Consider the following 144,179-nt stretch of genomic DNA (forward strand, 5'->3'; position numbering starts at 1 on the left):
CCGAAGTCAACCTTCCAAAAGCTTGTCCGAAGAATTGGTATGCCTAACTATTCATATGCAATGCTTGTAGTTCTCATTTGGAAGTTATGTCAAACTCAGGGGGAGTATCCAGAAGTATACTCACTTGATCTTAATGTACTCTTTTTCCCTACGATTAGGAGCATTTTTCCCACTAGGTTTTTGCTACCTAACTAAGTTTTAACTAGGCACCTATCATGGGATGATCATACCCTTGTGAGCTCTCTTCTACTTGCATCCAAAAGACGTATAGTTTTGACTTAATGCAACTTCTCACTTTTCTCCTTAGTCTATGAGTTTTTCTCCCACCTTGGGTTTTACCATAGCGAGGTTTTGTGAGTTTTACTTTTTATGCATTCTTCCGTTGATTTGAGACTCGCATTTGCTCATTGTGTCGACAACTTCATCAACTGTACTTGCTTCATAACTGAAGACCTAACACACCATTTACTTGAGTATTTACACAATCAAAGGGGAGTGTTGCAGTCCTATTAGATTAGGAATGTGATTGTGTAAATCCTAATATATCTTGGAATATCTCTCATATTCCTATTATGAGTATATTACCTATTAAATGTTGTAATCCTAAAGGGTAAGGAATTAACCTTCCCTACTACTATAAATAAAGGCACAATGGGTGGAATAACACACACCTCACAATTACACATCTTTCTCTTCTTCTCTCTATGCTGCACCTTCCCTCTCTCTATGGCCTTCATAATTGTTCAGCAAATTATGCCAACAACAAGGAAACCTTTCTTAAATTTTAATAGAAAAAACTTGTTTGATCTAACTAAGGACCAGTTTGGAATTGGTGTGTTTTTCTAATAAATTGCTTCTGTTGTGCTTTATGAATAACTAGCTCCAAAATAAAGCAGTTGAGCGTTTGATAAACTGTATTTTTAAAAGTGTTGTGAGCATGAAAAGCAGTGTCTAGAAAGATAAATAATGTAATAGTTTAAAATTAATGAGCTTCTTACATGAATTCAAAACATTTTAAAGGCTCAACTCCGCTTTTTATTATAGCAGATTTTAAAAGCAACCTACAAGATGCTTTTAAAATCTGTTGTTTGGAGATCATTGCTTTTAAAATAAGCAGTATATTTTATTTTTACCAAACATTTTTTTACTACCTAACTTTAAAGTGAAGCAGTTTTTCATAACAGAACTGGAAAATAGAAAGGGAATGGGAAATATAAAGGAAGAAGTAGAGAGAAAATCAAAGGAAAAATGAATTGAGAAAGCTTGTATTTCTGAAGGAAAATGATACACTTGATTGATCGATTCTTACACCAGTACTTGGCTTATATAGCCTCTTTGTGCTAACTAACTCTAACAATCAGTCCTAACAACCTGAATTAGTTACAACAATATTAACAGACTAAATGCCAAGTCATCATCCAAGTCATCAGTCTTTAATGTCTAATATTGCCATGTCATTAGTTGATTGCCAAGTCATCATCACCGTCAATATCCCCCCTCAATCTCAACTAGGATTTCCTAGTTGCAGATTGTAACAATGCTTAACAAACGCAGGACTGTGCAATCCCTTTGTTAGAATGTCAACTGCTTGATCATCTGTAGGAATATACACCACCTTCAGATCACCTGGTTGTACTCTTTCTCGGACAAAATGATAATCTGTGTCCAAATGTTTGATTCTTGAATGAAATACAGGATTGGCACTCAATGATATCGCATACATGTTATCACAATGGATCACAGGTGGATGAGGAAGAAAAACATTTAAATCTTTTAAAATATGGCGCACCCATGTAATATCTGTAGCTGTATGAGCTAATGCTTTATACTCAGCTTCTGTGGAGCTTCGGGAAACTGAAGTTTGCTTCTTTGACTGCCAAGAAATAGGATTATGTCCAAGGAAAACTACATAACCTGTCACTGATCGTCTGGTGTTAAGATCTGCAGCCCAATCTGCATCTGAAAATGCATTCAAACTTACTGCTGCAGTTGCAGAATAGCAAATACCAGCTTGAATTGTACCGTGCAAGTATCTCAGAATTCGTTTCACTACTGTTAAATGAACATCAGTTGGTGAAGTCATGAATTGACATACCGAATTCACTGCAAAGGCTATATCTGGCCTTGTGAATGTCAAATATTGAAGAGACCCCACAATACTTCTGTAGATACTAGGATCAGCCAATGGTTTACCTTCTGTCACAAGCATCGAATTATGAGGCTTGCAGGGAGTTGTAGCAGGTTTACATGACTCCAAACCTACTTTGTGTATAAGGTCCTTGATATACTTTGTTTGATTCACAAAGATATCTCCATTATCCTTATAGTCAATCTGTAACCCGAGAAAGAATGTGAGTCTGCCAAGATCTTTCAAATCAAATACTTCAGACAATTCTTGGATTGCTATATTAATCTTGGAAGTGTTGGAACCTGTGAGGATAATGTCATCAACATAGAGTAATAAAATCACAAGATCATCACCATCCTTCTTTGTGAATAAACTGGTATCTGATAATGATGCAGTGAACCCCATTGCAACTAGATAACTAGTGAATTTTGAATTCCAGGCTCTTGGGCCTGTTTAAGCCCATATAGAGACTTGAGTAACCTGCAAACAAGATTGGGATGTGAAGGATCAATAAAGCCTTGTGGTTGTTTCATATAAACCTCATCCTGTAAATCACCATGAAGGAATGCATTTTTTATGTCCAATTGTTTTAATTCCCAATGATTCATTGTAGCAAGAGACAAAATAATTCGCACTGTTGTATGTCTGACAACAGGACTAAAAGTCTCTGAATAATCCACGCCATGCTCCTGTGAAAACCCTTGGGCAACCAATCTAGCCTTATATATGGATATACTCTCATCTGCATTCTTTTTCAGTTTGTACACCCACTTACTCCCTACTATGGATCTGTCATTAGGTGGAGAAACTAATTCCCAAGTTCCTTGTGCTCTCAAAGAATCATATTCTTCTTACATTGCTTGCTGCCAGTGTGGTATGCACGAAGCTTTCCTGAAACTTGATGGTTCTGCAATATCAGTGACTTGAGTAACAAAAGAGAACCTTCCATAAAATGGTTCATCTTCTATTAAGTGGAGTGTATGTAGCTCAGGAAATGTGGCCAAATATGCTGCATAATTTCTCCTTGGAATTGTTCCACTTTTCAACCTTGTTACCATAGGATGCTGAGAAGCTGAATTTAACACAGATGTAGAATTCGCAGAATTTGTATTATCATGTGCTGAGATAGGAAGAATTACCTCCAATTGTGAGCTGTGATGGACAGGCAACAAGGGTGATGTGGAAGAAATTGGAATAGAGTGATGATGATGAGAAGTGTCCAATGTTGCTGAATGTGATAAACTTGAAGAGCTTGGAGTCCCAATCTCAGATATAGACTGACCTGCATTAATATGCCCCAGACTCTGTTGACTGTCTTGAGTTGAGGTAGAATGTGACAAGAATGCTGAATTATGATCTTCCATAACTGGAAGTTGGACCAATATTGGAACCTGTCTAGGCTTCTGTAAATCTGAAACCTTTTCTTTATGCTTTGCCAATGACTTCTGATATGGAAAAACTGATTCATCATGTATAACATGTCTTGATATAACCAGTTTGCTAGTTTGTAAATTATAACAAACTACGCCTTTGTAACCATTTGAATAACCTAGAAAAGGACATTGAGAAGATCTGAGCTGTAACTTATTGTCATTAAATGGTCTAAGATACGGATAGACAGCAGTGCCAAACACTTTAAAATGAGACAATTTTGGTACTCTGCCAAACACACACTGATATGGAGATTGCATTTCAAGAACTCTGCATGGCATTCTATTAATCAACATAGTAGAATGTGCACAAGCATGATACCAAAACTTAGGTTCCAAATTTGCTTCAGCCATTAATGTTAATGCAGTTTCCACCACGTGTCTATGCTTCCTTTCAGCAAGACCATTCTGCTGAGGAGTATAAGGACATGAAACCATGTGTTTGATGCCTTTATACCCCAAGAAATCACTAAACAGTTTGCTCATATACTCCCCACCTCCGTCAGATTGTAAACATTTTATAGTTATCCCAAATTGATTTAACACAAAGGCATAAAACTTGGCAAAAATATGGAAAGCTTCTGATTTATTCACCATGGGAAAAATCCACATGAATCTTGAATATTCATCTACAAAATTCATATAGTATCTATACCCTTCTATAGACTTTGTTGGAGATGGACCCCATACATTAGTGTGGACCTTATCAAAAAGACTACTAGCTCTAGTTTGTCTTATTGGAAATGGTTGCCTACACATTTTGCCTTGTATACAAGAAGAACACATGGAAATACAATCATTAGACTTTGTACTAACTGATATTTTTGAATCTGTCAACATTGCATTTAAGATCTCTTGAGATGGATGTCCAAGTCTCTGGTGCCAAACTGACTGTTGAACTGTCTTCCCCAAAAAAGCAGCACAATTACTTAACTGCGCAGTAAATGATCCTGAAAAAGTGCTCACTGGAATCTTGAATAACTCCCCATCATCACTCTTTCCTTGGTATAGAATCACCCTTGTGGCCTTGTCCTGTATAAAGAAGGTAAGATCATCACATATAAACCAACAAGCATTGTCTCTACATAATTTCTTAACTGAGAGCAAATTGACAGTAATCATTGGAACATGCAACACATTATGCAATTTTAATGAATGATTCGATGATATAGGAATAATAGAGGACCCCATATGCTTTACAGCCAAACTTTCACCATTTCCCACAACAATCTTTTCATTTCCAGTGTAAGGTGTAGCTTGATTCATTGCATTCATATTGGCAGTCATGTGATGTGTGGCCCCTGTGTCCACAATCCAAGTATCAGCTGCTGAGAAATCATGAGTTGTTGATGATGCAGATGCATTTTGCTGACCAATATGTCCTTGTGCAGTCATTGCAGTTAATGAAGATGATGGGGGAGCACCCTGATAGGAGAAATTGTTTCTGTGATACCACTCCAATGCAATTTGACCTCGTTTTCCACATATCTGACAGACTATAAAACCACCAGGAGTTTGTGTATTAATGTTGTCAGCTCTGTAGTAGCAATTTGGAGCAGTATACCCCCTTCTTGAACAAATCTGACATTCTGGAGAAACCGAGGATTTGTAATTTGTATTCCCATTCCAATAGTTAGTTCTTGTATTCCAAAAATTGCCATTCTGAGATTGCTTCCCATTTCCAGAGTAAGTGCTACTTCCATTGCCATCATATGAATTCCCATTCCTGTTACCATAACTTCCAGAGTAAGACTTTGAATTATTATTCCCATTATTGAACCTTCTGGAGTAGTTGTTTTGCCAATTATTCCTCTGTTGAAAGATCTGTTTGCCGTACCAACATAGCCAGAGCCTCCTGTAACATTAGATTGACTCCCATGATAAAAATCCCTATTAGAGTTAGAACTTTCACCATGTTCATATCCTCCTTGGAATCTCTATGAATTAGACCCTTCACCTTGCACCACCATTGCAGCCATAGAAGAACTCAGCGAGTGCATTCGTGTCTCAATACTTGCTTCAGCTCCAAGTAATTGCGCCCGGAAATCTTTTAAAGACATAGATGTTTCCCTAGCAAGAATAACAGTCTTGATCATCTCAAACTCCACAGGCAATCCAGATAATACAACAATCATATAATCATTGTCTGTAATTTTCTCTCCAGCTGAAATCAGTTGATCTTTTATACCCTTCAGTTTCAGCATAAACTTCTCAATAGATTCCCCACCTTTCTGGGAAGAATAAAACTCAGTTTTCAATTGGTTAATCCGTACCACAGATATGGATGCAAACCTGTCGTGCAAACAGGTCCAAGCTTCATGTGACGTTTTGCATCCAATGACATATTCCATCGCATCATCCGATAGCCTAGCAATTAATAAACTGAGCAACACCAAATCTTTCTTGACCCAATTCTTGTATGCTACTGTAATTTCATTTGTGACACCTACCTCAGTATCAATCACAAACCTTGGTGGACATGGCGATTCACCAGTAAAATGATCAAACAAATCATAACCCCTTAATACTGACTGAAATTGGTAGCTCCATTTGACAAAGTTGTCATCTTGAAGTTTCACAGTCAACATCCCTAACAACCCTTCAATTTTCACAGAATCAGACATGATTGACTAATCAAGAAACACCCCAAAAAGATTCAAGAGCAACCAAGAATTCAACACTACAACAGAAAAGAAGAAATCAACAATGCTTATCAATACTGCACCTCGGCTTTGGCCTTATAAAATGCAGCAAAATCCAGAAACTTTACGAAGATCAACCCAAAACAATTTGTATACAAGAAAGATTGGCTTCGGCCTTTGTAATCTTTCAACTTCTAATACTTTTCATCCTCATTCAACAAACATGGCATCGGCCTTGAATATCATCAATTTTCAACTAAAATTCTTACTGAGACAATTTAACAAACAGTTCATCGACATAATTTCTGAAATAGAAACTGAAAACCTGAGGTCGCCCAGAAAATTGCACCATTGAAGAACACCAAGCACAAATCACCAATCACCAAACAAGCAGATAGACACAGCGGAAGACACACCATAGATCGTTCCTCGGCGATGATACCATCATAACAGAACTGGAAAATAGAAAGGGAATGGGAAATATAAAGGAAGAAGCAGAGAGAAAATCAAAGGAAAAATGAATTGAGAAAGCTTGTATTTCTAAAGGAAAATGATACACTTGATTGATCGATTCTTACACCAATACTTGGCTTATATAGCCTCTTTGTGCTAACTAACTCTAACAATCAGTCCTAACAACCTGAATTAGTTACAACAATATTAACAGACTAAATGCCAAGTCATCATCCAAGTCATCAGTCTTTAATGTCTAATATTGCCATGTCATTAGTTGATTGCCAAGTCATCATCACCGTCAATAGTTTTTGGTGGAAAAAAAAAAAAGACAATACCAAACTGATCCTAAAAACAACAATTTATTCCCCTACTCCTGAAGTCTAAAACAATGCATATTAAAAAATAACTACAACTGAGTGCATCATGAGCCCTAGATTCGGTAGCAACAAACTAAAAACTGTGAAAATCCGACATGAGTCCCAGCCGTCCTAAGTTTGGCTGGGTTGGTACGTAGGTTTTCACTCTTTAGTATAGTTTATGCCCACATGATACCACTTCTTTAGCCGCCATTGATACTGCATTCCAACTTCTTCGACCATGATTACAGATCAATACACTATACCATTTGAGTGCAGAAAATTAAGATATATTCCATTAACCAACATGCTAAATCCACAACACTCGGTACACTTGCACATATAACAATCCATAATCCTAATATGGTGCAACATGTGGTCTAATATCCATATTCCTAGGTAACTTCTCCGTTTCCTTAATTATAATAGTTTTGAACTCTTCCGGCCTCTCCCCTTAATAATAATAATTTTTTTTTTTTAAAAGGGCCCAACATGCGTATTGAAGTATAATACTAATATCTTAAGCTTCCATCATGCGTATAACCCTAATATCCTAATACAGTACACATAATCCTAAAATCTCTCTTCTTAATTAGTTTGTCTCACTGCCATTATTTCCTTGTTGCATGATATCTTGGATTAGCAGTGTAATGTTTAGGTGAGAAGATCCCCCTTCTTCTACTGCTCTCCTTGCCATCTCTCCCAACTCTCTGGCTCTCTCTCTTCTCGCTTCGCTTTCTTCTCCATCCATCAACTTCTCTACGGCCACCTTCACATTTTCCTTTTTCACCAACACCCCAATCTTCTCCTCCTCTCCCCACTTCATTGGATTTTCAATCCCAACTCTCACTGCAATTTTCAGAATCTGTTCAACAAGTTTCTCATTGAGAAACTGATCTCCGAAAAGTGGCCATGTGATCAAAGGCAGGCCGGCGCATATCCCTTCCAATGCTGAATTCCATCCACAGTGTGTTAAGAACCCTCCAATGGCAGGGTGTGACAATATCAGTGTTTGCGGAGCCCAACCCCAAATCAACAGGCTCCTGTCTTTGGTCCTCTCCTCAAATCCGCTTTCTGTAATCCATGTCTTCAATTCCTCTGTTTGGCTACAGCCCCTTACAACCCAAAAGAACGGCTTATTCGATGCCTCTAACCCCAATCCAAGCTCCATCAGTTGTTCAGACACTAGGTTACACAAACTTCCGAGACAAACATAAACTACAGAGCCTGATTCACGACAATCAAGCCAATCCGAGCAGTGATGTGCATCAATTGCAGCCTTGTTACCTCTTTGTGCCTTATCCAAGTCATCTTTGTTGCACAGCGAAACTGGGCCAATGCACCAGACTTTATCCTTTCTTGCCTTCTTGTATGCTTTAACATATGCTGGTTCTAATTCCTCGAAACTATTCACGATCATCCCGTATGACGCCATCTCAGCTGCTACCATCCTATCATTATAATCTTTCACGTTTTGTGTCACTGCCCCAGCTGGAAGCTGAGCTTTGGTGATCACAATTCGATCTGGCATCTCAGGCAGAACAATGTACTCCGAGTCAGAAGTTACATTTTCAAGTATATTGGATACCCTCAAATTATGAATAACCAAGAAAGCCAAGCAACATGTTCCGCCGAAAGATAGCCTTGGAATGTGAAACTTGCGAGCAATGTCGATTGTCCATGGAAGACACATGTCAGAGATTATGCAATTTGGCTTGGGGGTCATCTCTTCAAACACTTCCTCCACTTGCGGTTGAAGCAGGGCAGTGGCAGCAAAGAAAGTGACTGCCAAGCCGTGTGAAGGTAGCATGTCAAAGTTCTCGCAGCCTTCTGGCAATCCAGCTTCTTCAGATGGGAATTTCAGTTGAATTAACCGGATAAGAAGCCCGGAATCGATGGCGCGACTAATAACTGTTTGATAACGGGCTGCGTTGCGAGGGGTAGTGAGTATGGTGATAACGATGCCTTGCTGAGCCAAAAGTCTAGCAATGTCGATCATCGGGATCATGTGGCCTTGAGCCATGAAAGGAAACAAAACAAAGTGAATCTGCTGGTTTTCTTTATGAGAATCCATGGAAATTGAACAAATAACAATGCTAGGAATTAAGGCGAGGTCGATGAGTAGTAATATATACAACATTACTGAGGTTTATCCGATCAGATTTTAATGGCTGAGGCTGAGACTTGATTAAAGTTTAGTGGACAACGATAGATTCTTTAGCTTTCACTGTCCTCCCATCCCTTTCTCTGCAACTTATTTGGCATTTCTGGAGTTACGTGCAGTAGTGGCCTGACTTGCTACTGAATTATTATTCTAGTTGAAATTGATCCCTAAATTTTTTTTTCTTTTTACAAATTAATCCCTTGAACTATTTAAAACCAATTAATTAACCTCTTGTTGTTAGATTACAGAATCAATTCCGTCAAATTCAACAGCAAATTAGTCATTTCATTATTAATTGTTATTTGTCGGCTATAACAACCAATAAAATTTTGACATATGGACACAAAATAATTCAAAAATATATATCACAATGAGAAAACTTAAAAAACCAAACATTTACATAACGGGCCATCTCACATTGTCATTACATATTATTTGTTTTTCACATATCATAATTACGTTGTTAATTAGAGTTGACAAGTAAGAATTGATAAAGGAAAGACTAATTTTCCTTTAAATTTGACGAAATAGTGGGTGGAATCTACCGACAAAAGGGTCAATTGACTTATTTCAAATAGTTTAGAAAGTTAATTTACTAAAAAATAATTCAGGAGATCAATTTCAACTGGAATAATAGTTCAAGGGGTCAAATGATGGTTTAGCCACTAGAATGGGACACAGACACACTTACGTGAAATAGCTTCTTGGTGCAGTATCCCTTAGATATAATCAGACGATTTGTATTTTAAGATGCTTAGCGGGTACCAAATAGAAAGAGGCCTCTCGTGCGTGTGTGAGTAATACCATCGTGGCCATTTTTATAGGGTATCATTAGGGATGGGCAACGGTTATGGCGGGCGGGTAATCGCGGTTATTTACCCATAACCTTTTATGTTCATACCGGCATAACCGTTTACCCATTAGGTAATTGCATAAACGGTTATACTTATACCTATAACCGTTTATAAACTATTAACCATACCCATAACCATGTACCCATTTAACCATAACCATTTACTCGTTTTTGAACCCGTTGGACCTTTTTTTTACCCATTTACCCATTTTTTCACCCATCTACATGTTTTTTTTTTTTTTACAACTTGAAAATTACAAAAGAAAAATTTGTCATCATTTTCGTTTTCTGATAATTAAACACTGTTATAAGTACATTTTAGCATGCATTTCTCTATTTTAATCATTTAAGTCCTCATACAATTCTAATAATTGAAATAATAGTTTACGAACAATATTTCTCTACTACACCCAAGCAAGTCTTTAATTATAATCCATATGATTACAAAGTAAAGCTTCTAACAAACGCTGATACTCCTATAAGAACTTACAAGGCCCTGCTGATAAGCTCATATTTATATATATTTTACATAAAATTCACTTGTCTTTTCTTATTTAGTTTCTTATATTTTTGAGCTATTTACTATGTTTTTGTGTTTTGTGTGATTTATCAAGCAAAGAAAAGAAAAGTAGCACAAGTGAGATATTAAGTAACAAATTCGTCAAAACTGCCTGTGCAGATTAGCTGACTTTGGAAGTATGTTACGAACAGCTCAGGATGAATGAGAGAATGAACCTTATATTCTTGGAAAGCTACGGATGTCTATTTTCTGGAGCAATTTACGGATTGTTAATATCATTTTTCTAGAAGAAGTTATGGGCATTGTAACACTAAAAGGTTCAGAAAAGGGCTAAGAATATTTGGCTAATAAAATGAGAAAGTAAAGGCACTTGTTTTGTGTTTTGCTTTGTCATCAACACTCAGTAGAAAATGGGGTTATGATTTCACTCATTTCGCTTTGGAGCAAATGGAAATGCACAGCTAGAAAGAGAAGGCACAGCACATGCAAAGGGAGGAGACATCAAACAGCTCTCACACACATGCAAGGATGACATACACACACATGCACACTGCATGGACAGGTTGGAAGGCAGAAAATGTGTTTGTTTTGTGGTTGAAATGATGAAGAACATGTGTGTGCAAGTGTAACAGCTAGTACAATGTGGAAATGATGATTACATGGCAGCACACACACATGGGAAAGCAAAGAATGCACATCACATGGAAACACACGGCACATGGGCAGAAAATGGGTGATTTGTGGCTAAAATGATGAAGAATATGTGTGTAAATGTAAAGGAGAAACATGGCAGAAAATGTGTTTGTTTTGTGGCTGAAATGATGGAGGTCATGTGTGTGCAAATGTAAAGGGAAACATGGACATCACACACCCATACAAACTGCACATGCAAGGAATTGAAGTGGTCCTCTCCTTAGCCTATAAATACATCCATCATTCCCCTTCCTAAGGACAATCTTGATCCATCAAAAGAGCTTCATTCACAAACACAAGTCCCTTGCCGTGAGCTCCATTCCATTTCATCCATACATTCAAACACATCTCCATACATTTCCATTTTCCATGCCGTGAGATCCATTCCATCCATCCATCCAAGAAGCTACATTCACAAACAATTTCATCCCTTTCCTTGCCGTGACCTCCATCCATTCATCTAGCCATACTACATCTCACCAATCCATACACTTTCATCTCTTAGCCGTGAGATCCATTCCATCCATATATCCATACACATCCTAGACACTTGCGCTGCAACAAGGTGGTGAAAACAAAGGTCCTTGGCGTTTCAAGCTTGGAACTTTGGAGCGTTTTAGGTGTATTTCGTTCTTGCTTTCAATGTCTACTTTGTTATTTTCTAATTTTGTTGCAATTATGAGTGGCTAAACCCATATTTGGTTAGGGGGAAGTTTGAAGCCATGAACATGCTTGAGATATGAAATCATTTCTTCCAATTGTGATTTGATAAGTTGTGATTGCAATTCAATTATCTATTTTCTTCATAACTGATTCTTGTATGTTTATTAAGGATGCATACTTAGTTTTCATGCATGAATTAGATGCTAGAATATAAATGAGTTTCACCTAATCATTACAAGTTTATATTCATGAGTAGTGAAGGTTGCTTGTCACGATCGCGTTAATTGAATTCTTGGCAAACGTATCATGCATTCATAGTTACGATTGCCTCGTCAACACTTATGATTTTCACTAAACGTAATGATATCTAATTGTATCTTTATTATGCATTCATATAGGGGACTTTTAGAGAATGATTTGGGTTGTCGCATGCATTCATCCAATTCAATGAGTAAAGGAAAATCTGAGGGTTAATTTGTGCATCACGGTTAATCTGGGGTGTTGAGCATCATAGTTTATTGAAAATCAATTGGAAATCAATTCATGTACAAGTGTGTCCTGTGTGAAGAACGGACCTCTAGCTAATCCATCCATTTCTTAAATTCGCTTTACAATCTGTCTAATTTTATAAGTTATTTGTTTGTTTCGAATTCGTTAGAACCAAAATCCCCCTTTTACTTTGTTGCTTCAAAGTGTTAAATTTCTATTTCGTTAGTGTTTTTGAGTGCTTTGATTCAAACCAAAACACTAAATTCATCCAAAGTTGTGTTAGAGTCAAATCTGCCCAGTAAGTGTTTTTAGGCAATTTTGAGTGTATTTAAGTTGTTTTACGTCTTTAGAATTTGTTTTGAGTCCCTTGAGTCTATTCAAACGTTTTTAACTTTGTTTTTATGTTTTTGAGTAAGTTTAGAGGTTTTAGCAAGCCCTCCTAATCCCCGGTTTAGAATGATCCCTACTTGCATTTATACTACAATTTGACAACAAGAGGGTTTAATTTGAGTGTTTAACTTTCATCGCATCAAATTTTGGCGCCGTTGCCGGGGATTAGCAACTTTGCTAATCCCCCGTTGTTTATTTTTCATGTTTTTTGTTTTAGTTACTGACTTTGTTTCTATTTGTGTCTTTTAGTTTTACTTATGATATTTGATTTAGTTTTGTTTCCTTGATTTCAAGTACTAGAGAAGTAAGATATGGATTTTGCTACCATTCAAGCTCAATTGGCAAAACTTACTTCTCAATTGTCACAATATGCCGAAAGGACAACAATGCAAAGTGTCCCTACAGATGGTGTGTCCTATGGCAAGGATATCCAACTCATCAATGTTCTCAATTCGCTGCGAATGAAGTTGCTTGGGGTTATCAAGGCCATAGCCAATTAGGGGACAACATGTTTTCCAACGCTTACAATTCGGATTGGAGAGATTATTCAGATTACATGTGGGGAGAACCTCAACAATTCCAACAAGATGGGTATTGGCAGCAAAAAGAGGAATTCTATTCAAGACCTATGCAGCCACCACAACAATCTGCCCAATTCAATTCAGGTACGTCTTTGGATAATGATATGTTTAATAAGTTACTCACCTCTTTGAACCAGGAAGTAGAAAATGGAAACAAAGAGATGCAAAATCAAGCCAAGAAGACGGGAGAAATGGAGAAGCAAATTGGGCAGATTATGGAGTTCATGGCACAAATTCAAGAGCAAAGTGAACTCTCCAACTCAACTATTGAAAATTTGAAGAAAGATTTTGAAATCCATGATGCTGTCACTTTGGGAAGTGCTATGGAGGTTGGAGGTGAACCGAAGACATCCAAACCAAGCCAAAACATGGATGAACAGTTGCTGCTCGAAGAAGAGGAGAATAACAAGGCCACGGCAAGGGAAGAACCACCCTTGCCGCAGCCCCATATGCCATCTATGCCGTCCACTACAACCAAGGTAAGCCTAAATTCAATTTGTCCTGACCCCGTTTCACCAAATGTCCTTATTCCTTGTAGGATCATGCAATCCAAGGAAGAAAAAGGTGAGAAAGGCATCTTCAAAACCTTTCCAAAGAATCAAGAGCAATAAGCGAATGGGGAATGTCTAGAATTCATCAAAGAAGATACACTTGAGACGAAAATTCCCAAAAAAGTTGGATTTTATGACACAGGACAAGTCATAACTCTTAAAACACCAAATCTGGCCAAGTCCCATATCTCTGCAACCTTCAAAGATGTGGTGTTCGTAATTGAGTTTGTGTTGGAGCAAGCAAGTAAGCCATCTTCTCCAACTTCGATTTTAGTATATACTAACTTGCTGATTTTGATGATTCAGGCACCTACACTAGAATTTAAACCATTGCCGGATCACGTCAAGTATCACCATCCATTCAAAGATCAATTCCATGCTATGGGCCCTATCCAAGTTTAGAAGGAAGTTTCATCCGGCTGGAAGACGTTAAAGCAAGCGCTTCTTAGGAGGCAACCCATGTATTCAAATAAGGAAGATTTTTGAATCGCTCCACAATCAGTTTTGCGTTTCTAAAAACCTTCCCTTTTCTGCAGTTTTATTTTGCCATGATTGTCATTTTTATTTGTTGCTTGTTTAATTGTTTTTTGTGTGGGTTTATTTTTTTAAACACTGATAGATATGCAAGGTATTTTTACATTCATTTTCATGAAAAAAAAGGAACATTAAGCAAAAAAAAGCTACAAGAGGGAGCCTTCACAAAGGCTGTTTAGGAGAAGTCTCAATAGTCGGCGGAGCCCCAGAAGGAGGAAGCATCGGAGGTTGATCATTTGGAGCTTCATTACGCGGTACAGCCCCAGAAGATGAAGGCAAATGTTGTTGGAACAAACCCACAAACCTCCGATGATCAAGTAAAATCTAACCATCAGATTCCTGCATCTGGTCAATCTTCTTCTTCATGTTTGTAGCATAGTTATGTGCGAGCATGTGCAAATATTTATTCTCATGCTTAAGCCCTCTAATCTCCTGCTTGAGACTCATCACTTCAGCCGCCAATGATTCAACTTGACGAGTTCGGGCAAATAGGCGTTGGGCCATATTAGACACGGAACCTGCGCACTGCACACTGAGAGCCAGAGAATCCTTAACAGCCAACTCATCAGACCGTTTGGCAAGTAGTCTGTTATCTTTGGGAGTGACAAGGTTCCTGGCCACCACCGCAGCTGTCATATCATTCTTCATCACCGAATCCGCAACGGTAAGGGGACCAGTAGGGGATATGGAGGATGGGCGCCATATGTTGCCCGAAGAAGGCGGGACTGCCTCTTCACCAAAGTTCAAGTCAAAACGACAGTCGGAGGGGCCAGACATTTTCAGAGGTGTTAAAGAAAGAAGAGGTCGGACAAGTCAAGATCGTAGAAGTGCAAGAAGGGAGTTTTTACAGGCAGAAATTCAAGTGTGCTTTGAACGTCCTGTGTTTGTTTTGTGGCTGAAATGATGGAGGTCATGTGTGTCCAAATGTAAAGGGAAACATGGACATCACACACCCATACAAACTGCACATGCAAGGAATTGAAGTGGTCATCTCCTTAGCCTATAAATACATCCACCATTCCCCTTCCTAAGGACAATCTTGATCCATCAAAAGAGCTTCATTCACAAACACAAGTCCCTTGCCGTGAGCTCCATTCCATTTCATCCATACATTTAAACACATCTTCATACATTTCCATTTTCCAAGCCGTGAGATCCATTCCATCCATCCATCCAAGAAGCTACATTCACAAACACTTTAATCCCTTTCCTTGCCGTGACCTCCATCCATTCATCTAGCCATACTACATCTCACCAATCCATACACTTTCATCTCTTAGCCGTGAGATCCATTCCATCCATATATCCATACAAATCCTAGACACGTGCGCTGCAACAAGGTGGTGAAAACAAAGGTCCTTGGCGTTTCAAGCTTGGAACTTTAGAGCGTTTTAGGTGTATTTCGTTCTTGCTTTCAATGTCTACTTTGTTATTTTCTAATTTTGTTGCAATTATGAGTGGCTAAACCCCTATTTAGTTAGGGGGAAGTTTGAAGCCATGAACATGCTTGAGATATGAATTGATTTCTTCCAATTGTGATTTGATAAGTTGTGATTGCAATTCAATTATCTATTTTCTTCATAACCGATTCTTGTATGTTTATTAAGGATGCATACTTAGTTTTCATGCATGAATTAGATGCTAGAATATAAATGAGTTTCACCTAATCGTTACAAGTTTATATTCATGAGTAGTGAAGGTTGCTTGTCAGAATCGTGTTAATTGAATTCTTGGCAAACGTATCATGCATTCATAGTTACAATTGCCTCGTCAACACTTATGATTTTCACTAAATGTAATGATCTCTAATTGTATCTCTATTATGCATTCATATAGGGGACTTTTAGAGAATGATTTGGGTTGTCGCATGCATTCATCCAATTCAATGAGTAAAGGAAAATCTGAGGGTTAATTTGTGCATCACGGATAATCTGGGGTGTTGAGCATCATAGTTTATTGACAATCAATTGGAAATCAATTCATGTACAAGTGTGTCATGTGTGAAGAACGGACCTCTAGCTAATCCATCCATTTCTTAAATTTGCTTTACAATCTGTCTAATTTTATAAGTTGTTTGTTTGTTTTGAATTCATCAGAACCAAAATCCCCCTTTTACTTTGTTGCTTCAAAGTGTTAAATTTCTATTTCATTAGTGTTTTTTAGTGTTTTGATTCAAACCAAAACACTAAATTCATCCAAAGTTGTGTTAGAGTCAAATCTGCCCAGTAAGTGTTTTTAGGCAATTTTGAGTGTATTTAAGTTGTTTTGCGTCTTTAGAATCTATTTTGAGTCCCTTGAGTCTATTCAAACGTTTTTAACTTTGTTTTTATGTTTTTGAGTAAGTTTAGAGGTTTTAGCAAGCCCTCCTAATCCCTGGTTTAGAACGATCCCTACTTGCATTTATACTACAATTTGACAACAAGAGGGTTTAATTTGAATGCTTAACTTTCATCGCATCACCTTTATACTAATTTTGCATTGTAGAACATAGACGAGATTAGACATTAAGTATATGATCCTCAGATGAATAACACTAAACTAACAAATCAAACGAACAAAGATGTTACTCCAGTTTGAATCACTAAGCCCTAACTTATACAATCCAATTGTTCCGATCAAGTCAATGGACAAACAAATATAAAAAAGGGTAAAAGATTGTTTACTACCCTCATGTTTTGTGGTTTTCAACATTTAGTACATCAAGTTTTTTTCGTCTCAGATTCATACTTAAAGTGTAAATTTTGGGACAGTCTTATACATCCGTTAGTCAAACTGTTAAATCTGCCGTTAATTGTGACGTGGCGCCCATGTGGACAATGACTGGGCGTCACGTGTCATCCACGTTTTTTTTTTCTTCCTTCTTCTTCCTTCTTCTGCAACTTTTTTTTTCTTCTTCCTTCTCCTTCTTCCTTCCTGCTTCTTCCTTCCCCTTCTTCTCCTTCTTCCTTCTTCTTCCTCCGAATCTGGGGAAGTTTTTATTTTATTTTTCTTCTTTCTTCTTCCTTCTTCCTCCTTCTTCTTCATCCTCCGATTGCAACCTTTTTTTTCTTCCTCCTTCTTCCTTCCTCCTTCTTCCTTCCCCTTCTTCTCCTTCTTCCTTCTTCTTCCTCAAAATTTAGGGAAGATGAAGGTTTTTTTTTTTTTTTGAGGAAGATGAAGAAGAAGGAAGAAGGAAGAAGGAGACGAAGGGGAAGGAAGAAGGAGAAGAAGAAGAAGGAGAAGAAGGAGGAAGGAAGGAGGAAGAAAAAAAAAACCCTTCATCTTCCCCAGATTCGAAGGAAGAAGGGGAAGGAAGAATGAGGAAGAAGAAGGACAAAAAAAAAAAAAAAAAAAAAACCTTCATCTTCCTCAGATTCGGAGGAAGAAGAAGAAGGGGAATGAAGAAGGAGGAAGAAAGAAAAAAAAAATTCCCCAGATTCAGATGAAGAAGAAGGAAGAATGAGAAGAAGGGGAAGGAAGAATGAGAAGAAGGAAGAAGGAGAATGAGGAAGAAAAAAAAAGGTTGCAGAAGAAGGAAGAAGAAGGAAGAAGAAGAAAGAAGAAAAGAAAAAAGAAAAAAACGTGGATGACACGTAGCGCCCAGTTAGTGTCCACATGGGTGCCACATCACAGTTAACGGGAGACTTAACAGTTTGACTAACGGATGTATGAGACTGTTCCAAAATTTACACTTTAGGTATGAATATGAGACGAAAAAAACTTGATGTACTAAATGTTGAAAACCACAAAACATGAGGGTAGTAAACAGTCTTTTACCCTATAAAAAAACTAAACCTTCATTGCCTCACAACCTCCGTAGAAACCCACTAGAGTGAATTCTCTTAATTCTGAGTCTGAAGAGGAGAGATAGATAAGCGATGGAGATGAGAGAGAAAGGGCAGCGAGGAGGGAGAGATGAGCGGGGGACGAGATGTTTAAGACTCTGAGTCCGGAGAGATTGAAAATTTAGGGTTTAAATTTTTTTTTTTAATTTTACATATATTAAATTAAATGGATAAATAGATACCCGTTATAACCGCGGGCAATAACCATAACCGCCAATTTAAATTTCACGGATAAACGGTTATACCCATAACCGTTTGTTCGTCTAAACAGTTACCCATAACCGTAATCGTGAACTTTAAATAGACAGATAACAGCGGTTACCCAAACTCATTGGTATTTTGTCCATCCTAAATATCACAAATAGCGTAGACAAATTAATGAGTAGGTAAACTCATTTTGATTGACTTTGTGAACAAAGAATTTGTTCCAACAATTAGGCAAATGAGTAGACAAATGCCTCTCTCCATCTAAAGTAATAATCAATAGAAAGAAAGACTTGGTCAATTGCTATCATGTGTAAGATACGGATGGATCTTATGGATGTGTTGTTATTTGCTATCATTGACTTTGAAATATTCTAAAGCATAATATACATTACATATGCAATGACACTCAACCGTAGACTGGGTTTGGTTTATATCAACCCTTTACGAACCAACGGGGTTTCTACAACTGTCATTTCTACACACAGAGTTTTGATTTCCATTGAACTCTAGGAACCCGGATCCTCTCCAGATGCCAATAATTTGAGTTCAAGGATCCAACGATTCGGATCGTTAAAATTTGATTAAACGGCTACAATTATTATAACTTTTAAAAATATATGTAACCGTTGGATCAAATTTCAACAATCCAAATTGTTGGATCCTTAGGCTCAGATTTATAGGGATCCGAAGAAGATCCGGGTTCGAACTCTAGCTCATTGAACTGGACATTATGATTTTACGTTTTGTCAAGTAGTTCAGCGAAAAGAAAGTGGCTATACTATATTATAATAATTTTTGTTATTTATGGACGTGTGTGCGTGAATAATTTTAAATCCTCAAGAAGAAAAATCCAATGCACCTTGTATTAAACAAAAATTTTATGTATTTTACCAGTTCAGTAAAAAGAAAGAGGTTTAGTTTAATAGAAAACTAACCAAAACACCTTCAAAAGTTTCACTTTAATTATAAGGACAAAATCTTTTTATAATACCCAAATTGGGCATGGGAAAGAGGATAAGGAAGAAAAACAATTCTGAGAAATCACATGCAAACAATGCAAACATTTCTGAAATATCACATGGATGACCAAAATAAAGGCTCTATGAGACAAATCATGCAGCAAATTCACATGCAAAAGGAGACAAGCAAGATCACATGATCACATTTCAGAAACAGTGCTGACAATTTCAGCAACAATAGAGGCAAAGTGACAAATTACAAGTACCAAGGAGATGTCCATACCATTACCATTGTATTTTGATTTAGTCTATATAAGTAGAGTTTCATTCATTGTAAATCTCACTTCTCTCAACATCTGAAAAACACCATTCATACACTCAAGCATTCGTAGCCTTCATAGCATCCTTGTAAACACTTCTTTGTAATTATTTTTCTTGTAAACATTCCATATATCAATAAAAGTTCAAGTGTACATATTCAAGCAATCTCCAAGTCTTAAGTAAGTTTTTTTTTCCTTCTGTACTGTGTTTGTTTAATTAGACTTCTAGTCCAAAACAGGGAAACACTATTGTGGTTATATTATTAACCTGCTAAGCTGACGATCATACTTTGTTCGAGCACTCTATTATAGTTGAATGTTTACCATACAAATAACTGGATATTAACCAGAGTACCTCTGAATTCTTCGTACCTCTGAGTTCAGCCGTTAAGGCCTTATGCTTGTACTGTGAGTGGCCGTCATGCTAAAACATGTCGAGTTCCATGTGCAAGGTTTTATGTCTAGTTGTTATAATAGTCATCCGACTGTTTAACCAAGCATGTGTTGCGCATTTGGTATCAGAGCCTAGTTTAGCATTTTAATAGTATAATTATAATAGTAAAGTACCTTGAGGATAGAAGTCATTGATACAACTGATATCATATTTGTTTATTACGTATGAACAACATATATTATTGTCCCTGTAGACCTTGTCAACCATAATTACCAGGTATTTATTGTCCCAGACATCCAACTATAACTAGCATAAAGAGAAGATTAGCATATATATCCAAAAGAATTATCAGTACTTTGAAGAAGCAAAAGTTTTATCTTGGTTGTCTTGAACATCCTTTATTTATTCGTAAATATAATAACACAGAAATGCAGCATAAAGTTTTAGAAGCAAAATGAAAAACAAATCAAGTTTTAGAGACCTTGAGAGAAGAAAGAGAGTTTTTAAGAAACCAGTTAACCGTAACTCTAGAGAAATGTAGACTGTAGTTTATGATAGATTATCTGAATTTAGAAATTAGTGAACCTCAAAAAAGAAAAATAACTCTAGACCAAAATAGTTTAGTTTGTTATTTTCCATTGAGAAAGCACAATCATATTTTGCATAGTGAAGAAAACCCACAAGCCAATAGTATTGTAGATCTTATTATTAGTCAAGCAGAAAATATAAAATTAGAAAATAATAGGCATAATCTTTTGTTAAACCAGTTGTTAGAGCATTTTCAGAAAAATTCCATAAAAATAATTAGACAAAATTTAGATTATATTACATCTCAGTTAGAAGATAATAATAAAAATATTCAAAGGTTACCGAGCAAAAGAGAGGTAAAAGAGTTTGTTGATCTTATAGCAAGAAGAACTTAGATCATTAGAAATAGTTGAGCAGCTAAAATTAGAAGTTCAAAAAATTCAATTAGTATAAAAAGAGTTAAGTGAACAAGTAGATAAGTTGCATAATAAAATAGATAAATTATTAGTTTAATGACAGATTCTAGAACTAGCAGAAAATATATTCAAGCTTTGAAAGAAATTAGTAAGTTAGATAAAGAACTAGTAGGTTTAACAGATTTTTCAACACAAGTATCCAATAGTAATATTCCCATTAGGCAAAAATAATTTGATCATTCAATTAGTTTTAAGTTTGGCTGAAAAATTAGATCAAGGAACAAATAGCAAAAATAAACCAAGTTTTACATAACGCATCTTCATCACTTCCACCATCCTTGCTAGATAAATTAGAAAATTTAACTTTGAGTGCAAATAATAATAGAAGATCTAAGCTAAATCCTTTTGATAATCGAAAATGGAACTCTTTAGGAAAAAAGGAAAAGAAATAGTTAGAGCGGAAGATATTTATCCAAATGAAGAAGAAGCACAAGAATTTATTCGAATAGGTTTTGAGAGAACACAGAAAAATAAGTATAACTTGTATAAATTAGGTTTATTTGAAAACAGAAGTAGAATTGTAAGCATCATCAGTCAACATGAAGTTAATTGTATTGATAAAGAAGTCACACTTCATCTGATTAGTAAAGAAGCAGTTACTCATTTGAGAAAATCACATTTTAGTCAGATTCATATAGGAACAATATTAATTGGAATAGCAGGATTAACCAGAGCACAAGTAGGTACAAAAGCTTTAGTATACATATATGATGATAGATGGGATAATCACCAACAAGCAGCAATAGTAACAGCTGAAGTAGACTTAAGTTCAAACTTAGCAGTCATAGGTTGTATTCCAAATTATGTTATGACGATGAATGAATTTAGTAAATATATTAAAGTGAGCATAAGAAAAAAAAATTATAATATGAAAGGAGAGTATAAAAATTTGTGTATTAGCTTAATGTATATAGGTAAAGTGTCTGATAGATATAATCATAAGTTTAATTTAGAGTTTCAAAATTTAGTCCAAACATTTGGCAGTAAAAATGTAAATATGATAGAAGCAAAACCCGTAGATAATAGCTTTTTAGAAGGAACTCAGTGGACATTGCCTAATTTACAAGTAGCACAAAATAGACAACCAGATAAAGTACAAATATATAAAATTAGTACAGGTCAAGCAACAATTAGGTTTAGTAATTATAAGCAACTAGAAAAAATAGAAGAGGATAAGAGTGAAATCGAAAATGAGAGCATACGTATGACTTTTGATAATTTAGATATTAATTTAGTTGAACAAAATTTTGATCATATTGTATATAAACTAATAGAAGATATTGATAATTTAGATGAAGAACAATATTTGGAAAAATATAAGACATATGATTTAGGACTACATAAAATTTCAAATGAGGAAATGAAAATTTTAATCTTAGAAATAGGAGTAGAACACATTATAAGATCAAAAGAATATAATAATTTATTATAATTAAAAGCAGAATGTAATCCAGCAGAAGAAAGTACTACATCAGGAGTAGAAAATCCAGGACACACAAGTAGAACTAATCAACAATTTTTTAGACCAACAAATGAACAATATAATGAAAAAGCAAAAGTAGACTATATGGAAGAAAGTATGATAAAACCTAGAAAAAATAGGATTCCATATTTGAGAAAGTTAGAACAAATTAATATAGCTGGTAATATATTAAATTTAGATAATGTAGATCTACAAGAGTGGGAAAGAACGATTGAGAGATGGGAAAAAGGCTGCGTACATGCATCATTAATGTTAGATTTTAGTAATTCACAAAATATGTTAGATTACTTTGAGCATACTTTTGATGGTTTAGTTTTTTATTATTTCCAGTCATGGAAAGTTCAAAATCCAAAACAGCATCAAGCGGCTAAAACACATTTTAATATTGATGGTTTTGTTACTTTGATTAAACAAGAGTTTTTAGATCATAATAGGTTAGATGGCAAAAGCGAACAAGAACAAATAAGAGCAATCAGAAATTTAGAACAATTACAAATTTGCGATTTACAATATATAGCTGAGTATACCACATATTTCTTTAAATATTTAGGAAGAATAGGTAGAATTAGTGATATTAATTTATTAGATACTTATATGACAAAAATAAAATGACCAATAGATGAAAAGATTTGAAATGAATGGCAAAAGCATCCGAAGAAAAATGATATTGCTATAGGACCTAGAATTCAACATGTATATGATATACTCAGACAAGAGTGTTGTCACATCCCCGCCCGAGGCAGATCACTTCCCGGGCCCACTCTACCACCGTAGCACAATATTGTTCGCTTTGGGCTTACCATTCCCTCACGGTTTTGTTTTTGGGAACTCACGACCAACTTCCCAGTAGGTCACCCATCCTGGGAGTGCTTTGGCCTCCTTCTCGCTTAACTTCAGAGTTCCGATGGAACCCGAAGCCAGTGAGCTCCCAAAAAGCCTCGTGCTAGGTAGGGATGGGAATATACATTTAAGGATCACTCCCCTGGGGATGTGGGATGTCACAATCCACCCCCCTTAGGGGCCCGACGTCCTCGTCGGCACACCACGGCCAGGGATTGGCTCTGATACCATTTGTCACATCCCCGTCCGGGGCAGATCACTTCTCGGGCCCACTCTACCACCGTAGCACGATATTGTCCGTTTTGGGCTTACCATTCCCTCACGGTTTTGTTTTTGGGAACTCACGAGCAACTTCCTAGTAGGTCACCCATCATGGGAGTGCTCTGGCCTCCTTCTCGCTTAACTTCAGAGTTTTGATGGAACCCGAAGCCAGTGAGCTCCCAAAAAGCCTCGTGCTAGGTAGGGATGGGAATATACATTTAAGGATCACTCCCCTGCGCGATGTGGGATGTCACAATCCCGGGCCCGAGATGTGACAAGTGTAGTCAAATAAAAGTTAAGAGACAAATTAGGAAACAATTTTACATGTGTTGTAAAAATATAGATTTACCACAACAGTATGGTTGCCATAAGAAAAAACATAAGAAAATATACAAAAAGAAATATAAGTCGTATAAACCCTACAAACAGCATAAGAATTTCAACATAAGACCTTCAAGAACATATAGGAAAAGAAAATATATTCCAAAACAATTTAGAAAAAGAAGTGGTAGATCTTGGATTAGAAAATATAAAGCACCAAAAGATAAGAGTAATTGTAAATGTTATTCATGTGGAGAAGCTGGACATATTAGACCTAAACGTCCAAAATTAGGTAAACAGTCGAAAGAAAAAGTACATTTGATGGAGTTGTTTAAGTTAGAAGAAGATGAGGATATTCAGTCAATATACAGTTTAGATAATTTAAGTGATAATGAGAGTATTTATAGTATAGAGAGTATTAGCATGATAGATTCAGACTCAGAAGATTCGAGTAGCACAAATAGTGATCTAGAAGAGTATATGTGTGCATTCATAGAAGAACAGCATGAAAAAGAATATAATACATCAATTTAGATTGGCCAAAAAAATGTCATAAGTGTAGTAAATTAGTTGCAAATAAATACTATAATACATATTCAATATTATGTGAAAAATGTTATAATAATACGTTATTAGAAGTTAATTCAGCAAAATCATAAGAAAATAATGAAATATTAGGAAATATTGTTCATACTATAGAAAAACCAAAAAATAGTTCTTTAATTACCATAAATTGCGAAATAGAATTAGCAAAAGAACATAAGATACAAACGATAGCTATGATAGATACAAGGAGTACAAAAAGTGTCATAAGAGAAAAGTTAGTACCAGAAAAATATAGACAAAAATTAGCAAAACCAGTAAGAATAACACAATTTGATGAGAGACCAGTTTACTTAACACATTGTATAAATAATGAGTTTATTAAAATAGAAAATTAACAATTTAATTTACCATTAACATTTGTTTCATGTGACAGCCCGTCCCTGATTTTAAGAGTTTTTAAAGTTTTAATAAAGGATTTTACAAAAATGCCCTTTGAGGCACGCACATTATTCGAGGTTAATCATCATGTTGTGCCATTTAAGATTTTTTTTTTCTTGACATATCCTCGTAGTACTCGTCGCTATGGAAGCGTGGGCGCAGACGGTTCGTGATTTGGAGTTATAACGAAAAAGTTATTAACGTTTGAAATTTAGGCATTTTAGGAATTATAATTTTAGTAAAATCTGGAATTTCTTTTATGAAAGTGGACGGCCCAGATTTAATGAAGAAATAAATGGATGGTTGGAATGAGAAGAAATGAGGTTACGTGTGTGTGTGCGTGGCTGGTGCAAGAAAGAAAGGAAGAAGAAGAGATTGGGCAGAACTGCCCAACCAGAGGAAGAGAGCCGGAGCTCTGGGAGAGAAAGGAGAGAGAGCTGACGAATCAGGAGAAGAGAGAAGGAGAGGATGGCCAACTAGAAAAGAGGAAAGGAGGAAAGGAGGGAGAGAGTGGCGCGAGGGATCGGCCGGATCCCCTTGGCCCGTTCTTAACCCGGTCAGCACCCATGCCGATTTTCGATGATTTTCACCCGTTTTCCAGCAAATTGCTTCAAGAAACCTCATGGGAAACATTCTAGAAGCCTTCCTCTATCCATTCCATCTCAAAATTGGAGAAATTTGGCTTTGAAAATGGAGAAAACCGCAAGAAAGGGGTGCGGCGGCTTTGTCTTCGAATCACCCAATCCCGAAGCAATTTCTTCCAATTGCCACCACCCATAGCTTCCTCTTGAGGCCTAGAACAAAGCTCAATCATTGGTTGGGACGGCGGAGTTGATTTGAGGATGAATTGGAACTCACCCATTTCTAGGGTCCGCACGGATTTTGGTGAAATTGAAGTGTTTCCAAGCCAAATTGGCCTTGGCCTCAGGTATAAAGTTTACTCTACTCATTGAGATATTCATTTCTGTAAATTTTGGTAATTTTTGGAGATAGTTGGATTTTCCGGCGTGCCGAGGCGGCCAACCGCCACCCGCGGCGGCCCGTGCGGCGGCGCGTGGCCAGTGACCCGCCAATGTCATTCTTAGCATGTGTTTAATGTTCTAGGTTCAGTTTGATAATTGATTGACGTAAATTGAGTAATTGAACCTAAGTTCGTTACGATTCGTGGTTAGGTGAAAATGTGAATTGACGATCCGACCGTTGCAGATCTTCCGGATCGAACTACTTAGTGACGTGTTTTATATAAGTTATATATTCTAGCGATATGATTTCTGAGATTTGATTTGATGATTGTTCTAGGCACTGATCATCATGATGCCTCGATGTGTTGTGCTAGGGAGTTGTAAGGCGAACTCCAGGTGAGTGGGCAGTATTTTCTGTATTTACCTATATACTATTGATTTTCCCAGAAATTGAATTTAAATGAAAGTATGTTTTAAAATGCCATGCATACATATATGTGAAATATATGAATTGGTAATTGTTGCATATATATGTTAATGGTGTTGTGGACACACAGGTGAGTATCAGGTGAGGTTATATTGTTCATATGATTTGTTGATGATGTGAATTATGTTGAGAGCTCATAACCTGCACCCCTAGTGTTAGTGCTTATATTATTCACCCCGCACCACACGCTTACCTTGGATCCAAATAGGTGCATGTCGTACAGACCATGAGAGGGTTCTGACATGTCGTACAGACCATAGAGTGGTTTCGACTGTAGGTGATTTTAGATTATTATACAACTGTTGATAAGAGAAGCACTAGAGTGTATTCTTACATCATTCTTATCGTACAGACTACTTCAGGTAGTTCCGATTTATGTGCAGAGTTGTGCCGTACAGGTCACTGTGGTGACTACGGTTGGATTAGATATTGAGCTATAGAATTAACCGTACAGGACCAACTGCAGGGTCTCCGGTTGATTCCTTGTTTCAGCTGTTATAATGTTGCATCCTTATTATGTTTTGATGCATAGCATGGCATGTTTTCTTGAAAAGTATTAAAGACTTGTGATTTGAGTTTTGAGATTATATATGGTTATATATATATACTATTTTCTGGGAAAGTATACAGGTTTTACAGCGAGGGGTTAGAAATGTTGTTCAATGAAACGTTTTCGAAAAACTTTGTTTTACTGACCCACTCAACTTTGTTTTGCGCCCCTCCAGGTTCAAGATAGCAGAGCTTTGGTGGCCACAAGGAATCCAACAGTGTTCTGACAGAATTCACAAAAGTAGGACTCACCCTCGGGTGTTACATCTTAATAATTGTATCTTTAAAGCTTCTGAACTGTGTAAATGGTTACGTCACTCTCATGTGACGGCCAGCATGCCCTCTTTCGGGACGGGGTGTGTCCGTTGGTATCAAAGCCTAGGTTGCAGTCCTGGACATCTTGAGAATTTCCTAGTGTCTTCTGTTAGAACTTTACCGCCTCGTAGATAGCCACTTTGTTCAGATGAGCTTAGTTTCCCCCTATTTAACTTAGTTATGGGAAACTATTACTAATGTGATTCAGTATGTTATTCGTCCTTCCCAAAGAACTCTTTTTGAGAATGGTTATAAGTTGAATCTGAATCACTTTATGGAAATGAAAGACCGGAGGGAGCAGATCGATGGCTTAATCATTTGGAAAAAGGCGTTTCAGACTCTGCAAGTTAAGGGAATCTTTCTTTTGGAAAGGTAGGTCGAGATGACTACCTGGTTTCTGAGTATTGAAATTGCATCCTGGTGGAGATAGGAGTCTTATACGATGTCACCGGAGGAAACAGCTAAATGAGAATTGTTTAAAGAGTTGTTTAAGAAAAGGTTTATTCCTCCGGCATATATAGACGGTAAGAAATAAGAGTTTACAATTTGAGACAAGGAAAAAAATGAGAATCAAAGGAAAGATGACCAAGGTAAAGGTCATGTGTCTCAAGAACCTTGCAAGACTTAGAGCTTCAAAAGAAGTAGAGTTAATTTTAGTTTTGCCAGCAGAGATTTTAGTACCATTGGTCAGATGCGAGGTGGTAGATTTACTGGAGATCCTAGATTACAGAGGCGAGGTGACTCTGGTAGAGGGAATGTACCTGTGTGTCGTAAGTGCAATAGCATACACTTTGGAGAGTGTAGGCGAGAAAGCAGAGGATGTGTTACATGTGGACAAATAGGACATAGAGCTACAAGATACTCAGAATCTTTCGGGCTTGATCATGGGCACGTTAAACATTCTTGGTTACTTTGCTAGAGTTTTAATTGATTGTGATGTAGAAATTTCTTATTGTTGACGATGTTTCCAAAAAGAGTAATGTTGGAGCACGATCGAGGCGTATATATGTATTTCTAATGAAGAACAAGATGATAATATTGCACCCTTGAGAATTGTTGCTTACTTATCGAGACAACAGTGAGTTATCGTTATTGCGGGTTACAGACCATAATATCCATAACTTATTTGTTGGATTCGTTAAGCAAGTAAACAGGTAGGTCATTCTATGTCGGTTATGATTATTCAGGGTGTCCAGTGATTGTGGAAGAAGTAGTTATGCCAGTGAATCTTATCCCGTTAGACATTGTGGATTTTGATGTGATTTTAGGCACAGATTGGTTGCATTATAATCATGCCAATATGGACTGCTACGGGAAATCAGTTACTTTCCATTGTCTTGGATTATCAGAAGTTACTTTTGTGAGTGAGCAAAGTGGAGTGAGGCATGCCATTATTTCTATTATGAGAGCAAAGAGATTATTATCGAAAGGTTGTCAAGGATACCTAGCTCATGTGGTATTGCAGGATTGTACTCCTAGTATTGTGGATGACGTACGAGTGGTAGAAATTTTCCTAATGTGTTTCCGGAATGATTTACCTGGATTGCCACCAGACAGAGATGTGGTGTTCACTATTGAATTGTCTCCAAGTACAGATTTTATGTTATAGATTGGTTCCTACAGAGTTAAAAGAATTGAAAATTCAGTCATAGGAATTGATTGATAAAGGTTTCAGTCAACCTAGTACGTTACCTTGGAAAACCCCATCTTTGTTTATAAGGAAGAGAGACGGGACCTTAAGAATATGTATGGATATTAGGTAATTGAATCGGGTAACGAGTAAGAACTATTATCCATTGCCGCGCATTGATGATTGTTTGATCAGCTTAGAGGTGCCTATGTGTTTCAAGGAAAGAGTTGAGGTCTGGTATACTCTTAAGTTGAAAGTAAAGTATGCTAGTCATTTTGGGTTGGCGTTGCAATGTTTGAGGGAACATTGGTAGTATGCAAAGTTTGACAAATGTCAATTTTGGACGAATCAAGTGACATTTCTGGGACATGCTATATCTGTTTAAGGTATTCAAGTGGATCCTTAAAAGGTAGCAGCGGTTGAGAATTGGGAACAACCTCAAACCGTCACTAAGGTACGGAGTTTTCTTGGCCTAGTAGGGTACTATAGACGTTTGTAAAGGATTTTTTAGTCATTGCTTTGCCATTGACAGGATCGACTAGAAAAGAGGTTAGGTTTGAGTGGGATGAAAATTGTGAGCAAAGTTTCAGCAACTGAAGTATCATCTCACTCATACACTTGTTTTAGCACTTCCAGATGATAACGGTAATTATAAGGTCTACAGTGATGCATCCTTTAATGGTTTAGGATGTGTGTTGATGCAACATGGTAGGGTGATTGCTCCACTTCACGACAATTGAAACCTCATGAGATGAATTACCCTACTCATGATTTGGAATTAGCAACTATCATCTTTGCTTTGAAGATTTGGAGACATTGTCTTTATGGGGAGAAAAGTGCAAGATTTTTACGATCATAAGAGTCTCCAGTATCTGTTTACTCAGAGAGATCTTAATCTTCATCAACGAAGGTGGATTGAGTTACTAAAAGGTTAGGATCACATGATTGAGTATCATCCTGATCGTGCAACTATGGTAACTGATGCACTTAGTAGGAAGACTTCAGCTAGACTTTATGCCAGTTATGATTATTATGGTCTTCTTCTTGATGATTTACAGCTCACTGGAGTGAAGTTAGGAGTGGAAGATAAAGAAGAAGCCTTACTTGTTAATTTTCAAGTTAGGCCAAATTTTAGCGGGTCATGTGCTTGAAACTCAGATGGAAGATGAAGAGACCCAAGAATTTATTTAGGCAAGGAACGCAAGAAAAAGAAAGACCTCAGGGTTAGAGAATTAGATGGCATGCGTATGCAAAAGAACAGGATGTGTGTACTTATTGATATGGAATTAAAGAAAGTAAGTTTGGACGAAGCATACTGTTTAACTTATGCAATGCATCCTGGAGGTACTAAAATGTATCATACCATTCGACCATTTTCTTTTTATTGGCCAGATATGAAAAAGGGAAATTGTTGAATTTGATGAATAGGTGTATCAGTCGTCAGCAAGTCAAAGCAGAAAGAAAGAAGTCTTTTTGGATTGATGCAGCCACTTTCCGTTCCAGAGTGGAACTGGGAAAATATCACTATGGATTTTATGTACAAGTTTCCTCGTACATGAAATGGTTAAGATGGCATTTGGGTGTTAGTTGATTGGCTTACTAAGTCAGCTCACTTTATTCCAGTGAGGGAAAGGTATTCTTTAAAATGATTAACTGTAATTGTTTATATCGAAGGTTGTAAAGTACTATAGAGTGCCAATGAGTATTATTTCGGATCGTGACCCAAGGTTACTTCTAAGTTTTGGTTGACGTTTCAGGAGGCTTTGGATACAAGGCTACTTTGTAGTACGGTTTATCATCCTTAAACAGATAGGCAATCTGAGAGGACGATTCAGATGTTGGAGGATATGCTAAGATCTTCAATATTGCAGTTTGGTGACGCTTGGCATAAGCAGTTGGATTTGATGGAATGTGCCTACAACAGCAGCTTTCACTCGAGTATGGGTATGATACCATTTGAGGCATTATATGGGAAAACTTGTAGTACACCTTTGTGTTGGTCAAAAGTTGACGAAAGAGTTTTGGTGGGCCCTAAGATTGTGGATGAGACTACTCAGAATGTTCAAATGATTAAGTCTGACTTGAAAATGGCCCAAGATCGACAAAAGAGCTTAGTAGACAGACATGCCACTGACCGGGTGTATAATGTAGGCGATTGAGTATTTCTGAAGGTTTAACCTTGGAAAGGTGGGGTTCGGTTCGGGAAGAAAGGTAAGTTAAGTCCTAGGTACATCGGACCTTATGTGATCACCGAGAGAGTCGGTGAAGTTGCTTACAAGCTTGAGTTGCCTCCAGAATTGTCGAAAGTGCATAATGTGTTCCATGTTTCCATGATTCAATATTATGTTTCAAATCCTTCACATATGATTCCTCCTTAATCTTTGGAAGTTAATCCGGATTTGATTTATGATGAGGAACCAATGATTATCTTGGATTGGAAGGACAAGTTCTAAGGAATTAAGCAGTGAAGTTAGTGAAAGTTTTATGGAGGAATCATTCAGCAGAAAAAACTACTTGGGAGACAAAAGATCGAATGAAAGAGATGTGTTTCAGGTTGTTTTATGGATATTGATGGATTGTAAAGATTGTGTAAATTTCGAGGACGAAATTTTTTTAAGGTGGGTAGATTGTGACAGCCCGTCCCTGATTTTAAGCGTTTTTAAAGTTTTAATAAAGCATTTTACAAAAATGCCCTTTGAGGGACGCACATTATTCGAGGTTAATCATCATGTCGTTCCATCTAAGATTTGTTTTCTTGACATATCCTCGTAGTACTCGTCGCTATGGAAGTGTGGGCGCAGACGGTTCGTGATTTGGAGTTATAACGAAAAAGTTATTAACGTTTGAAATTTGGGCATTTTAGGAATTATAATTTTAGTAAAATCTGGAATTTCTTTTATGAAAGTGGACGGCCCAGATTTAATGAAGAAATAAATGGATGGCTGGGATGAGAAGAAATGAGGTTACGTGTGTGTGTGTATGCGTGGCTGGTGGAAGAAAGAAAGGAAAAAGAAGAGATTGGGCAGAACTGCCCAACCAGAGGAAGAGAGACGGAGCTCCAGGAAAGAAAGGAGAGAGAGCTGGCGAATCAGGAGAAGAGAGAAGGAGAGGATGGCCAACTAGAAAAGAGGAAAGGAGGAAACGAGGGAGAGAGTGGCGCAGGGGATCGGCCGGATCCCTTTGGCCCGTTCTTGACCCGATCGGCACCCATGCCGATTTTCGATGATTTTCACCCGTTTTTCCGCTGAATTGCTTCAAGAAACCTCATGGGAAACACTCTAGGAGCCTTCCTCTATCCATTCCATCTCAAAATTGGAGAGATTTGGCTTTGAAAATAGAGAAAACCGCAAGAAAGGGGTGCGGCGGCTTTGTCTTCGAATCACCCAATCCCGAAGCAATTTCTTCCAATTTCCACCACCCACAGCTTCCTCTTGAGGCCTAGAACAAAGCCCAAGCATTGGTTGGGACGGCAGAGTTGATTTGAGGACGAATTGGAACTCACCCATTTCTAGGGTCCGCACGGATTTTGGTGAAATTGAAGTGTTTCCAAGCCAAATTGGCCTTGTCCTCAGGTATAAAGTTTACTCTACTCATTGAGATCTTCTTTTCTGTAAATTTTGGTAATTTTTGGAGATAGTTGGATTTTCCGACGAGCCGGGGCGGCCAACCGCCACCCGCGGCGGCCTGTGCGGCGGCGCGTGGCCAGTGACCCGCCAATGTCATTCTTAGCATGTGTTTAATGTTCTAGGTTTAGTTTGATAATTGATTGACGTAAATTGAGTAATTGAACCTAAGTTCGTTACGATTCGTGGTTAGGTGAAAATGTGAATTGACAATCCGACCGTTGGATCATCACTAAACTTTGATACGTTGTAACACGTAATTATTGAGGATTATAGGAACTTACGGATTGGGAATCCGATTTATGGATCTTCTGGAATTGGAGTTGTAAGTTCATAAAATATAATGTTAACTGTCACTTGGTTTTGACAATTGATGAAGATCCGACCGTTGGATGGTAAAGAAATTTTAGGATGTTGTTCTACAAATATATTGTGGACCTCTGGAAGTTATGTATTGGAAATCTGAGTTGCAGATATTCCGGATCGAACTGCATAGTGACGTGTTTTATATAAGTTATATATTCTATCGATATGATTTCTGAGGTTTGATTTGATGATTGTTCTAGGCACCGATCGTCATGACGCCTCGATGTGTTGTGCTAGGGAGTTGTAAGGCGAACTCCAGGTGAGTGGGCAGTATTTTCTGTATTTACCTATATACTATTGATTTTCCCAGAAATTGAATTTAAATGAAAGTATGTTTTAAAATGCCATGCATACATATATGTGAAATATATGAATTGGTAATTGTTGCATATATATATGTTAATGGTGCTGTGGACGCACGGGTGAGTATCAGGTGAGTTTATATTGTTCATATGATTTGTTGATGATGTGAATTATGTTGAGAGCTCATAACCTGCACCCCTGGTGTTAGTGCTTATATTATTCACCCCGCACCACACGCTTACCTTGGATCCAAGTAGGTGCATGTCGTACAGACCATGAGAGGGTTCCGACATGTCGTACAAACCATAGAATGGTTCCGACTGTAGGTGATTTTAGATTATTATACAGATGTTAATGAGAAAAACACTAGAGCGTATTCTTACACCATTCTTATCGTATAGACTACTTCAGGTAATTCCGATTTATGTGCAGAGCAGTGCCGTACAGGTCACTATGGTGACTCCGGTTGGATTGGATATTGAGCTATAGAATTAACCGTACAGGACCAACTGCAAGGTCTCCGGTTGATTCCTTGTTTCACCTGTTATAATGTTGCATCCTTATTATGTTTTGATGCATAGCATGGCATGTTTTCTTGAAAAGTATTAAAGACTTGTGATTTGAGTTTTGAGATTATATATGGTTATATATATATACTATTTTCTGGGAAAGTATACAGGTTTTACAGCGAGGGGTTAGAAATGTTGTTCAATGAAACGTTTTCGAAAAACTTTGTTTTACTGACTCACTCAACTTTGTTTTGCGCCCCTCCAGGTTCAAGATAGCAGAGCTTTGGTGGCCACAAGGAATCCAACGGTGTTCTGACAGAATTCACAAAAGTATGACTCACCCTCGAGTGTTACATCTTAATAATTGTATCTTTAAAGCTTCTGAGCTGTGTAAATGGTTACGTCACTCTCACATGATAGCCAGCATGCCCTCCTTCGGGACGGGGTGTGTCATTTCACCAGTAGGATCATATCCATTTATTTTAGGTTTAAACTTTTTGAAAAGTTTGCAAGGTTTTTTATTTATGAACCTGACATAACTTTTTTCAAAAGAGGCATTATAATAACTGACCAAAGTAATATTGTAGAAGCATACAAAAACATAAGTATAGAAGAGCCTAGTAGCCAAGATAGTTATCATTTAGAAAACTCAAAAGAAAATGATAAGCATAATAACGTAGAAGAGTTTGATGAAGACATATTTGAACATGAATACCCGATTTTAGAAAAATGAACCTGCATAGAAATATGACAGTTAGATAGACCAAAGAGTTTAGAATAATTGTTACAATTAGCAGAACAAACTAGGATTATATGAGAAGACCCATAGTTACATTGGAGTAAAAATAAAATACTAGCAAAATTATATATAATTAACCTAGATTTAATCATTAAGACGGCTGATATGCCTTGTAGTCTAATAGATAAACAAGAGTTTGAGCAGCAAATAAAAGAGTTGTTAAATTTAAAAGTAATTAGACCCTCTAAGTCTAAACATAGATCAGCAGCATTTATTGTAAGAAAACATTCAGAACTAAAGAGAGGTAAGGCTATGATAGTTTATAATTACAAGAGATTAAATGATAATACATACGAAGATAGTTATAAATTACCAAATAAGGATGAGCTTATAAATAAAATTCAAGAGAGTATATATTTTAGCAAATTTGATTGTAAATCAGGCTTTTTGCAAATAAAATTAGCAGAAGAATCAATTGAGTGGACAACTTTTACTTGTCCAGAATGACATTTTGAGTGGCTTGTTATGCCATTTGGACTTAAAAATGCTCCATCGATCTTTCAAAGAAAGATGGACCAAATTTTCAAGAAATATGATAATTTTTGTAGTGTTTATGTAGATGATATTTTAGTACATAGTAAAAATAAAAATGAACATAGGAAGCATTTAGAGATAGTATTATAAGAATTTATCACTAATGGAATTGTGATTAGCAAAAATAAAATAGCATTAGAAAACCAAGATATAGAATTTTTAGGAATGTATATCAAGTCAGGTACAATACAATTACAAGATCATATAGCTAAAAATGTGTTGGAATTTCTAGACAAATTAGAAGATAAGAAACAGTTACAAGCATTTTTAGGATTGCTAAATTATGCAAGAAATTTTATCCCTGATTTAGGAAGAAAAATAGCAGTACTACATAGTAAAACTAGCAAAACATGACAAAAGTATTTTAATAGGAAGATATTAAATTAGTTCAAAAAAATAAAAGAAGAAATTACTAAACTTAAGCCATTAACATTACCATTAGATGATAGTTACAAGATAGTTGAAACAAATGCTTCATCATTATGATGGGCAGGTATACTATACCAAAAAAAATATAGGGAGTCTCCAAAGTTTGACGAACAAGTTTGTAGATATTTCTCAGGAAAGTTTAGTGATATACAGTCAAGATTACCATCAACAGATTTAGAAATTTTAGAGATAATTAATTCACTTGAAGCATTTTCTTTATTTTTACATAATGAAGTATTTATGATTAGAACAGATTGTCAAAATATAGTTTCTCACTATAACAAGATACATGCTAATAAACAGGCATCCCGAAAATGGGTTAATTTTGTTGATTCAATTACAAGAAATGATTTTAAACCAATTTTTGAACATATAAAAGGTAATGACAATACATTAGCTGATATTTTATCAAAATTAATTTGTTGAACATGTATGGAATATCATGGATCATCATCAGCAAATAGCACAAGGCTACAAGACAGAAGAGTTTCTTTCAATGGCATGATGATGCACCATCAACCTCCACCATTCAGTGGATTTCAAAATAGCATGAACAGATGCTGAACTTTAATGGCAATATTGTTTAAGGAATCAGAAATCCAACTCTTAGATATAGGTCAAGGGTACCAGGGCTTTCTGATAGGCAGTAGGTTCTCTTAGATAATTTTTGGAATATTCAAATTAAGTAGCCAAACATGAGGTTAGGTCATGAAAAATTAATTAGAGCCTTAGAACAAGAGTTTGATAGTTTTAATTTTAATTTCCACCAAAACCAGCAACATATTCATTCTCTTGAGCACAACCTTCAAGCCATCTCTAGGGACCATGAGTCATTACTTGTTAAGTTTATCAAAATGAACCAAGAACTCCAATCTCTTACAATGCAGCAAAAGGCAAGTGACACCTTGAAAAGAGAATTAAAAATAGGTTTAGAACTTGATCAGCATAAGAATAAAGGAAAAGAGGTTGCTGAACCCATAGAATAAGAGGCTAATAAGCCCATAGAAGAAATTAAGATTGAGTTCTTAGAAGAAGACGTTGAAATGGAGCAACATCAAAGTAAGGATCAGTATCAGGTTTTGAGTGACAAAGAAAAACAAGAAAAATATGAAAGTTTTCTTAGAAATATATCTTCAGACTTAATATTAGATGATGTTTTATTAGAAGAAATTTCAAAGGCAAAACTAAGAATAATGTCAACAGATATGCAAAATGAGATCTTGAGCAGAGCATCACAGTCCATGAAAGAGTTACAATTACAATTACAATACGCCTTGTATCAGTCCATCTTTGATCCAAAACCAGGGATGGATAATATTACAAAGATGTATCCTCCATGTTTTTGTGATAGTACAGAGAATTGTATTTGTAAATTAGATGTTAGCGTAGCTGTGGCCAGGATTAACATGAGAGATTTTAAATCATGGCATTTTAGTTATGAGCATCAGAAAAAGCATAATGTGGTAGAAGTTACCCCTGCCTTACTATTAGAGTTTAGTTATCTCGATAAAATATTTAATAACCGTATTTCTCAACTAGAATCATTTCCTGAAAAGCTTATATAAGTAGCAGAAGATTATCTAGAAATGTGAAAAGAAATTTGCATAAGTTTTATTAATAGTCTTTCAGATTGGTATGTACATATGCATGAGGAGAAAGCTAAGCATATAGCCATAATCAATGAAGAGTCATTTAGACTAACCCCTATCTCCTCACATAGGTGGACTCCTTCATACAAAGATATTTTAAAATTTAGAGAGATCCAAATGTTTGCCTTAGATGAGTTTGAAGATTTTAGGTATGACATGGTACTAGTAGCAGAAGAAGAAGAGATGTATATTTACAGCAAGACAAGGATCAGTCATCAACCTTATTGGAAGCCCTAAAATTTCAAAGAAGAAACAGCAGAAATATATTACAAGGTGAAAGAAGATAGAGAAAGAGAAGCGAAGAAGGCGGTGAACAGTACTGCAATAATTTGACAGAAGAAAAGCTGCATAACATCGACAACATGATGGAAGCCTGAAGAGATAGCTGTAAATTAGCATAAGTTTAATAGCATAATGTAAAATAATGTATTCCCAGACAGAAATGTCAACATCATTATGGACCCCGCTGTAATAGCATAAGAGTAAATAAAAAAAAGAACATGATCCATTATGAGTTTTTCATACACAAAATGTCATTTTGATTAAGAATGAATAATTCCAGACGCTTTTCGTTAGAACTCCCTTAGTTTAAAGACTCTTGCTCACGTCCCTACATTAATTAGCGAGTGATAGTTTTGTGGGTCAACAACTTGTATAAGATAACCTAAGTATGCACTTTGTATTAAACAAAGATTTGACGCAAACTTGTTCAACAAATACGCAAACTTGTTTAACAAATTGACAGGAAAACTAAGCATGTTATTGTTAGAACCAGGATTCATGCCCGCGTGATGCGACGGGTCGAAAACTGTCATGTAATTAACAAATACAAATATAAAGGGGGCAAGTAAAAGAGTCCATGAATTTCCATAGTATACCAAGTTAGTAAAAATGTACTCCAACATGACCATCTCAAAAGGAGATTCATTCACTCTCAATATGGTTTATCGTCTGCAAAAGTAGTGTCTTTATCGTCTGCAAAAGTAGCGTCTCATTTTCTTCAGGGCTGCATTGAGTTTAAACATGTAGGACAACACCAATCACAATTACAAATACTTACAACTGTGCAAAAGAATTATAAAAACACTTATGTACCATATAAGAACAAACCTCACAATTGGTCTTAAGAACTGTTTTTCCAAAGATTCCCATTACAATGCGATATGAAAGAAAACAAAACATGAATAATATCAAGGAAACTACATTTTCTCTACCAAGTAAAGTCTACGGCAGGTGATGAACAAAATACAAAGTTCTCAGCTTTAATTTAATTATTATAAAATATTGAAGGAAATTAACAACTACCCAGAAATGTTTGCTCAAAATTAATTGATAATATGAATAATTTAATTACACAACATTTAAAAAACCCAAAGTTCTTAGCTTAATTTGATCTTACCATTTAATTGGAAGAAGTAAAAAATTACACATAAATGTTTGCACACAATTAATTGATGAAACAATCAATTGGGCAATCAAAAATTTCAGATGAAGAAATCATACCAATGGGTTTCCATTAATTTCGATATCTAAGTTTAACTTTGTAAGTCACTCCAAATCGTCCTCCTGCCAAAAACAGAAACAACCCCCAAAATAAGGAGCTCTGTTGGTTCCCAAATATTAACAACTGTTTCACGTGTACCTTTCATCAAACAGGTGGTGATTGCTGCTACTAAGCAGGATTGAAGATTGAGTATCTCATTATTATAGGAATTAGAAGTCATCTTCCAGACGAAGGAAAAAGTATAAAAACGACTCAAATACTCAAGGATAGGCAATCAAACTAATGGTGCAGTGAAGACAATAAAACACGACCTACTACTCCCTCTCTCTCTCTCTGTGCAAAGGCGGCATGGCTCTCATTCACCAAACCCTCATCGAATGACAGCAACCTAGACCCATCCCAATCCATTCCAAACCCATAGGACAAAATTAACCTTCCCAACTTAGCATCCTGACCACTTTGGATCCAAAAACTTTTGGCACAAAGAGTGCACATGCAATTAAAATTCAAAGATCTCGTGCATGCAAGCGTACATCAGTAAAGGGAGCCAGAGATTATTACATTTTACCTTGGGTCTGAGATCCTTAAGTCATGTGCTCTCCATTTTCCAAACGGACTTGAGTGTTGCAGTAGCGTCCTGCAAAGAAATCACAGATACATTAGCTGGCACAGAGAATAGACACATTTTTTTGTTTCAGACCGCAGATCCAAGAACCACACTTATTTCACCAATTCTTGGTTCTGGACAGAAAAGCGAAGCAAGGGATTGGATGTTTACCTTTGGAATTTTTGTACTCTCCAATGAGAGAGGGGAACCCAGAATGAAAAACAAACCAAAGGGCAAACAAATATATAGACGCCCAGAAAATATATGCACTAATTAAAGATGAATTCAAAACCACAATGCACTAATTAAAGATGAATTCAAAACTCTAAATAAATGTAAGTTTCATATTTAAATTATGTCTCCAATAATGCAAAACGACAAAGAGATAGAGAATATGTCAAAAAACACACAAGGCTTGACAGAAAAATGATAGAAGAGCAATGCTCAATTCTTTGATAGAAGAGCAATGCTCAATTCTTTGTTACCATAAAATTATAATTCCAAATTGTCTCCTTTAGCATATCAAACTCCCTCCCTAATATACTAGTGTGCCAAAACATCTTCATCAATGCAAATACAACTCCCTAAGCCACTGAAACATATTAAATGACAATTGTTCCACCTAGCCACTTAATTTAAAACACAACTTACAATGCATCAAAATTACTACAAAACATTACATCACAACCTAAGATACATGAATCTCAAATTAATAATTAACGGAATTGATGAACACCAAAATACCAAAAGCCCCATTGAATAAACTCCTTATTCACTACATCAGACTCTCCGGGTGAGAAAGAACACGTCCACGAGTTCACTAATTTCAAGCAAAGCTCCTTCCAAATCGCCGAGTTTAGAAACCACGTTGCCTCACTTCTCTTTCTTTTCTTCTTCGAACTAACAAAAATATTACTTGCATAGCAGAAACAAAGATTCATTCTTTCCCAAAATTGTAGTAACCTACATAACTTTTCACGAAAGATATAAGGCTTCAAAATCATAATTAACTCTTTCCTTGCATTCAAATAGTTGTTGATGGATCCATAGATAAAGTCATACCAAATGGAATCATAAAACTGAAAGTTGGGAACCTTTTCCTCAACTGTAGGCAAATAAGTAGTATAATTTGTAATGTTTAAAGCATCTAGAGAAATAATATTACAAGGAATCAGGTCCGCACTCATTGTTTCATCTCTCCCATGAACCAAGAAGACGTCATTAGAGCCACTAGATGGATTGGCAAAACCTTTTGCTTCGGGATCCCCCTTTGAGCAAGACATGAAATTGTGCAGAGAAACTGATTCGCTAACATCAGATATATCAATTTATGAATAACCCAGCTTGTTGTGATGAAGAGATTCATCAATGACCTCTTTTTTTTAATATGTATCTCCATCTTCATGATATTTGTTGATGCACAAAACCGAAGGGTCTTGGAACAACGTAAATCAGACCGTGAATCTGTAAGAAAGTAAATAACAAATGGTGTATCGTGGTTCACCCCAACGTTTGGGCTACGTCCACACTGATATTGTATTTCTCTGTGAGTGAGAGAGAGCCTCTAAATAGGAGAGTGAGGCTTTTAAGGGTGGGAGTCAGGCCTAAGAATTGGCCTCCCCTAATGAGGAGTGAAGAGTCCTTTTATAGAATAAGGGCTCCTCACTTATTACATATTTGCCCATTCCTTTATTACATAATTACATTTAAATCCCCCGAGTATTTATACGAGATCTAAATATAGAGGCCCTAAGTATGGTACAAATAGTAGTTCCCCAAGTCTTCAGTCAAGAGAGTATTTTGGCCGGAGACTTGAAATTCAGTCCATGTGTGGGCCGAAGTAACTAGATGTCGTCTAGGACTGATACTCGATACAAGGCGATGCTCAATCTGAAATGATGCTCAACTAGAAATAGCACATGTTACGAGGCTGCTCTGCTTGTGTTGCCTTGGTTGGCTCAGCTTGTGGCGTTGAATGTTAAGGAGTCCCTTTTATAGAATAAGGGCTCGCTCCTCATTACAAAAATGATGGGTTAGAGTTGGTGCTCGCGGCGAGGCGGTTGCTTAGCTGACGGCGATGCTCTCTAATGATAGTGAGGGAGGCCCTTTTATAGAATAAGGGCTTACTCCTCAATACATAAGTAATGGGTTAGGAATGATGCTCGCGGCGAGACGGTTGCTCAACTGGCGACGATGCTCTCTAATGAAGGTGAGGGAGTCCCTTTTATAAAATAAGGGATCGCTCCTCAGTACATGAATAATGGGTGCTCTCTAATGAAAGTGAGGAAGTCCCTTTTATAGAATAAGGGCACGCTCCTCAATACATAAATAATGGGCTAAGTCCCCCAAGTATTTTTCATGAGGCCCAATATATGGTACATAATGTAGTCCCCCAAGTCTTCGGTTAATAGAGTCTGTTGGCTGGAGACTTCAAATCGAATCCATGTATGGGTTGAAATGGCAGTTGTTCGGAGGCGGTATTTGTATATCCTGCACTGAAGCTTTGTAGGTGAAGAAGCTTTGCAAGTGAAGCTTTGAAGCTAGAGCTCTGTAAATGAAGCTTTTGAAGCTAGATTGGCATAAGTGATGCTCATGAATGTTTATGTTGATTGACATGAGTGATGCTCATAGATGTTGACATAAGTGATGCTCATGAATGTTGACATGAGTGATGCTCATGAATGTTAACATGAATGATGGCCATGAATGTTTATGTAAGATTGTCATGAGTGATGCTCATGAATGTTTATGTATGAATGACATGAGTGATGCTCATGTATAATTTTGGAGTACTGGACGTACTTTTGATCACCTAGTGGGTGATAATAGCGGCAAGTTGCCGAATAATTTTGGAGTACTGGGCGTACTTTTGATCACTTGGTTGGTAATAATAACGGCAAGTTGCCGAATAATTTTGGAGTACTTGGCGTACTTTTGATCACCTGGTTGGTGATAATAGCGGCAGGTTGCCAAATAATTTTGGAGTACTGGGCGTACTTTTGATCACTTGGTTGATGATAATAACGGCAGGTTGCCGAATAATTTTTTGTAGTACTGGACGTACTTTTGATCACCTGGTGGTAATAGAGGCAGGTTGTCGAATAATTTTGGAGTATTGGGCGTACTTTTGATCACCTGGTTAGTGATAATAGCGACAGGTTGCCGAATAATTTTTTATAGTACTATATATACTTTTAATCACCTGGTTTGTGATAATAGAAGGTCTGGCTCTTTTGGGCATATGGGTCTTCGCCCTCTATATAACACTCCAGCCCATTATTTTGGGCTTGCCTTTTTTTTTTTTTTTTTTTTAACTACACAAGTGCCTTCGCCTATGAGCGATAGGTCTCGGGTTCGAGGCTTGGGAGCAGCCTCTCCATAAATGGGGGTAAGGCTAGCCGACATTCACCTCTCCCAGACCATGCGTAAAGCGGGAGCCTTGTGCACTAGGTACGACCTTTTAACTACCCTCTGACGGGGGGTTTATACAGATGTCTCTGAAAGAAAAGAAAAATAAATTACATCGTTTTGCCTGATAAAGATAATAGAGTTCTTTATCTTCTTCCAGTGGTCGACACCTTTTTTCTCCCCAGACATCTTTTTCCTTTTTATATTCCTTTTCTTTCCATTGCAGATTTAGATCATGGGGTTTGGTCAGTTGCTCCCTTTATTCCTTTCTTTTGCAGATTTGCATATCTGCTTTACAGCAAACTTCCATGTGGGTGGTGTACAAAAGCAAAAGTAGCTTCAAATATGGTGCACACTATCATTTGCACTTTGTCAGACGCTCCAATTTGCACCTTTTGAGGGCCCAGAATTGTACCAACCCCTGAGCAGAAAGCCGTCGCTTGAACGAGCCATGCTCTTGCGCGCAGATCAACTGCAGGACCTCAATCCACGGCTCTGATTTCACAAAGGATACATGGCGTTTGCCATTCCTTTTCTTCGTCAAGCTCACCGAACTCTACGCCTCACTGCTCTCCCTCAGCTCACCCGCTGAGTCGCCCGCACATTTCCTTTGGATGGGGGTCTCTGAAACGACACTGTCGACGGGGATGGCTGCAGCAGCATTTGATGAAGGCAACGAGGAGGTGCCGGAGGATGAAATCGTGCAAGCGGCAAAGGCCGAGAAGGTGCCTGCAATTATCCTCTGACAGACTCGTGCAACACTCTCCAACTTATCAAGGACTAGCCCTGTCTCTGACCTTTTCGAAACGGCCACAATCTCATATACATCCCATAGTGATTGCTCAAAATCCCATTCTGTATCACCAGCTGATGATGATTTTCTCATTGCTTCAAGCTTGAACCGGGATGGCGAAGGGTAGATTCGAAATTTTCCTCCTCAAGTAGTAACCCATAAGTTCTTCATCCAAGGGTTTAAATTGGTGCCCCAGTGGGATTGAGTTGAAAAAAGAATTGTAACTGCCACTGTGTCCGCCGTGGAGATCAATGGTGAATTAAACCGGGAAAGAATGACAGACAGTGAACAATGATATTGAAACGTGGTATTACAACAGAGCCCCACCGTTAGTCACCGTTGGATAAGCTCGGGCAGTCACGCAGCAGCAGTCAAGAATCTCTCATACACTTACCAGTGTTCATCATTGCTCGTAATGGAAAAGGCCGAACTGGAGGATGATTCTGCAGAGGTCGCAGCCGAGGCCTGCATTGTCGGGGCAGTTGAGGGTGAGGACGGACTGCTCGTCGGGAGTCTTCCCCAGCTGGATCTCGACGACGTCATCGCAGGGAATGCCATGGTTGACTTCGTGTTTTGGCAGATCTACCCCTGGGAATCGTTGGCCTTTAGGAGATGGCATAGGAGAGGTTCGGGAATGTACAGATAAAACAATTGATCTGCTCGTTAATGGTTGCCTCACTTTCATCAGTGTACTTCTGGCAGGCCAGAGAAAATTGGGGAGAGTAGGAACGAGATCAAGCTCCTTCTTCACCTCCTCAAACGGCTCAAAAACCACACCGGTAAGCGGCCGGTTAGTCGCATTCTTTGACGCGCAGAGATGACCCCACTTTCATTTTTCGCCGGAGGGAACCGGAGAATCGAAGACACATGTGGAGGAGTTCAGAGGCGAGAACGAGTACGAAATGTACAGCACAGAGGGAAACAGAGGACCAAAACTGTCCCTATGAGCGAGCAAGTGAGGAGGCTGCAGAGGCTTTGAGAACCATGATTCCAAAGAGAGAAACGAAAGCGTTGCCGGAAAGGAGAGGAAATCAGGGTTAAAGAAGCAGAGAAAAAACCAGAGGAAATGGAGGGTTTGAGTGAGTGTTTCAGATTTCTGGGAAAACTCTGGGTTGTTGGGTTTTTTTGCAGATTTTGCAGATTCGAGGTGGAGTGTGGTGAGGTCTCACGATGGTGAGATGAAAAAATGAAAGATAACCGATATAGCTTTTTGTGTCGATTCCCACAGACGGCGCCAAATGTTGATGCACAAAACCGAAAGGGTCTTGGAACAACGTAAATCCGACCGTGAATCTGCAAGAAAGTAAATAACACAAGGTGTATCGTGGTTCACCCCAATGTTTGGGCTACGTCCACACTGATATTGTATTTCTCTGTGAGGGAGAAAGAGCCTCTGAATAGGAGAGTGAGGCTTCTGAGGGTGGGAGTCAGGCCTAAGAATTGGTCTCCCCTAATGAGAGTGAAGAGTCCTTTTATAGAATAAAGGCTCTTCACTTATTACATATTTGCTCCTTCCTTTATTACATAATTACATTTAAGTCCCCCAAGTATTTATACGAGATCTAAATACGAATGCCCTAAATATGGTACAAACAATATTCATCATAGATAGGTGGTAAGGTGCAATCATAAGTATAGCCCAATTCATCATTATCAAACTCATTTTCAAAGATAAGTGATACTAATGGGGTTACCTTCAAATTTGAAACTTTAGGCATCACCACTTGTTCATTTTGATGAGTATTTGGGTTCACCTTATCAGATTCGCATTCAACAATGCAAGACCTAGCATCCTCAAGCCAACTACCAAACCTTGACATTTGGGTGGTCCATCATCGTTGGTTGTGCTTCCTGCGTTTTGTTCCACCATGCTTCCTACGAGCTTCTAGGCATTCAATTTGCAAGGCAAGCAACTCGATTTCTTGTTGCAACTCTTGAATTTCGTCATCTCTTTCAACTCTCAAATCCCCAAGCTCTTGGTTATCACGCCTTCCTCTACCTCCCATCATTGCCATTTAGATAAATACCACGGAAGCAACCCAAAGAGTGTAGCGAAGCTCTGGTACCAAATAATGCAGAATGACAAAGAGATAGAGAAGATGTCAAAAAACACACGACGCTTGACAGAAAAATGATAGAAGAGCAATGCTCAATTCTTTGTTACCATAAAATTATAATTCCAAATTGTCTCCTTTAGCATATCAAACTCCCTCCCTAATATACTAGTATGCCAAAACATCTTCATCAATGCAAATACAACTCCCTAAGCCACTGAAACATATTAAATGATAATTGTTCCACCTAGCCACTTAATTTAAAACACAACTTACAATGCATCAAAATTACTACAAAACATTACATCACAACCTAAGATACATGAATCTCAAATTAATAATTAACGGAATGGATGAACACCAAAATACCAAAAGCCCCGTTGAATAAACTCCTTATTCACTACATCATCCAAGGTAATTTTCTTGCTCGAAAATTTTGATCCACAAAACCAAATTACATTTTTCAGCAAAAAATACCACTTTAACAAACCAAATACAAAATACAAACACAGCTATTCAATTTAGCTTGATTTACATCATAAAAAGTTCATTCAAACAACTAAAAGGGCACAAATAAAAAAAATTGAAAAACCAACCTTTTTCAAACACCACTGATTCCACTCTTCTGACATCTGATTTGTTTAACAGGAGCCAAATTAATCTGAAATTAAAACAAACCTCATTAATTAAATCAACCCAGAATAAAACATATTCACACTCACACATGTATAACGCAATACACACATGTACAATATATACTTAAATGACATACCTCGATGCCTTGTGGATCTGCAAGTGTGCTTGGAAAAGAACAGCAAAAAAAATGATTTTAATGATGAGGAAGTGTCAGGATCCAAATGAGAGCGGAAATCAGAAAAATTAAATTTAAATTTATGTACAAATCTCAAATCACAAAAGCCACAAATTTGACGAAAACAAAACCATCCAGATAAACAACCCAAAAAACTAATCAGAAAACCATAACTTTTTTGTGTAAGAAATTCCTTTAAATCAAACCAAAAAAAATTGAACATGATTATCTGAATTCAAAAAAAAATTAAAACACAGTCAATTTACTCTTATCTAAATAGACTTCATCTTCCCCTAATACGGTAATGCCCAAAATAAGACACAATAGTTACATCAATGAAATTCCATAAAAAATTTCAACACCTAAGGGCCAAAAGAAAAAACAATGTGACCTGTGAATACTATGCATCCAAGAAAAAGGATAATAGGAGTGAATGTGGAGAACAAAGAAGAAAGATTACCCCAAACTGAGCCACAGTTTCAATCTGCACCCGTAAACCAGTGCGAAAATGGATATGAGACATAAAACTATGTTTCCATACACATGTTAAAGAAATCAGGAAAAATAAAACCAAAATCAATGCATTTTTCACTTAATTCTTTTCTATCCAAAGCGAAACGGAGAATTGTCACTTAGCAACTGCTACGAAACCATATATTAGTATCGATATGATAACCGACAAGAAACGTATATTTCTGTCGGATATTAGGCAAAATCCAACAGAAAATGGATGCATTGGCGAATATAATAAGCAACAGAATTACCACTGTCAGGAAATGAATTTTCCGACACAAAATACTCTAAAACCGACAGAAACTGTGTCGGATATAATCGACAGAGAATATATTAATAATGAATAAATAAGAGCATTCTCTGTTATAGATAAAACCGACAAAAAATACTCTAAAATCGACAAAACTTGTGTTGGATATAACCGACATATAATTTATTAATAATGAATACATAAGAGTATTGTCTGTCAGATAAAACCGACAGAAAATATATTAATAATAAAAAAAATTGAAATCCAAAAATAATGAAATGGTGCCCGCCTAAAGGTTGTTTCTTGTGCACGTTGAAGAAAGTCCGTCCGAGCAACGTTCGAAAAGTTCATTCAGCTGCAATGGCAGAAGTTGGAAACGATAAAGTTTGATCAATCGTACTCTGTCCGAGAAATTTTCAGAGGTTTAATACTGTAATTTGGTATGCTACTAGGTTATTGTTTTTCCTATTTAGTTACTGTTTTTTAGCAGGAAAAAATTGTTACAGTAAAGTTTGAAATTGTTATATTCCTAAAAGCTGTTGAATGACCATCTAAGTCTACAGTTTCGAATTTTCTGCAGAACAAGTCATTTGGAAATTGCTTGGATGGATTTTTCTTAACACCAGAAAGAAACAACCTAGATTTTACCACTTTGGATTCAGCCATGCCGAGCTTGGCTCTTTCTTGTTTTTCCATCTTCAGCTTCTTCCAATGGAGGTCTCTCGGGCACATATGCTTCAGCTAGATCATAACCTACAGCTGACATGTCCTGAATCATTTCTTTCCCTTTCAAGTTGGCCTCCCCTACATTCACTGCATTTTCCAGCTTTAAGATGTGCAACGTTCCTCTTAAGGTACACCATATTCTTCAATTCTTCAAGTTTGTTTCATGTTTCACAACTAACCTCTATATATATATATATATATATATATATATATTGTTAGACAGAAGTTTGACCCCAAACAACTAGAAAAGGATTGGAAAGACAGATAAATATATTTGAAAAGAAAAGAAAAGACAAATCGAAAATTTGTGCAACTTGTGCAGACTGGTTAGACACCCTATGCTTCGTGGCAACATCAAGGTCTTGAACCAGAAAATTTTATCTAGCTCCAAATGTCTTAGTTTGCTTCTCGAATTGTTCATCCATGGTGATTGAAGCAAGAAGGAGAAGGGGAGAGGAGAAGAGAAGAAGAAGGAAATGAGAAGAGGAGAAAAGTGGGAAGGAAGGGGGAAGGGAGAAGGCACCGGCGTAAGGAAGAGATGGATGAGTTTTATTTTGGAAAATTTTCATTATTGTTGGTTAAAACCGACAAAAACATTTTTTTAAATAAAAACTGACAGAAAATTTTCATTACTGTCGGTTAGAACTAGGGGTGGGCATGGGCTGGGTCGGGCCCAATTTTGAAGGGACCGGACCGGACCTAGGTTCAAAGGAGACGGGCCAGGCCAGGCCGGGTATTACAGTTTTCAATATAGGAACCGGACCTTACCTGGCCCAGTTGAAACGGGCCGATTCGGGCTGGGTCCACAGGTCCTTGGTTTTTTTTTTTTGTTGGTAAAAAAAAAAAAGCTAAAATTTGCACATATTGCACAGATTCTATCATTCTACCACAACGGCCCTACCAACGTCCAAAATAACAACACATCCAAATTCCGAGAGTCCAAAATAACAATAATACATCGTCCAAATCAACATACAAAATAGAACTAATAGAAGGATAGGAGAAAGTTTATTAATTATACATGTTGATGCAGACTTGCAGTTGGTAGAGATGCTGAACTTTACAGAAACCAACCTCAAGAATCTGGCGCCACCCTTTCCAATCCCAAAACTGTGCGACTGCGAACTACAACACCATACAGAAAACCCTACATTTTAGATTGCCATTTTTAACAGGAACACAAAACACTGATACTTCACACTTAACAAAATGAACCAAATAGAGTAGCAATCTTACCCTAATAAAAAACAGGAAATAAACCATAATCTTTATCCCACTAAAAACACATGTACATAAAATATCAAAAAAACCCCAACGAAAAAACAAACCAACTTCCTAACTTAGGAAAAAAATAAACAGTGTCCTAATTTAATTATTTTCCAACACTCTCTTCAAAAAAAAATATTTTCCAACAATCGTACCCAAAATTCAATGAAACAAATAAACAAAAAAACTCAGAAATATCTGGAATTATTCGATAATGGTATTGAAGTTGGCAGGTAATCATGAGCTACTTGTTTGTAGACAAGGAAAGCAACTTGCTTTCTATTTCCACAAAACAAAAAAGGAAATGGAGCAAGTTGAAAAGTTTCAACTTCAATATACAACATCCATTATCCAAAATTAGTTACTGCATGATTAAGTAATACACCTGTTCAATTCCAACCACATCAGGACCTCTATATAAACCGACCAATGCATACCAAACCCACAACTTATCCTTCCTTCTCTATATTCATATACAAATTAAGCTTAGCCTATTGAGGTTCTAAAATCTGGTCCGACTTGCTTCCTCATTGACTGAAAAGTGAAAAGCACAACCTCATTTAAGGACCACAAAATAGAATCTGCATATGTAATACACAAAAGCCATCCTGATACAAGTGTTGTGCACAAGAAAACAACAAGCGTCATCCACACACAACACACACACATAGTCAAATCTGAAAACTAGAATAAGCATAATTTACTTATATACAACCATCACAAAAAAGCTAAGGAAAGCCCTTTCTTGCGAAAAGTGATCAGATCTATTACGTTTTCAAATACCATATTACTGACAATCTATTACGTTTTCAAATATCATAAATATCTTATTACTGACATTGAAGATAATCTAATGACCTCCAGTCTTACGAAACACAGAAATGGTACTTAGCGCTAAAACGCATTGATTATTTCAAGCTTCTCAAGTCCTTCACCCAAATGTTCCGAGGACGACAAATAAAACCGAAAATAGAGAGAACGAGAAACAACAAGAGTTTCATCGGACTTGAGAAATCATCATAGATCTTGCCTTAGTTCCAGGGAAAAGCCATACATAGAAATTATCCAAACAGATCCACAATTCCTTCACCCAAATGTTCATGCATTCATCAAATTACTCCCACCTAAAGATTTAGGCTCTAATCAAATCCAATTATTCATGCATTCATCAAATCCTCTGCATCAACAAAAATAAAATTTGGAGAAGTAGACTTACGGTAGCCGACGAAATAATAGATGTCGTCGAGGTCGGAGGATGGTTGGATGGGTGGTGGTGCTGCTGCTGTTGTGTTGGTCGCATCGGCGGTGATGGACGTTCTCTGGGATGTCGTTGGAGTGGGGAGTCGAGTCGATGGTGGAGAGGTGGGAGTGAGATTGTGAGAGAGTGAGACTGAAAGTCTGAAATTGATTCTGAAACCCTAGGTTAGAAATTAACGATTCAGATTGCAGGATAGGTTATCATTCAATCTCGACCGTTGATTATAATTAGAAACGGGTCGGTCCGGGGCCCCGTTTTTCTAAGGTTTAGGAACCAGCCCACCCCGTTTGTTCCCAAAAAAAAAAGGACCCAGCCCGTACCCGCCCCGAACCTACATTACCCGCCTCAACCCGCGCTTCCTCTACCCGTTTGCCCACCCCTAGTTATAACCGACAAAAAAAAAAATGGAGGCAAAAATCCCCCAAAATTCCCTCCCAAAATTTTAAATCCCCCGCCCCCCAAAATTTTGTTACGTTTTTTTAAATTAAATAAATAATTGTTTCGTTTAATAGATAATAACCCATGTAAAATATGTGATAAAGAAACAAAAAGATAATTGTACAATGAAAATGTTATCACACAAACTAAATATTATCTAATCAATACTGAAAAGAAAGAGACCAGTATGTAGGTCACTACAAACCAATGAAAAGGAAACAATGGTGATATGCAAAATGATGCCTTTAACTCGTCCAGTTCACTTGCCCATACATATGATTAAAGGATGGGTTTTAAATACTAGTGAAGAAAGTTGAGGTTCTACAAATGTAGAGTAGCTTATCATTTATAAGCACATGCAAGGTCCCTTCCTTTCCCGATGTGAGATCTTGCATGTGCTTATTAGTAAATGGGCTATTCTATATATAGCCAAATGGTTTTATGATGAAACCCCAACTTCCTTCATGATCAGAGCAGGTTGTCGCACGTGTGAAGCTCAACGGTCACATGTACTCCACGTCATCCATTTAGTGTGTTTTCACGTGTTTGACTTGAAAATTCGCAACACTTGCGGGGGCATGTTGAGAGTATCGGGGAAACAAAGACCTTTGCATGGACTTATCAGTAGTTGGACTACTTTTCATATTGCCAATTGGTTCTATGGTGGAACCCCACTTTCTTCTTAGTATCAAGGCAAGTTATTCTATGTATGAAGCCCAACGGCAATACGTGCTCTACGTCACCCTATTTGTGTTTGTCCACGTGTTTGGCCTAAAAATTCGCCAAACGTGATGTGGCATGTTGAGAGTCAGAATCCAACATCAAAAAAAGAGGGAACATTGCATATGCCTAAGTCATTTGGGTACTACTCATACTGCCAATAAGTTTTTATGATGAAACCCCAACTTCCTTAAAAAAAACTTAACCACCGTAGGCACAAACAGGTTGATAAAAAAACTCACTTTTTACTAATGGAACCTTAAGTCGATTATTTGGAGGTTCAAATGAGTTATGACTTCATATTATTTTCTTTCTTCATTTTCAAGATATCTGATGGGTCTCTATAAAAACGTGAAGATATTTCGGTGGATACCTGCTGAAAAAGTTTCACCAGTTATCTTTTACGTACTCTTACGTTAGACGGAGAGTACTGAAAATATGCACAGCTTTTATAGCTGCCGCTGAAACCTTATATTGTTCGGGACAGATACCTGTTGAAACATTCTGTGGAGGGTATAGGGTGTCGAGTGTGTGAGGGTAATTTAGGTAAGTAAAGCAGGTGTATCAATTGTTTCTGAAGTATAAATCTACAGAGAAAGAAAAAGAAAAGAAAACTAATTTTGCAACAAATGACATGTTTACAGTACATGAGACAAGAAGCTCTTTCAGTTGAGATGGAGCAGCAAGTCCCTTGTATTCTCCTCTCCTTAGTTTGTCTGTCTGCCATTACTACTTTGTTGCACGATATCTTGGATAAGCTGTGAAACGTTGACGTGAGACGATCCTCCTTCTTCTGCTGCTCTCTTTGCCATCTCTCCAAACTCTCTGGCTCTCTCTCTTCTCCCTTCACTTTCTTCTCCATCCATCACCTTCTCTATCGCTTTTGTTACATTTTCCCTTTTCACCAGCACGCCAATCTTCTCTTCCTCTCCCCACTTTACCGGATACTCCACCCCAACGCTCACCGCAATTTTAAGAACCTGCACAACTAGTTTTTCATTAAGGAACTGGTCCCCAAACAGTGGCCATGTGATCAAGGGCAGCCCGGCACATATCCCTTCCATTATCGAGTTCCATCCACAATGTGTTAAGAACCCCCCAACTGCACGGTGTGACAATATGAGTGTTTGCGGAGCCCATCCCCAAATAACGAGGCTCCTTCCCTTCGTTCTTTCTTCAAATTCACTCTCAGAAATCCATTTTTCCAACTCTTCTGATTGACTGCATCCCCTTACAACCCAAATGAACGTTTTGTTCGATGCCTCTAAGGCCAGTCCAAGCTCTATCAATTGTTCACACACAAGATTGCATAAACTTCCGAGGCAAGCATAAATTACAGAACTTGGTTCCCAAGAATCAAGCCACTTCAAGCAGTGCTGTTCATCAATGGAGGCCTTGTTACCCCTCTGCGCCTTGTCCAAGTCATCTTTGTTGCTCAGTGAAGCTGGGCCAATGCACCAGACTTTCGCCGTCTTCTTGTACGCTTCAATATATGCCGGCTCCAACTCTTCAAAAGTATTCATGATTATCCCAAATGTTTCCAATTCAGCTGCAACAATTTTATCCAAAAACCCTGACATACTTGGAGTCAGGGGGCCTGGCAGCTGAGCTTTCGTGGCCTCAATTCGATCAGGCAAGTCAGGCACAACAAAGTACTCCGTTTCAGAGCTTAAATTCTCATGAACTTTCGACGCCTGAAGTTTGTTAATGCAAAGGAGACAAAATGTGCAGAATCCACTGAAAGATATCCTTGGAATGTTAAACTTGTGGGAAATTTTCACCGTCCACGGAAAACACATATCGGAGAATATGCAGCTTGGCTCGGGGGTTAACTCTTCAAACAACTTCTCTGCTTGTTGTTGCAACAGACCCGTTGCAAAAAAGAAGTGCGCCGCCAATCCATGCGACGGAAGCAGGTCAAGGTTCTCACACCCAGCAGGCAACCCCGCTTTTTCGCATGGAAATTCTAGTAGGGCTACCCTCATTTGGAGGCCCGACTGCACAGCACGAGTCAAAACGTTTTGAAATCGCGCCGCATTGTGCTGCGTAGTGACGATGGTGATGATGATGCCTCTTTGCGCCAAGAGTCTAGCGATGTCGATCATGGGTATCATGTGGCCTTGGGCCATGAAAGGAAACATAACAAAGTGAAGCTGGGGCTCTCCGGACGCCATGGTATTGGGAAGAAAATTGGATGGATAGAATATCATATATGAAGCAGGAGGTTCGCTTGTTACTCGAGGGATATAGCATCTCTCTCTTGCTACGGGACAATGATGCAATTTGCCGCTGCTGACGTGAGAGCTTACAAATTTATTGGTGTTCTTATCCTAACATTTCACTCTACTCAGTTATGTGGACTCTGTTTAGCCACTTCACATAACTTGCTTCCTATTTCGTGCAGTTCTAGCGAGCACACACAAGCTACATGTAACGACGAGAATCGGACCCCAAATCTCTTGGGTGGTGTAGAGCTAGCTTATGGGACAAAACGGAGTCCCGCGGGTGAATAAAACTGACTATTCGATATCAATTGATGGAGAGGCAGGAAATATTACATATTATGTCGCAAGCACGACTCCGAACCAATCAACACACTAATATTCAGAATTGCCTCAAAACAAGAAACCAAGAAACATCTCAAACCACATCTCCTTCGTGTTCAAGTTACAAATCGTTTGCCTAAAAACTGTAAAACCGATATAGTACGTGAAAACCACACGAATTTACAATCTCCGAGATGACGTTTTGAGTGCAACAGAATAATGTTACATCTATAACACACAAAATACAGAAGCGACCCGAGGTATATGTTTGATTTACAAAGATACAACACAATTGACATGATTTAGAACAATTCGAGAAATTTATGGCCCTGGTAACCCTACATATTAAAGGTCAATGCTGAATTTCACGATTCTCCTACGCAGCTTCGTTCTGCATCTTGCAATGGGACTTCCATTTCAGTCATTAAAGATAGGGATATGTTTCCTTGCGCACAGATGAAGATGATCAATTTAATTTCTCCTTTATAGCTTGCCACTTCATTCTAGACTGAAAAATCATGGCCCTTTCGTATTGAGTGACTTGAGTCCGTACGATCAACTCGAGCTGATTTCCATGAGGATGACTTTGAGAATTTTAATAATAAACCTAGAGCAGAAGAGCACGTAGCTCTCACTACTGCATCCGCTGACTTACTCATTTTTCCTACTAGCGTTCCGAATACCTAGATTTAGACATGAATTTTTGTGAGTATACCATGTTACTCTTAGTTATGGGCCATGACATAAAAAGATAGAACTCATGTCTGAAAATTACCTGCGCATAATATTGATTCAAGATGTGCTGATCATCGGACAGAGATAGCATACAGCTGGAGAAGTATATAGCATTAGCCTGAATTATCGGCCATGGTGCATCGAAAGCCTGTGATATCAAGAATGTAAGTCAAGTCATTTGGGTACCCCTATTGTGAAAAGAATATAAGGGTGGTGTAACCATCTGAATTGCAAAGATTATACACATAAAATCATAGGGCTTTCATACCATAGTTACGAGGCCTACCACTAGTAATGATAGGAAAAACGCTAAATTTACTAGCCATTTAGCATAGCAACCAAAAAAAGAACAAAAAAAAAATTGTATTGAAAATGAAGGTTTTCCAGTCGGGAACCTGTATTGTAGATGCCATGTAAGTATCAAGTCTTGAGGGATGATGCTGAACAAATTGCTTTGTGAGGTCTCTGACAAAACCCTCGTAGTCAGTTCTGAAAAGAGAAAAGTTAGTGTGACTTCATCTATCGCCGTATAAGGGTTACTGTCATAATCATCTCATAAATTCAGTCCTCTGATAATGTGTCAAGACATACCGATGATCATGATTGAAAGAATGCATATTGAACAAGGGGAGGAGTCCATCCATTTCCAGTAATGGGGCAATTTGTTTCAGAGTAGTCTGTTCACCAATTCAGAAAAACAAGTTAAAAACGTCTCCATGCATCTTCTTGAGCAGGAGAAGTAATAACGGTAAGCAAGTACCCGGCAAGCCTGTCTCACACTAACGTCATCATCATGCAAATGCAGAACCAAGCGTGGGATTACGGTATGTACCTGGACATAGTATTACATTTTATAACTATATGAGCTTTTAAATGAAAACCACTGTCAAGTTTCCATGTTATTCATATATAAATAATTAAGTGGTAAAAAGTTCTGAACAAAACTGTGCAACAAGTTACTTTCTGAAATAAACAGCCAAAAGAACGAATGAGAAGCATGAAATAATCTCAATAATTTCTACGCCCATATGTCAGTTCTTCAAAAGGAAGGAAAGTTCTTCCTAAGATCAGAACAAGTAATAGACCTGCTCGAGAAATGCCTCATGTTGCGGACCAATTCCATAGTTACTTAGTGCTCCAAAAGCTGCAAAAGCATTAGCTCGCATCTTCGTATTTGTACATATCTGTTCCAAACATGTTGTAATTAGTCAATGTATCAGCACAATAAAATGGATTACGCTACAAGCAACATGTAAGATGCCATCTGATTTCCAAATAATAAGTGATATTACATGGATATCCTTTGCCTGACAGTTTGTTCTAAAATGACTTCCAGGAAGAAAAGGAAGGCGTACATTGTTCAGCCCACCTATTTTTCTGTTCTTCAACAAACTTGAAATTTTCCATGTTCTTAATTCTTTTTAAATCTTTACTTACAATATTTTACTGATAGTCTAATACCAAAATTAGTTAAAGTAACATTGAGAAGAGATGCTCCTATTAACTGCAATCATAACTCAATTAATTTGGAAACATTTAATCAAATGTAAATTGTAATCAAGATACGGCAAGGAAAGTTGAAACCACATTTAATCAGATGTAATCCTTGAATGACCAAAGAAAAAATGAAAGAGGCAGCAAGAACCAAGAAAATAATTTGTGAACCAGTATACTGAGAGTGAAGTACTGCACCAGAAGATTTCGAAGCCGCAGAGAAAGACTAAGCAAAATGGGATCCACAGCATCCTTGGGTGACGACTCAAGCATCTATTATATTAAAAATGAGTGCTCAATATTGAATTAATACTAAAGAAGTAAAGATTAATGATTACCAAGGAAAAAAGAGTGATCTAAAGAAAATTCTTAACATTTATATAACACACATGCTAATATTACACCCATCAAAAGAAAAGAAGGGAGGAATTCACCGTGAGCAAGCAAGAAACTGCAGTTAATTGCACAGATTCATCGGAATCATCTAGCAAAGCTAATATTACACCCAGAACTTGAGCTGTGTACTGCAACATCTGCATAGATGGTATCTGCAACTCAAAAGTTCAAAATGTCAATTCCTCCGGAATCATAGAATGAACGATGAAGGAAAAAAAATGAAATAAGATTTAAAACATGCAGTAGGCATACAATTCATTGTGAAGGACAGAGAAATAATGAAACCAATTTCAGGCAGGCAGAGAAACAAAGCCAGGCTTGAGAATGGACATGTAATTACAGGATATCGTCCAAAGACCAATAAAGCTATTTAGACGCACGAAACTGACACACTAGTTGACACTCTCAAATAGAGGTGTCTTAATAACATTACTCAACTCAACCAAATAATACTCTCTTCTCTTAAGGCCTAAGGAAATGCAACATATTTTCTATCAAAATATTCCAAATAAATATTTTTAGAACAAAGTAATGCTCCTCTAGCTTGAGACTGATAGAACCCAAAGATGTGAACGCAAGCACATACTAATTAGTGAAAAGTAAGAAATTTTTCATTTTTAGATAAGGTAACCGCTTCATTTTTGGATTGAATAAATCAAAGGAGAATCAAGGGACATATATAACATGGTGTGTAAAAGGATAAAACGTATGCGTGGAAATCATTTCCCACCGGAAAATTATGGAGGTCAGCTTCTCAGAAAAAAGCTGAAAAAGATATAAAAGAAAACTAAATAGGAACATGCACAGAAAAACTCCAACACTCATTCCAAGCACTTTCGCAAAAGATTCACTTAACCTGTACTAGTCCTCTCAAACACAAGCGCCTAACTGTTGGAGATTCATCTGAAACATGTCGACACAATACCTCCACAATCTGCTCCAATAGGGATCCAAACCCATCACTGCATTATCAAGAATATTAACTAATAAGAATTTGGAATCAAAGGTTAACAAAATTATTCAACTAATAACACAAAAATGCATGAATTAACAATGAGCACAAAACAAGTTAAAATGCTTGCAAAGAACTAAGATCCCAAGTACACAAGAAACTGAAGGAAATAGAGTAAACAGTGGTTACTATACACATATTATTTGGGTCTATACTTTATTACTTGTATCCTTTTCTATCACATGCGTAAACATGGACAGGAACAATGATATGGACCGAGATAATTACCAAGATGAACAGAAAAGTAACAAATTGCTGAGAATAATGACATGATGGAAACAGAGTTTGCAACAAGAAGATCCCATGATACAGACATGTCATGGAAATAACAAAATTTTAATGTAACCAACAAAATGTAAAGTGTCTTGGTTGACATCCAACGCATACCTGTAGCGGACAAACTCTGACAGTGCAGCAGCTGCAGCTTCCCTTTGGTATCTTTGGTGTCGATTTAATGATTTACTTAAAATTACACATATGCTTTGAACCTTTAAATAAAAAAGGTAGCGTCCATCAAAAAAGAAAATGAAACCACCACAAACCTTAATTTCCATGGACCATAAAAAACAGATTATGATATTTACAACACAATCACTTACCATATAAAGCTCAATAAATACCTCGTACTTAAATGCAAGCTACCTTTTTCAACAAATTCGCAAAATGTGATAAGCTTAAACAAATTGGAATTTTTTTTTTGCAAGGGTGATCCTGGTTTCTCGAATGATCTTTTAAAGAACACTTCGGATGTATTTTTTAGTGGAGTAAGCCCAAATGAGCGGTTAGCACCATATTAACTTACTACCCAGTTCGCACTTGAGCACTCGTCATACAACGTACATATACATATGTATGGGTTAGAATCCGAGGACACACGCTTTTGACACCCATTTTGTAGAGTCCACTTTGTAATGTATTTCAATGATCTACACCGTCTATATTTTAGTCAATGTTTTAAAGAGCGAAGCCAAAGCGTTTCATGAATAGCCTCGCCTAGGCGATAGCCTCATGGTACCTAATAAAACAATCAAGCAAGCATGCCAAGCAATCAAATATTTGATTAAATTATTATTTCTCTAATTCACTTCATAAAGTCATAATAATCTAATAGAAACTAAGTTCGAAACATAAAATTAGCATGAATTTTATAAAACCCTTGCCCAAAACGATGTCATTTTGGGTTTGGGAGGTTTCTTTTAAAACAAAATCAAACGCCCAGGTTGCCTAGGTGCCTCTTATTTTTTAAAACACTGGTTTCGGTACACCATTATTAGATCATCCTTACAAAAAATTAGACAAATCATTGCAAAATTAGACAAATTTGAAACCATAAAGACATTCATTTGTAGTAAAGGAAATGGACAAATACAGTTCTACAAAGAAACTCTAAATTTAATCAATGGTCATATGGTGCATTTGGGTGATTTTTGGTAGACATTATCTTTGAGGTAAGACATAAAAGATAGACGGCTGGATCGTGCCCAACAATGTGTCCCCGGATCTTAATATATATATATATATACACACACACACACATATATTATACACCTTAACTAATAAACTCAAATATAGCTCACTGTATAAAATAAATTGTGAAAAATGATACAAAGTCTTAAATCAAAGCAATTACCTCTTTTGGTCTTTTTATCGAGACGCAACCTGCTATCTCTCCAATAAGATTGATCCACCTCTCATTTTCATTGTGCTCCCCATCTCTGGCCAAAATCTATAGAAAGAATATCTAAATCACATTCCCTCCATGTTGCAAGACACAACTAAGGAATTCAGAAATTAAAGAGCTGATATAATTCCGTCTTTATGTGCTTTTCTACCTTTCCCATCTCAAGATCTCCAACACATTCACAGAACGCTTGGAACGCAGTTAAAAGGGCCCTGCAAGAGCATGAAAAATGGGACAAGTTTTTACAATCTTAACATTTAAACCTTACAGGTGCTTGAAACTTACACGTGTGTGAGTATTTATATAGACGGCAATATTCTTTCTATCAAAGTCTGATGTTTGCATCAAACTTCCAATAAGAGGTAAAATTCTAATTGCAGGTATCAACTTCATAACCATCTGGCCGCCTAACATATCATCGTCTCCTAGTATATAACTATATATAGCAGAAATTTTAGTCTAACAGACTATAAATTCAGACCATTGACTGAGAAGTGATGGGAGAAAGTTCATGTATGGTTTTCACATGGGCTTTGGTTTCAGCAAATTTTAAAAATTCATCTTTTTCAGTTATTTGTCTTGATTGGAAAGCTGCTATTAGTTAAAATTGTTTATGGAGACTTCATAGCTGTTTCATTTTAGGGGGATTTATTGTGGACATCTTGTTCACTTGTGTAGTTGTCATGCAATGAAATCTCAGTTCTTTCTCAAAAATAAACAAGGAAAATTCTTGCATGCATCTGGCAAGACAAAATTATCAATAAACAAAAACTGTGCTAGATCCTTACCGTAATGGATCATGTTGACCACGGCTAGCTAGACCATGACAACTTCCCAATTGGAGAGTAAGCTCAGCAAGAACAGAAGCATAGTTTTGTTGCACAGCTTTTTTTCCTATTTTACCACCACCTCTGCAACAAATATGGAACATATCAAAGTTGTCTAACATGAACAAATACTACTGAAATTTGATAATCAAAGCTGATTTCTGAACCTGAAAAATGCAGTTACAGCTATAATAGCAGCTTGCAGAATGTCATCCTCCAATTGACCGTCAACTAAATGGCTAGGATTCTCTCCTTTTTCTGAATCACCTTTAAGGATGGGAAACTGGTCAAGGACAGATATGACATGCTCCAGGAACAAAGATGAAAGAACTGTATGCTGGGAAAATGCCTACAGATAAAAAGCAAAATAATAAACATTAAAAAAATTTGGAAGATGACTGAATAAATTATGATCAAACTGAATAAATCAAATGAAGAAGATAATACTACCATACACAATAGAAACTCAAACATTACATTGACAATATATATGTGCACATTGGTATGGATACAATCACACATGAAAGAGACGAGGAGGAGGAGGTGGTGGTGGATGTATCAAAAGGTTGTAAAATTTATTGTGTTTTCTTGCCACTCGTAGAATCAACCTAATAGATGAAAATTAGCATTCAGGGGCCAGATTAAGATGGAAGTTTTTCCTTTCTTACTAAACAAGCAAGACATGAGACATTTTCAAGAATTATAGAACTCAATGTCTAGGGTGTCACTGGCTCCTGTAGCCCAATCCTTTTTCATTAGTGAATCTCGGTCTCTAACACATGTTTGATCAACCAATTAGAACCAGAATCAATATAACCATTTGAACTTGTGGTAGTATTTGAGCAAACAAAGAATTCATGACACATAAAAATCTTCTAAATGGACTCACATAAAATGCATCCTGCATTGGCCAGCCACCGCGTAGCCTAGATACATCTTTTGTTACTATGTCCCTTCCAGATGTAGCTAAAACTTCGTTGAAGACAACTTTTGAACTAGTGCTCTCAGCTAGAGAAGAAATCTTCTGGCAGTTAAGGATTACTTGACAGAGGAGCCTAAAAAGAAACAAAATTATGCAGTTCGGTTTATTGAAACACATTGCAACCCAGTAGTGCAGCATAAAAACAGGTATCTTTTTAAGAAGAGTGCATATAATACGGGTAAAAGGATACAGCAGCAAGAGTTTCCTGGCGTAAATGCTTCTCAGTCACATGGGCCGTAGCCATCAGCAAAGCTTGAGTTGTCCTATAACAGACAAACACACATGCACATATATTCTCTATCAGGGTTACCAGACAAAAAACCTATTTCTTTACCAAAAGAAAGCAAGAAAAGCTCATTGCATTTTTCCCTTTTTCAGAATCTGTCACTAATTTAAAATTTCATTATCAGCCAAACCTTGATACATCAGTTTCACTTAGCTCAGTTCCCCTTCTTGTGACAAACTCAATTACAGCTTGAATGGCCCCCTCCGCTGATTGCTTGATCTTGTCGCATACAGCTGCTGTGCAACCATGCAGGGTGGCTACTAGCTGCAAGATGAAACTGTTGTGTTGTAGTATCGGTTTCAACTTCGGAAACACTAAAAAAAAATGAACTTACCTCACTCTTTGTTAGTAATACACAGACAGAGGAAATAATTCTGTTGAAAACCTCAGATGGATCTATAGAAGCATCCTGGGTACAAAAAGAAAACCAAAGATCATCCTAGTGTTACATTTCCACCCATGGCTCCAAACAAAAGATATGATAAAAGCAAAGAAGAGAATATTAAAAAAACAAAAATGAAAAGAATTGGCAATGAACCTACACTCCTCAAAATAGCTATGACATCCTCAAGCGATGATAAAGCCCTGTACGATATTTCTATGTCCATGCCGTAGCTAGTAGTTGAAGGCCGTGGAAGTGAAAGCGCAATGCTAAAAAGTTGATCAAGAATCTACAAAGAGAGAGAGAGAGAGAGAGAGAGAGAGAGAGAGTTCAGTCATAGAAAGTAATATTAAGAGATCCAAATGCATTTCCAGTCTTCCAGATAACTATTTCTCGTCCAACTTACCTGAGCGGAGGCTTTTCTAACTTCCGAGTTAGTGTCTGCACAACGTGGAAGATACATAATGACCCTGTCTCCCAATGACAATGCCTCACGACTTGGCAATACAAATGCAGCTGGACGTTAAATGAAATAATAAGAATAAGTATAGGTCAAATAAAAACTAAAAGGAAAGCTGTGTCAGGGGCATTTTTACATGGTAAGTTGGAAAAGTTCCTATTCAAATTACGGTCAATTTGCTTGCTGTGCGTGCAACTTCCTTGGCAGCCCAGGGCACAATTTGCAGTGGTGCAAACTGTCCGAAACTTGAGAAGTATCTCATGTACTGCAAGACAACCTCTTCGTCTTTGACAATCCACAGGTGAAGAAACATACTGATCAATTTGTCTCAAGATATGGGATAACTGCTCTGCTCGACTTCTCCCATCTTCTCCACTAAATTGTCATATGATAATAATCAGAAGCGGTATGGCATGTAAATAAAAGCAAATATATATGGAATATATGAACCCAAGCAAACTTTCAATTGTAAGCTCATCATTATATTCCTAATACATGAAAAGTAGCACATATAACTTCATCATCATTATACCTTAAATTAGTAATGGAACACATATAACTCATAGGAGCTAGAGAATATGTATATTATAGTGACGTTTGCATACATAATATATTCTTTGGTCAATGATACATAAGATACATTACGCATATGTTTTAGAGATGGACAATTTAATTATCAGATGTGTGAATTTGATATGCTCAACACAACCCCACGAGTACAGCAGAACTAGAGAAGCATCTACAAGAATTACTTTAGATGGAATGGAGCACGTATGACCACATTGAACCTGAGACATACATGAATTTCCCACTTTAGAGTGTCCAATCCAACCAACTAACAATGAATGAAGAGGTTTTCATATTTGGATAAATGAATGAAGAGGTTATAAATCTATGTATGGAAATGCAAGGCTTAGAATTTTGTGACGGAATAATTTCAAATTCTCAACCTCTATCAAAGTGGAATCTCACCCATATCCAAAATTACCAGAAATCCAGAGAAAGCATTTGGTTACTTTCATAGAAAAAGAAACAACAAAAAAACTAAAAGCACAGCAGTAAAGCAAGAGTTCGGAAAGGATGACAGATTGATGTGCACTCCCAAGAAGCATATATCATGTTATTTAAGATAAATGCTACTAGAATTGCATATATCATGTTATGTAATGTACCTTGTAAGAAGAATTGCACACAAGAGAGTGATAAGGTTGTTGATAAGAGGATTGATAACATCCACTGGATCATTTGGTAAAGCAAAGAAACCTAAGGTGGCCTGTCAAAATTATCACAATCAACAAGGTGTATTAGCCACCAACCAAGAATTGGGTTTACCACAATAACTAGTGCGTGAATAATAAAAACCGCAAACCTTTAATACATGGTTTCTGGTTTCAATTGTTAGTTTTGGCTCTACGGAGACCAACGTAGTACAGGCACTTAAAGCACGAGCCTGTAGAAATTCAAGAAGAGAAAAATTGAGAAAGTTACAACATAAGTTAATCATTACCTTTAGGCTGTGTTTGTTTCAAAATTATGTTCCACGAACTATATTTGGGAAACAAAATATATTAGAGAAAGTTTTCCTTTCATATTTAATTTTGATATCACATTGATTAGATTTCTTGACAGTTTCTAAAGGGAAATAATTGAAATAATTGTATAACGATTTAATTGAAATTTTAAGTTTCTGAAAACTTAGCTTCATAGCTCTTAAAATTTTATATTTATGGTTGTAGCCTTTTAGGGAACATATTTTTTCGGGAATCGATTGCCAGGATTTTCCTATTTGTCAGAAAAATTAGGCGAGTCAAACGCCAAGAAATTGTGTTTTCCCAGAAATTACTTTTTTTTTTCCCAAAGTTTTCTCTCCTTTGGAAAAACAAACACAAGTTCATTGCATACCACGGATACAACCAATACTGTATATTACTAACTTGTGTGTGCAGAAATTCAAGAGTAGAATCGGAGAAGCTTTCACTATCATCTCGGCCCATCAAGGTTAATATATAGTCAAGCATTTGGTCCCTTCTTTTTAATGGAAAGGACGAGCCATTTTCTGCAGCATTGATGACAGCGCGACCTGAAATATCAACAATATGTTTCTGTTAAAGATGCATTGTACTAACGGTTGCATACTATCTAAATCATTAGGCATAGAACATATGTGTCCAGCGAATTGCATCAGATTTTTCAGCTTATGATAAACTATAATAAATAGCAATATCTCGCATTATTTTGGCCAATATCAAAGCCTTTTCCTAACATAAACATGTGTACACTACACCATCACCCAATGTATTGATAAATTATATCACTATCAGCAATATCTACCATATCACCGCCTATGTCTTATAGAGAGTTTAAGTTAGACTCTCCAGCATATATGTGTCCTCTAGTATGTACAATTACAATAAATCTCAAATCATTCTATATCCCAACTTTCCAAAGATTTGACAAATATCTTAGGTACATACGAACAAACAGGCAATTCATTCAAAGCAATCTGGCTAGATGGGTTAAACATTCTGGAATCAACCATATAAGAACCACATGAACAAGAACCAACCGCACCAAATGGCCTCAAACCCTATGGAAACACACATGAAAGAACAAAATTTCATGTGCCGGTCAAAAAGACAAAATTAATACAAGAGAAAACCTACTCTTAGCAAGATGTAACCCAATTCAAGAGAAACAAGCTTAGGTGAATTTTTTTCCTTTGAGCAAAGTTTTACTTGGTGTCTCTTATCACTGATAATGGCAAAAAGAAGAAACAAAGAAACAAGTGCTGGGGATAACTCTGGGAGTTCAAACTAAAAAAGAAAAACATGGAAATAAACCAAATTCATAAATGAAGTTCATGCAAGTTTTGCAAAACAATTTTCAAAGTAATTATAAAAATGACACCAGAATTCATACAAACCTAGTAAATCAATAGCAGTAATAACTGCCTGCTTTGCAGTGGGATGTCGCACATGAAGAAGCCGCGAGAGCATATTAGTCCCCTGCAAGAGAAATAAGTAATCAATCTTTTATTGCAGAAATTCTACAAAACTCACTAACACACTTGGCCATATTCAATTCATCATGAGGTCAGAATTCAAACCAATGCAAACATCTAGACTTTTAAGGAATACTCGCTTTAACATTAAACCACCAAAATCATTTGTCAAACCTCAATAACTCAGATTTGTATGATCTTCCTCTCATGTTATTGACTCTTACTATACTGTATTCACACCTTCCAAGGAAGAAAAGCAGCTGAAGTTCTTTTTAGGCTTGAGACAGATGTTAATCAAATGCTGGCATGCATTTCATGCACATGCTCCTGTTTGTAGTTATATGCATGCGAATTTGTGGGTGATCAAGTGAACAAATTTGAAGTAGAGAGAGAGAGAGAGAGAGAGAGAGAGAGAGAGAGAGAGAAGTTGGCACAAAGACAAACTTTGGAAAGACCCTTAAAATGTTTTGAATTTTTCTCAAAAAACAAAGGCTTAATAGTAACTGGTCTAAGAAGTCATAAATTCAAAGAGAAAAACAGGATACCTCTAAAACATATTAAGCAAAAGGCATTAGACATTCGTTTTAATTACACAATTACAATATCTGACATTGGCAGATTACTATGTAAAAGCTCACTAAAAGGAATCTGAAATCAAAAGGTCATCACTAATTGCTTGCTCAAAAATCCATGTCATGGGACCACATGACTTTATTTCTGATATAATGTGTGAGACTACAGTTTGAATTTGTAATAAAATTCAGGCCATTAGACCACATGACTTTATTTCTAGTATGGGTCAACAACACTAACACTGCATTGTGCTAAAGAGCTATTCTTAGCCAAGGAAACACATCACCAACATCTCAAATTAGAAACAATGAAAAATGATGGGGTAAGCTTATGTGGAGCACAAAGAGGATATCTCTATATTTAAATTTACATTTTGTTTTCATATCATTAGCAGTTTCACAATATAAGTTCCCAGAACATAAAGAAAGGAGAAAAACAGAATCTTGTCCTTTCTTGGTAGTCAGAGGGGCTAAGAAAAGGACGAGGTATCATACAACAAGTGCGTCTATTCTGGCTTCAATAACTGTTGATGGAGCATATTTTGCAGCATATCCATACATTAGAGCCAAAGCAGCATGTACATCATCAGATTCTTCTGTTTTGAAATCATCAGAGAAAAAAGATAGGAATCTGCAATAAATGAAGAAATGTTTATGTCGTAAACCGTAAGAAATATATATATTTTACAGATCCACCTAAGAAGTAAACAGTGATTTAGAACTCAGAACTAAAAAGAACCAGAGGGGAGAACCTAGAATCCGCAAATTACATCCAGCATAATATTTAAAGAAACAAAATCTTTAAAACAAAGACAGCAATGTTTCTGGGGTGGGAGAAGAGAGAGAATCATACAGAGAATCTAACAATGTAAACTTAATAAAATAAATGCATGAATGTACAGGATTGAAGAAGACTGGTAAGAACCTTCGGAAGATACTTTCCCCAACATTATCCAGAATGCCTTTCAGCTTTTCCAGGACAGTGTCCAAGTGGGATGCTGCAACCTGGAAGTGGAGAGGCCAAAAGTAATGAATCACAAACCCCATAAAGATGGAAGAGCAGAAAATAAAACCATGAAAAGTAAGATACCAATCCCATGGCTTTTGCCAGACCAAGCCTATTGGTTGGATTTGTGATGTTAGCTTGTTTATACATCCAATCTATCTTATGACGGACATAAGCCCTGTCATTAACTTTTTGAAGAAACACGCCAAAGCAGCTGCAATAAAAAAAATTACTATTACATATTAAGCACCTCTCAAATCAAAGGTTTCGAGATAGCTTCTTGAGTTGAAGGATGGCCACAAAAGGGCCTAAGATTGGCGTACATAGAAATTACAATAAATATAGAACTAAAATGATAACTGCAGGCCAAATTTAAGCTTACATTACAAGTTAAAAGCTGTTTTATACTAATACATGAACTAAAGCATCAAAATGCAACCTCAGTTAGATTTCTGCTTCAGCATTTTTGAGGATCATTTTACTAGGAAGTTAACGTGGGTAGTATCAAATGCTAGGGACACTTATACCCATCACAATTGCCCAATCTCAATTTGTGTAGTATTGAACTACAAGGGAGACAGGAAATCCATATGCTCATATGAAACAAAGTAAAACAGTACACTTATGTAATAGATAGTTTTGACAAACAAAAAGGGAAATTAGGGTCTTCTACTTGATAAACCTTCATCAATAGCCCTAAACAAAGCCAAATTACCAATGTGGTGGTGCACAGTAATTTAGAGCATTCAATCTGATAATAGAACAGTAAAAGATAAGAAACAAATAAAAAATACGTCAGAATCTAACTAAAACCAAAATGAATGATAAACCAAGTATTACAATGTGAAGCCAACCTAAATATCAACTTCAACAAATCAAGATTCCAACCCATTCAGCATCAGAAGATGACAGCACGACACCCAAAATCCAAATTACTGTACTTTCCATTAGCCAATTATTTGCAAACAACCCTACGGATTACTTTCGCAGATAAGAAACAAAATTTCATTAAAACCAAAATATTACAAAGCTTAGTATACAAGATGTCCACTACAAACGACACAATCGAGGAAACTCAATCTACCAAAAACAGTTCACACACCCAACAAGTATTAAGCCAGTAAAAGACCTGTCATTGCTAAGTTGCTAACATTGGAAAGAAGATCCCCTTTTGGAGCATAATAATACAATATGAATCTAGACATGCTTTGGAATATCAACATTGGTTTAAAAGGAATAATACCGATGAAGAAGTGCTGAGTGTTCATCATCAGATGTATAAAGTTCATATTGTTGGGTAATAGCATTCCCAAGGGATCTCATCCAGTCAGCATCTTGAATCACATCCAAAGATTCTGCAAAAAACTGCCAGACAAATCAAAGAGATGCATCAATCTTACTGTCAGTGAGAAGGACATTTGTTTCAGCTGCATTTTATATTATTTGTTGCAACACTAATGAACGTGTTTAGACAGACACGGTTTAGAAAACAAATTTCTGAAACCATTCACAATTTTTCTTGTTCATTTGGAACATAGCTCTGAAATTCAATGGCCAAGAATTAGAAATTCATGTATGAAGAAGCAATTAGAGTATGCTTCCATTGAACTAATTGATTAGCAGTGGAATCATGAGTTGATATTTCCATCATCCCCAAAGCCAACACGAGTTCTTTACCTAAAAAACAACAGGAATGTTGCTGAAGAAAGGAACAGTTATCACTGAGTTCCACAGTTGAACTGAACTTACATTGATTATCATGTCGTCCCAAGTTTCTTGATAAGAAGGATCTTGCTTTAAATCTTCTGTGTCACTAACATATGCCTTTAATTTTGGAATCTAGAGCTTACCAAAGAAAAAAATTAATTAGACTATATCACCAGCCATTTTATTTTTCTTGTACTTGAGTCAAAAGAATACAACAACGAAAATTAAACACTTCAGAGTGAAACATTTTACCAATTATTTTGACAGGAAACAAAAATTTGAAAATCTTAACAAAAACAGGAAAGAGAAGTCCATCAGGAATATAACAGAAACACCTCCACCTCCAACAGAAAAAGTACAAAAGCAAAAAAGATCATGAAACAAACTAAAAAGGGAACAGGGAACTCTGCAAAAGAAGTTTCATAAGACAAATCATATCATAATCTGGTACTGCTTTTTCTTTTGTTTCAAAACATTTTGTTGCATGGCTATTTAATAAACCAATTAAGTTTTGAAGATATGAATTTACTTATAACCCAATTATAAAATATTCCAGCTCTAACAAGCTCTAACTTAATTAAGTACTGAAATTTTTAGCTGTATAATGATATACCTCATCTTGCCAAAACAAGGTGATATTTTTTGGAAAGAGAGGCGCCAGATGACAAAGAACCTGCAATGCAATAAATGAAAACAAATATTTCGTCATTGAGAATTACAAACTATCTCAGAATAAGATGAATAATCCCCAGATCATAAGCAATATCATCTGATTAATATCTTGTTTCTTTGAAAAGAAAGAGAACAAACAACATAATGAAATTCCTCCACTTCCAAACCTTCTAATTTTATTTAAGAAAATAATAATCAACAGCATAAGTAAAGCTCATTTCCAGGCTAAAACCACTCTAAAAGGGAATAAGATATACATACTGTCAAAATCTGACTCGCCCGCTGCTCCCTTGCTAAAGGATCATGCAAAAGCACCACCAAACGAACAAAAAGCTCCTTAAAACACAATTAAAATAAGGGTTTCAGGATCAATTTTTTGTACTGCACAAGGAAAAGTCTAAATCTAGATTTAGAAGGAATTCTACCTCTGGATTTGGCAAATCAGCACGAGCTTTGCATTCAGAGAGCATGATATCACTATTAGATGCTCTATTCCTGCACAATTCTGAGATGCATCTGCAAACCTGTAGCAAGCAGCCACTGTTCAATGCATTGGGACAAATTATACAAAATGCATTCAATAAATCACAAATCCACCAGGACAAAAGAAAAAAAAAAAAAAAACGAAAAATTGCATTCGAAATAAAACAGCCGAAATTTGGGCATGTAAATAACTTCCCTAAGCAAAAGGAATGTATAATAATATAAGGATGTAAAGGATGTCCTACCATAGCAACTGCACCAGTATAAGCCTGGGGAATAATCATCTTTAACAGAAAAGGCCAAAGTATATGCTGCAGACAAAGATATGTCAAACAGTTTTTTCTAATTTACATATGTGTACACAAAAATCCCTTTACAAGCTCAAAAAATGTACATTTGTCAATTTGGCATACCTCCATTTCAGGGATCGTAATAGTCAGCAGAAGAAGGCCCTTTTCACAGATTGCCCTCAACTCTGTCGGACAAATTGTCCCAATCTTCACCTTAAGAACAAGAAGCTAGTATTAATGCTTAAAGCATTTGGGAGGCAATAAAAATTACTTTTGTGGAATCTCCCCCACAAACATTAAGATTTCACCAACTTTAAAATCAAAATATAAATTTCTTTTGTTGTAGTAAAATAAGATCAGTAGCAGCATTAGAACTCCCAAATAAATAAAATCAGATGCGAACCTCTGATCTCTTGTATTGGAAAGGTATATAGGGGTTGCCTGATGCATCCTTTGACCTCTCAAAATCACTTCTATCCTTATCTGTTAAAGCACAGTGACGCACAAGATATTCTACAAACAGCTCCCCGGATGGACCAATTAAGTAACAATGAGAAGCCATAACGACTATCAACTACACCAAAGAAAATGCAATCCAACATTAGGACATAGGAAAAGCAAGAGTGTTCTACTGAATGTTTAGAAGAAAATAGAAAACAGAGAAAGGTACCTAGGGGTTAACAACTATAAGTTCATACGACATACCTCTGAAAGTGCCTTTTGGACACCTAAATTTTGCTCATCTATCAAGAACTGTACAGCTTCAACAAGAAAAGGCCGTTTACTGTGCCAAGCTTCAGACAACCTCCAAATAAAATCATAAGAATGTTAGATCATGTAAGAGAATCAAAATATTAATTACCAAAAAAACAACAAAAGGTCAAAAAACCTTGGTAAGAGATGTTTTAGAACACATAGTGCACCAAACGTCAAGGGTTCTTCCTTCAATCTGCATTTCTAGTAGCAAAAAATAAAAAAGAAAAGAGACTATTATATTTTGAAAACTAATACATAAAATCAAAACCAGCTTCACATTTACTATAGATAAACACTTAGTAGTAAGAAGAAACATTATGGAAAGGATACATACATTTATAAGGAAGACAAATAAATCCTCAGGGTATACCAAGCCAATTGTCAGGAAGCAACGCTGAACTTCGTTGTAAGTCTGCCCAGAATGGAAACAACTCAAACATTGAGAAAAAGTAGAATACCAAATTAACAATTGAGTGCTGAAACGGTTAGCCATCAACATCTGCATACAACTACAGAATCTCTATGGGCAAAGTCCATGAAGCAAAAGGCAGGAACTTGTGTTATTTGAACAAAAAATAAGGAACACATTTTAACCTTCAGTCCAACTGAGAAATCTGAGTGTTCTTTGTTGTCATTATTGATGCAAACCACTGGCAGGAGTGTTGATAAAATAATTGTAAGCTCCTGAAAACCACCATGAGTACAAAACAACACAGAATAAACAATACTAGCATCGGAAAGAATATTAGTAGTATTCCGAAAGTAACGAAAGGTAATTCGGCCTATAGTGAATAATATGGCCATACTGATGGCAGATTAGATGTTTCATTCCTTTAAAATTGTTCACAAGGTTGAATAGGAAAAAAAGCAGCAGTTATTAAAGATTAAAACCATCAACAAGCTCAACTTTTCTGTGCAAGAACAATGTCTAAAACTTCAGCACCAACAAACTAACAACAACAACAACAACAACAAAGCCTTTTCCAACAAACAAAATTAGAAAAAAAAAAAGAAGACAATATGTTTTTCATTACCTCAAAATCAAGTAAAGGAGGACCACTTTCTGACAGTATAGAAGCATTTAAGAGATTGTGAAGACTGCATGTTGCCAAAAAGGTAATATCTTGATCTCTTTTATACCTGGTCAACGGGATAAAGAAAAAGCTACAAACGTTACTGACATGTAAAAAATTTAGTGAAGGTGTGTATATCCATGTATGCCTTTGAAAATATACAAGTGCAATACGGGTTTAGGAACTATATTATCAAAGACTTGTCTACAGAACATTTATTTATAGTGCAGGAGCAGGAAGTACTGTTTCATGATAAATCATTCTTACAATTCCAATATCGTGGGGACAAGTCTGGGTAAAGCCGCCTTTAATTGTGCCCGGGTAATAAGGCCAACCATCTGTCCTAATGCATCTACAGATGACATGCGAACCTATTCAAGAAAGAGTTTATTAAATTTATAGAAACCAGATTCCAATGCCATTAGTTCTCATGTCTATAAAAAAGAAAAAGTGTAAAGTATTACACATCCAGCAAGAGAGAGAGAGAGAGAGAGAGAATCAGAAACAAGGAATACACGACACTCATTACGTAGGAGTGTTACACTTCACCTAAGCATACAGTTGGGAAGAGAAAAATATACCTTTAGGAAAACTCCTCACAAATTTATGCCTAACTAAGCATAGAAACATGATTCATCTTAAAGAAAATAGAAGGCAATTAAAACAATGAGGCACCATTAGAGTGAAATAAGAAAGAAGACTAAAATGTGTTTCCCAAAATGAAGTATTTGACTGAGTTTAACTTTATAGTAATAACAACTACCAAGATGTAGTTGCAATTAAAGGTTGTGGGAAAACAAAATCACCATGGAAAATAGAAATTACAATAAGAAATAGAAACAACAATATTTTTCAAACCTTTAGATCTCGTGAAGCAGCCCAAACTTTCAATAAAAGCTCAAAAACAGAATTCAGAAATGACCTGCACTCAATGATATTCATTCATTAAGACAAGAAGTATAAAATAGGCATAGGAATAAGAAAAGAACCAGGACTGAAGAAACTGTAATGCTAAGAACAACTAATAGTTTATCTCACATGATGTCACCATCCAAAGGTGAATGCGAAGGGATATCCAGGCTATTCTGCCAAACAGCCTGACACCAGCACTTAATAGCTGAAAAGAACAGGAAAGATGGTAAACATCGTTAGCAAACTTATTGAGTAAATTAGTATAGTATATTTTATTGAACCTGTGTCAAAAAATGAGGGAAGAGAGAGAGAGAGAGAGAGAGAGAGAGAAAGAGACAGAGACAGAGACAGAGAGGTAAAAATATGTGCCTAATTGCAACCTCAAAACAAAACCATTTTACACATGAAGACACACAGATAGTTGAGAGTTTATCCACATTTAAAAATGGAAGCATTGCCAGTATTTTAAAAGATCTTGGGCATCTCTATTGCCAATTGGTTTTTGGTTGAATACTCTAATCCTATCATGGAAGTGTGTGGTAATTAACAAGTGACGAATGGCCAGAATTTCTCTGGAGACACTATTAATACAAACTTCCATAACCTTCTCAAGTCACTCTGAAATGTCAAATGAACAAATGTGTTAAGGGTTTGATTTGGTTAATTAATGTGGCAGCCAACACACAAACCTATTTTCCTTTGTTCTTGATTTTAGATGAAAGTATGAAAGAACCAGCCTTTAAAGTTTGTAAGTTATACAGTGTGTTTTGATACAAACTTTCCTATGCAACTTTGACCGTGTTTGCTACAGCATTTAACAAATAGTTCCACAGTCTACCAAATAATCAAAACCTATTGACTCCAATTTCACTTCACAATATTAGACGCAAAGATCAATTGAACAAGAAGGGAAAGAGGTCAATAACAATTCAGCATACCATTAGCAAAAATAGGCCGATGGGCATCTCGTACATTTCCAAGAATAGGTAGAACCCGTGAAAGCACACCTTTCAATCGTGGGGTGAACTGCAATGCTTTAATAAAATTAAAGCAAAAAAGGTATGGCACATTTTAGTTTAATCCAAAATATAAAACCAAGTAACATATGGGATCCCAAGGTGGAAGAGAAGCACAAAGAAAGGAAAGTTTAACACTAACCATCAGCATGAGCAAAGTCTGCTAGTATCTGAACCATAGCTGGTAAAGCTGAGTTTGGCCCAGGCAAATGAAGAAAAATTTCTTCCATCATCTGCCAAATCAAGAAAAGAAAAGAAAAACCAAGTTAAAGAAGAGTTAATTAAGAATATCATGGAGAACTGGGAAGGAGCAAGGTAGGGAGGACGGGTAGAGGGAGAGGTAGTTTGTATGTGAAATCATAGTATAAGTGTAAATAGTCCATTTCTGCTAAAGATTGGGGTTGGCCCAACATCCCACAATCCAAAGAAAAGGGATGTGATCAGTCAAACAGAAATATGTGCTAATAAAATATTACATTATCAGCTTTAGGCAGAATTACTGAATGCTTCTCAATTATTTAAAAAATGGAAAAAGCCTGACAAAGCCCCACCTTAAACAATAAATAATACTGTAGATTTGGTTAATGCAAGAACTTTCTAAGAATATTGAGATGGCTTGCCCTAAACGGTAAACATCCAGGATCATTTAAGTCTGGGAAGACAATTATATTCAAAATGCAGAGGCAGTCAACCCTAACTAAGCCTCTTGTTATTTCTTTGCAAGGTCATTTTCTCCTTAAAAAACTGTGGAGCAAACAGCAAAAAGTATCCATACAAACCATTTTTACCACTTTATAGCTAAAATTGAAATTTTTACAAAAAAATAATTGCTAAATCCGTATCTTATATGTGTATCACATGGCATTCCAATGTTAGATTTTAGTTACTATGGTGAGTGACAACCAAGATTATGGAGAAGCCATTTTTCTCATTGTACAATCTAAGCCTGAAAGGGGGCTTTGTAGATAAGTAGCTTGGCAATCAAGTCATGCATGATATTTCTGATTAAAACACAATGTCACCTCTCACGGGCACTTGAAAGAAAAAAAGAGAATATACTACTATTTTTCAGTTTATCCTAAGAGGTGTTGTAATAAAAAAGAAAGATAATCGGTTCTAAGATGTAAATGAAAACGTAAAGTTTGTTGTAAAACTACAAAACTTACTAGGTCTGGCAAATGTCTGCCGATTGAAACAAGAACGGCTGACGCAGCTCTTTGCCAGTCCGCATTGAGCTCCTAAATCAAAGAGAACAATTCAATCATGCAAGTAGTTCTACTATGAGATCAACAGAGCATCATCAGGATGAAGAACACAAAAGTACCTTCGAGGATATGATTTCGGCCGTTGCAATCTTAGCAAGCTTAGCCATGAAAGGAGGGTCGACATCATCCTTGTCCAAGGCTCGAACACCATATGCCATTACTTGGAAAACCCCAGCCATGTTACCAAAACGCTGAAACAAACATACAAAAGAAACCGAACAAAAACCCAAATCTCACTACACATTCAAATTGATAAAAATATAAAAACAAACCATAACAAATGCAATTCCAAAAAAATAGACACAAAGGACTGAACTTTACCCGACGCCCTCCTCGCGATATTGCCGAGCAACAATCAAGCACTAGAAGAGGGTTTCTGCAAAATATCAATTGCAGTTCAATATATATCAGTGTACACATATAAACTCAACATACATACATATATATATATATAGAGAGAGAGAGAGAGAGAGAGAGAGAGAGATAGAGAGAGAGTACAGGGTAGCAACGTCCTTGAGGGAGGCAATGGAGGCCTCCCTGACGATGGGAGATTCATCAGCAAGTAACGAAACCAAAACTTGAACAGCCTCTGAGATCAGAGCTCACCAAACAGTCAAAATTACAATATCAGAGAGTCTCAATTCGGAGAAAAATTAAATAAAATATTAAAATTTAATATTTGATTGTTCAATTGGCAACTGAAAGTACCTGGAGCGGGAATTGAACTTCCAGAGCTCGAAGACGCCATTGAAGAAGCAGAAGAAGAAGGGAAAAAAAGAGGGATGGATGTTCGGGAAGAATACACACACAGTTTTAGAGCCTGCGGCAATTTTATTTCCCCCAGAAATTTTTCAACGGTAAACGGTAAATTGTTTTGCCGCACCAGATCTAAACTCCAATCGGTGACGCTTTTCGTTACGTGAAACGGAAGCTGTGGGCTTTTTTTTTAACTCAATCGTCGACGTAAACGAGCCCAATGGTATGTGTGTGTGTATAACAAAGGAGGCCCACATTTGCAAACTGAATCTAACTCCAAAGAATTTGATAGATCAAGCAAGCACATTAACGGAACAATATTTAACAAGCGTTTGTGAGTGGCTGAAAATAAAATATTTACCATTTTTTCTTGCAACTATCTAAATGCAATTTATTCAAACAGTACATTTTTCTAAAAAGTCAGTAGCTTTTAGGTAAAGTTTTCAGCACAAATCTGCCATAACTTTTGGCATGATTCTACCGAAGTAGTGTTTCAGCAAGTGCTTACAGAAATTCTTTAAACATTAGTAGATACCAAAGGAAAAAAAAACCTCCACCTTTTCGGGAGCTTTAACGAAAAACCACATTTTTACACTAAAAAGTAAATCCTAGCACTATTCACTTTACCATTTATTTTGCCATTTTTCGTTAAAACTTAAAGTTTTCAAACTCTTTTCATTAGTTTTCCCCACATTTTCGGTAGATCTACATAACTATGCTCGCTTTTTAATAAACATCTGTTGGACATTTAATAATGTTATTTTAGCATTAAATTTATTAATTGAATGGGAATTAGAAGTGGTGCATTTTAGTGAACGATATGTCTATACTAAAATGAAATTCAAATGAAAAGTTGCAAATTTTGACTTATGAATAGTTACATACTTTTCAAAGAGACGTCTCAACTTTTATAAATAGGAAAGCTCTCCTATAGTCGTAGATTCACTTTTTTGTCATTTGCATAATCATACATGTAGCGCACTACATATTAGAGTGTCGCATTGAGTCTATATGATAAAATATTCAACACAATCATGGTTCATTGGAGCCTTATAATTTGGAATGCTACTGTTACAAGGATGTGGTCATTTTATCCTGTAAGACAAGTCATAAGCATCGTAGTGTGGTGTAAACTTGTTTTAAGAACAAAATATCGAACATTTACCTCGACCAAATAAGGTGTTTCAAACCCAATTCTCTTAACATTGTTTATTATTGTTTGAAGCAATGCCGAAGACATGGCAGTACAAGTAGGAGCGGCTGCCCCTTTGGTCGTTGGAAAACCCCATGAAGAGCAAGGAATCCACCTCTCTGAACCAACACGGAAGGTATTTGACGAAATGCTTGAATGAAATTCAAGTCTATTGTCATTGTTGTGCTGTGTTGCTGCACTGCGCTTTGCAAGCTTGCAGCCAATGTTTCAACCTGTGGTGGAGGTGTTTCAATGGATTATTAGTTATCACAACCAAGATAATCTAGATGAAGCAAATAGGTTATTCAACGAACTACAAACTTTTGGTTTGTGTTTCATCTTTTTTTGATGAGATTTATATTGAGAATTACAATTGAGTTATCACAAGAATTACAAAAGAAAGACCAAGACATTGTGAAAGCAATGGTGTTAGTGGAATGCAAACAAAGACTACAATCCATAAAAGATGATGACTTTGAGGATTTGTTTCATGATGTATAAACGTTTTATGCAGAAAATGATATTAATGTTTCTAACATGGAATATTTCTATTTTGCACCCAAAAAATCAAATCATAAAGCTCCAAGACTTGCAAACGTCAATTATTATCATGTGGCCCTCTATTTTCAAGTCATTGATATGCATCTAAAAAAATTGAATGGTCACTTCAATGAGGTGAACTCCGACTTACTTCTGTGTATGGATGTTTGAGTTTGGTCCACAAATTTGCATCTTTTGACAAAAAAAGAAAAAAGAAAAAAGTTCATTTTGCCAAATTTTATCCTTAAGATGATTGTGTGGATTTCATGAATCTTCCAATTCAACTTGACAATTATAATCATGATGTGAAGATGCATAGTGAGTTTTTATCATTGAAAAGAATTATTGATCTTTGAAAAGAATTGGGAAGATCAAGAGGAGTGAAAGCTACAAGTATGTGTATAAGCTTTTTAATTGGCTTTTGGGGTTGTCAGTTTCAATATTGTGAAAACACCAATGTATAACAAAATGAGAGATAAATAGTTGAGTGGTAGCATGTTGTTTACATTGAGAGATATGTTTCTGCTTTTACTAATAAAAAGCATATTATGCGGCTTTTCATGACATAAAATCTCACCGACCACAATTGTTACTTCTTTTTATTGATAAATTATTAACAACATTAATATTATCTACTGTCTAAAAGGATTTGGTTGTCTAAATTTTTGTGGGGCATTTTACCCTTTTGCCCCCTCCCCCAAAAAATAATCATGGCTTCATCACAGGTTCGTAGGCATTAAATTGTTATTTATTTGCTTGAATTTTCCTTAATTTAGATGTGATAATATAATATTTAGATCCCTACTAGCAGTTGAGCCTGCGCGATGCGCGGGTTTCAAAATTGTGTTAAATGTGCGGAATATATTAAAATCTATTCACATTCATATCAAAATCAATTTATATCCTTACGTTCAATAAGAAGCAAAAGATGAGTGTTTGTAGAAATGTAAAGTTTAGATCTACTGGGACAAATTTAAATGACCTTGTCAACTGCTGCTTGTAAGGTAACATGATCTTCTCATTCATTAGGTCTCATCATGTGGAAAATTAAAAGTAGATACAAACCTGCTATAACGAAAAATAGACGAAACTAAGTCAAAATGTATGTATGCATGAGAGAAGCTTATTGACCGAAAAACCAAACTAATGACCCTAAACAATTTGACATGGAAAAAAAAAACAAAATAAAACATAACTTAAACTTTTCCCTGAAAACCTTGGATAGCTTGAAATGTTACCCTTATTCATTCTTCACTCTCCTATTATCCTACACGTTATCGGTGCGGTATACTGACGGGTACAACTTCAGGTATATATCGGGCTATGGTTGGCGAGACCACCGCGAAGGTTGGGACCCCTATTGGATCTTGGTGGAGATTGGATCTTGATGGAGAGAGGCTAACTACGACGTTCCTGACTGATGGACCCAATTTCGCTCAAGGTTGAATGAAAGGACCTGCGAGGACAAAGACAAACAAAGGATCGCGAAGCCGAGCCCGGGGAGGGTCGGTTAATCAGATCTGCTGCCATGCTTTTACAATGATTTAGCAGCTTAATTTTATCTTTCTGTTATGTTTTGTTTACGGTGGATGATGATTTCGGTCACATTGATGACCGATAAGTTCAATGGCTGGATCAGACAACCCATCTCACCGCCGGATGGGTTCCACTGGAAGTCCTTGGGGCGAAAACTAGAGAAACGATGCGATTATACCACAAGTTCAGGAAGCTAAATAGAAACTTTCACATGATCTTTGCTGAATTTGTTAATTTATAGAAATTACTATATCTTCGTACCAACTAATTATTATCTTTGTTAAATTTTAGGAGCATTGTAACCACCCTAATCACTTACATCCTTCCAAATTCAAGTTAACTGAAATAACCGCAAGGTTGTAAAATAGACATGCCTAAATTCTAGAACCATATAAATCCTTGCAGCACAAGAATCTACAGCAAACCAAATTATTAGTTGAAAATAAAAATTTCTACACACCGATACACAAATAGATATGGCATATGAAGTGCCCTTGCAGGCCCTCTTAGGGTTAGTGACATTGATTTTTCTTCCTCTGGTGGCTGATGTTGTCCATGCAAGCACTGCATGGAGACTTGCAACTAAATTATTGGAGGACGATGGACATGACATTCATACGGTTGCCCGCACCCACAACCGGCCAAGGTTCGGTGGTGGCCCTTGGAAGCATGCTCATGCCACATTCTATGAAGGCGGCCCGGGAACCTTTGGTATGAATTAATGCTACTTCTATATTGTTCATTGACAAGCTTTTAGGATTCAATGATCATCTTTCAGCGAATTAAAAAAAAAAAAAGACCTTGTTTAAAAGGATCGATTATGTACCAACTAGGTCTTACCTAGTGATTTTTTTTTCTTCTTACCAGTCAATGTTTTAAAAAACTAGCATTGACTAGCCTAGATGGCTTTTTGGGCGACTATATAAAGAAACACCTATATACGTTCACCAGGAATGGGCTATAAACTAAATTAGGCGTTGGGAGACAGCACCTAAGCACTTGGGCAGGGTTTGATTTTTTTTATTTATTTTAAAACAACCCAAACCCAAATCGATATAGCTTTTGGGCAGGGTTTTTATAAACGAAAACTCTTCTATCTTCTCCCACCTTTCTTTACTTCAAAATTTCAAGTCTCAAGCCAACTGTGCCAACCTTCAATCTCACCCGGCAACCTTCCACAAGTTCACAACAAATTTGTAATTTTAAATTTAAGGTTAGAGTTTCTCTCCTACATCAAGGTTAATGAAAAATTAATAATTTATGCTCCTACCTAGGCGAGGTAATCCATGAAGTCCTTGACTTCACCTTCGTCTTTTAAAACATTGTTCCCAATGTTAGAAAACATTTATAAGTTTGAATCCCACTTCCTATTGATGATAAATTAAAATCTAGAGAGAAATTTCAATCACAACATCTTGGTTCTCAAACAATAGACATGAGACCACATTTCAAATCGCGGCCATATTTCAGCCAAAACGCAAAGTTAGACAAGCATTTATATTTACAACTCGATCCCAATTTGATTATGTATTAAAGATGTGATCAGTTGCTTGTAGTGAGCTTTAAGAAAAACAGATGTAAATATTTTCCATATTCGAAGCAAGCTGGATTCTGTAATTTTGCTTTTGATCCAGTACTCGCCGTCAAAACGATCTTGTATTTTATGCAGGCAGTAGAGATCAAGAATGGAACTTGCAGAGTTCAAATTCTTGCCTTCCAAAAATTCACGATAACAATGCACGACTCATTAAGACGAAAACTTCACAATGTCAATTTCATACGAGCCGTGGGACGCTCCTAGGACATACTACTTACGATCCAATCACATCATTACCACGAACTAGTCATTTTTTTTTCATCTCACTTGGTTGTTTGGAAATTAATTAGAACAAGATGGTAGTATTTTGATGATGAGTACGTGCAGGAGGAGCTTGTGGTTATGAGGATGTGATAAAAGAAGGGTATGGCCTGGACACAGCAGCGTTGAGCGAGGCTTTATTCAACAAAGGGCTGTCTTGTGGAGCATGCTATGAAATCAAATGCGTCGACAACCCTCAGTGGTGCAAGCCAGGACAGCCAACTCTCGCCGTCACAGCGACCAACAACTGCCCCCCCAATTGGAACCAGCCAAGTGACAATGGAGGGTGGTGCAACCCTCCACGTGAGCATTTTGATATAGCCAAACCTTCGTTCATCAAAATTGCCGAGTACAAGGCCGGCATTGTTCCGGTCATGTACCGCAGGGTTCCATGCCTGAAGAAAGGAGGAATTAAATTCACAATAACTGGGAATCCATATTTCAACCAATTGTTGGTGTGGAATGTGGGAGGAGCTGGGGATGTGACCGGAATGCAAGTGAAGGGCAGCAAGAAGCTCAAATGGACAACGATGAAGAGGCTATGGGGTCAGAAGTGGGAAACGGACGCCAAGATGGTTGGCGAGTCATTAACCTTTCGAGTCAGAGCGAGTGATGGTAGATACTCAACCTCATGGCATGTTGCTCCAAGCAATTGGCAGTTTGGCCAAACCTTCGAAGGCAAGAATTTCAGGTAGAAATAAACTTGTAAATAATGTTAATGTTGTTTGATTTATGGGAAGTGATTTTCACATACCCTCTTTAGCTTTCCACACATTTTTCTTTATTTATAATTATTAAATTGAATAAATCAAACAAAATCAACATCCAGAATTAAACAGAAGTGTGTAAGAAGCTAAAAATAATGTGTGAAAATTATTTTCCTTATTTTTTATTATGTAAAATTGTAAATATTTGCTCTGTCGGAGATTTACCTCTCATCGTGTAAAAGAGAATGAAATGTTCCATGTATATAATATATATATATATATATATATATTAACAAACTGTTCCATGTAAAGTATAATTTACCTATTGTTTTATATGGTCAACATTTCCCGGTTAAGGATAACTTTTCAATCTTGGCAAATTTGTGGTTTCGTGTTATAATATTTCTGATAGCGAGGTTTTTATATCCACAATAGTTTTCGGCAAAAGTTTCGTCATGACGGATGTGTGCAGTGAAATCCAAGGTTTCATAGAGAGGATAAGACAAAATTTCAAATTAAAATTGGTCTTGTGACATAGCAAAAGAAATATTGTGGAACAATAATGTTATTCTTCTTACCATCAAATTATCACAATATAACATGGGATGTGACAGGGGCACGTTAAAACCCTAACATCTTACACCACATTGTCATTACACTTAAAACCTAACCTCTTACACCACATTATTTTAAAAATAACATTATTACCATCAAACTTTCTTGTAATGTGTATCAATTAATTTTTTTAAAGTTAATAATTGAACTTTATTTTTCTCTGCACCTTTGGTGCTATTCTTACCATCAAACTTTCTTGTAATACGCTCATTAATTTAAAAAAAAATTATTTATTCTTCTAGACACACTTTATTGTTGGAGAACAAAATGATCACCCCCACATACCACTTAAAACCCTAACCTCTTACACCAAATTGTCATTACCACTACCATTGTTGCCACCACCACCACACCACAATTGCACCATCATCACCACCACTACTGTACTTGCCACCAGTACCACCATAACCACAACTCCCACTATATCCTTGTCACCACCCCCATCATCACAACCATAAACACAACTGCCATCACAACCACAATTGCCACCATTGTCGTTGTCATTGCATTTACCACTATTGTTACCTTTGCAGCCCAACCACCACACCTCTTTATTGGCACCATCATCACAACCATTATTCTTGCCACCGTTGGCGTAGTCAGCGCCCACACTATCATGTCCATTTTTGTCATTATATACAATTGTATCACTTTTATATTAAAATTTGCCAAATCTTTTTCAATGTTCTAAAACGCGGTCTGGATGGCCTCCTAGGCACTGGGCGTCAAGCCACCACCGTGATTATTTCAAAAACGTTTAGTAAATCGACAAGGGTAAATGTGAGAGAGATATGTATTTCGTTTCACTACACTGCAAGGGTAACGAAAGAGAAACCGAGAGAGCGTGGGGAAAGAGAAAACGTGAGAGAGATATGTAGAAGGAATCAGAATAACAGTGCAATTGCAGAAAAAAAAAATCAAAACTTTGACTTGGAAGCCCATATTTCTTCGTCGGAGAGGATTTCTTCGTTGTGCTTGAGGAAATTGATTGGACTCATGATTAGGTTTTGGAAAATTATACAGAGCAAGAAGATGGAAATTAGGCGGAGACATGGGGAATCAGGCGAAGTAATCGAAAAAGAAGGGAAGGGAGAGGAAACGAGAAACTTAATTAGGTGGAGAAGATGGGAATCGGGTGGAGCAATCGAAGAAGAATGGAAGGGAGAGGAAACGAGAAACCCCAAAATAAGGGCCTTACCGATTTCCAATGTGTTAAAAGTCACTGCCCTCTATCAAAAGCCATCCTGACACACCCCGACCCGAATTAGGGCATGCTGGCCATCACGTGAGGCTGACGTAGCCACGTGCATAGTGTAGAAACAATAATGATAATAGAGAATACGAATAAATGAAAACCAACTCATGAGAGTACTAGTTAAGACAAGTGCTAGAATATGCGTGAATACACAATCAGAGTGTAAGTAGCCTAAATTCAGTCCAGAAAACAAGTACTAATTAAACGACACCCAAAGATGCCCTACATTTGTGATAGTCTATCAGAACCTCCAATCAATCCTCGTGAGCCACCAACGAACAAGCTCATCTAAAACCTGGAGGGGCGCAAAACAAAAAGTGTGAGTGGGTAAAAACAAAGCTTTTCAAAACTATTTCATTTATCAAGTGCTCTAACCCCTCGCCGTAAAACATTCATGCTTCACATATCCATATTCATAAGTATGCCATGCCAAAAATATAAAACAGAATAAGTAACTCAGGTGAAAATAAATTCATGGAAAATAACATATTAACTAGAACCCCTACAGAAGTCTGTACGGCTGAATTCATAGTTCATTAGTCAATCTAGCCGGAGTCAGCGCAAGTGACCTATACGACACTACACTGCACACGAGTCGGAACCACTGTAAGGGTCTGTACGACAAGACTGGGTGTAATATAATTATGCTCAATGCTACGCTCTCATGATAGTTGTGCGATAAATCGCTAATCACTTACGAGTCGGAACCACCTATAATGGTATGTACGACAAGACTGTGCACCTAAATTGGATCCAATGTGAGCATATGGTGCGGGAGGTGACATCATAAACAGGCCTGTACCATATCTCTGACTAAATCACAATCACTCAGGGTGCAGGTTTATGAGCTCTCAATCACGTCTCACATTATCAATATCTCATATAACAAAACATACTCACCTGGTACTTACTTGAGCGTCCACAACACCAATTCATATTATGCATCATATACTAATTCATATGCTAAATATAAATTTATATGCAACATTTCAAAGCATACTTTCATTTAAACACATTTTATGGGAAAATATCAAGTATATAAATATATACTGAAAACCAAAAGCCCACTCACTGGTATGTTGAAGGGTCGTAGCCCCCGAGTCGCCCTTGACTGCACTCGTCTTCGGGATAGGTCTCACTTATATGCGAAATAACTGAATAAACGTTATTTAAAGCACATAGACAAAACTATTAATAACTTCTCATACATTGCTTAAATTGGATGTTTGAATAAACCAACATGATCTACACAACCTTACGAACATCCCTATATTTTGAGAAAAACTTTTTGACCACCAACGCGTTGCCACGCGCCAGAGGAGGCACGGCCCTACGCGCCCCCACGCGCGGCCAAACCTTAACTGAGGCCTAACAACCGTTAGGAATATTCTGTTAAATTTAAGGAATATTCCGTTAAAATCAACTAACACAGTTATTTTCCGTTAGGAATATTCCGTCGTCCCCTACCTTCGAACTTCAGCGACCGTTGCCGTCGCCGGAAACTGAAAAAATATATAAAACCTCATATCTCTCTCATTTATGCACCAAATCCCATGAAATCTTCACCAAAATGAAGCTTACAACATAAGGAACAAAACCTAACCACTTTTGGGACCTAAAATCCTCAAGAATTTGCCGAATATCCTTCGATAATCCGGCCAAACCTTGAACTCGTCGATCTCCACTTCCCAACGTCAAATTCTCTTGGTTTTTCTTCTTCGAGCCTCGTAAGGATTATCCAAAGCTCCCTAAGTCCTTAAAAATTCCTAAAAACCTCACAATTACGAGTGCATAACAGTGCATGAATTCGGCGGTTGTGGTTTCTCGAGAACACGAAGGTTTCTCGATCTAAAAAGGGTATGGATGAACTCAAAATCTTACAAGGAGTTCGAATATTACTTGGTTGACGTCGATCCGTGCACGAAGTGTGAGTTTGGTGTTCGTCCGTACGTTTTTTACGGAAATGGTAGGAAGGCTGAGAGAAGGAGAGAGAGAGAGAGTGCACAGGGGGTTTGGTGTGTGTGTGGTCCTCACTTGGTCACCAACCAAAACCAACAAAAGTAAACTTAGTCCTAATTAGGTCCAAACAATTAGGACTTAAGATAATTGGCCCATTTCACATACTCACAATCCAACGCTCAAGGGCAAAATCGATATTTCATGCCATCGATAAAAATAATTCGGGATGGGTTGTCACACATCCCCTCTATCAGATCGATTTCCAAGGCGTCAAAAGCACTGGGCTTATGAATTATATTTAAAAAAGTTACCTACTCCGTTATTAAACAAATATATTATATATTATTATCTACTAATTTTTTTTTCAAATTATGTACTTAAAATTCTTTACATTACCTATATATCTCTCTTTTTTTAAAAAAAAAATAACGTGTTACATTACCTATATATCCTTACTGTTTTTTAAATATTGAACTTGTTGGATGGATGTACTTTATATATTTTTCTACTTCTATTTTGCATTTATCATTCTTCTATTATTCATACAAGTATATTTTTTTAAGTGTAGATAGACATTTATTTACAAGATATATAATAAATTTACATAAATCTGCCTAGGCCGCCTAGGCACCCGCCTAGACCCCACCTAGCCGCCTAGGCGTCTAGGCGCTAAGCCCCTACCCACCTCCTAACTAGCACCTAACGTTTTTTAGAACCTTGGAACTTGAAGCCATTGTACAAAATAGCTCGGACTATAAACCAAAATATGAATAAGTTGGGACTCTAACCCAAAACATGAATAAGTTGGGATTCTAACCCAATACATGAATAAGTTGGGACTCTAACCCTAAATAATAGTTAAGTTTGAAATTTAACGTACGTCATGACAATAATGTATATACGGTCGTACGAGTAAGGCGCTAGATGTGAGTACATGCCTACGAAATAGTGTATAAGATCATAATCCAAAACGATTACCAAATACAAGATCATGCCTAGTAGTGAAAGCAGTATCTCAAAGAATCGTTTTTATAAAAAATCATCAGCTAAATCATGTTTCCAACAGTAAACCAAGTATAGGAATGATCATAATCATAATCATATTTAAAATCATTTATATAGATTTGTATATAATGAAAACCATTTTTGAAATCAAATTTCCACTCACCTCCAGCTAGCTCTCGCTTGATAGCCTGGTCTTTACCAATCTTGGTTAACTTTGTATCTAGACTGAATCATAATAATATCACGTCATGAATTCGGAGACCTGATACACCATTTAATTTCATTTAATCTTATGGTTGCATCTAATTTTCAAGTTAAACTGCTTACGTACTTTGTGAACGGATAAAGCCAATTGTAGCTCACCTTCTATAAGAGAATTTCAACGTAAGCTACTTGCGTTATTCCCAAAACGAAATGAAATGACAATGGGAAGAATCTGCCCTTTTTCTTTGCACTTCCTTTCCGTTATCGTAAAGCATCTGCATACACTCAATTCCCACATAGAAGTTCATATTTTCAAAATCCACAACAACAATAAATCTGCCAACTATTTAAAATTAACTAACAACTTCCAACGTCACTTGACAAAAATCACAGCCAAGGAAAATAATTCTTAAAATTAACGGGTTTAGGGTTTTTCTCCGATTTTTATCTCAACGTCTCCAATCCACACTACACCTTAGCTGCTCTAGCCTGCGACTTCCTCTGCGTTTTCACTATGAACAAAGGTCTCTCACATACAACTCAAAATTCGAATTAAAAGGCTTGACTCTCAAACTTTTCAAAAAAATGGAAACTTGGAATTTGGAATATCCAGTTAGATATTCTGGAAGCCCATCAAGAGAGGAGTAATTTTCCCTCTTGAGTCGAGCCCCAAATTCGGAGAGATTGGCCGGAATAGGCAAAAAATAGCTGGGAACCATCGAATTTCAAGGCTCCAATCTCTGCGTACGCTTTGTTTCAACGTGTAGGTATGATGTCAAATCTAAGAGGGCTCCGATATGAATCAGAGAGCCTCTGATGTTGCGTTATTTCATTGTATAGCCTAAACCCCAATCCCTCTATCTAAAACACACCAAAAAGAAGTGATGTCTGCCAGGAAAATAAAAGGATAACCAGGAAATAAAAAAAATTAAAATTAAAATTAAAAACCAAGGATTAGAAAAAAGATAGGGAGTTACAAACCGTTTCCGATAAGAACAACTCCTACAAATTTGGTTCCCTTATAGGTTAATTATTGTATAGCCTAATCCAACACATCCTCTTCTCCTTCTCAAAATTCAAAAATCAAAACCCATGAATAGATGCACCCTAGTCAATTGATCATTAATCAAAGATATAAAATGGCTACACGAGTCTGTTCTCGCCTCAAACAGTGCCGAAAAGTTGACATCATAGCTATCATCGTCTGTATCCCTATCTACGTGCTGGGAATCCTGTATTTCCACGACCAATATAAGTTGACTCCCGTAGAGCCCTATTTACGGCTCGACTCTTCCACCGTGTGCAAACTCAAGTCGAGTGGCTCCGAGTTAACCGCCACGTGGGACATGACGGTCGTCGCGGTGAACCCTAATCGCGTGCTTGCCATCTCCTTCGACAGCCTGCAAGTCACCATCTCGTACAAAACGGACACCGGCGACAAAGGCAGAGACGTCTTGCTCACAACGAAGCCGGTGCCTCCTCCTCCTTCGCCTTTAAATACAGAAACCTCGACCGCTCACAGCTTCAAGATCGAAACGGTGTCCGCTTACGTAGGCGATTACGTGGCCAATCAAATCTCCGAAGGGAGAGCTCGTGGATCGGTGAAATTCGTGTTTGGCATGCTAGGTTATTATAGGTACGTCAACACTTCGCGGTGGTATTTGACTAGGCGTAGCTTAGAGTTTGGGGTGTTCTGTAGCTGGGTCGAGTTCGGGTTTTCACCGGGTAATTGGACCGGGACATTGACAACGATGGATCAGTCGAGGGCATGCGTGGATGATCCGATATCAGTCCATTTCAAGTAGAGATGTGGTTATAACTTATGTTGGTTGCCGTACGTTTAGTTAATTAGGGTGTTTTTTCTTTCTTTCTTTCCCTTGTTTATTTTTTTTTTTAAAATATGCAGTTAATCCTTGCTTGATTCGTAATGAAAATCATGGCGAAATTGTTCGTGTTTATCTACCTGTACCACATTTTTTTTCTTTAATGTACCTCTATATTAAGCCGTTACCAATGGTTTCGCCATCCTTTACCGATTGTTTTCGTTTCACCGTGACCGATCATTTTGTGTTTTGCCGTTAACGATCGTTTTCGTTTCGCCCACCAAGAGTGTATGCAACACTTATTTTTTGTTATGCTCCCTGAAACTCGATTTAATCTCATTTTCCCTTTTGAAAACAAATTTCACCCATTTCGTCAAACACTTGATTGACTTGTTGTCGTCAGCTAAACTATGTTGTGCACATGTCAACATATATTGGCATATGCCAAAGTAATCTAATAAGTGATATAAAGAGAATTTATCAAGTGCTACTGAAGCAACCTATCAAAATATGCCTAGCATGCATTACATTAAACATTTAGTAAGAGAAAAAGAGATATGTACCAAACATTTGGTCCCTATTTCCATCCACCCTTGTCTGAGGAACTGCAATACATTACTAGTATCTACTAGTGCAAATACATGCATATGTCTGTACAAGGTGTCTACTTGTGTATCTAGCATTTACTAGAAATATTAAAAATTTAATTATCCTGTGTCGTAGATAGATCTATACTCAATAAATTGAAGGAAATTTTGTGAAAAATATGTTCATTTAAGCAACATCTATTAGCATGCAATTAACAATTAAAGGCGGAATCATGCTTGTATGCACTTAAAACAAAACATTAACCATGAAATTCAAAGCCTAGTAGTTAGGTGAACCATGACTCAACTCAAGAACAAAGTGAGTTGAGAAATATTATACCTTTGTTGATTCCTCTTTGCATAAGCAAAGGATAATCACCCAAGGAGAGTGCCTTCATTCCTTGCTTCTAAGATCCATCAATTTCTAGGAGGAGGATGATAGAAAAGATTCTCCAAGTTGTCAAAATTGAGAACCTCTAAGTCTCCACACCAAGGAGAGACTTTAAGAAGATATGAGTGACCTTGGAGGATTAGAGATTGCTAGCTAATCTCCTCCAAGGGGGCCGGCCTCTTAGAGAGAAAGGGAGAGACATGTTCACTCCAATTTCTCTAAAAGAAACCCTAAATGAATTTTGGCTATAAAGTCATATTTATACCTTTATTCATTGGAGTGGCAAACTTGTAATTAAGTCCAAAACCCACTCCTTTAACAATGTGGCCGGCCTTAGGGTGTTTTTGGGTTGTTTGGGCCTTTGTGAATATTTAGTCATTAAGTTGTCATACAACTTAAGTCAATAGGCTTGACGTTCGAAGCCCATTGGGCCTTAGGGCCCAAAACTAACTCGAGGTCTTTAACGAACTTTATTCGTTTGATTAATTAACATATTAATTAATCATTTCCATAAATAATTAAACCATTTAATTATTCTCACTCATCTCCATTGTTTCTTCAATCTCTACCTTACACGGTGTACGATCCATTAGGTTCCTTTTAGCGAGGCAGTGGGCGATTAGAACACTTTCAAATCGATTGTGAATTGAAACTTACTTTCAATTCTCCCTTTAGTGTTTATACACGTTTAGGGCTTCCACAAACCATGAGTGACACCTAGCAGTATGTCATGGTTACCCAAGCTAATCAGAAGAGGTGGAGAACCTATTCAGTTTAGGATTACAATGCAATACGGTCTTTCTCTAATACAATACTCTTGACCACATTGTTTGGTTTGATAGTTTATTCATGTCTACTATCCAATGTGATTCATTTACTTATATGATTACCTTGAATGTGATTTGGAATGACTTCCTAAATCTCATTCATACTCTAGCCAGAGATTCTTAATCATATCATAGAGTATTCTCCCTCAAACGATTTGAAGGTTAGAGATCCCTTGTTGCGCATTCACTTGCCTCCATGGTTAAGTGGCTTAACCCCAACTATGCCGTAGACACCCTCTGATGGGGTGACTTTGACATAATCAAAGATCAAGGACCTAACCACAAGACAACTATGATGCCTCAGGTCAAAGGACTACTTTGCATTATCCCAACTATGAGTTCTCATGTGACATGAGTATGAGAACTCATCGTTGATCGTGTTCAGTGGACTCATTCTTTATTGAGCACCTACATGCTTGTCTTGGTGTCATCAAACCAATAACTTGAGACTAGTCACTCTCCCTAAGAGAAGACATAACATGTACTGATCTTAACGGATTGTCAATGCCCAATTGGCAATCCTATGATCAGGAACGTTTAGGATATGTATACGAAAGAGAATTGTCTCATTAATCTAACTTGTTTATATTACATTCTCCTAATTACATATTCCTTGGACTTATCGTTTAAGTATATAACATTTATATGAGACGGCTTAAAACAATAATCTTTGCCCTTGATATTAAACTAGATTAGTTTAACATGTGAAATGTCCGTAAAGTATCATCATATGATTGGTTTTAGGGCACATTTCCAACAATCTCCCACTTGCACTAGAGCCAATAAGCTTGGTTATCAGTGATGATACCTCTTTTGTAGTCATTTCAAAAATGGCTGAGTAGTAGGCCTAGGCAATGAATATCTATATATTATCCATAGAAGCAACCTTGAGAATAACGACGTCACCATTATACATGATTCTCAATCATGTGGTTCAGTCTCTCATTTGTGTTCGGATCATGATGAGACCTTGATTCCCTGGCTTGAGCTATCGCCCCATTACTGTCGTAGTGTCGATACACTAGAGACACTTTTTGGTTGGAACCGAATAGAGAGTTCATAAATGAACTTTCCCATCCAAACAACATTGTTGTAAGCTTCTATATGTCAATACATTTGCATTCACAATGGAGCATACTAAAGTCATTACTTTTAATGTTTCCATCCAAATATCTCTTTAGTCATAATAAAGATATATCTGGTTATCTCTTCATTCATAATGAAGAAACATCCAATGATGGATTAGATTCATAATCTAATACATTTACGCTTCCTTTACGTTACTCTAATTCTTCCTCATTCTTTGAGGAATCTATCCTTTAGTATTTCTTAAATACTTAAGGACTCACTTGATAATTGCCATGGTTCTGATCTTGGGCTTGTACTGATATCGTCTTGTACCTTTCTAGGTACAAGTCATATCAATGTTTTCATACAATATGAAATACATAAATCACCTTTCTGCGTATGCATAAAGGATTCTATTTATGCATTATTTCCTTGGGAGTCAAAGGGCACGTTCCCTTTGGGAAGGGCAACTTGCTAGTCTCACTAGAGTCGTTCTTCTAATTGAAGTTTATCATCATATGAGAAACTTCCTAGCATCTTTTGTCTATTATTAGGAATTGATATAATCCAATTATATCCTGAAATCTATCATTATAGATTTACATCCCATGTTTGTAGACTATGTCTCCCATAGACATTCTATCTTTATAGAATGTTTAAAGTCATAACTTTAACGAAGAAGTATTCTTTTCATTTCCAAAATTAATATATATATATATATATATATATATATACATACTAATTTAGGAACATGGTTAACTCCCACTAATCTTTTGTAAACCTAGTAAACAAAAGATTCATTTACATCTTTATGAGAAATTAAACGATTTGATCTTTTCTCTCATAAGACGCTTATAGCTCCCACTAGCTTGCTAAGATTCATGATGGATGGATCTCTACAACTTATATGTCTTGTGATTCATAGTTATAGACATATTATCAAGAATATCTTAATAATGGTTGCGGAAACCCATATTATGTCCAAACATTGAATCACCATTTAGTTGTAGCTAGCAATCTTTGAATTAATTGAAACCAAGACTACGTCAAAGATGGTTTCTTCAAAGTCAACCAATCTCTTTGATTGTAGTCATCTTAAGCTACCAATTAGCTTTAAAGGTTTCATTATTTCGGATTAAATGGTACTTTACCATTTCCTTGAGTATATGTCGTATATACACTCAATGTAGTCCTAAGGATTCTCATTCTTATTTCTTTCGAATTAAGAGGTGTAACTCTATGACATAGTCATAAAGTTCAAACCATTCAACTGAGACAATTTATAAATCATTCTCGACTACCTTGGAGCTTGTGGTGTAGGAACTAGGTTGTTATATTTGTTGATTATCATCTTGTCTCTCAAAGAACCCATTCTTTGAGTTCTATCTCTCGTTCATTTGCGCTTAGACAAATCATATTGAAGGATTACAATGAACTACCCAACAAAAACAACATTTTGTTAGTTGGTTTATAGAAGTGATATCCAAAGGTTAATTTAAGGATATCCACAAGATAATTCTCAAACAAATATTGCTTATTAGCACACAACCCCTAATCTTAACATGATTAAGATTTTTCTTTCTTTCCAACTACATCCTATGGAGTCATGAAAATTTTGGAAGATCTTCTAATTGACAATCACATTGTCTTAGAAGTATATATATATATATATATATATATATCCTATATATGGGTAATTGATAACATCCAACGAACTAAATCTTATTCGAGTTCGTTCTTTTCTCAATGGAGAAATCCATTATCTTATGATGCTTCTTTCCTTGACATTTTTCAAGGAAACTGTTCTAAAGTGTTATCTTTCTTGGATCAAATCTAAGGAGGTAAATACTTTAGACATCTTACTCATCAATTTACATTTCTTGAATTCTTTGAAATCTTTTGCAAAGTATTCGGACTTGTGTTTATTCAAAATAAACTATAGTCCAACCGAGAGTGATCTTCGGTGAATGTCATATAACATGAGTAGTATTATGTTGTGGATAAGTGCCACTAACATCTAAGTGAATTAACCTCAACAACTTTGTGATTCTTTCTTCTTTCCAAAAGAATAAAGATTCAAACATTTTGCCTCTATACAATTTTAACAAGAAGGCATTGGATCCGGATCTAACGATCTAAAGTATCCATCTATGACCAACTCGTAATTTATGTTTTAGAAGTATCACAACTCAGTTGGGATTAGTCACTACCTTGCAACCTTTTGGGTTTTAAGCATCGTTATATTCTAAACAGTTAAAACTACCTTATCATCTCTACTATAGAGATAATTAATTAGATTACAATAATCTAATCATTCATTAATAAAGAACAATGTTTTGTCAAACAAAACATTTATCCATTTAACATACGGAATTATGTTCCTTTATTCATTTGGAATGTAAAGACAATCTTTGTTTTTCCATTTCTTTGGTAGTTCATATGAGGAAGTAAGTACTAACTGCTTCCGCAGATATCTATATTTTATTCACGTTCCGAATGTGAAGTATTTTCTCTTCTCTCATTAATCTTCTACTTCTTATTAGCCACACTTTTACAACGATTGTAAAACATAGTTACTAATACAGAATCATGCATTATAGTAGAAGAACAAACTGTTTTGAACTTTTCAAGAACAATTTACAACACCTTCGAAAGGTGTGTTCTTGACACTTGCAAGACATTTCTTGCAAATACCCCTTCCAATGTCCATCCTTTCATAAAGAAAGTTTGTTCCCTTGGAATTATTTCGCTTTCTTCATTTGACTTCTCCTTTGACTACAATAGTCATGGTCCCTAAACTCCCACTATCTCTCTTGAAACTTATTTCAATGTGTTATACACATCAAACGATTTGGAGAGCGTGTGGTTATTGTTCACTATATAGTTTACAATAAACTTAGTGAACCATTTGGATTAGGGACTCAAAGGTGAAGTTCTTGCCTAGTTTCCGTCTCTAGAAGTGGTTTTAACACTTCAACACTTAATGATTCAAAATCATTATAAGTCCATGTTGATGGACTATTTTTGTCAACCAACCATTATGTTCTAAACATAATTGCAAACTTTCAAGAGTTGTTCAAGGCAACTCTCATTTCTTCATACAACAATTTGTAAGTGAAGAATCATGGCACATAAAGTGTCCATGCCATTGTACTTTCTTCTCAAGTTCTTTGTTCATTTAACAAAGAAACAAGCACTAGTGTTTGCATTGACTAAGGGTTGTTCAAAGCAACTCTTATTTCTTCATACAACAATTTGTAATTGAAGAATTATGACATTAAAAGTGTTGTCCTCTTTATGATAGACTTTTCTAACATGTTCTTCCAATGATACATTATCATTAGGAAGATTGTGAGGATTAGACTACTTAGGTACATATACAATCCATTTAAGACAATCTTTGGGATTGTGATACCAAGTCCGGAAACTAAAGCATTCGGCTTTTCTTTGTCAAGTTTTGGATAGCGTTTGCAAATATATTGGTAAAAAAATACATAACGAATATAAATTGATTGATTTTAAGCCATTTGATTCGGGTCTTTAAATCAAATAGCACCACCCACTATTTTTGGCAAATTCCATATCCCTCATTGGAATTCGAGAGTTTTGGAAGAAACTCTTAGTAGGGTATGAGAGACTCACTATTACCAAGCCCACCTCACAATGATATGATGTTGGCTAGCATTAATAATAATGAGAGAGTACTCTTACTCATTTGCATCTCTTGCAAGTACCCATCTTATTTGGCCTCTAGAGAATGAAGCCTCACAATGATATGATGTTGGCTCCATTGCACTTAGTTAAGTCATTCCCACCATGCAAGTTTGGGTAGGGATTCAAGAACAACCTCACAATGATATGATGTTGGCTATTCTCGTTGCCTACCTTCACAACATCATGTATGCGTATAGGATTCCTTCTGAGTGTAAGCACGCACTTTGTACTCTCCCATGATAGGGTGAAGCCGGTGTACGAGTCACAAACGATCGGAGCCTACCACGGTGGAAGGCCACGAAAGAGTGTTCAAAGCACTCTCATGCTTATCAACTTAATCATGGTTTGGTTGAGGGTTTTAGGTCTCATCATATATCAAAACATACATTTTAATCTTATTAAAACAATTTGGTCCTATTACAACTATTGGTCCATGTAATTGATTTAGTAGTATATAATACTCCCACTATGCTTGTAAAACGGTTTTTAAAGCAAGAGTATATGGTACTACTAACATAAGGTTTGCATTCATTGATGGACTATATAGTTGTCTTAGGACCTTAGGATGACTATGAACCTTTGATTAGATTCAACACGAGCCTAGTGTTGAATCTCGGTCTAGGGATGGTGATTGATTTTAGTTACACGTTTAATCATATTAAGGCGTGTTTTTCCTATTGGGCGTTGGACCCAACTACTCCAATTTCATGCATATCAAATAAAGCAAGAAAGGAGTACTTTAAAGTAAAGAAGAGCTTATGCTCTTTTACAACAATTGATCAAAACAAATTACTTTAAAGTAAAGAAGAGCTTATGCTCTTTTACAACATTTGATCATATCAAATTACAACCAAAATCTAATCTACACATTCCCATGGTTCAAACAAATTTGAAACGGCCTTTCACATAGCTCAATTATCGTAGGCTTAGGTTCATAATCACCCTTTCTTTAATTAATTAACACTTTAACTAATTAAACTTGAATGCAACATTTTCATTTGGTTTTTGTATCCATAGAATTGATTTAAATGAAGTTAAATGAAATGAAAATCCAATTCTCATTTAAAGAGACAAAACCATTTTGTTCTCAACCTAATTTGGGCCAAAATGCAATAACTTCAACCTTTTGGGCTATGTTGCAAAACTTAAACTTTTGAGCTCATTTTGTAAAAACACAAAAGTCCATTACTTCATGTAATTACAACTAGAACAAAAAAATTTCAACAAATTGAAAAACTTCATTAAAGGAACAAAACAATTTGTCCTTTAATGATTTTGGGCCTTTACGTAAATACATAAACTTTTGGGTCAAACTACAAAATACATAAAAGTACCAAAACTTTATGTAATTGCATAAAAGCCCCAAAAAACACCCCACTTGTAGGGTGGCCGGTTTTTAGAGTAATGAAGCCATCAAAGTTTTGAAAAATTTTCAACTAAGTCATAAAGCCATGCAAGTGGTGTGTGTGTAAGAGAAGTACTTCTTACACACCCATCACCATTTCTATCACCTTTTCAAATAAATATCTTGATGATAGATAAGTCACACCAACCAACACAAAACAAAGACTTTATGAAATCAACCAAAACTTTGAATCAAAACACCAAACCTTTTTGTTCTTGGTAAGAACATCAAGAACAATGAAAAACATCCATGAAAACTCATAAGAGCTCCATGAACATTTTCAAGCAATAAAACTCAAATTTTCACTTCTCAAAATGGGGTTAACATCCTAGGGTACTTAGGGGTTCCAAAAGTCACCTTAAAACACTTTTAATAAGACAAACATGAACCCAAAAAATCACCCTTTGGATTTGGCCGAAAATCCCCAAAAAACATGGCACCAAATTTTAGCTCCAAAATTCATGCTCATATGAACTACATCTACAACATTTGAGATGACAAATTTTCTAACAAAATTTACATTCAAAGAAGCAAGAATAAAGCTTGTAACAATTACAACATTCAAATCAATGACTATGAACTACAAAACCCAAAAGGATTCACCAACTACTAGACCTAGGCTCTGATACCACTTGAAGGAAATTTTGTGAAAAACATGTTCATTTAAGCAACATCTATTAGCATGCAATTAACAATTAAAGGCGGAATCATGCTTGTATGCACTTAAAACAAAACATTAACCATGAAATTCAAAGCCTAGTAGTTAGGTGAACCATGACTCAACTCAAGAACAAAGTGAGTTGAGAAATATTATACCTTTGTTGATTCCTCTTTGCATAAGCAAAGGATAATCACCCAAGGAGAGGGCCTTCATTCCTTGCTTCTAAGATCCATCAATTTCTAGGAGGAGGATGATAGAAAAGATTCTCCAAGTTGTCAAAATTGAGAACCTCTAAGTCTCCACACCAAGGAGAGACTTTAAGAAGATATGAGTGACCTTGGAGGATTAGAGATTGCTAGCTAATCTCCTCCAAGGGGGCCGGCCTCTTAGAGAGAAAGGGAGAGACATGTTCACTCCAATTTCTCTAAAAGAAACCCTAAATGAATTTTGGCTATAAAGTCATATTTATACCTTTATTCATTGGAGTGGCAAACTTGTAATTAAGTCCAAAAACCCACTCCTTTAACAATATGGCCGGCCTTAGGGTGTTTTTGGGTTGTTTGGGCCTTTGTGAATATTTAGTCATTAAGTTGTCATACAACTTAAGTCAATGGGCTTGACGTTCGAAGCCCATTGGGCCTTGGGGCCCAAAACTAACCTGAGGTCTTTAACGAACTTTATTCGTTTGATTAATTAACATATTAATTAATCCTTGCCATAAATAATTAAACCATTTAATTATTCTCACTCATCTCCATTGTTTCTTCAATCTCTACCTTACACGGTGTACGATCCATTAGGTTCCTTTTAGCGAGGCAGTGGGCGATTAGAACACTTTCAAATCGATTGTGAATTGAAACTTACTTTCAATTCTCCCTTTAGTGTTTATACACGTTTAGGGCTTCCACAAACCATGAGTGACACCTAGCAGTATGTCATGGTTACCCAAGCTAATCAGAAGAGGTGGAGAACCTATTCAGTTTAGGATTACAATGCAATACGGTCTTTCTCTAATACAATACTCTTGACCACATTGTTTGGTTTGATAGTTTATTCATGTCTACTATCTAATGTGATTCATTTACTTATATGATTACCTTGAATGTGATTTGGAATGACTTTCTAAATCTCATTCATACTCTGGCCAGAGATTCTTAATCATATCATAGAGTATTCTTCCTTAAACGATTTGAAGGTTAGAGATCCATTGTTGCGCATTCACTTGCCTCCATGGTTAAGTGGCTTAACCCCAACTATGCCGTAGACACCCTCCGACGAGGTGACTTTGACATAATCAAATATCAAGGACCTAACCATAAGACAACTATGATGCCTCAGGTCAAAGGACTACTTTGCATTATCCCAACTATGAGTTCTCATGTGACATGAGTATGAGAACTCATCGTTGATCGTGTTCAGTGGACTCATTCTCTATTGAGCACCTACATGCTTGTCTTGGTGTCATCACACCAATGACTCGAGACTAGTCACTCTCCCTAAGAGAAGACATAACATGTACTGATCTTAACGGATTGTCAATGCCCAATTGGCAATCCTATGATCAGGAACGTTTAGGATATGTATACGAAAGAGAATGGTCTCATTAATCTAACTTGTTTAAATTACATTCTCCTAATTACATATTCCTTGGACTTATCGTTTAAGCATATAACATTTATATGAGACGGCTTAAAACAATAATCTTTGCCCTTGATATTAAACTAGATTAGTTTAACATGTGAAATGTCCGTAAAGTATCATCATATGATTGGTTTTAGGGCAAATTTCCAACATAAATGACAACCATGTGGTGAAAATAAATCACAATATAAATATAAATCAATTAAGTGTCATGTACTCATCACGATTTCAAATCTAGTATGGTTCAAGACTTTACCAAAAACATGTAAGTTTAACAAAATATGTTCATCAAAACATTTGGAAAGGGATCCAGTCACAGAAACTTGGATCGTTCTCCCACAACATGTGCCTTCCTTTTGTTATGATTAGTTGAGCTTGCACCTTTAATAACACCTTTAGTCAATTTACTAAACAAATAAGGTTTTTCTACGTGTAAACTCGTTTATTTCCTCCAATTTGTGAGAATGTAGTACATCACATGCTTCGAGACATGGAAAAACATTGGGGTAGGTCTTGAGTCCCCACACACTGACGTACAGATGTCATGCACAGTCACACGCCATCTTGTTGCCAGTGAACGCATCGCCAATGTCGTCGCTGTCGCTTGGGAATGTGCCATTAGGTTTCAATGTGATACATCTTTATTTTTCCATTTTCCTTGTTATGCGAGAAGGATGATTAGTACATGAACATCTTAATATAGCTTCCCCTTACTATTTCTTTGCATGACCAACACACCTCTTTAAATTGTCAGATAAGGAACATTTGGCTTTTGGTTTTCATCAACTGTCGTGGCACTGGTAGAAAAAATTATTTGCGCAATAGAATTTTATGCGACAAAGCAAAATTTGTCGCTATAGATAGTCAAGCGCGAAGAATGCGAGACACCGTCGCACAATATTATCAAACATTGTGCGACGACAATTTTCATCTCAAAAAAGATCTTTGCATGACAAAAAATATTGTCGCGCAAATTGCGGGAAAAAACCCGGGGAGGTCTTTTTTTCTTCTGTTTTTTTTTTGGCAGAAAAAACAATGCAGCAACGAAACATTTCCCGCTGAAGTGTGGCACAACAAAGTGTTCGTCACGCAAGTTTTTTACTTTAGACGGTCAGTTATCTGAGTCAAAGGATTCAATGCCATTGAATCAGAGAAATCAATGCGGCATTTATTGAGGGATTTTGCCCGGCGAATTGTTCGCCGGGCAAGGTGGACAAGCTTCCTATAAATAACCAGTTTCACTGTCGATATTTCTTAAACTTTTTTCCAGATTACAATTGTAGTTGTTATTTAAATTTAAGCACGATGGCGGACTCATGTGATTGTTCGTTAATAATAATGGAGGGCGAAAGTTTCGGAAAAGGTAATACCCAGTAAATTTTGTGTTTTGTATACAATTTATATTTTTTGTATTTTTCTTAGTAGACAAGAAAAAAAAAGAGTTGCTCTTGTGGTCTGATATAGTTTTGGTGAGAGCTGCTGGCCCTCCTCCTACATGGGGTACTCAGTATTCCCGATTCCATCCAAACCCTATTCCCTTCTTCCAATTATTGGTTATCCACATGCATCCCCTTAGTTCTCGACGTCCACTGCCACACTCCACCCCTTCTCCCTATCGTTTCAACCTCACCAACAGCCCATTACCCTTCCTATGGAACTGCCCACCTTCAGTGCTCCTAAATACATGAAGATTGAGTTAACCTGGTTTTTCGATGACGATACGTATAGCTGGTTGGCTCAAGCAAAGGAATATTTGGATTACCATGGTGTTGAAGCTGATAATTAGGTCATGGTTTCGGGCTCCATTTCATTAGCGATACAAAATCCATAGTTATATTTTCCCATTTCCACTGAGGAACAGGAAGTGGTTGTATTCGTCCAAAAGGCTTCTTTCTTTCTACTTTGACTTTCTGGCAAACAATACACCTACTTACATATTCTGCAATTTCCCTCTTCATACTCGGCCAATAATAAAATGGTCGAATGGTATGGTACATTTTAGTCTCTCCTGGATGCATCGCATAAGCCGAACAATGTGCTTCATCCAAAATTTCCTTCTTTAATTCCTCATTATTCGGCACATACATTTTGTTCTCCTGCATAAGCATGCCATCTAATTCTTGAATCCTGAGGTCTTTCTTTTTCCCTTCAATTCTCAGTTGGATCATTTCCTGGATCTCTTCATCAACCATCTGAGCTTCAAGTACATGATCGACTAAAACTGGCTTGACTTGGAAACTAGCAAGAAAAGCTTCTCTTCGTTCTTCTAACTCCAACTTTACTCCAGTAGCTCTCAAATCTGTAAGAAGAGGAACACGACAAGCATACAAAGCATTAAGTCAACCTTGAGGTTTCCTACTCAGTGCATCAGCTACCACATTTGCACGACCCGGATGATACTCAATAGTGCAGTCATAATCACTTAATAACTTCATCCACCTTCGCTGACGAAGATTAAGATCATGCTGAGTAAAGAGATACTGAAAACTCTTATGATCTGTGAAGATCTTACACTTTTCACCATAGAGATAATGCCTCCAAATCTTCAAAGCAAAGACAATGGCTGCCAACTCAAGATCATGAGTAGGATAATTCCTTTCATGAATTTTCAATTGTCGAGAAGCATAGACAATCACTTTATTATGCTGCATCAAAACACAACCCAAACCATTCAAGGATACATCACTGTAGACCCCATAATTACCGTTATCATCTGGGAGTGCTAAAACAGGGGTGTGAGTGAGATAATACTTCAGTTGCTGAAACTTTGCTCACAATTCTCGTCCTACTCGAACTTAACATCCTTCCTAGTTAACTTCGTTAGTGGCAAAGCAATCATAGAAAAATCTTGAACAAATCGTCGATAGTAACCTGCTAGACCAAGAAAACTCCGCACCTCAGTGACGATTCGTGGTTGTTCCCAATTCTTCACTGCTGCAATCTTTTGAGGATCTACTTGAATTCTTTGAGCGAATATAACATGTCCCAGAAATGTCACTTGATTTGTCCAAAATTAACATTTGTCAAACTTTGCATACTACCAGTGTTCCCTTAAACATTGCAACACCAACCCAAAATGACTAGCATACTTTACTTTCAACTTAAGAGTATACCAGACCTCAACTCTTTCCTTAAAACATATAGGCACCTCTAAGCTGATCAAACAATCATCAATGTGTGGCAATGGATAACGGTTCTTACTTGTTACCCGATTCAATTACCTAATATCCATACATATTCTTAAGGTCCCGTCTTTCTTCCTTATAAACAAAGTTGGGGTTTTCCAAGGTAACTTATTGGGTTGATTGAAACCTTTATCAACTAATTCCTGTGACTGAATTTTCAATTCTTGTAACTCTGTAGGAACCAATCTATAACATAAAATCTGTACTTGGAGACAATTCAATAATGAACACCACATCTCTGTCTGGTGGCAATCCAGGTAAATCATTCTGGAAACACATTAGGAAAATGTCTACCACTCGTATGTCATCCACAAATCTAGGAGTACGATCCTGCAACACCACATGAGCTAGGTATCCTTGGCAACCTTTTGATAACAATCTCTTTGCTCTCACAACAAAAATAACGGCATGCCTCACTCCACTTTGCTTACTCACAAAAGTAACCTCTGATAATCCAAGACAATGGAAAGTAACTGATTTCCTGTAGCAATCCATATTGGCACGATTATAATGCAACCAATCTATGCCTAAAATCACATCAAAATCCACAATGTCTAACAGGATAAGATTCGCTGGCATAACTACTTCTTCCACCATCACTGGACACCTTGAATAATCATAACCGACATAGAATGACCTACCTGTTTACTTGCTTAACGAATCCAACAAATAAGTTATGGATATTACGGTCTGCAGCCCGCAATAACAATAACTCACTGTTGTCTCGATAAGTAAGCAACAATTCTTAAGGGTGCAATATTATCATCTTGCTATTCATTAGAAATACATATACACTCCTTGATCGTGCTTATTCACTACTTTCTTTGGCAACATCGTCAATAACATAAAATTTCTACATCACAATAAATTAAAACTCTAGCAAAGTAACCAAGAATGTTTAACGTGCCCATGATCAAGCCCGAAAGATTTTGAGTATCTTGTAGCTCTATGTCCCATTTGTCCACATGTAAAGCATCATCTGCTTTCCCGCCTACACTCTCCAAAGTGTATGCTATTGTACTTACGGAACAAAGGTACATTTCCTCTACCAGAGTCACCTCGCCTCTGTAATCTAGGATCTCCAGTAAATCTACCACCTCGCATCTGACCAATGGTACAAAAATCTCTACTGACAAAACTAGAATTAACTCCACTTCTTTTGAAGTTCTAAGTCTTGCGAGGTTCTTGAGACACATGACCTTTACCTTGGTCATCTTTCCTTTGATTCTCATTCTTTTCCTTGTCTCAAATTGTAAACTCTTGTTTCTTACCGTCCATATATGTTGAAGGAATAAACCTTTTCTTAAACAACTTTTTAAATAATTCTCATTCAGCTGTTTCCTCCGGTGACATCGTATAAGACTCATATCTCCACCAGGATGCAATTTCAATACTCAGAAACCAAATAGTCATCTCGACCTACCTTTCAAAAGAAAGATTCCCTTAACTTGCAGAATTTGAAATGCCTTTTCCAATGATTAAGCCATCGATCTGCTCCCTCCGGTCTTTCATTTCCATAAAGTGATTCAGATTCAACTTATAACCATTCTCAAAAGGAGTCCTTTGGGAAGGACGGATAATAGACTGAATCACATTAGTAATAGTTTCCCATAACTAAGTTAAATCGGGGAAACTTAGCTCATCTGAACAAATTGGCTATCTACAAGGCGGTAAAGTTCTGACAGAAGACACTAGGGAATTCTCAAGATGTCCAGGACTACAACTTAGGCTCTGATACCAACTGACACATCCCGTCCCGAAGAAGGGCATACTGGCCGTCACGTGAGAGTGATGTAACCATTTACACAGTTCGGAAGCTTTAAAGATACAATTACTAAGATATAACACCCGAGGGTGAATCCTACTTTTGTGAATTCTGTCAGAACACTGATGGATTCCTCGTGACCACCAAAGCTCTGCTATCTTGAACCTGGAGGGGCGCAAAACAAAGTTGAGTGGGTCAGTAAAACAAAGTTTTTTCGAAAACATTTCATTTAACAACATTTCTAACCCTTCACTGTAAAACCTATATACTTTCCCAGAAAATAGTATATATATAACCATATATAATCTCAAAACTCAAATCACAAGTCTTTAACACTTTTCAAGAAAATATGCCATGCTATGCATCAAAACATAATAAAGATGCATCAATAACAGGTGAAATAAGGAATCAACCGGAGTTGGTCCTGTACGGTTAATTTTATAGCTCAATATCCAATCCAACCGGAGTCACCACTATGACCTGTATGGCACTACTCTGCACATAAATCGGAACTACCTAAAATAGTCTGTACGACAAGAATGGTGTAAGAATACGCTCTAGTGCTTCTCTCATCAACAACTGTATAATAATCTAAAGTCACCTACAGGTCAGAACCACCTCTAGTGGTCTGTACGACATGTCGGAATCACCAATGTGATCTGTACGACATGCACCTACTTGGATCCAAGGTGAGCGTGTGGTGCAGGGTGAATAATATAAGCACTAACACCATGGGTGCAGGTTATGAGCTCTCAACATAATTCACATCATCATTAAATCACATGAACAACATAAAACTCACCTGATACTCACATGTGCGTCCACAACACCATTTAACATATATGCATCAATTACTAACTCACATATTTCATATCTATGTATGCATGGCATTTTAAAACATACTTTCATTTAAATTCAATTTCTGGGAAAAATCAATAGTATATAGGTATATATAGAAAATAACCGCCCACTCACCTGGAGTTCGCCCTACAACTCCATAGCACAACACATCGAGGCGTCATGACGATCGGCGACTAGAACAAACATCAAATCAAACCTCAGAAGTCATATCGCTAGAATATATAATTTATATAAAACACGTCACTATGCAGTTTGATCCGAAAGATCTGCAACTCAGATTTCCAATCCATAACTTCCAGAGCTCCACAATATATCCCTAGAACAACATCCTAAAATTTCCTTACCATCCAACGGTCGGATCTCCGTCAATTGTCAAAACCAAGTGACGGTTAACATTCTATTTTATGAACTTACAACTCCAATTCCGGAAGATCCGTAAATTGGATTCCCAATCCGTAAGTTCCTATAATCCTCAAATATTACGTATTACAACGTATCAAAGTTTGGTTAACATTCTAATACAATTATTGCGTCTTCATATTTTGCCCTACTCCCCCCTCCCCCCCCCCCCCCCCCCCCCCCCCCACAACTACACTTTCTCTCTTATCTCCAGCTTGGCCATCTCTGCACCTCTTCACGGCTGAGATTCGTGAGCGTCATTCCAAGGGCCAATATCTCTATTGCCCTAAGAAATACTTTTGAGGCCATACATGTGCAACCCCTCATCTATTACTATTAGATGTTGTAGTCTTCAAGGCAGCCTCCAACATAACTCCAGATAATTCTCCATGGGTACCCGACAAGCCTCTAGTGGACAACATCGTCCCCCTCACTCTCGACACACGTACCTCTCCTAAACGTACATGCGGTCTTGCTATGTGCCTTGTCAATCACATTGGCGGATTGCCTGTTCAGGTATTTGTGGACTCCAAGGCAGATCAACCCCTCGGTTGCGACTCGTCTTGGCTTCCGCATCGACAATTCTTATATTGAACTCGTGGCTATTGCTAATGGTCGTATCTGTTATACCAAAGGGCTTGCTTACAATGTCTCCGTCAATTTCCAAGGGTATGACTTTTCCTCAGATATGCGCCTATAATTCATCATGAGGTGTGATTTGGTTCTTGAAGCTGAATGGTTAGAATCTTTGGGTTTCATTGGCTACCACGCATGATGAATTCCAAAGGTATGACTTTTTCCTCCGTTTCTTTTACTTCCATCACTTCTTGTCTTCACGCATGATGAATTCCACCTCCTTTTACCATTTAGTCAACAACCACTGCAGGTTTATTACTCCCCGTCGTTGCTCCCAACTCTTCTTTCATCCATAGAGGCTAGAAGTCCAACTTACGCATTTATTGGGCAGCTGCTACAGTTTCCTTAGAACAAGCTTCAGTATTTTGAGCACACAGAACGCTACAGTGAATAGATTATCCCCAAATTTGGATATGCTACATTAGACACAATTTGGAGAAGCTTTCATGAAAAGTCGTTTTCATTTGAGCATTTTAAGTTGACATTTTGAGCCCCTGCGAATCTGAGCATCTGTCGGTGTGGGATGCACTGGGAATGCTACAGAGCTTAGATTGGCGCCAATTTTGAATATGTTGGAGTAGACATAATCTGAACCAACTTCCATGGATAAGTCATCTATATCCGAGCGATCTACATTGATGGTTTGAGGCCTGGGAGTTGACTGATGAACAGGAGCTGCTAATTCCAGCTTGCTGCCACAACTTGCATGCAGCCATGCATGTATCAATCCTCTATCAGTCACACCAACTGCCCCAAACTGGCACCCACTTATTATGGTCCTTACAAAGTCCTTGCTCGTGTGAGGAAAGTAGCCTATACTTTGGATTTGCCTCCAGGATCTTGCATTCACCCCACCTTTCATGTCTCTCTTCTTAAGCCTAAGCTGGGCTCTCATGTGGTTCCTTCCTCTGTGCTTCCACCCATGTCAGACACGGGACTTTTGGCTTGGACACCGGAAATATTTTTTGCAGCGTGGGATGTTCAAACGCGGCAACCATGCGGTCACTCGCTGACTTCAACGCTTGAGGACAAGCTTCTTCTTAGGGGGGAGGATTGTTAGGACCTTGACTTAATGTTTAACGAGGTTTAGTGTTTCCGGTTACTTTTTCTTCCTGCAATTTTGCATGTAAAGCACCGATTCCAAATAGGTACTCCGACTCCCTCGTTGACTTTCTCATTCACTGAAACAATTTTGCACCTTATCTAGTGCGAAGAGTGAAGAAGAGAATGGGTTTGCAGATTTAACTGGGAAAGAGCTACTGGTTGCGAAAGAAAGGGATCCACAAGGAACATTTTAAATATGATTTTTGGATGGGTGATCCAAGAAATGATTTCAACAATTACAAAATAAATTTGGAAACAATGTAAGAACTAAGCACAAGGATGCAAACAAGCAACTTAACATACTTGTAACGAAAACTTATATTCAATCTCTGAGCTTAGTGTCTTCGTGTTTGCTCTCCTATTTCTGTTCTGGTACGGTACAAACCAGCTCACCACTGGAGCCATTACTCTTAATCTAACGATTGAATTCTTGCGTTTAAAGTTGTCTAAAATATGGTGCCATAGATCATTCCCCATCAATGGTTGAAATTAGACACAAGTTTATGCTTCTCTGTTATATTTGTCAATATTCCAACATTTCTGGATAAAGAGAGCATAACATGATCCATCAGGTTGACGAGTTATATATATATACATGTATGTATATCAAATATTCTTCTAAGCAGCCTGTAATAATTAATTAAAATGAGAATCATAGAGCCAATGCTCTTAAAATCGAAAAAGATTTTTGTATCTAACAAAGGAGTTTAATCCATTACATTACTATAAAGAAGGGCATCACGAGGCTATACCCCATCATAAATCCTTACATCCATGTAATCTGAGTCCATAAAACAACAGTTCAACAAAATAATAGTTTCATCCAATGCGTTCTGCGTGTATTTGTGAGGTTAAGTCCGCGACGGCACATGTGTGGCAAATGGTGCCACAGTCACCACAAGATCTCACTCTTTCTATCCGCATGGTCGCGTCAAACAAAAACTGTGCAGATTTACTATTCAGGATGGTGCTGACCAGAAGCCATATGCTAGCAAAACACTTGCCCAACAATGTTTTGAAATGCTTATCCCCGTACCCTGTAGTTGTGACAGACGCCACTGATAGATAGAAGGAATCGGCCCACGAAATCTCCTCCATATACCTAATCATAACACCTCCAGAAGCTATGAGTATTGGCCCGCAAAGACATGCCGAGTAAAATCTTATGAATCCTCTTCTTCTCTCGTTGAAGCGCATCAATAACCAACAACCCAATCTGTCAACTTCCGCGGCAATTAGAAAACTCACAATGTAGTAACCCAATATCATCAAGAGCATTGTCAGCAACATGGCAACTTTATCTCCGTCACGGGGAACGATGTCTCCGTAACCAACAGTTGATAAAGTCACACTAGTAAAATATAAGTTACTAGCAGTCCTGTTGAACGCACATATAATATTGCCCACCCACTTATCAGACTCGTTGCAGCCAGACGCACGATCCTTCCCTTGATCATTAGCATATATGTTGACGGCACCAGCAACTATACCGAAAACGAAATACGTGCCAACAACAACAGCATGCATAGCGATGCTCCCAAAAGCTACAACTGGCTCTCGCAGCGGTAGAGGCATAACTAAAATAATAGAAAAACCAGACATAAGGGTACACAATTTGGCTAAAGTGGAAAAATATCAGACTTCGTATACAGTCTGTAACATAACAAGAAAACTAAAAGGAAATATGAAAAAAGGAGGAAAGAAAGATGTATAAACCACAAAAGCTTATAGGCATAACATAACGTGATTGAGGAATTATGTCAAACAGGTGGTGTACAAACTGTAACATGAACAGAAAACTAAAAACCAGACATAAGGGTACACAATTTGGCTAAAGTGGAAAAATATCAGACACTTCGTATACATTCTGTAACATAACAAGAAAACTAAAAGGAAATATGAAAAAAGGAGGAAAGAAAGATGTATAAACCACAAAAGCTTATAGGCATAACATAACGTGATTGAGGAATTATGTCAAACAGGTGGTGTACAAACTGTAACATGAACAGAAAACTAAAAACCAGACATAAGGGTACACAATTTGGCTAAAGTGGAAAAATATCAGACACTTCGTATACATTCTGTAACATAACAAGAAAACTAAAAGGAAATATGAAAAAAGGAGGAAAGAAAGATGTATAAACCACAAAAGCTTATAGGCATAACATAACGTGATTGAGGAATTATGTCAAACAGGTGGTGTACAAACTGTAACATGAAAAGAAAACTAAAATGAAACATAAATAATGGTGCAAAGAAAGAAAATGCAACTCAAATCACTAAAATCTATAGCCATAGGAATACCATAAATCACAAAAAACACAAAACTTATATGCATACCTAAATCACAAAAAACTTATGAGTGTAAAATCTATAAAATAACCAGAAAACAAAAAGAAACGTCAAAAATGGAAGGAAGAAAGAATGATGTACCTTGAATTTGAGGCAAGATGAGGTAAAACAAGCCTTCTCTCCTCCCAACTCACCCTCTCTCCCTTGGTTAATGATCCTAGGACCCTTTCTCCTCTATTATAAAAGGCAGCCCCTGTTTGGTGTCAAAATGCTTCAATAAAGAAAAGGACACAAATGCCCTTATAACCCAAAAAATACAAAACTGACAGAGAAAGCTGTATTATATTTACTATAGGTAACTTTGTAAACCAATAAAACAAATAAAAAAGCAAATTAGAATGTTTAAAGATGAGGAAACAGAAATGGAAAAGGATGAGGAAAAAAGAAGAAAAGAACCCCAACCCAAAGAGAGTGCTTGTAACTTTGAAACTCCATTAAATCTTTGACTTGTTGAGAGTAAAGCACGATACTCTGGTAACTGCAAAAGAAAGATGAATGCTAGTAATTAATTAATTGTCGGGTCGTAGGTGAAGATGCACAAATTAAAAGCAATCGTCAAACTAAAAATTGTACCTTCACATGGCTAACATGCATCTTCTTACAAAGTGGGCGGTTTCCCTTTGCTCTCACTGTTAAATGATGGTTAATTGGGCTTAATTTTTTCATTCGTGTTGAGAAAAAGAAACATTAGTAAGCAACGTAACTTAATGGTGCAGTAGAAGCTGAAGAAGATCAAAATTTAAAGAAAATACCTACACATAAAGGAACAAAAATCAAACACAAAAATATCTCCGACAAAAATGGAAAGAAACAGATCCAAATACCTACGACATTTCAGTTCCTCCGTGATGGAATAAGACTCAGAGACAGTAGAAGTTGGAATTTAGAGGAACGAGACGTGTTTGAAGTGGGGGACTAACCCATTTGCCATCATGGAAGTCAACTCTATGCCCTCCAATTACTTCCACAGAAGCAACATCAGGCACCTTCAATTCACAAAACATAGAATTGAGTTATCCTTTCCTTTATCTTTTCCATGTTTCCATGTTTAATTTTCTTTTTCGTATGTATTACATGAATGAATAGAGTTATCCTTTCCTTTATCTTTTCCCGTTACTTGATAGTTGATACACAAGTTTAGATTAGCTTCCGGTACAATGGCAGTATACAGCATACAAAGCAGCTGAGGAAAATCCAAACAAAACCCAATTTCTGTACGGACTTGGAATCATTCCAATGCCCCCTCCCCATCCCCAAACAAGTGAAATAGAAGCCAACGGTTAGTTAGTCTCTAATTATTCTCTTCCTTCAACTAGAGTTTACCCTTTTGCCCAAACCTAACGGCAAGCTCAAGAACAGCGATTTCATTCTACAGTTTTTTTTTTTTTTTTTTTTCCTTTGGCGATAATTTTCATTGGTGTTAGTATCCTGGGTGCATTCTGATGATGGAAAATATTTGTGTTCTTTGAAAATATCTACATGCAAAACTCATTCTGAATTGGAAATTTTAATTGATTTGTTTATGTCTCATACTGCAACTGTCAAGAGTATCTTTTTGTTTTTAGTTATGCTTCTTAGCCTTGGGTTTTACATATATGATCATATTTTCGTTACAGTTTTTTAGTCACTCCGAATCATTTAACTATTAGTCTATTACAAACCAATGAACTTTTATTCATATAACCTGATTCCTTTGATTCTTTTGAAGGGTTAAAGGGCTTAGTTAGTAATCTACCGGTGTGATCACCAATCGTTTGCAGCATCGTCTACAACTCTCTACAGAAAATAATTTGGAAGAGTTAGTTCAATCATTAACCTCAGAAGTTCACTAACCCGTCTGTCATCATGGAAGTCAACTCTATGCCCTCCAATAGTTCAATCATTAACCTCAGAAGTTCACCAACCCGTCTGTCATCATGGAAGTCAACTCTATGCCCTCCAATTACTTCCACAGAAGCAACACCAGGCACCTTCGATTCACAAAACATAGAAATGAATCAACAGAATTAAATTCATAACATCAAGAAATTCAATTCAAGTCATCAGTTGAAAAATCGATGCTGAGGTTGCAATAACATAGGAATTTACACCAAATACCACTACTTTGAACGTAGACCAACACCAAAATACTTTCAGCCTATTATCAATTCTAGTCGATGAAACTCTTAAAAAATACTATTTCTGCTATTTAATCCAGGAGACCTAATTCAAACATTCTTGTTTCTTTTCAGTGGAACCCAAACAGCACCCAAAAACAGATTGTGTAAGACTAACATTTAAAGCTAAACCTCATTAGATCTTGGATGGATCTATGTAATTTTAGCATAAGTATAAAACAATTTTTTTTTTTTTAATAAACAAAAGTAACCCACGATCCATCACATAACCCATTTTTACAAACACACATACAAAGAAGGATATTTGGGTTCCACAAGCAGAAAATAAGATAGATTCCGTTCCGAATTCATAATTTGGAATTGGAATCACACGAGTGCGCAAGCACACATACATAACCCTGAGCACTGCACAGCAGCCAGAACATGGTTTTGTTTTGGCTTATTGTTGTTCTTCTTTTAAATTTGAATTACCAATACACGCAAAAAATCAGTCACGACTTAAGCTAGAGTTTCAGTTCTTCATTTAGATACGGAATCACAAGAACAGATTACACAGGATACCAACACACACCCTGCAAGTCACTAACAAAAATGGTTTGTTTCTGGATTTTGGTTGCTCTTGCTTCTCCGATGCGGCAACCACCAACCATAAATCAAGCAAGATTTTTTCATAGTTTCTAATACTCCAATAAACTCCACAACTCTTAAAACATTCTAGAATTTAAAACCTACACTACTAATTACACTAATAACAAAATACAAGAAGGAAACTAAAAGACCACCAATAGATGTAGATAATAAAACACTAAAACTTAAAGAAAAGATAAACCAAGAACATTAAACCTGTATTATCGTAGATAAATTTCTATCCAAGTGAAAATTAGATAATTAGATGTAGAGTAAAAAAAGATATTTGCATACCTAGTCTGACTAACAAATTTTCCCCGACTGAAGAGCCAAAGAACCACCTCCTCTTCATCACAGATCCACAATCCACTTTATCCGTATCGTTAACAACAATACAGAAGAAATGGATTGGAGATCTGAGTCTCCCTCGTTCGTCGTTCATCTTCTTCTAGATGAGGAAGAGACGCAGAGAGGATTGACAGAGCAAAGGTGTGAGAAAAGAGAGAGAAAATTAAGGAATTAGCAATTCATAGAAATCTCAGATCTCCAATCCACTTTAATTTTCTCTCCAATCCCTCTCCGCGTCTCTTCCTCATCTAGAAGAAGATGAACGACGAACGAGAGAAATCTACGAAGAAAGCCGATCCACGGAGATCGACGAACGACGGCGTTGGGCGGCGGGCTGTGTGGGGGTTTTTTCTTGGGATTCCATTTTTGTTAGGAGAATTGCAGGGGAGAAGGAGACGGGAATAAGGTGCGAAGGATGAGCGAGAAAAGTAAACAAGAATTGTTTTTTTCTTTCTCTACCGTTGGATTACATCTGACGGCTGGCTTGAAGAACGGGACTGTCTTTTTTTTTTTTTTTTTTTTTTTTTTTTGTTCAAAGACTGTCCATCAGTTATACCTAACGTTTTTCCGGCTTCTTTTGTACTTGAGTTTTAGTTAGGGTTTTAGCTTTTGTTCCATTTTCTAGGCGTGGTCTACTCGTACTTGAGTTTTAGTTAGGGTTTTAGCTTTTGTTCCATTTTCTAGGCGTGGTCTACTAGTACTTGAGTTTTAGTTTGGGTTTTAGCTTTTGTTTCATTTTTTAAGCATGGTCCTACACCACACAATTTTTTACACAGGCATGTTTTTTTTTTTTCCCGAAGATAGAAATATATTAGATACGAATAGAAAGGTTTACATTATGGGCTAGGATATTAAACAAAAATTCAGGCCCAATACAGTCCCACCCATATTCACGACCCTCCTTGAAAACAAACTTAGCAACCGAGTGAGCAGCAGCATTGCCCTCCCTAGGCACGTAAGAGAACGAAACTGACCTCAACCTACGCGCTAGCACCTCAATATCACCAAGAATACATTCAATACTGAAATCCAGATCAATTTCATGCTTGATCATCTGAATAATCACTTTGGCATCAGATTCAATAACAACATTATCATACCCGTGGTCAATGCAGGCCAAGAGGGCAGTCCTGATCGCAGTAGCTTCCCCGGCAGCCGCGGAGTGACACAGTGCAGCCCCTGAGCCTTCTGCACCTTGAAGCAAACCAGCGAAGTCGCGGCAGACCCAGCCCACCCCCGTGCGGAGGGTGGTCTTGCACCACGAGGCATCCGTATTGACCTTGAGGATCCCAAACGCCGGCTTCTTCCATCTACAAGCCCCACGGTCCAGGGGAGCAATCTTCGACTGGCTCCCAGGCTGCTTTCCCACAGGCTCGCAGAGTGTAGCATCTCTGAATTCAGAGATGTTCCTGCTCCAAACCTCCAAAAGCTCCGAGGACTGCCGGTGCACCCCATTAAAAACCACCTCGTTTCTGTTTTTCCACAGTCTCCATAACCCAAAGGCATACTCCTGCATGATCTCTTCCGCGTTGTCCCTCCCCTTAACCCGAGTCCAGAACAACTCCCAGCTAGATAGGAAGTCTGCCCCTGCTAGCATAAAGGAATTCAACTGAAGCGGAGAGGAGAACCAGAATAGGTGGCTAAGGTGACATCGGAAGAAAAGATGAGTTTCCGATTCATCCATGGCACCACAAACTCCACAGACGTTGTCTACCCTCATATGTCTCCGCTTCAGGTTACGACGAACAGCCAGAGCATTGTTACAACAACGCCAGATAAAAATTTTAATTTTGTTAGGTACCTTTAACTTCCAGATCAGATTCCAAGCATAGCAGTTCTTTGGTTTGTCGCTGGCAAACCCACGGCCTTTCTTTCCCATATCACCATTTTCCATGAGGTTCATAGCCACTCCGTACCCCGATCGAACTGAATAGACCCCATTCGCATTGTGGTGCCACACCATCTGATCCCGGCACCCAGTTTTGCTTAAGGGAATGCTTAAAATAGGTCCCACATCATCCTGGTGAAAGCATTCCAGGATTAGATCTTGTTTCCAAGAGCTGGTCTCCGAGTCAATTAACTTGCTTACCATAGTAGCATGCAGGCTTACTAAAGGCTTAACTTTAAACGTAGAGGGCCTAGGAAACCACGGGTCCTCCCTAATGTTGATGTCTGCCCCGTCCCCGACCCGCCACCGCAGTCCGTGTAGGAGCACCTTTCGGGCATAAAAAATACCCTTCCAACCCCACGACGTATTCCTACCCTTTCCCGCCTCAGTAAAGCACTTCCCAGGATAATATTTTTCTTGCAGAACAGTAGCGAGCAAAGACCCCGGGTTCTGGACGAGTCGCCACCCAATCTTAGCAAGGAACGCCAGGTTAAAACACTGGATATCCCTAAAGCCCAGCCCATCGACTCGTTTTTGCTTCATTAGCCGCTCCCAAGAAATCCAATGGACCCCCTTTCTCTGCTCGCTCCCCCTCCACCAGAAATTCCGGATAGCTTTCTCCAGGTCTCTACATACCCCAATGGGTAGTTTAAAACAGCTCATGGCATAGTTTGGCATAGCCATGGCCACTGCCTTGACTAGGACTTCCTTTCCTGCTTGTGATAGAAATTGCTCAGCCCAACCCGCCAGCCTAGATTCAAGCCTGTCCCGCACCTCTTCAAAAACCACTCGTTTAGAGTGACCAAAGTCAGATTGCAGCCCAAGATACCTACCAAAACCAGACTTACATTGGATTCCCATGGTCCGGCCAATCTTCATCCTCACCCGGTTCGAGGTCTTCGAGCCGAAGAAAATCGAGCTTTTGGACAGATTAACAGCTTGGCCAGAGCCACGGGCATATGTTCGCAGCACCTCTACCATGCCTCTCGCCTCCTCTACATTCGCATGCCCAAATAACACCGAGTCATCCACAAAAAACAGGTGCGAGATCGGGGTTCCATTTGTCGACACATTAAACCCGTGGAGGGCACCCCGCTCAATCCCACGCCTGATGAGCATGGACAGACCCTCCGTACAGAGCAGGAAGAGATAGGGAGATAGGGGATCTCCTTGTCTCAGCCCTCGCTCCGGCAGAACAAGCCCAGTCGGGTTCCCGTTAACTAGGATGCTGAAGGAGGCCGTGGAAATGCATTCTTTGATCCAGTTGCAAAAAAGGGGAGCGAACCCCAATTTCGCCATCATGGATAAGAGGAACACCCACTCCACGCGGTCGTACGCCTTAGCCATGTCGAGCTTAATAGCCATGCCAGTCTGGTCACCTTTTTTTTGATGAAGCAGCGAGTGTAGGATCTCGTGGACCACCAAAATGTTGTCCTGAATTTGTTTCCCTGCCACAAAGGCAGATTGGTTATCACTAATCACCTTTGGCATCACCGTCTTTAGTCGGTTAGTGAGGACCTTGGCAATGACTTTGTAGATTACATTACATAGTGCAATAGGCCGGTATTGTGTCATGTTCTTTAGGCACTTGACCTTAGGGATAAGCACAAGGTTAGTATGATTAAGTTTCCTCAGAATAGTACCAGAATGCCAGAAGGCTTTGACTATCTTGATTACATCCTTGCCCACAGTATCCCAATGATCCTGGTAGAAGCATCCAGAGTACCCGTCCGGGCCCGGGGCTCTAATCGGAGGAATTTGGAAGACAACCATTTTGATTTCCTCCTCAGTCACCGCTGCCGTCAAGGCAAGGTTGTCCTCAGCAGACACACGTGGTGCCAGGCAGTCCCCAATCTCATCGATTTGCCCAGGGCTGCTCGACTTAAATAAAGCCTCAAAATAAGAGGTAGCAATTGAAGATATCGCTGCTTCGTTCTCCTGCCACACTCCATTTACATCCTCCAACCCCTTGATTTGGTTGAGCCTCCTTCTTTTGAGGGTTTGAGCATGGAAGAACTTAGAATTTTTATCACCTTCCTTTAACCATTGGGCACGCAACTTCACCCTCCAGTAAGCTTCTTCGTTTCGATGGGCGGCCCTGAGCTCTCGCTCCTTCATCTTAACCGCCTCTGATGCAAAATCAGTAGACATATAAGCCGTTCTAATCTCCTCTTTCAGCTGCTCAATGACTTTCTTTGAGTTCCTTCCTCTCCCCCGATACCAATCCTTAAGCCTGTGCCTTAGGGCCTTCAATTTTTCACAAAATCGAAAGGCATGTGACCCCCCATGTTTATCTCTCCATTCCTCTACCACCAGTTGCCTACACTCCTCCGTTGTGCTCCATTGTGCATCATAAGAGAATTTCCTCCCCTTCCACGCTTTCACTTTCTCCGTGGACAAAAATAACAGAGCATGGTCAGACCCTTCCAGTACCACGTGCCTGATTGTATTCTCTGGGTAAAGGTCCTGCCAATCCATAGTAGCCAATCCCCTGTCCAGGCATTGCTGAATAGGCTTCGCCTCCTGGTTGTTCCGCCACGTAAACGGATAGCCGACAAAACCCAGGTCCATGAGCTCATTTTGAGCCACAAACTCTCTAAAGTCACGCATACTAGACGTCGGTCTGTAATTGCCCCCCTCTTTCTCATCATTACACAGAATGTCATTAAAGTCCCCGATGAGAAGAGTTTTCCCCCTGTTGTTTCCAAGCCGCCTACTCAGATACCCCCATTGATCCCGCCGTTTCTTCTCATCAGTACTTGCGTAGATTGCAAACAAATACCAGTGACACATCTTGTGCTCATCCCAAATTTTAACTTCAATAACAAAGTCCTCAAACTTCACCAGAGTAACCAGGGAAGCATCCCGCCAGAAAACACAGAGGCCTCCCCCAATGCTCCGAGGTTCTACTACGTGCATGTACTCCAAATCCAAACGTTTCTTAAGATACCCATATCTACTGCTTTTATTCTTGGTTTCTAGCAAAATCACAATGTCAGGGGTGTGGAGCCGGTTCTGCTCCAGCAGGTTGTCAACTGTCAGGTCACCCCCGATACCCTGACAGTTCCAGGTAAGTAGTCTCATTTGGGCGTGGGAGACCCCTCACGGCTGGTCTCCTCCGCCTCAACATATGTCTTCCTGCTTAGCTTAGCTTTTTTAGGTTCCACACAGGGGTTAACCTCATCCAACTCCACCTCTCGGGCACTTCTCTTTTTGCCTTTATCCTCGTTCATCACCGCTTCAATGATAGCTTCTAGCTCAAAGGGATCATCATCCTTAGCCGAGTCACACCCACTTCCGCCCCCCCGATCATCGCTAGCTTCCCTCCGTCTAGCAGTCTCACTGTCCCCATCCTCACCGACGCCAGGCACAAGGTTAAGATCAAACGTAGAAGCTCCATTCAGAGTCGTGCTTACCGAATCCACCCGTCCCTCCTGCTCGTAATGGTCATTAAGTACCACGTGTTCCGCTCCCGCTGCCACCGTACCCCCCGGCCCAATTAAACCTGCATCGAAAGCCAGTTCTCTCGCTGATCTCGCCTCTTCTTCAGCTAGCCGTTGATGTCAGATTTTCCCCGCAAGCACATTATCTATGTGACCCATTTTGGTAGACGACCACCTAGGCTTGCTTGGTGATGTTGCAGTGTCGATAACCTCCTCCTCCAAATGCGCGGTGCACTCACTACCGCTCAGAGATCTACTAGCCAAATTTTGGGGTTGACATCCCATTCCTGACGCCGTCGATGACCGCCCGGAGCGTCTTCCACCACCCAGATCCTCGTTCCACCGCTCCGATCCACTCCGTCCACCATTTGACCCAGAGGATGTTCTGCTCCTGGGTCAAGCTCCCAGGGGATTACCTCTCAGGTCCGACACCACATCTAACCCACGGAACGCAAATGCCTCATTCCACTTTTTGGTACAATCTCCTGGGTCTGGTCTTTCATCCAAAATTTCCTTGCAAATCCTAGTTGGGTGACCCAACTTCCCACAAATGAGACAGTAGTTAGGAAGCGATTCATACTTGAAGTCAATCCAGATCTTACCGTCATCGGGAAAGGTCACAAAGGTCCCCCGCATTAGAGGCTCGCGGACATTGAAGCCAATTTTCACCCGGAGGAATCTTCCAATGTAGTCTCGGCTCCCAGATTTGTCCACCGATCGAACCTCACCCATCAGACTTCCTATTGTTTCGGCTACCGCTTGAGTCATACTGAGCACTGGTACATTATGCAGCTGGACCCAGAACACCCCCAAGGAGAGAGGGGTCCCTCGGTTCAGCCCCCTCTCCGTTCGATCCGCCACCAGTACAAGGTCATTTTTGAACATCCAAGGCATGTCCGCCTCTACCACCCTTTGCAGATCCCTTTTCCCCGCAAAACGAGCGAGAAATCTCCAATCTCCAATTTCCCTAATCGAGACCCCCTCCCGTCCGCATCAAAGGGACATAAAGCAGTCAACGAACACATCCTCTTTCACTGCCTTAGCAGTGAGAACTTCTGCAATCAGGGTGAATTGAAACCCTAATAGAGCACATTCGACATCCTTTCTCTCAATGCACACGCCTCCCTATTCCTTCTCCGACAGGATGAGGTTGGTCCCAAATCGTGTCCCCAACTCCTCTAGATCCTCATTCGGGCTTCCCCCAGCCATGCCCAGTCAGAAAATCCGCAACCCACTCACCCCTCAGAGGTCACCACCGTAATCACCAGCCACCTGTACCTTTTCTCCTCTCAGTTCTCCACCAGATCCAGATTTCCGCATCTAAGCCTCCTGCCCTCGAGCCGTCAAAGGGACAAAACTTCGCTCGCCGTTCCCCAGTAAATCACGACAGCCGGACCAGATCCCCGGATTCGTAACCAGTGCTACGAGAAGGAGGGATTAGCCGGTCAGTTCTCGGGCAGCGATCCAGCTACATGGCTCAATCGTCACCAGAGCACCGCACACCTCCTTTCGAGGCACCTTTACCAGCTTTTACTCAAGTCTATTTCATGTATGTTCTTAATGGCTACACTTTTACACAGGCATGTTAACTTGACTTGAAATAACACAAAAATAGTGAGTTTTGGATTAATACATTAACTGATCAAGTCGTTATCGAGTTAGAGGTACAAATTCTTCACAGTCGCGAGTAACTCGTTTCAACCCGTGAAATAAAAGTTAGTTTGATAATAAAAAAATAAAAATAAAAGTAATTTCTTTTGAGAAGTTTGCTAATTTTAAATTACTAAAAGCAACAGCAAAACTACTAACAAAGCTAAGGTGGGCTTTAGCATAGGGAGAGTTTTAGTTATTTAAACTTAAAAATACTAGTTGTTTGGACTATTTTGAAACTAAACCACACTATTATGAAACTAAACCAAAAGAACTCACACTATTTCTGGAACTATAGCAAAATAACCTCACACTATTTATGAAACTGAATCAAAATAACTCACATTATTTCTGAACCTATAACAAAACATTCTGAAAGTGAACTAAATTAAACCATATTATTTTTGGAACCACAATAAAGTCACACATTTTAATGAAAGTTGAACAAAAACACTATTTCTAGAATGGAACAAAATAAACACTATTTCTAGAACTATAACAAAATAACCACACTATTTTTGAAACTGAACCAAAATAACCCACGCTATTTCTAGAACTATAGTAAATAACTCACACTATTTCTAAAACTAAACCAAGATAACCCACACTAGAAACAAAATAAACATTATTTCTAGAAATACAACAAAATAACTCACACTATTTTTTAAATTAAATTAAGTAATCATACTATTTTTAGAACTGCCACAAAATTACACACTTTTTATGAAATAATCGGAAAAAAATATAATTCGATATAAAATTCTAGCTTCGTCCCTATAGATCTTTGAATCTTATGAAGCAAGGTCCAATAAAAACAATAGTATGTAACAAAAAAAGATGAATTAAGATTTCAAAATATAAAGTACGAGTACGAGGATAATGTTACAAAGATGATTGTAAAATTAACTTGTAACTTGTACTAGTGGTGCTCAATTTATCATATACAATTGTGTTATTGTTGTTCAATTTGTGTTAGGTCCAACCGTTTGTCTAATGAAGAGGTTTAGAACTATCAATTCATTTTTTAGAAAAAGAGATAATGATGATAAATTAGAGAGTGTACACCTTCTGCATCTATTGAAGAGGTCCTAAAGTATTATTTGATTGATAGGTCAGTTTGACTTGTATTGACTCTCTCCATTTCTACAGCAAGTACTGAACAAGCTTTTTCAGCAATGAATCTTATTAAAATAAGACTTCGCAACAAGATAGAGAGTGAGTTTCTAGCAGATTCAATGGTTGTCTACGTTATAAAAAAGGTTTGCCGAAAATGTTGATTCAAATGAAATAACAAAGGATTTCAATTATATTAAGGATTGAAGGGCACAACTTAAATTGGTACTTTTTCTTCTTTTTATTTGTTAAGTTGAATAAGATTGATGATATATGTTTTCTTTTTATTGCAAATTGCAAATTTAAATTATTTCTTTGTTAAATCTAGTTGAAACTTAAGTCATGCACAGTTATAATTTCTTTTCTTCAAAATATTACTTTTAGGTTTATTAGTATACAACTTTATGCAGGTAACAAAAAAACAAAATTAAGCATTTGATTTCGTAGTAATAATTTTATCTCAGCCCACCCACCAAATAATTCTTGGCTCCACTAACCTTGGGGTTTCTAATGTTAAATACAAGTTTTTTAGATAGGAACAAAGAATGAAGCGCATAAAAAAAATCAATTTATTCAATTAGTGGGTTTGTTGTGAACATGTCCACAGATATCGGCATATGCTGAAGCAATCTTATGAGTGATGTAGAGAGAATTTGTCGAATCTTGTCGACGCAACATGTCATAATATGCATAGTATGCATTACATCAAATATTTAGTAGGCACAAGAAGGACTCCTACCAAACATTCGGAAGGTCCTTGAAAGACCTTCACATGTATATTTTTCAGACTCGGGTAGTCTTGGGACCACATTGCCACATATGTATTATTTTTAAAAACTAATTCGAAACGAAAAACCCCAATTTTCACAAACCCTAGAAACGAAAATCCCCAAATTGAAGAAAGGAAACCAATCTTGATTCGAAAACTAATTCGAAGCAAAACCTTTTATTTTGAAAGTAATTTGAAAGAATTAACAATTACTCGATTAGGGCTCGAGATTCGCTTGATCTAGAGAAAGAATCGGATACAAAAGTAGCAGATCGATTGGTGGTGGGTTATTTCTAATGATTTATTTTCTACTTACTTGGTCTTACTATCTATAACATCAATGAGCTATTTTATTTCTTTCTTACTGGATATCTCTTATTATTTTTATTATTATCTTCTAATTGACATGTAATATTATCTAAATTGTTTCTAATAGTTTTTATTATTTTTTCCTATAAATAATTTAATAAATTATAATCCTTAATATGTTCTAGTTTTATATTTTTATCTTGACTAATAATAAGATCTACAATACTATTTGCTTGCTGATTTTCCTCACTATAGAAAATAGTTGGATGACCATTATAAATACTAGACGTAAAACCTTGCGTATGGAACTCGACATGATTTAACATGCCAACCACTCACAATGCAGGTATAAGGCCACAAAGGTTGCACTCATATGTGCTAAGCTCAAAAGTACCCCAGTTAATGTCCAATTATTTGTGGGCAAACATTCAACTATAATAGTGTACTCAAACAAAGTATAATGGTCAATCTAGCATGATAATAATATAACTATAATGATTTTTCCTTTTTTGAACAAGAAGTCTAAATAAACAAACACACTAAGAAGAAGGAAAAAAAAACTTACTTAAGATTGGAGAATTGCTTGAATATGTACACTCACTCTATTATTGACATACGAAAGGGTGGAAATTTACCAAAATGAGTCTTTACGAAGGATGCTAGAAAGCTTTGGAGGTTGGAGGTTTCTTTGCTTTGGATGCACTGAGTTTCTATGACTTGTGGTGTCATCTGGGTCGTCTACTTCTGTAAGTAAGACGTTCCGCCAACGACTGGCAGCCCAAGGCAATTTGTAAGACGAGACTTACAACTGCTATGACCATGCGAACTCGCTTACTTACTTAATAGCAGAACTTCCGGCCGACGATCTACGGTTTAAGTTTAATCAAACATGGGAAATTTATGTGGTGTATGAATAAATGGAGTTCCAAGGCTAATGCATTGGATGGTGCATGAATGTTAAGACTTCCTTTGATAGTGGTGAAGTTAATTATAGTCGTGAAGTTAATTCTTGAACTCACTAGGATGTTCCATCCAAGCATATAAATAGAGGTGGCATTTCACCATTGAAGATCATCCAAAAAAGTAAGCATACGGCTTCAAAACAGAAAGTGAGAGTTCTAAGAGGTTTTTCCACTCCAAGGTTAAGAATGATAGTGTTCCATCACAAATTGTGTGAGTAAGATTTAGTATTAGAGAGAGGGGGTGTTATCCTTTCTTGTATTCATCGACTATTGTCTTTGGCTTCGAAAGATTATTCTTGAGTACCCATTATTTTGATATAGTGGAAGATTGATTGCTGCCCTGTGGACTTAGGCACCACGTAAATCTGTGGTTTCTATCTTTCTACTATACTTTGTGTTTTTCTCTATCCCTTAGTACCATCGATCCTAACGATGAGTGCATATTTTACTATTTATTTTATCCCTTAAAACAACATTTTCTAGTGATAAGTTTGTCTTTAATTAAGGTCATGTCATGTTTATATCTTTTTGTGTGCGCCATTAGGTTTCAATGTGATACATCTTTATTTTTCCATTTTCTTTGTTATGCAAGAAGGATGATCAGCGCATGAACATCTTACTATGTCTTACCCTTACTATTGCTTTTGCATGACCAACACACCTCTTTAAATTGTTAGAAAAAAGGGAGCATTTGGCTTTTGGTTTTCATCAAATGTCGTGGCACTAGTAGAAAAAATTATTTGCACAACAGAATTTTCCACGACGAAGCAAAATTTGTCACTATAGGTAGCCAATCGCGATGAAAGTGAGACACCGTCGCACAATATTGTCAAACATTGCGCAACGACAATTTTCGTTGCAAAAAAGATCTTTGCACGACGAAAAAACAACGTAGTGGCACTAACTGCAGGAAAAAAATGCAGGTAAGTCTTTGTTTTTGTTGCAAAAATAATGTGCGACGAAACATTTTTCGCTGAAATGTTGCACGACAAAGTGTTTGTTGCGCAAGTTTTTTACTCCAGACTGTCAATCATTTGAGTCAGAATATTCAATGCCATTGTATCAGAGAAATCAATGCGGCATTTATTGAGGGATTTTGCACGACGAATTGTTTGTGGGGTAAGGTGGCCAAGCTTCCTATAAATAACCAGTTTTGTTGTCGATATTTCTCAAACCTTTTCCCGGGTTACAATTGTAGTTGTTATTTAAATTTAAGCACGATGGCCGACTCAGGTGATCGTTCGTCGAAGAGAATGGAAGGCGAAAGTTCCGGAAAAGGTAATACCTAGTAAATTATGTGTTTTGTATACAGTTTATATTTTGCATTAGTATTTTTAATATTTTTTTTAGTAGACAAGAAAACTGCACCCGTGGTCTGATACATTTTTTGTAGGAGTCGCTACCGAATCAATTTTGAAGAATTAAAACCTTTTTTGTGGGCAACATGCTAGCCACTCACAATGCAGGTATAAGGCCACAAAGGTTGCACTCATATGTGCTAAGCTCAAAAGTACCCCAGTTAACGTCCAATTATTTGTGGGCAAACATTCAACTATAATAGTGTACTCAAAGTATAGTGGTCAATCTAGCATGATAATAATATAACTATAATGATTTTTCCTTTTTTGAACAAGAAGTCTAAATAAACAAACACACTAAGAAGAAGGAAAAAAAAACTTACTTAAGATTGGAGAATTGCTTGAATATGTACACTCACTTTACTATTGACATACGAAAGGGTGGAAATTTACCAAAATGAGTCTTTACGAAGGATGTTAGAAAGCTTTGGAGGTTGGAGGTTTCTTTGCTTTGGATGCACTGAGTTTCTATGACTTGTGTTGTCATCTGGGTCATCTACTTCTGTATGTAAGATGCTCCACCAACGACTGGCAGCCCAAGGCAATTTGTAAGACGAGACTTACAACTGCTATGACCACGCGAACTTGCTTACTTACTTAAAAGCAGCACTTCCGGCCGACGATCTACGGTTTAAGTTTTGCTGGGACAAAACCAAGGTATGACTATAACAGTTATGCGGACCTCCTCTGCTTCCTACGAGAAGCATGAGTCAGGCCAACAACTCTATAAGTTAAAAGCTTCGCAATGTGCCCTAGGAAAGCCAAGGCTCAAGAAGCCACTCGAAAGCCAAAATACAACCATAATGGCTACATGAACTCCTCTACTTTATACGAGAAGCACGTGTTCGACCGCTAGCCCTATAGGTTAAAAAAATTTCGCAATAGGTCCCGAGAGGGCTAAAGCTCATGGAGCCATCCAAAGCCGAGATTCACAATTATAGTAGCTACGTGAACTTGCCTGCTTCCTACGGAGGTAACGAGTTCGGCTGCTGACTCTATAAGTTAGAAATCTCGCACTTTTTCCTCTTGTAGGTAAAGTTCTAGAAGCCCAGAAGACAAAGCTAAAACTAAGTGACGATGTGGGATCGGTTGCTTCATTGAGGTAGCTTACCCAGTCGACCGTCCTAGGATAAAGTTTTGCAAAAAACAAGGCGAAACGGAAGGATGAAGCAAAACAAGGAAAGCTGTTTATTAAATTTCTATCAAATTGATAAACCGGCTTGAAGGCCAACAAAGTTCAAAAAAGCAGAACAAAAAGGAAAATAAGAAAATACCTAAGTCTAAGCAAAAAGACTACTCTTTGGTAGCTTGCGCAACCACTGGTTCCTCGACTGCCATGCCTTCAGCAGCCACACTGCTCCTAGCAACCAAAGCTTCCATCAACTCATCCTCAGCCATCCCTACCTGGACTGCCTGACCCTTAGCTGCTCCACCAAAGGCAGCCTGAAACGAGAAATCAAGCAGATCAACTGGAGAAATGGAAAAAGTCTCGAAGTCCTTCTTGGAAAACTCATAATCCAACGGCCTGCCCTGAATATAGGTTACATAGCAAAGCTTGTAGAAATCGGTTTGACAAGAAGCAAGTGCCATTTTGTGACCATCTTTCTCATTCTTCCGCTGCACATTCTCCTAAAAAAGCCTAGTGTGAGCACCCTGTAGCTCATCCAGTTCCTTTTTTAGGTTCTCGCTAGCAGACAGCGCACCTTGCTGATCCACTTCCTTGGACTCAAACTTACTGGCAACCTCCTTGAGACGAGACATTTCAGCATGCATGAAGATAAGCTTATTGTCCTAGGCAAAACAAGCAAATCGTAGCTCTGAATTGACATGCTCAAGGTCCTCGACCACCAAAGAAACACAATTGACTTCCTTCTCTGCAGCTTTCAACATCGCCTGAGTCTCATTAAGCCTAGCATTCAAATGGGCAACCTTCTGATGAGCGATCTCCAACTGCAAAGAAGTGAGGGCAGAGACATCAGACCCTTTCAAAACAGCAAGTTCAGATTTGAACTTTTCGATCTTTTTTGCAGCCGAGCGAAGCTGAGCCACCAATGCCACTTCGGCTTCCTTAGCACATTTGACAGCATCTTGATCAACATGCATAGACTCAGCATATTTATGCGACTGAGTTAGCTTGTTCTCATGCATTTATGTTGTTATTTCTTAGTTAATTATGTATTTTAAGCTATTTTCGTGTGTTTGTAGGTCCATAGGCCTTATGAAGCAATAAGATGCATTTTGATGCATTTTGGAGCAGTTTTGGGCTTGTAATGAATAGCACATGCATGGAGCAAGGTGGATAGACGAAATTGAAGACTAAAGATGCTAGGAATGTGTTAAAGAGAAAGAAGAATTAATGTAAAAAGGACAAAGAGCACAGCCACAAAGGGGTGTCACTCCACCATTCACCTTTCCATCATTGATGTGCACCACCATTTCACTCCCTTTGGATTCCTATGCCGTGCATCATCATTCATGTTCCCTCCATTGACTCATTTGTTGCATCATTCCACCTCAATTTCCTTTCTCTACCATGTGCACAATCATTCATGTTCCCTAGCTACAACACCACTCCATTTTACCCCCATGCTTTGCATCATTACTTCACTTTCACCTTTGAATCATTTCAAACACCACTCATTGCACTCAATTGCTACACCATTCCTTGTTCCCTCCATCATTTCATATTTCATGCATCATTGCACTCAATTGCTAAACCACTCCATGTTCCCCTCCATTGCCATGCACATTCTCTATAAAAGGAAGTGTGTGTAACATAAATTTAGTTCATAATTGGTTAGATCATTCACTCCCATTTCAACACAACCTTCATCCAAACACATTCATTCATCTTCACATCCATTCCTCCATACAAACAAACCTTCAAACACTCACCAACACATTGTGCCGTAGCAAAGAAATGGAAGGAAAGTGCTTGGACGTGCTTGCTGTCCAACTTGGATCGTTGGAGCATTTAGATGTTTTCTTTCTTTTGTTTTTAATGTTTAAATTAATTTCCTTTCATTTTGTTGTAAATATGAGTGGCTAAACCCCTTTTGTCTAGGGGTGATTTCAAAGCCATGACTATGTGTGAAATATAATTTGATAAATTCCAGTTATGAACTTTGAATCGTGAATGCAATTGGCTTAATTATTAGATTGATAACTTATTTGTAATTGTTAATTAAGGGTCGACACTTAATTAGCATGCATAAATCCGTTGCTAGAATATAAGGAAGTTTCACATAATCGTTACAAACTTATATTCACATGTAGTGAAGGTCGCTTATAAACGATCGCATTAAGTTCAATTCCTAGCATGAGTGACATGATGTCATAGGGTTTCGAATTCCCCCTAGCTAAGGGGGGTTTAGTTACTCATAATTGCAACAAAATCAGAAAATAACAAAGTAGACATTTAAAACAAGAACGACGTACACCTAAAACGCTCCAAAGTTTCAAGCTTGAAACGCCAAAGACCTTCGTTTTCACCACCTTGTTGCAGCACGAGTGTCTAAGGATTTGTATGGATATATGGAAAGGTTATGAATGTATTTAGGATTGGTGAATGTCTCGACCAAGGGAAGGGAGTGTATGGAGTTGTGAGATGTGAATGTAGTGTCTTTGGATAGATTTTTTCTGATCTTGTTGTTATGGTTAAGGGTGGATGTATTTATAGAATCCACCTTCCCGTTCTTCATAGCGGTGAGCTTCTCAGAAGCTGAACCAAATTTAGCTCCCGTTCTTCATGTGATGTAGGACTAGAATGTAAAACCTATACTCAGCCTGTTCTATTGTCTGAATATCTCTAAAATGAACTTGTGTGGCTACATGAATTAATGAGCAGTGATTTCTTATAATATCGATTGGAGATTTAATGTTGAGGAAACTTGTTGTACTATACATCTTTTAACTCACTTTTGTTGCAGGGTACCGTATTACATACTAGTATTATAGTATTTTTTGGGAAACTATATACTTGTTTTACAATAAGGGGTTACACCTTTCGAAAATATGTTACAAAACTTTATTTGTTAGGCCCACTCATCCTTGTTTTTCGCCCCTCTAGGATTTTAGTGGCAGAGGTTTCGTGACGACGAGGATTGTTGGCAAAAGCTATTATGTAAGAGACTTCTCCTTTTAGTATAAATGTCATTACCCTTCTTTTACTGCAATGTAGCTATGCTCTGACATCACTTGTGTAATATGGGTTCAATCCTCGCTCACATGCGCACTCTAAATTAGTCACTTTGAGGTTTTAATTTATTCACATTTTCCACATCACCACACTTTATGGCTTCATCACCTTCCAGGTGTCGGCTAGCATATCGCAATTCATGTGTCCAGGTGGTCGGTGAGATTTTATGTCATGAAAAGCCGCATAATATGCTTTTTATTAGTAAAAGCAAAAACATATCTCTCAATGTAAACAACATGCTACCACTCAACCATTTATCTCTCATTTTGTTATACATTGGTGTTTTCACAATATTGAAACCGACAACCCCAAAAGCCAATTAAAAAGCTTATACACATACTTGTAGCTTTCACTCATCTTGATCTTCCCAATTCTTTTCAAAGATCAATAATTCTTTTCAATGATGAAACTCACTATGCATCTTCATATCATGCTTATAATTGTCAAGTTGAATTAGAAGATTCATGAAATCCACACAATCATCTTAAGGATAAAATTTGGCAAAATGAACTGTAGACATCGAAATTTCGGTAAAATAAATGTTGATCAATAATTAAAATTTCAATGTTTATGTGTCACATAAATTTTACACATAGCATGTGAATAAACGAAAAAATCAAAATAAATCGAAAAAGTCATCAAACGGGACACGTGTCAACACCTGGCAGAAATGATTTATTTCATCTAATTATTTAAATCCAAAAAATCAAGTTTTGGATTTCTATAAATAGGAGGCCAAGGCATTCATTTTAAGGACACCAATTCATAACCAATTCACCTCATACCACAACCTTGAAGCTTTGAAACTCAAAAGCTCCCAAGCAAATCCCGAAGGATCAAGAAAGCTCTCTTCGTTCTTCGTCAAATCCTCATTCAAAATCAAGCCCCAACGGCCCTTGAAGAACTTCCGCTGATTCAAGATCAAGCCCCGACGGCCCTTGAAGAAAGTGTCCATCGTTCATCATTCGTTCATCCCGAGATCAAGCCCCGACGGCCCTTTGGATCCACGACGTCAACAAATTTGCACAACTGTTTATCCCAAGATCAAGCCCCGACGGCCCTTTGGACCAACAACATCAAATTCACCCACTGCAAAGATAGAATCAGAGGCTAAATTTGTAGAAGAGATTGTAACCCCTAAATCATCAATACAAATATTATTTTGTACACGTGTTTCTTGTCTCGTTCATCGCAGGAATTTCCGTGTTTACAAATTTGGCACGCCCAGTGGGACTATCTCTACCTCTCATCTCTATCTTTGAATCAGCAAAAAGCACAAATGGCATCAAAGAAAGCTCAAGTTGTTCTCGCAGCCAATGCAAGGAACAAGAACGTTATCACCGTAGGCGGTGTTACTTCGGGCGTCATAACTCGAAGCAAGGCAAAAGCTCTTTCTGCCGCATCTTCCACCTCTGCATCAACTCCGCCGAAGGAACAAGAGCACCTGAGGCATGAACCTGTGATCACCCTGGCTTCACTAAAGGCGCCAAGGAAGGAAAGCCCAAGGAAGTACTCTGGTTTCATGCTTTCCGATGCCGACACAAGTGGCAACTCAGCCATGCAAGTCATGACTACTGGAGCGACTTCAATCGATGAGCAGCTGGCTCATATGAATGAAGCAATTGCAAGGTTAACACGGATTGTGGAAGAAAAAGACCAGCAAATCGCCGCACTCGTCAACCAACTAGATGTAAAGCCCGACGTGAAAATCGAGCAAGGGGATGGTTCAGTAAAGAAGGAAAACGACGAGGATGAAGAGCCTCCGGTGGAGAAAATCGATGTGAAACTGGAGCCAGGCCAAGCAGAGGCACTCATGGGATCTCTTTCTATCCAACAACTGCAAGAGATGATAACCAGCACCATCAAGGCGCAGTACGAAGGGAGCTCACATACCTCATCATTCTACTCAAAGCCCTACTCCAAGAAGATTGATGCCCTAAAGATGCCAAGGGGTTATCAACCACCAAAGTTCATGCAGTTTGATGGAAAAGCAAACCCGAAGCAACATGTCGCACATTTCGTCGAAACCTGCAACAATGCAGGGACGGAAGGAGATTACCTCGCCAAGCAGTTTGTGCGCTCGTTAAAAGGAAATGCCTTTGAGTGGTACACAGACCTGGAGCCCGAATCCATCAACAGCTGGGAACAGTTGGAAAGGGAATTCCTCAACCGCTTCTACAGCACCCGTCGCACCGTGAGCATGCTAGAGCTGACAAGCATGAAGCAATGGAGGGATGAGCCAGTAGTGGACTACATCAACCGATGGCGCAATCTAAGCCTCGACTGCAAGGACAGGCTCTCAGAGATCTCTTCGATCGAGATGTGTGTCCAAGGCATGCAATGGGGGTTACACTATATCCTTCAAGGCATCAAACCACGAACATTTGAAGAGTTAGCCACCCGTGCCCATGACATGGAGCTAAGTATTGCCCATCACGGGAAGAAAGAGCCGATCACCGACTTCAAGAAGGATAAGGTGTTCTCCCCAAATGTAGACAAGACTGGGAAGAAACCCCCCAAGGAAGCGTTCACCATCAGTACTACGCTCGTCAAGACCGCCTCCTCGCCTATCAAGATCTCCTCCAAAACCAAAGCAAAGGAGATAAAGAAAAGTGAGCCTCCTCGTACCCAAGAAAGGTACAAAAGTACCTTGAGGGAATTGGAGCAGAAGGTATACCCTTTTCCTGACTCAGACATGGATGCAATGTTAGATGACTTGCTACAAAAGAAGGTAATCGAGCTACCCGAATGCAAGCGGCCTGAAGAAATGAATCGCATAAACGATCCTAAATACTGCAAGTACCATCGAATCGTGAGCCATCCTGTGGGTAAATGCTTTGTCCTCAAAGAGCTCATCATGAAGCTAGCACAACAAGGGCGAATCGAGCTCGACCTCGAAGACACAGCCGCGACATATACTACTACAATTACATTTGGATCTTTCGATCCCGTGCCTCTCCAAGCAGTACCTGACCATTCCTATCAATGCTCAAGTTACACGATACCTTCTGCGCAACCATCACCGGGGGCAAACGAACAAGATGTACATGTCGATGATGAAGAAGGATGGACATTGGTGACCTACAAAAAAATAAGGAAACCAAAACCACAAGCCATAAGACAAAAGGTGGAACAAGTGAGAAAGCACCGTCCCCGCAACAGTAGGAAGCCCAAAAGAAACGTAAAAGTTGATAAGCCAATGTATGCTGGGGACCCTATGGAGCAAGAGCCACGCATTCCTATCTCATTGCACGAGTACTTCCCGAATGACTTCTTCCAACAGTGCACTATCGCTGCATGCCACATGGTCGAAGTAGAAATAGAAGAACCTTTAAAAGACAAAGATATCACCACTGAGGGAGAAAAAACTCTCATTCTCGAAGAAGGTCTGCCAACACACTTTAGCATTAAGGAAGCGCTACGATTACCAAAGAAGATGCGAATAGCATTAGCAGCGGTCTTGGAAAGTCCCAATGACCACGAAATGCAAGAAAGCAAGAACGATGGCTTTAAGCTTCGGCCACATGAATATGCCACATGCTGTACTATCGAGGACACAATCCATTTCACCGACGAAGACTTGCTGCTAGGATCCAAGCCTCACAACCGTCCTCTCTTCGTCTCTGGGTACGTAAGGGAGCACAAAGTCAACCGTATGCTTGTGGATGGTGGATCAGCCATAAACATCATGCCAAAGTCAACAATGACTACAATCGGCATCAAGGCGGATGAACTGTCCTTAAGTCGTCTACTAATCCAAGGTTTTAATCAAGGAGGACAAAAAGCGATGGGCATGATCCGAGTGGAGATGACTATTGGTGAACTCAAGTCAAGCACGATATTCCACGTGATTGATGCAAGAACTTCCTACGGCTTACTTTTAGGAAGGCCTTGGATCCATGCAAATGGAGTAGTACCGTCCACCCTTCACCAATGCTTGAAATTCTACCGAGAAGGAGTGAAGGTGATCTATGGCGACACCAAACCATTCACCGAAGCCGAATCACATTTCGCAGACGCCAAGTTCTACATGGATGAAAACATGGTGCTCGAAGCTCTTCCAAAAGAGATCAAATCCATGGGTAAAGCAACACCTAAAAAGCAGGAGTGGCAAGCCATGCCCAAAAAGCAAGAAGAAGAAGCCATGTCGTCTTCAAGCAAGAACAATGATGAGCTTGCTAAACCTGCAACAACCAAAGGGAGTAAGACGCCTTCAAATGTACTAAACACACCCGTTTTCCGATACATCCCGATGTCGAGAAGAAAGAATGGTCAATCCCCATTCGAAACTGAAGCAAGCAAAGCCGATGCACAACGGTACATGGATAATGTAAAGTTGCTCAAGACGAATGCAGTCCTACCTCTGACACAGCTAAACAACGCTAAGGTTGAAAGATTACCACAAGGCTTCGTAAAAGCTCTACCAAAGAGAGCGGAACCAAGTTTTCTCCCAACCAAGATGACTGAAGAAGGTTTTGATCCGAACGCCTACAAACTCATGTCAAAAGCTGGGTACGACTTCGCTTCTGCTTCGAATCCTGAAAAAAAGGTTTCAAACACCGTCAACAATAAAGAACGTGACCTCACCGAGACTCAAAAGAAGTTGAAAAAGCATGGTTACGGAGTTAACAACAACAAAGCTGGACTTGGCTTCACACCAAATGCACCCGTGAAGATTTCAAGCAAAGCGAAAAATGCTAGCACTTAACACATTAGCGTAAGCATTGAACAAGATCGAGAGGAGCCTAAATCCACCCCTCAAACGCCAATTTTCAATAGGATGAAACGTTCAAGACCCAGAACGTCAGCCTTTGCTCACATTGGTGGTCAAAACCGAACCTCCGTCTTCAAGAGGCTTAACAGGCCAACATCTCGAATCTCTATTTTTGAAAGGTTGTCAAAACCTAATAAGCAAAGCACCACGGCTAGCTCTCCTCCTCGTCAATCAGCTTTGGAAAGACTTGAAGACAACATGAAGTTTTCTGGAAATAGGGAAACAACGTCAAAGGAAGAAAAGCTCGACAGGCTAGCAGGAAAAAGGCGATATTCGAAGCTCGATTCCTTCAAGGATGAAGCGTCAAGCAATCTTGGAGGTTGACGCAAATGGACCACTGATAGTAAGAAGGCGCACCATAATCCATACTGGACAATCTGCATACCAACAAACCCAAGAGGACGACACTAAAGAGGAAGTCCAAGATGTCTTCCACATCACGATCCAAGAAGGCAAAGAAGACGAGACCCCTGAAGAAGATGTCACTGCTGCACCACCACAACTTGAGGATGGGGGGCAAGCCACGGTTGACGATCTCAAGGAGCTCAACTTGGGCACAGAAGAGGAGCAAAAACCTATCTTTGTAAGTGCACTGCTAAGAGCAGACGAGATAGATGAGTACTACCAACTGTTATCAGAGTACAAAGACGTCTTTGCCTGGACTTACAAAGAAATGCCCGGCCTTGACCCTGTCATCGCTGTGCATCATCTTGTAGTCAAGCCTGGAACACGACCAATAAAGCAAACTCAAAGGCGCTATTGATCCGAGCTCATTCCACAAATCGAGGCAGAGATTGACAAGCTAATCGAAGCAGGATTCATTCGAGAGGTGCAATACCCCAAGTGGATCTCCAACATCGTCATCGTCCTTAAGAAATCTGGACAAATACGTGTTTGCGTAGACTTCCGGGACCTCAACGACGTTTGTCCGAAGGACGACTTCCCCTTGCCAATCATCGAAATCATGATGGACGCAACCACTGGCCACGAGGCACTGTCATTCATGGACGGCTCTTCTGGATACAATCAAATTCGTATGGCTCTCGAAGACGAGGAACTAACAGCATTCCGCACTCCAAAAGGTATCTACTGTTACAAGGTGATGCCCTTTGGTCTAAAGAACACTGTAGCTACATATCAACGCGCAATGCAGAAAATCTTCAATGACATGCTACACAAGAACGTAGAATGTTATGTGGACGATGTGGTGGTCAAAACAAAGAAAAGATCAGATCACTTGAAGGATTTGCGAGTAGTGTTCGAAAGGCTGCGAAAATACAACCTCAAGATGAACCCGTTAAAATGTGCGTTTGGCGTCTCCTCTGGAAAGTTCCTCGGCTTCATTGTCAAGCACCGTGGTATTGAAGTTGACCAATCAAAAATCAAGGCCATTCAAAGCATGCCTGAGCCAAGAAACCTGCACGAGCTGAAAAGTCTACAAGGATGGCTAGCCTTCATCAGACGCTTCATCTCTAACCTTGCAGGGCGTTGTCAACCGTTCAGCCGACTCATGAAGAAGGATGTTCCGTTTGTATGGGACGAAGCATGCCACAAAGCTTTTGAAAGCATAAAAAAGTATTTGTCAAGTCCACCTGTCTTGGGGGCGCTTGTGCCTGGGAAACCACTCATATTGTACATCGCCGCTCAAGAAAGTTCAGTTGGAGCACTCTTGGCGCAAGAGAATGAATCCCAGAAAGAATGAGCGCTTTACTACCTCAGCCGAACCCTCACCGGCGCCGAGTTGAACTACTCCCCAATAGAAAAGATGTGCCTTGCCTTGGTGTTCGCCATCCAGAAACTCAGGCATTACATGCATGCGTACACCATCCACTTGGTTGCAAAAGCTGACCCGGTCAAATACGTCATGTCCAAACCCGTCTTGACAGGGCGACTCGCTAAATGGGCGTTGCTTCTTAACCAATATGAGATCATCTACGTCCCAGCTAAAGCCGTAAAGGGACAAGCGCTGGCAGACTTTCTTACCGATCACCCCATCCCAGCTGATTGGAAAATCTCAGACGACTTGCCTGACGAGGAAGTGTTCTACATTGACATCTTCCCGACATGGACGATGTTCTTCGACGGATCTGCACGAGCAGACGGAGCGGGGGCAGGAGTAGTATTCATGTCGCCGCAAAGGCATATATTACCTTATTCCTTTCAACTAAGCGAATTATGCTCCAACAATGTCGCCGAGTACCAAGCACTGATCATCAGACTCCAAATGGCGATCAATATGGGAATCATAGCCCTTGAGATATTTGGCGACTCCAAGCTCATAATCAATCAACTCTTAACTGAATATGAGGTGAAGAAAGATGATCTCATCCCATACTTTCGGCTGGTAACTCAACTGCTACAAGAGTTTGAAACTGTGACACTAGAGCATGTGCCAAGAAAAGAAAATCAAATGGCAGACGCTCTTGCCAACCTAGCCTCAAGCATGACATTAAGAGAAGATGAAGCTGCAGACGTGCCAGTCTGCCAAAGATGGGTGATCCCCCTCGTCACTGAAATGCTACTAGATGATACAAATGTCATCTCAGTACTTCCAGTCGATGTTGAAGAGTGGAGACAACCGCTGATCGATTATTTAGAGCATGGAAAACTTCCAGATGATCCTAGACACCGATTCGAAATACGTCGACGAGCACCTCGCTTCCTCTATTACAAAGAAACACTCTACCGACGCTCTTTCGAAGGAGTACTTCTGAGATGCCTAGGTGAGGAAGAAGTTAATCAAGCCATGGAAGAAGCACACTCAGGCGTATGCGGGGCGCATCAATCTGGACCAAAACTACATTTCCAGCTCAAAAGAATGGGCTACTACTGGCCAAGCATGGTGAAGGACTGCTTGGAATATGCCAAAAGGTGCCAAGCCTGCCAATTCTACGCAAACTTCATACACCAACCACCTGAGCCATTACACCCTACAGCTGCTTCATGGCCATTGGATGCATGGGGATTGGATGTCGTAGGACCAATTACTCCAAAATCATCTGCAGGAGAAGCTTACATCCTAGCTGCAACAGATTACTTCTCCAAGTGGGCTGAAGCCATACCTCTAAGGGAAGTAAAGAAGGAAACTGTAGTCCATTTCATCAAGGAGCACATCATCCACCGATATGGGGTGCCTCGCTACATCATCACTGACAACGGAAAGCAATTCTCCAACCGACTCGTGGATGAGCTATGTGAGAAATACAAGTTCAAGCAGCATAAGTCTTCCATGTATCATGCCCCGGCCAACGGACTTGCAGAAGCATTCAACAAAACATTGTGCAATCTCTTAAAGAAAGTGATCGGCCGAACAAAGAGAGACTGGCACGAAAGAATAAGCGAAGCACTTTGGGCATATCGGACGACACATAGGACTCCTACCCAAGCTACGCCTTATTCTCTTGTATATGGCGTGGAAGCTGTTCTACCGCTCGAAAGTCAAATCCCCTCACTGAGAATGGCTATACAAGAAGGCTTGACTGAGAAAGAGAATGCAAAGTTGCGCCTTCAAGAGTTGGAAACACTCGACGAAAGAAGGCTCGAAGCTCAACAACACTTGGAATGCTACCAAGCACGGCTATCCAAGGCATTCAACAAGAAGGTCCGCCCAAGGTCTTTCCAAACTGGAGATCTCGTCCTCGCATTGCGTAGGCCTATCATCACAACTCACAAGACGAAAAGCAAGTTCACATCAAAGTGGGATGGACCATACGTAATACAAGAGGTTTACACCAACGGCGCCTACTTAATCATGGCAGAAGACGGCTTGAAGATTAGTCCTATCAATGGAAGATTCTTGAAGCGCTACTACCCCTAAAAGGCGACAGCCAAAGCTCCTGGCCCGCAAGAGCATAAACTGTGTACGGCAAAATCATCAGAAAAAAAAAATGCATTGGAACTACGTTATGACTTGATCTCTCCTCAACAGAGGGTACGTAGGCAACTTGAAACGTCAAAACTTCAAGTACAGTCACACCATCTAAAAAAAAAAAAACACACTTTAAAGAATGAAGAGTAAATTCAAGAATGTAAATACTTTATTTCTTTGAAAGAAGGAGTCGGCTTCAAAAGCCATATTACAAAAAAAAAAAAAAAAAAAAAAAAAAAAGATACTAGAAAACTATGTCCCCAAAACTACGAAGACGATCTTCAAGCAAGCTTTCCAAAGTCTTTAAAGTCTCTGCCTCGGTGGAAGACAAGATGGGCAACTCCATAGTCATGCATTTCTCTCGTTCTAGGCGTGAAATCTCCTCCTGGTACTGAGAAAGTGTAGTTCCTTGCTCCGCAAGAACACTTTCAAGTTGCGATGCTTCGATTGCCAACTGCTCTCTCTCTCTCGCCAACGTATCTAAACGCACATGGACATGAGATAAAGAAGTCTCTGTAACTTGATAATCTCCCGAAGCAGCTTGCTGAGAAGACTGGACTTGAGCCAGTGATGAGTTTATTATTGCTAGCTGATGAGCTTTAACATCTGGATTCAACTTCTCCAAGGAAATGGCACGCAAGGAAGCATACTCAGTCGAGGAGGCCATAAGCTCGGCAATCTTGATCTTCAAGGATGAAGAGTCAATGTTAAGGTTGTCAATAACAGAAACAAGCTTCGACAAATCCTCATTAAGCAAAATAAGGTCTTCCAACGGGCACTTAGAAATCCTCTCCTCTATATGGCTCTTGACATCCATTGCCGCACTGAGACTGATGCGATGGATGACTTGCTCAGTACCGCTAAGGTTCGGCCCTCTCAAAGAGATTTCAGAGCTAGCTGGTAAAGGTGTTGGACACATGACGGGTTCTTGCATACCTTCACCTACACATGGCAAACTTGGGAAGTTCGGCGGATTTGGAACAAGCTCTGCACCAGGCGGATCCCCGATCTCCCTATCTGTAGGTAGTTTGCCTGCAAATAGCATCTCCGTATAGGAATAAATATCTGCAGTTGCCAAATCAAAAGAACGAAAAGGCCCAACCTAAAGAAGACAAAGAAAGATGTTAGAAATGAAAGCAAAATAATGAAAGCATAAGAAATCACGAGAGGGAATGAAGTACATACATCTCTCTCAAATGGCACACAATCATCGAGTAGAGGAGGTCTAAACACTTCTTTCTTCTTATGACGAAAATTGATATCGCTGTCTACCTGAGCATCCTCAAGTGGTCGCTTGTTTGAAACTTGTTGACACTGTTGCAAAATAAATCCATCTTCGTGTGAGTCAACTTCATCTCCCGCCTCTTCAGAAGCATCCGGATGTCGGGGAGACAAGCATGGACGTTGAGGAGCTAAAGCTACAGGTCTATCTTGTAAGGGAGCCGCACTGGTGCAATCAAGAGCTACCGCTTGCATAGGAACCACATGACAGCCCTTTCTCGACATATCATTACCCGAGTAAGAAGAATTGGTACCACTTGCCATCCCCAAGTTCTTATAATATACCTTTGACCACCAATGAGCATAAACACGGGTCACTGGATTACTTTTGAACTCGTCCTTGACTGGCAGCGTGATAACAGCATTTGTACGTTCGCGGGTACAAGACTCCCAATGCATATACACGGCCTGCAAGGATGCTGATTGGTTCTTTTCCTTCAGCTTGCCTGGCAAGTTTTGGACAAAACCAAATTGCCTGCTGAAACGGTGAGGACTATATGGCTGAACAATGCACCGGTGTTCTTGCCGCAAAGAAACAAACCCCGAACGAAGACTTATAAGATAAGACAAGTCTGACAAGCGGATATGTGAATTGTCTACGATGCCTCGCCGCGCCGAGCCAACTCTCGCTAAGGGGTCCATCCTCAAATCTTCATAACTTTCAAATAGCGCTCGTGCCTGCAAATCATCAAGGCCTTTCGCGGAAAGCATGCCAGAATACTTCGTCATCAAAGGCCCCATCTTGGCTGCAGTCGATGAAGAAGGCCTTGACTTGTCTAGAGTCGTCAAAGAAAAGTGAGTGCCAAAATATTCACCCAACCAACCATACACATAGTGGTAAGGAAGCACCGCAGCACGATCTTCAGTGCTTGCCGAGTTCGAAACAATGCTCAAGCCATTGTAAATGTTGGCTAAAACCGGAATAGCAAGACTAAAAGACTCACCTGCAGCCATCTTGCTAGCAATTTTGAAAACTCCAGGACGAACTAAGTTGACGTCGCCTGACGGGAAAACAAACTTACAAAGCCAACAAGCTAAAAAAGCAGCTAGGTAAGACTCATCCACATGTTCTGATACTATGCCAAGATCCTCAAACGCTCTCAACTCGTCAGAAGAGCGACGTCTGGTTGAGCCAATAACACCGGACGGGTCTGAGTCTCCATTTGGCCTAGTGGTCTTGTTACGACAACTTTTCTTCGAAGACCTCTTATACCTCATGGCCTCCCGGTACCAAAATCGGATCCATGAAGAAATCCTCACGCCTGATTTACGTTGAGCATCCTGGAAAAGCTTGTGATACGCCCAAAACAAAAAGCGGCAACTCGCAGGTAATCCTCGGCTATTGCAAAGAGAAAGTTCCTCCGCGCTGGGAACGACCTCGTCATAAAACTTACCATGGATCGGCAAGCCTCCTATCCTGTGAAGATCCCACAGTGAAATTGACATCTCCCCTTGCGCCGTGTGAAGTGTGTTGGTCACTGAACACCAATGCTCAAAGAACGCTCGAAGGACGGAAGGATGACAATTATAACTAAACAAAGATGCGTACACAGCGTGGTAAAGGCCCACTTTAGTAAGCACATCTTTAGATCGGCTTAAGACATCTTCAAGCCACTCCCAATAAAGCTCATCAAAGACGGCTTCTCCAGTAGTCGACAGGGTACCATTCCAAGCCATGGCTCCACTACGAATGTGATCACCAAGAAGCTTAAACAAGGCCGGGTGATGGTCACGAGCATGGTGCGAATGATTCAAAATAAGAACCCTCAATGTGCACGCCTTTTTCTTCATATTTGGTTGAACAGCGTCTACCACCTCCCAAGATACTTCAGAAGACCATGACTTAATATGCATGGAATTGTCTTTCACGGGAAAAGCAAACGCCTTAGGACCAGTTAGAGGCGGGTAAAGCTTCAACGTTGTTCCCTCATCTTGTGAATCGCCTTCCTTTGCAAGAATGGTGATGGTGTTGTTCCTAAAACATTTGAAAAATACCATGACCACAAATCAGCCACAAAACTTGAGCAACACGACAAAGATGGCGGCTACAAGATGGTCCTTCAAGGCACGTTACAGTGGCAAAAGAAACCAAAATGCTACGCAATCGCACTACACAGCGAAACCTCGTTGCAGTCTTTTACACAAGCACACCCACGGCCTGCTACCACGGCTCTAAAAGCTTTGCGAAGATCCTGGCGTCAAGCTCTGCCTTCTCAAGAAAAAAAAATATAAAAAAAAAAAAAATTCCTGACATTACAAACAAAGAAATCCATCAATGGGGACACACATATTGTACGTTATATATATATATATAGACATATGTGTGCATGGTGATGGTGATGGGACAATATATATATATATATATATATATATATATATATATATATATATATATATATACATATATGCATGGCTCAAAAGATGGAAATGGTATGCACGGCTCAAAAGATATATATATATATATATATACACATATATATACTCAAGTGACTCACCAAGTAAAAGCAGCAGCGCAGGATTGCTGGACAATGGTGGAATGGTTATGCAAGGCAACAAACAACGCAGTGGCTGAAGCTGTGTAATGAGTGTACAAGCAAATGAGCAATCCCATATATATATATATATATAAAGGTCCCAGGAGAAGCAAATGAAATACGGTGGTTATTCAAAACGAAGGTCCGTGACTATGCAAACTGTGCAAATGACCACCCGTGCCTGGAAAAGAAAAAACCAAAATGAGAGGTGATATGAAGTGCATTGGGAAAATATGGTTGTGTACAAAAAAGAAAGTGCCAAGTGCATTGGGAATATGATTGTGTGCAAAAAAGAAAGTGCCAAGTGCATTGGGAAAATATGATTGTGTACAAAAAAGAAAGTGCCAAGTGCATTGGGAATATGATTGTGTACAAGAAAGAAAGTGCCAAGTGCATTGGGAAAATATGATCGTGTGTGTACAAAAAAGAAAGTGCCAAGTGCATTGGGAAAATATGATTGTTTGTGTACAAAAAAAAGAAAGTGCCAACTAAAAAAAAGTGACAGCTACTGTTAAGTAAAAAAAAAATAATAAAAGAAAATATAATAATAAAAAAAAAGGGTGAAAGAATAGTGCATTAGTCACCATCTAAAAGGAAATGGATGTGTTAAGCACCATCTAAAAAAAAATAAAAAATAAAAAAAAATAAAAAAATAAAAAATAAAAAAATAAAAAAATAAAAAATAAAATAAATAAAAAATAAAATAAATAAATAAATAAATAAATTAAAAAAAAAAGAAGGAAGTAACGCATTTTAGTCAGATATACATTTTATTTGTATTTAGCACAACATACTGAATAAAATAAAGCATGTCCATTGATATCTCCAAAAAAAAAAAAAAAATTACAAGTGCGTAAAAAAAAAAAAAAAAAAAAAAAAAAAAGTCAAATCAAATTTACAGGAAGGGATCTTCAAGGATGATCAGGTGGCGCCTCCTCACTCGGCGGAGCTCCAGAAAGACGAAGCACCAGAGATTGATTATCCGGAGCTTCAACACTTGGTGAAGCGCCAGAGGACGAAGGCAGAAGTTGCTGCTGGAGTAACGTCACAAACCTCTGATGATCACTCTGAATCCGAACTTCGGACTCCTGCAGTTGGTCAAGCTTCCTCTTCATGCTTGTTGAGTAATTAGTTGCGAGCATGTGCAACTCTTTATTCTCGTGCCTAAGCACCCTGACCTCTTGCCGAAGACTGGCCACCTCAGCCATCAACGACTCAACCTGACGAGATCGAGCAAGAAGGCGTTGGCCCATGTTTGAAACTGAACCTGCACATCGGACGCTGTAGGCCAGAGAGTCCTGAACAGCCAGCTCGTCGGACCGCCTGGAAAGCATCCTAGTGTCTCTAGGAGTGAGAAGATTTCTGGCCACCACCGAAGCAGTTGTATCGTTCATCATCATAGAATCCCCAACTGTAAGAGGAGCATTGGGAGATACGAAGGACGGCTGCCAAATGTTGTTTGAAGAAGATATGTCATTATCTTCCCCGACATTCAAGTTAAGACGAAGGTCAGAAGGGCAAGACATTTTCAAAGGTGTGAAAAAAAAAAGAAAAAAAAAAGGTCGGACAAATCAAGTTCTTAGAAGTGCGAGTAGGGAGCTTCTACAGGCGGAAAATTCAATTGTGCTTTGGAATGTGATGCGTGCCTCTCTTTTAAAATCAGCACTTTCAGAAATCGAAGAGGCGAGTTCAGAATTCGAAGAGGCAAGCTCAGAGATCGAAGAGACGTATGCTTTCTCAAAAGCTGGGCTGCTCAGAAACCACGGGCCGATCTTATATCGAAGAGGCGCCAGTCTTTTTCAGTCTCGTCAGCACCTATCACATGCACACTCAACTTTGCGAAAATCACGGATAATTTGTCGAAGCGCCAATCTCAGATATCGAAGAGGCACCAGTCTTTTTCAAGCCTCGTCAGCACCTGTCACATGCACACTTAGCTTTGCGGAAATTACGGGCAATTTGTCGAAGATTTCTGACGAATAAGAAAGCGCGTAGAGCCATACTGATCAATCACTCAATGGTTGCCAACACGAGTGAAAGAATAGTACCTCTACAGGTATTAAAGAACTTCCTATAACTGTCCACCTTCACCGTCCATAGCAAGGTAGACCTGCAAAAATGCCTAACCCTTCCTCATGTTCGAGAGTACACTCTCAGCAGAGCCTCTCGAAATACCCAGTTTTCTTCATCTTCTGGAGTACCTCTGCAAACAAATGACCCAAAGCAAAAGTATCTCATATCACTAGGGTAGAAAGCAAGAGTATCTCATATAATGCTTTCTCCCTGTCCTTTCCTTTGTCCTTGTTCTTACCTGCAAAGACAAGGATAAAGAAAGCAATATGTCGGAACCTCCACTCAAACTCCGGGCAAGGAACCGACTACCGGGAACCTTTGCTCGGTTGCTTACCTGGCTTTGCTCTTGAGTACTCGTCTTCAGTTGCTGACGTACTTCCGAAGAAGATGCCATATTTTCCCGGAGAACAGATAAGGCAAGTGAAAATGATACCTTGAAGCATGTGGAGACAACGTGCTGATTTCCTTCAAGATCAAATCTCCCCTTCCTTGCACAATCAACCAACCCAGCAGAAGGAGTCTGAGTTGAATCCAAGAGCTCGAGAAGTTTCAACAAACATATTGGCGGCACCATCGTCGAAGAACAAAGCCTCGATGTGCAACACTGTCAAATCGCCACCACTTCTTCGAAAGCAAGAGTATTTCATATCATGCTTTCTCCCTATCCTTTTCTTTGTCCTTGTTTTTTACCTGCAGGACAAGGAGAAAGAAAGCAATCAGACAGCACTTGGTATCAAACTTCCGATCTGGAATCAACTGCTTGGAACCCTTCCCTGATTGCTTACCTAGCACTGCCCTCGAAATACCCATTGTTTCAACATCTTATGCTTCTAGAGAAAATACCACATCTGCCTGAAGAACAGATAAGGCAAGGGAAAATGATACCTTGAAGCATGTAAAGACAAGCACAACAAAACACGAGTCGATTCATCTGTTACTTCTTCAAAATCAAAAGTATCTCATATCATTAGGGTTTCAATCACTCTAGGTTTGGTGGACCTGTTTTGACCCTCAAATTCTTGGGTCGACCCGCTAGACGTTGTGAGCTACACGTGCCGATTTACCACCCTTGAATCAAATCCTTAAAGATCAAGTCACCAACTGGAAGAAAAGCTCATCAATCTTGAAGATCATACCGTTGACCAAACTGCTTAGGTGTGAATTAGAAAGATTGAACAAAGCAACAAGTCGTCACTTTCACCTCGTGCTTGCTTGCAATATGTTCGAGTCAACCTTCAAGAATCAAGCCTCAACGGCCCTTGAAGAAGTTTCCAGCCAAATTCAAGATCAAGCCTCGACGACCCTTGAGGAAATCACAAGTCCGATTCAAGATTAAGTGTCTACCACCCTTAAATCAAAACCTAGTTCAAGAATAGCCTGTGGAAAGTCAACAATTGGAGGAAACCAAAAAGTCCTCCGAACCAGTTCAAGATCAAAGCTGTGGAAAGTCAACAATTGGGGGAAACCAGAAAATCCTCCAAACCAGTTCAAGATCAAAGCTGTGGAAAGTCAATAAGCGTAACAAAATACATGCCGATTCACCCACTACCAAAGCAAAAGATCATCTACCACATGAAGCTCCTTGTGGTCCAATTTCAACCTTCAAGATCAAGCCTCAACGGCCTTTGAAAAGAAATTTCAAACAAAGTTCAAGATCAAGCCCCAACGGCCCTTGAAGAAATCACCAACCCAGTTCAAGATCAAGCCTCAACAGCCC

General features: G+C 38.2%; 5 protein-coding genes and 3 long non-coding RNA genes across 23 annotated transcripts; 1 reads left to right on the top strand and 7 right to left on the bottom strand.

The window, feature by feature from the left end:
* Positions 1–1,504: 1,504 nt before the first annotated feature.
* Positions 1,505–2,533, bottom strand: LOC108173841 (uncharacterized mitochondrial protein AtMg00810-like). Its single transcript, XM_017333699.2, has one exon. It carries the CDS (start codon positions 2,531–2,533, stop codon positions 1,505–1,507), a length of 1,029 nt encoding a protein of 342 aa, XP_017189188.2.
* A 4,753-nt stretch (positions 2,534–7,286) lies between these two features.
* On the bottom strand, positions 7,287–9,199 carry LOC103449975 (UDP-glycosyltransferase 73C1-like). The gene has a single exon (XM_008389297.4). The coding sequence runs from the start codon at positions 9,150–9,152 to the stop codon at positions 7,605–7,607; it is 1,548 nt and encodes a 515-aa protein (XP_008387519.2). The 5' UTR covers positions 9,153–9,199; the 3' UTR covers positions 7,287–7,604.
* A 28,729-nt stretch (positions 9,200–37,928) lies between these two features.
* On the bottom strand, positions 37,929–50,691 carry LOC108174740 (uncharacterized). Of its 10 annotated transcripts, none has more exons than XR_003767660.2 (7): positions 50,351–50,690; positions 46,341–48,993; positions 46,165–46,229; positions 45,209–45,573; positions 39,275–39,343; positions 38,706–38,768; positions 37,929–38,208 (listed from the first exon to the last, which is right to left on the bottom strand). It is a non-coding gene; the product is annotated as an uncharacterized lncRNA (long non-coding RNA). The 10 variants fall into 10 exon arrangements; XR_011574110.1 differs by adding an exon at positions 38,313–38,332 and having other exon boundaries at positions 39,275–45,573; XR_011574106.1 differs by adding an exon at positions 38,313–38,332 and having other exon boundaries at positions 38,706–45,573; positions 50,351–50,691.
* Positions 50,692–52,091: 1,400 nt separating this feature from the next.
* Positions 52,092–53,837, bottom strand: LOC103423330 (UDP-glycosyltransferase 73C12-like). Its single transcript, XM_008361401.4, has one exon. It carries the CDS (start codon positions 53,758–53,760, stop codon positions 52,258–52,260), a length of 1,503 nt encoding a protein of 500 aa, XP_008359623.3. The 5' UTR covers positions 53,761–53,837; the 3' UTR covers positions 52,092–52,257.
* Positions 53,838–54,138: 301 nt separating this feature from the next.
* Positions 54,139–75,983, bottom strand: LOC103449978 (protein SHOOT GRAVITROPISM 6). 3 transcript variants are annotated; one of them, XM_029090749.2, is made up of 51 exons: positions 75,813–75,983; positions 75,603–75,693; positions 75,426–75,480; positions 75,164–75,295; positions 75,006–75,077; positions 73,982–74,072; positions 73,762–73,857; positions 72,950–73,028; positions 72,770–72,833; positions 72,179–72,282; positions 71,873–71,978; positions 71,433–71,522; positions 71,173–71,250; positions 70,972–71,039; positions 70,788–70,887; positions 70,486–70,656; positions 70,206–70,295; positions 70,038–70,103; positions 69,735–69,833; positions 69,571–69,645; positions 69,251–69,310; positions 68,680–68,769; positions 68,174–68,295; positions 67,015–67,144; positions 66,850–66,929; positions 66,420–66,555; positions 65,275–65,356; positions 64,286–64,431; positions 63,721–63,801; positions 63,524–63,624; positions 62,488–62,726; positions 62,298–62,407; positions 62,052–62,180; positions 61,844–61,918; positions 61,640–61,773; positions 61,414–61,486; positions 61,131–61,262; positions 60,409–60,590; positions 60,203–60,325; positions 59,566–59,626; positions 59,364–59,459; positions 58,121–58,221; positions 57,578–57,683; positions 56,760–56,873; positions 56,524–56,598; positions 55,917–56,015; positions 55,592–55,663; positions 55,423–55,508; positions 55,227–55,320; positions 54,872–54,979; positions 54,139–54,779 (listed from the first exon to the last, which is right to left on the bottom strand). In XM_029090749.2, the coding sequence occupies exons 1-51, from the start codon at positions 75,850–75,852 to the stop codon at positions 54,600–54,602; spliced, it is 5,184 nt and encodes a 1,727-aa protein (XP_028946582.1). In that variant the 5' UTR covers positions 75,853–75,983; the 3' UTR covers positions 54,139–54,599. The 3 variants fall into 3 exon arrangements, with proteins under 3 accessions (XP_028946582.1, XP_070665069.1, XP_028946584.1); XM_070808968.1 differs by lacking the exon at positions 70,038–70,103 and having other exon boundaries at positions 75,813–75,971; XM_029090751.2 differs by lacking the exons at positions 54,139–54,779; positions 54,872–54,979; positions 55,227–55,320; ... (5 more) ...; positions 57,578–57,683; positions 58,121–58,221 and adding an exon at positions 58,408–58,748 and having other exon boundaries at positions 75,813–75,978.
* A 783-nt stretch (positions 75,984–76,766) lies between these two features.
* LOC139190183 (uncharacterized) lies at positions 76,767–79,326 on the bottom strand. Its single transcript, XR_011574239.1, has 2 exons — positions 78,575–79,326; positions 76,767–77,285 (listed from the first exon to the last, which is right to left on the bottom strand). It is a non-coding gene; the product is annotated as an uncharacterized lncRNA (long non-coding RNA).
* A 212-nt stretch (positions 79,327–79,538) lies between these two features.
* LOC103430306 (expansin-A9-like) lies at positions 79,539–81,739 on the top strand. The gene is made up of 2 exons (XM_008368441.4): positions 79,539–79,839; positions 81,053–81,739. The coding sequence occupies exons 1-2, from the start codon at positions 79,605–79,607 to the stop codon at positions 81,679–81,681; spliced, it is 864 nt and encodes a 287-aa protein (XP_008366663.2). The 5' UTR covers positions 79,539–79,604; the 3' UTR covers positions 81,682–81,739.
* A 25,728-nt stretch (positions 81,740–107,467) lies between these two features.
* LOC103413673 (uncharacterized) lies at positions 107,468–112,405 on the bottom strand. Of its 5 annotated transcripts, none has more exons than XR_011573939.1 (7): positions 112,189–112,405; positions 110,984–111,120; positions 110,071–110,136; positions 109,724–109,902; positions 109,553–109,628; positions 109,232–109,343; positions 107,468–108,375 (listed from the first exon to the last, which is right to left on the bottom strand). It is a non-coding gene; the product is annotated as an uncharacterized lncRNA (long non-coding RNA). The 5 variants fall into 5 exon arrangements; XR_011573940.1 differs by having other exon boundaries at positions 109,724–109,802; positions 109,979–110,136; XR_011573936.1 differs by having other exon boundaries at positions 109,979–110,136.
* Between the last annotated feature and the right edge of the window lie 31,774 nt (positions 112,406–144,179).

The sequence above is a fragment of the Malus domestica genome, chromosome 12, assembly GCF_042453785.1.
Source record: "Malus domestica chromosome 12, GDT2T_hap1".
Lineage (NCBI taxonomy): Eukaryota > Viridiplantae > Streptophyta > Magnoliopsida > Rosales > Rosaceae > Malus > Malus domestica.

Coding starts and splice junctions, on each gene's coding strand:
- LOC108173841 (XM_017333699.2), bottom strand. CDS start 2,533: ATGGGGTTCACTGCATCATTATCAGATACCAGTTTATTCACAAAGAAG.
- LOC103423330 (XM_008361401.4), bottom strand. CDS start 53,760: ATGATATTCTATCCATCCAATTTTCTTCCCAATACCATGGCGTCCGGA.
- LOC103449978 (XM_029090749.2), bottom strand. CDS start 75,852: ATGGCGTCTTCGAGCTCTGGAAGTTCAATTCCCGCTCCAG. Junction 71,040..71,172: donor TATTTGTCTTCCTTATAAAT/GTATGTATCCTT, acceptor TTTTGCTACTAG/AAATGCAGATTGAAGGAAGA. Junction 59,627..60,202: donor GGTCAACATGATCCATTACG/GTAAGGATCTAG, acceptor ATGCTCTTGCAG/GGCCCTTTTAACTGCGTTCC.
- LOC103449975 (XM_008389297.4), bottom strand. CDS start 9,152: ATGTTGTATATATTACTACTCATCGACCTCGCCTTAATTCCTAGCATT.
- LOC103430306 (XM_008368441.4), top strand. CDS start 79,605: ATGGCATATGAAGTGCCCTTGCAGGCCCTCTTAGGGTTAGTGACATTG. Junction 79,840..81,052: donor AGGCGGCCCGGGAACCTTTG/GTATGAATTAAT, acceptor GAGTACGTGCAG/GAGGAGCTTGTGGTTATGAG.